At 40.5% G+C, this 144,179-nt stretch overlaps 4 protein-coding genes across 6 annotated transcripts; 2 read left to right on the top strand and 2 right to left on the bottom strand.

Moving 5' to 3' along the window:
* Window positions 1-13,639: 13,639 nt before the first annotated feature.
* GABPA (GA binding protein transcription factor subunit alpha) lies at window positions 13,640-38,465 on the bottom strand. Of its 2 annotated transcripts, none has more exons than XM_054193855.1 (10): window positions 38,311-38,465; window positions 34,433-34,533; window positions 32,594-32,738; window positions 31,622-31,706; window positions 26,386-26,631; window positions 24,033-24,227; window positions 23,168-23,224; window positions 21,985-22,125; window positions 20,434-20,626; window positions 13,640-16,611 (listed from the first exon to the last, which is right to left on the bottom strand). In XM_054193855.1, the coding sequence occupies exons 2-10, from the start codon at window positions 34,507-34,509 to the stop codon at window positions 16,383-16,385; spliced, it is 1,368 nt and encodes a 455-aa protein (XP_054049830.1). In that variant the 5' UTR covers window positions 34,510-34,533; window positions 38,311-38,465; the 3' UTR covers window positions 13,640-16,382. The 2 variants fall into 2 exon arrangements, with proteins under 2 accessions (XP_054049830.1, XP_054049840.1); XM_054193865.1 differs by lacking the exon at window positions 38,311-38,465 and adding an exon at window positions 37,714-38,088.
* A 131-nt stretch (window positions 38,466-38,596) lies between these two features.
* Window positions 38,597-42,990, top strand: ATP5PF (ATP synthase peripheral stalk subunit F6). Of its 2 annotated transcripts, none has more exons than XM_054193894.1 (4): window positions 38,597-38,701; window positions 39,198-39,386; window positions 40,573-40,697; window positions 42,859-42,990. In XM_054193894.1, the coding sequence occupies exons 2-4, from the start codon at window positions 39,217-39,219 to the stop codon at window positions 42,885-42,887; spliced, it is 324 nt and encodes a 107-aa protein (XP_054049869.1). In that variant the 5' UTR covers window positions 38,597-38,701; window positions 39,198-39,216; the 3' UTR covers window positions 42,888-42,990. The 2 variants fall into 2 exon arrangements, with proteins under 2 accessions (XP_054049869.1, XP_054049880.1); XM_054193905.1 differs by lacking the exon at window positions 38,597-38,701 and adding an exon at window positions 38,708-38,863.
* Window positions 42,991-43,271: 281 nt separating this feature from the next.
* JAM2 (junctional adhesion molecule 2) lies at window positions 43,272-80,980 on the bottom strand. The gene is made up of 10 exons (XM_054193879.1): window positions 80,697-80,980; window positions 56,843-56,908; window positions 53,365-53,478; window positions 51,990-52,142; window positions 50,468-50,673; window positions 48,932-49,034; window positions 47,076-47,183; window positions 46,247-46,262; window positions 45,302-45,335; window positions 43,272-44,150 (listed from the first exon to the last, which is right to left on the bottom strand). Exons 1-10 carry the CDS (start codon window positions 80,749-80,751, stop codon window positions 44,118-44,120), a joined length of 888 nt encoding a protein of 295 aa, XP_054049854.1. The 5' UTR covers window positions 80,752-80,980; the 3' UTR covers window positions 43,272-44,117.
* Window positions 80,981-89,241: 8,261 nt separating this feature from the next.
* MRPL39 (mitochondrial ribosomal protein L39) lies at window positions 89,242-99,058 on the top strand. The gene is made up of 10 exons (XM_054181523.1): window positions 89,242-89,357; window positions 89,852-90,058; window positions 90,407-90,546; window positions 91,018-91,117; window positions 91,732-91,799; window positions 93,187-93,299; window positions 95,883-95,948; window positions 97,160-97,313; window positions 97,855-97,902; window positions 98,922-99,058. Exons 1-10 carry the CDS (start codon window positions 89,306-89,308, stop codon window positions 99,006-99,008), a joined length of 1,035 nt encoding a protein of 344 aa, XP_054037498.1. The 5' UTR covers window positions 89,242-89,305; the 3' UTR covers window positions 99,009-99,058.
* Window positions 99,059-144,179: the final 45,121 nt, after the last annotated feature.

Below are 144,179 nucleotides of genomic sequence, written 5' to 3' on the forward strand. Positions count from 1 at the left end.
TCTTCTGGAAAAAAAATATTCTTCCAGGCAAGTGTAACATCGTGGGTGAAAGTGAACTTTCCTGAGCTGCACCGGAAAAGGAAGGCCCATGCCCGAGACCCTGCACCCCAGGACTTCCTTCTGTCTATGTTACCCACGTATTTTAAGTATATCCCAACCTGCTCAGGCATGGAGCAAACCTCCCCTGCATCCTGCCGGACTCTTGTCCCATGATCAGGTTTCCCATCTCTGGGACCACCTGCTCTTTCTGTTTAGACCAAATACACTTAGAAAATCCCAAAGAGAAGCCCAGCAGGCACCGCTTCTGGAAGGGGCAAAGCCGTGAGCAGCTGAGCAGCCGCAGCCCAGGTCCCACTGAACGGTGCTACTGCAAGGACCAAGATTTTCCTCTGCATTTTGCATCAGCAATGTCCTTGCCACCCTGGCTGCTGCAGGGTAGGTTGAGGGACAAAAGAGGTGGGCCCAAGATAGCTTCCCCTCTCCAGCAATGACTCACATAGGTGGGAGATGCCTTTTTCTCCATTGAGAAGTCTGGATGGAGGTTTTTCAGGCAAAATATTTCCATTTTTGTAAAACAAAAAAAAAAGTCTGGCCCACAGAGATGTCAGTGGGAAAGACAGACAAGCCCAAACCCATGTATTTTCTTCAGAGAATAAAATTTCTGTTAGCAAATACCTACATCTGACAGAGAGCTCCACCAGCATGGATGCTGACATGGAAAAGTTTCTTCTTTCCTTTTTTCGTCAAGTCCTCTTATCCTCTAACACAGAAAAATGGGATATAGGATGTCTCTTGCTCTCTAAAGGCCTGAATAAATGCAATCAGACAGATGTGTAATGAGCTTTGTTTAACAGACCCTTTTACACTTCAGATGTTTCCACAGACAAGCGTGCATGCATGTGGAATCCATCCGTTTCACAGCAAGCCCGTAATACCCACTTGAATTTAAACTACACACTTAAGAAAAAATTGCACTGTATCTTAATAACTGCAGGGGACTTTGGAGGTCACAAACACGGGGAGACAAGTGGATGCATTTGCATCAGGCGTGTAAGACCCTTTTGTACGGTCTAGCAGCACATGGCGGTCCTTGACCCGTCACAGTGCGACGTTGATTTTCCAATCTTGAGTGGGCCTTTTCTGACCAGCAATCAGCAATTGTAACAAACTGTATTGCAGTTTTATTAATCAGACACCCACTGGAGACTGCTGTTTTCACTAGCAACTCGCTAACAGCTTTGGCCAAATCCCACGCATAGTGCCACCAGGGGTTTAAACGATAATTCAAAGTTCAAGGCCAGGCTAATTTGTGCACTATCAGGGTCACCCGAGTAGCTGAGAAATTTCACATCAGAGAGAGGAAAAAAGAGAAAAGAAATAGCCAGCATAAGCCAAGTCATCTGTGAATTGCTTTGGTCGAGAGAGTCCTGATGGCATCTCTTTATTTACGAAGCCACTGACTTTCTTTCCTCGATGCTGGTAATGACAGCTAGATCCAAAAAAGCGCTCCTGACGTCTTCCATATGTCCACGTGCCTTCCGGCGTGACTGGGAGATACGTGTGAACAATTCCTTATGGCAGGACACAGCTTTCGCAGAGCTCCCAGTCACGAAAGCAGCCCAAGGGCATGACGTCGCCCAGATGCTGGGTCCCTCCTTGGGCTGAGGGTCACTTCAGCCGTTTGTCTCCACACTGGCTGAAAGCCCGCTCTGTTTGCAGCCTGCAGGAATGTTCCCCAGCCACAGGTTTCCAAGGCTGCTGCCTGAGAGCATGGCAGGGCTCTCTTATTTCAGTCACAAGACAGGCTTTTAGGAGTAATCTCTTTGGCAACCTGTATTTAGTCCTGCTTCAGCATGACTTACACAGTCTTTTCAGCATTATGCAGTCGATGTTCAACTAATCTTGGTTACGAACCTTTATAGCTAAACCATTTGTGTCTTTCTTTTCAATATTATAAACAAATTTCAAAGCAGGTATCGCAGCGTAAAAAGTATTATTACATGGACAGCTCGTGTGTGTAGGAGAGTATTTCATTATGCCTTTAGCTTCTTTATACTCTCCAGGCAAAAGATGAAGGGATCAGGCTACCCCAGTGTCCTTTAAGAGGTATCAGGAGCAAAGATTGTGCTGAGCAGCCCCTACTCAGGCATGGGGCAGCAGGATTGATAAAACAAAATATTTGGGTTTCCCTTTTCAGCACATGCAGGCGATGGCCTTGGAAGGCTCAGAAAGGCTTCGGGGTCTTGCTGACTTTCGTCCATGCATGAAACTTGTCAGAAATGATAGACTCGTAGGAAAACAGGATAACCTTGACTGGGTAGTGCCTCCTATTTCAGGGCTGAGTAGGGTAGTGATTTATACCTGCACATCCCCACATGCAGAAAGCTACCTGAACCCAAAAGGTATCACAAGGATGTGTTAGCTCCCTGTGACTATGTCGCCAGTGTTTCACACTACTTTGCTGCCGTGGTGGCTGTCTCTAGCCAGTCGGAGTTGAAGGGGCATAAGCTTCACCTTGACACCAGCAGCTCGAACCTACAGATGCTGAGAGAACTTGTCCGAGTATTAGCTTTTCCGCACCATGCTGCCTTCATGCATGGCCTCCATCTGTCGGTGTTGCTTGACGTTGGAGCCTGGAGCAGACTTGCTGACACCAGCCGAGCAGGAAGCAGCAGCGTAAGTAACCCACATGGTCATCTCTTTGGGTTTGTTGGCCTCGCGTGTCTCGAGAGAGAGGACTCTTGAAAATCCACGATGTGCTGTCTTGGAGTTCAGCGCGATTGCAGGCGCCGGTAGGAAGCCTCCAAAAATGAAAAATATCATAGTTTTAAGAAAACAGAAGACTAGTATGGTGGCTGAAGGAAGAGGGGGGGACCTTCTGTCTCCTTAAACCATAATGGTTACAAAATGTGAGACTCCTGTGTCTCTAAATTACTGTTTACCGAGGCACTTCAGTGAATCAATCTCTGCAAATAGCTATCCCATTTTAACTTCTCTCTAGGCATCCACTAACCCAGCCTCCTGTTCCGACTCTGAATGCAAGAAGTGCCTGCCACTGGCTACTGAATTATAGTCTCTGGCATCATCACAGTGACATTTCATAACAACAAAAATTAGCCTAGGTTTAAAATGGAAAAATAAAAAGAAAAAAAGAAGAAAACATCTGAGGGAAGAAAGGTGTTTCTTGCTTCCAATCGCTGTACACCCTCTACGACAACATGAGCAGAACTCGGTGCCAACACACCGAGATGAGCTGCCTACCACTTCTCAGGAAACTAGAGGGGAGAAGGATCCCCTCCAATTCTCTAGCAACATGGCTGTTATTGGAGCCCAAGTGTAATTTTAGCGGCTGCTGGCATTCGGGAGATGTGGGCAGTTGGATCTCCCACATGCTAATGGCACAGCACAGCGTTGGCTGATCCTTCATTTCTCTTTACAAATCACAGTTCCAGTAAACGGGTAAAGGAAAGCTTTAGGGATCAGGGCTAAGAGGTGAGTGTGCCTCACAGCGTCAGCCCTTGGGGCTGGTCCCAGGGACATTCCTGCCAGCGGTAAAACCGAGCTCAGCGGGGCCTGGCCCTTGTCACATGCAGGTATACGTTCCTATGCCCGGTGCAATCTTCTCTTCCTCAGCCTGTCTTGTATTGATTTTCCTTTCTCTGTAGTTTCTTCACCCCATTTTATCCTGCTTTCCTTTCTCCTTACATTAGGTGTAAGGAGAATCCTTCCCATAAAGGATGAAATTCTTTGGAAGAAAAAACTGATGCAATTGTCGCTTCCCTGGCCATAGCCATTGTTACCATCACCACCATGGCTTGCATTTCCAATGTATATGCAGCCATAATGCTAAGTTGTTGACTCAGGGTATGTGAGCATCTGGAAAGTGTGATAACTTTTCTGTCTCACTGGTTCTGCAACGAAAAACAAAACTCCACCTACAGTCAGTTTTGCAGGTCCAAATCTGAATGAACGTCCATGAAATTTTTCTTGTCACCTGGAATGTGTCCCCTCACAGGGACACATCATTAACAGGACCGCAGAACTGATCCAGCTGAAAAATAACCTTAACAAAACATACTGTAGGCGTTATTTTAAATAATTTATTTATTCTATGCAAATATTAGGTGTACATAATCATATATTATGTCATATATAATTGCTTTATATGTTTTCATATATTTAAATGTTATTTTTTACTGTATCTGCCCAAACATCAAAACTTGTCATTTTTAACCTGGATGAGTTTATTGCCGTGGCTTACCTTTCTGTGAAGCGCAGTGTTTTTGAGGAAATCCTATTTCACAAAGCCTCTGTTGCTAGTTCTGATGGGGCTCTGGTACCCCTTTCCAGCTGGGGCTCCAGGTCAGATCCTGTCGGCTCACGAGCGTGCAGCCCACAGGCTGTAGCCAGGACACATGGCTTATTTAACGCAGCACGCATAAAATCTAGGTGGTGGCAAAGACGGCCACCCAAACCATTACTCATGTGAACCAGTGCTCTCCTCCAGTATCCGGCTGGTCCGTGACCTAGTGATGGGGAGAAACAAGGCACCGGGGATGGTCCCCATGAAAGCTGGAGATGCCTGTGCTCCTGCTCCCCAGCTGCAGGAAGGCCGACTGCCGGCAGAAGAACAAGGCGGGGAGTCAGCAGTGGTTCCTCCTCAGCACCCACCCCCAAAAAAAAGGCTGCTGGGGGTTGAAGGGCTGCACCCCCTTCGCTCAGCGGGGGAGACGCAGCCAGCGGAGCTGCTGGCCGGCCAGGACAGGGCATCTCTTCTGCCGCGAGAGCTGCAGCCCCAGAGTAATCCCTCTGCTTCCCATTCCTCTGCGCTAAACCACCAAGTTGGGCGACAGCGTGACGGGAAATGATTTTTTTAATAAAAAAAGGCCCTGCTTCTTGAAGCCAGAGGTAACAGGATCATAAATCTTTAGAAACAGCTCATTAGGAAGCTGGAATTAAGCACAAGTGAGTAGGAATTTTAAAGATGACATTCTAATTTTTTAATTCAAATTATTGATACTGCAATCTTCTATTAATTTCCCTATAATTTGTATAGGCACTTAACAGAACATATACCCTCCATCCATCTTGTCAAGCACACACACACAGGATTTTACCAGCAGGAGCCTGAGAGAACAACCCAAGGTTAGCAGAGAGAAAGCTGGAGCAACACCCATTGTCACAGGGAGCTCGGAGTGCCTCCCCAGCGCATACATCACAGCAGAGTTTTGCGACACAGGAGGCACGCAGTCCCTATAGATTCACAGCTTCTTTTTTTTGCCTTTCTTTTTTTCTTCTTTCTCTGCATTACCTCAGTTGAAGTGCTTCGAGCACACCGCTGAAAATGTCAGAGAACAAATCAATATCACGGAGAGGAGCGTGGTGTTGATGCACCGCTGTATGACATGTGAAGAGAGGGCCAGCACTCCCGTCTGCAGCGGCTTTGCTGGTATGAATGCTACCGCCTGGCGACATTTTCCCCTCGGGAAGGGAGAAGTGTTGGGATTTTAATCTTACTCCAGCTAACCGTCCTCACTCTAATTCAGCTCAAAGCTCAGAAACCGTGACAAACCACCTCCAGGGTGGGCCCTAGCAGACAACCAGAGCGCTTGTTTAGAAAGGCTGGAAGTAATTTTCATATAGTTGGAAAAAGCCTGGGTTGAAAATAACTATTTTCAGCTGGTGCATTGCATCTGCTACCTGCTGCCCCACAGGACACGTCTCGCCTGCAGTGAGGAAGGCAAAAGCTCTCTGCCCACAGCTGCAGGAGGTGGGGAGGAGGAGGAGGAGGAGGGATGTGCATCCACCCAGGGAGGTGCGACCCAGCCAGGCAGCTTCAGAAAGGCTGAGGTGCAGCAGCAGCAAATGGGAAGCTCTCGTTTGGACTTTGTGACAAAACGCTGTGAAGCAGCATTAGAGAAAAGCTAATAAAAACAAGTGAGCGGTTCATTCTTTTCAACACCGTTGTGCCAAATGCACTGCAAATTCAGTCCAGGGGCCCCAAGAATGCTTTGTCACTGTGGTCCCCACCTCCTTGGCGCTTTGTAGGCACCCAGTTAAGCAATTAACCAATACAAATATCTTTCTTACAGGAAAAAAAAAAAAGAAAGAGGCTGTCTTCAACCGAGACCTTTGCCATGTGACATGGTCTTATTTTGGTAGCATAAGAGGGAATTCTGAAACAGTTATGGAAGATGAAGCTTTTTTCCCCCTTTTTTAACATACTGCTACTTGCCGTGACTTGGCAATCTTCTGTTATGTTATGCTCACCTCATATGCTAAGCTTAACCATTTTTAATTACTTCCTTGCTTTGGACTTTATGAATCTTTTTCACTTGCTTTCCAGGGTTTTTTTTTTTTAATGCTCCTTTGTGCATTTGCATGTTATCTTCTTAGATTTTTTTCTGGGCTTTGTTCCAATGTGTAATATGACCAAGACACACATAAAGCCTTGGAGCGTATTCATTGTTACCGCTTTTCTGGATTTAATTTTCCCCACGCCCTTGGCAGCATTATTTATGTGTTTCTTGGCTGGCACTCGCGTACTTGGGATAGGGATCTGGTGACTCTACTGAGAACTGGACAGCAAGAAACATCCCCAAAACCAAGCCACTGTTTTCTGGTCGCAATCACACACCACTCCTCCTATTTCTCGCAGGGAGGACATGGGCCACCAGGCTGGTGGGCGATGTCCCCCACCCAGCCCCACAGCTCTGGAGGCCAGGCTGAAGTGAAGACCTCTGCCATGGGGCAGTGCAAGCCAGGGGTGCAACGAGGGTAGAGCCCCGAGGGCCACAGGTGGCCGTGGCCAGTGGTCCCATCACCTTGGAAGTGCCCCACACCATTTCTGCTGGCCCAGCCGCAGCCGTTGAGCGACACTGTGGGGCTCAGCTGGCCGCTGGCACCCACACTGAGCCTTCGGCTCCGCCATATGTGATAACACATCTCCTTCCTAGGCCCCCAGGATGAGTGTCCTCTCCCTTCAGGAGCATCATTAGATTTTTTGTTAAGAGTGCTGCTTTTCTGTCTGGCGCGCTTCAATTCATTGTCAGAGTGACATCAGCTGGGAAAAGCTGGTACTGGAGCACAACTTCTTTTTAAAGAAGTTTCTTTCCAGCCAAAAGCAAGTTCCCCCCACGCTGCACGGAACACCTCAGTTCCTCTGAAATCTAAAAATCCCGGGCAAATTATAACTTTCCATAAACTGAAAGCCACCGATGACCTCCCTCTTCAAGACCGTTAGCCAGACTAATTATTCATTTTAACTGTAAATTCTTCATACATGAGATGAGCAAGCGAAAACTGGAGCAGGACAGTGCAGCCAGCCTTCCTGAAGGAGGGAGTTGAGCGCGGCAGGGTTTTCTCTTTCAGACACACAGGAATGAAGCTTCAGCATTAGCTCTCGCGGGGGCTGGAGGTGGCAATTACCATACCGAGAGGGGCTGGTTGCTTGATACAATTTTCTTTGGTCCTTCTGGCGATCGCAATTGTATTTTAATGTTGTATTAAAACTACAGGCTTCTCATTAAAGGGCAAGGCAGCTGCAACACAATACTAAGTGATTCAACATGCGCTTACAATAATTTCTTCTCCTGGCTGGCAACGCAGATTACTACACAAGAACATAATGTGTTTCATATGACCTGGGCATAAATCAGGACTATATTTCTTTCTGAAAGATATCAACAATTACTGCAAAGTACCTTGGACAATTTTGGCATACACAGATAAGCAGGAAATGTACCAAGAATTTTCTTTGGCAAGAAAGCACACGTACTTTATTTCTGAATGTGTGACAGGTGAGGCTGGAGAAATCCTTCTCGAAGAGGAATATAGTAGAGAAATCCTCGAAGACTCAGATCAGCATTGAAAAAAAGTTTCTTTTTCTTGGGACAGGGGACGAAGGTGTATGATTTTTTTTATTTTCAGCCAAAAATCTCCATAACTGAGCTTGTCTTCTGGGAAAAGAAGCTGTGTGAGCATGCACTTAGTACTCCGTAATCCCTGTGATGTTTGCTGCTCTCAAATCTATTATTGATTTGCTGAGCCACCACAACCTTGAGAGGAGGGCTTCTGATTAGCATTTTGTTTAGTCACTAAAGTTTTGTAGTTCCAGGAAGTGACAAGCATTTTCAGTGTCTAAGGCAGACCTTGCAAAGGGAAATTGCCCCTTTTTTCATATAGAAAAACTGATTGCCTGAAGGTCACAGGGGAAAAAAAAAAAAATCTTTTTTAGACACAAGCTAACCGAAGAGAGGATGGAAACAGCCCATGAAAATCACTCTGCACACTGCGTGTCTTTTGGGAGAAGGGAAAAAGCTGAATTTCCCAGGGGAACATCACTCCTGGACTGGTTTTGGCACCACTGCCCTTTGGTGAAAAGAGAGGTGCTGAGCTAACACACTCCCCGGGCCCACAATCAGGAAAAAGCAGTATTTTCACCTTTAGTTCTTCCATTTCATTGAAGAGTTTCCAAGGTGACATAAGGAAAGGGAAGGAGCAAAGCGCGTACCAGACTAAATAGCTCCAGTGATTCCCAGTTATTTATGAAAGTCAGACTGAGCTGGTATGTAGTTTGTGAGTTTCGCTGCAGCAAACAGCATCTGGCCAAACTTTAATTTTGCTGCTGGTTGAAAGAAAATTGTGATCAGTAGGTGAAGAAATGGAAAACTTCAAGGAACAGTGGAGAGCACTACAGCGCGCTTCTCTCTAGCAAGAGCTCCTCTACGATCACAAGGCCAAATACAGGTTAAAAAAATGAAACACAAGATTCCCTGGTATTTAGAGGCTTCGGGATCGAAGGCTTTAAGTGGGTAATTTAAAATGCTTCATTGAATAATGCTGTAACATAGCAGTCTGTTGGAAGCTGCTCCCCGGGATCACCGCTCACCGCACATGTCTGTGAGCTCATGCTGAAAATAATCCTTCACAGGATGCCCCGAGTTTAATCAGAGCAGGTTTTTCGAAAGCCTCCAGTGAAACCCAGTTAATGCAAGAAGAAATGTTTCTACGTGTACAGCGTTGCCAATGAAAGAGGAAAAACTGCCTTTATCTGTTTACTCTTCCTGGCCCAGAGGGGTAATCAATGCCGGTTGCTTCAGTCAGCAGCTAGCGAGGATATAATCAAGAAGAACTAACGTGAGACCATCTGGTTTAGTTACAGAGGCTCTCTGAGATACGGAGCCAACAGCAGCCGGTCCCTGGGCTGACAGCACGGGCTGCTCTCAGCCAGCACACAGCCGCACCAGCAGCTCTCCCTGCGTTTCCTCACAGCTCCTTAGGCTGAGTCAGGAATTTCTTTGCTGTCCCTGCATTTCTCCAGTGATGGCTCCCTTTCCCTCCCCTCTGGCTTACCCGCACCTTCAGTCAACACCAACGCTCTACCTGCATTTATATTCAGTCTATTAAACAACGCATCCAGCCTCACAGCTGATGCGTTCGAGCAGCTTTGCACCTCTAAAGAAGAGCTTTCTATTTCTTCCTTCAATTTGTTCTCTTCAGCCAAGTCTCTTAAAAAAAAAACCCAAATAAATAAAAGCACTCTTCCATAATAAGCTTTGTCTGCTGTGTGGTGAAGTCCGAAGGGCACAATGCCATCTGTCTGACCAAGCAAAGCCAGGGGAGCACCCCCCCGGGCAACCCACCCCTTGGGACACTCCCTCCCAATGTATTAATTTATTTATAAACTCACACAGCACTTTTCCGTCAGCACACGTTCAGTCCCTCAACACAAGTCAGTTTTACTTCAATCTCGTGCAAAGCCGCCCTGGTTACCCCGGCAGAGCATCCGGGCACAGGCCGGCTGTTCTCTTTGTCCCCGCTGGTCTGGTCTAGCTCATCTAGTCCGAGGAAAAACTCATCTCTGTTGCCACCTCTCCGGCTTTATGAGCTTTTTACAACTGTATTCAGAAATTAATTAATGTTGGTATTTTCAGTTTAGTGCCAGTTTAGCGGCATAAATCAGTTACTGGTATGGTACGGGGCTCTAGCTGGTTTCCACCTCTCCTCAAAGAACTATCCTCCTCTGACAAAATATTTCAGGAGCAACAATAAAACTAATGAAAAAACTGTTGAAACCTGTTTTCCAAAATAAAGTCCTTCCCATCCTGACACACGCACGCCCATGAATTGCGGCTCTCTTCTGTCTTTTCCTGCTTTTCCAGTTGAGCAAAATTCAGCAAATCCACAAAAGCATAGTATTGATTGCAAAAAGGCCAAATTATGCTTTATTTTCCTACCTGGGCACACCGATTTGAGCATGATCGCACCTACTCAGCTCTTCAGTTTCATGGAGGTTGCGAATGTTTATTGTTTGTAACCCCTTGGATGTAACTGGCTCATGGGTTGAAAAAGTGGTAGAGCAGGACAGGCAGACGCACCTCCCCTCCATAAAACCCCCTCTACACTAGAAATATTGCCCAGCTGATTTTTTTGTTTCCCTTCATTCTTACAGAGCTCACTTCAGGCCTGGTGAATTATTCCCGAGGACAAGCTCAAGCTCCTGTGACAGCTTCTAGTTCCTTGTCAGGTTTGGTTCAGGTCATTTTATTAATTTATGGTGGTTTGCCAAACCGCTTCCCCATCAGTTCCACCCTCCTCAGTTGCTTTTAGCTGACGGGAGTCAGGAGACACCCCAGTTACGCCGTGGGTCTCCCCCCCTCACCGACCGTCTCTGGCCTCCGTCCGCTGAGCTCAACGGGGGGAAATCAAATTCCTGAGGCAGGGATTGCGGATTCCCGCACGGGGCAGTTTCTGTGAAGCCCCACACGTCGGCGTGCCTCAGGAGGCAGGGAGCATGCTTCATTTGGGGAATAATGCTGCTTTATGTTGCTGGAATAAAACATTGCTTTCATGAAGGGAAAAAAATTAAATAAAATACTTTTTCTATTCTAATGCTGAAGTTTTAAGAACTGCACCCTCCAGGTGTCCTTCCCACTAGTTAATCTCATTAAATCTCGTCTCTTGCATTCACTTCCAGGCTCGTTTTTTCCACGCACGCTGTATGCAACTTTCACTCTCACAAGATTTTTTTAACACATACTGGTTTCCCATTGTCTTCTGCAGCTGAAGCTTTTTGCAAACCCAGTTCCTGTGAAGCAGTTCCTGCAGAGTCCTGGAAAATGAGAATATTGAAAAACCTAAGCTTACCGGGATGAAGGGGGAAACAGCTAACTAACATTTTTTCATCCCAAAATACATAAGTGGGAGGAATTTCAAAGAAACAACAAATCTTCTGATTTCTAAGAAATAACCTGTTTAGTGCCATCTGTGCTTCCTTCAAATTATAATTGATACATAGTATATTATATAACATACATAATTGATATAATTTGCTTTTTGTCTGCAGAGATGGTGGCATTCTGATAACGTAGCCCATGAAGGACTAGAAATATGGCTCTTAAGTGCTAATGTCTTACATTTATGTTACAAGGCAGGGTGCAAAGGTAAGGAAAAAGAAAAGTGTCTTAAGATGGCAGATCTATTGCAGACAGTGGTTTGCTGTTGGTTTTTTTTTTTTTTAATACTGAAGACTCTCAGGTCATTTAGATCATAAGTAGCAAATACCGGAAGCAATTCAATAGGCAAAATTAAACGTTTGCACAAGTCGCCACACGCTCGACAAAGCTGTGCTAAACTAAAAAAGCATTTTCCCTGCTGTTTCTGAACGACCATTTCAACTCTGGCAACCTGAAAGTTACTATAAAGAATAAACTGAAATTTTATTACTGTCATCGGCTGTCTAGCAGTTGGGGAACTAAACTGTTGGGCAGTTAAAAACTAATGCACCGTCGGTGGTTTCAGCTGTTTCTGGTAACGAGACAACTATTTACATGAGGATTCATCTGTTTCTGATACGGAGTTATCTCCTCCCTTAAACTGCCATTACTTTTATTAACTAACCGCATAAGTTGCTTACAACTATGATCAATAATTACTTACCTTTGGATTCTTTCTTTCCGATCACTGACAGTGTTGGTGACACCACCTACAAAAAGAGCCTACTTGGAACATTGTGTGTCACAAACCACAAACGCAACAACCGATTCCTGTTTTTCCGGGTAAATGAGAACTGTCTGATGGGTTACAGACGTATCATCCAATACCACTGCCGTTAGCACCATTTATCTCGGTTTCCAGAAGACCAGTTCCGTGACTAAAGAACAATTTTAATTAAAGGCACTCAATATTTTTTTCCTCCCTCCTCAGCATTTTTCTAACCTTAGTTTCAAATTATTAATGGCCGAGATGTCAATACTCTAAAATTACAAGACGATAAAATTTCAGTTTGGTGCCCAATGAGATGCTGTGGGCCCTGATCCTGAAATAAGAACACAAAACGTAATTGAGTCACAATACATCTAATATATGGAGTCCCACATTACAACACTCCAAACCAGTCAATCACTCCACTCCTTTGATTATTAAGTAACATTCTGTTTAGCATCATCCATATTAAGAATTACTTTTCCAAATGAAAATTGACACAGCATCAATCCAAATATATTGCAGAAGTCCTGATATAGCTATATTAAAATGACAGCCTATCAGAATATGTACAATCTTGGAAAACAAATCCCCCCAAGTCTAGTCGGTAAAAATATTCTCTGTAGACCTGTGTGAATCGATCTTATATTGCGCTCCTTTAAAAAAAAGAAAATAAAAATGTTTCCCATAAACCTATGTCTGTGGATCTTATATCATCCTTCTCTCACTCTGAGGCACCGGAGCCCCACGCCAGCTCATTTTGCTTAAGAGCGATAGTTGCAAGCTGTTAGTTTGTAATTCCCTACATTGTTCCAATGAAAATTTCAGTCTGAGAGAGGGAATCCCAAAAACGAACTCTCACTGGCATAAAGAGAGGACTTCCTATAAACAGAAATAAAAGGTCCTCAATTGATAAGATAATGAACACTTGTAACTGAACTTTAAAAGGAGGCCAATAAATTGCTGAAGTGTTGTAAAAAATTATTTTCAGTCCGTTACATGCTGTTGCTGCTGAGCTCAACATAAACATTTTGAAATCAAGTGATCTGGTAGGTTTAAAGATGACAAAATATTTCAGTCTTGAATTTGACAGTCCAGATGGAGGAGTTCAGAGGTATAATAAGAATACTTCTATTGAGACACGATTTAAAAAATAAGGTAATAACAGTATAACAAGAATTTTATCTTCTTTTTAGCAAAGACAGTACTAACAACTGAGTTAGCGGGCCACATGAAGGAAGCGGGCCTTTTTGCAAGAATGAAACAAAGTGCGAAGTTCATAGATCAACGTGAACCTTTCCAATTTAAACACGCCTAAAAGCATAAACCGAACTATTCTACAGGGCTCCATTTCATCCTACTGTGAAGTTTTCATCATTATTTTTATCAAAGCACCATTTTGAGACCTACAATTACGATGTTAAAAGAAAGCGGTTTCAGCAATGAAGGACACCGAGTTCCAGTTTAAAAGCAGAAACGCAGAGCCAAGTACTGACTCAAAGAAGATGCACCTTCAGAAAGTCAGTCTGCCTTCTTCCTCTAACGAGCTTGGGATCTTAAGGGTAATGAGGATAAAGTGCACGTAGCAATCTTTAAACTGGTTGCCCCTGAATGACATCACCAATGGCTTTCTGAAAAATTAAGTCAACAGGCATCAGCTGTATAACATTTTTATTTTACTATATTGACATTTTATGCACAAATATTTTATCAGAGTAAAAATAGAAAATAATTGTTTCATGTAAAATTACCAAAAAAATGCAAACCACAAAAGAAATACATAATTATTAGCAGAGTATAAGTGTCTTTATTTAAAGAGTAAAAAGTATGCAAAACCCCTTCCGTTTTACAAAAAATTGCGAATATTCTTTCTATGTTTTCCTTCTGGCAGCAACAGAACAACCTTTGACGATATATTCTACATCTTTTATGTTATTGAAGACATCAAGTTAGTCACAGATTTCTCCCTCCACTACAGAGAATGTGACAGTGATTTTATACTGTTTGAAAGAATCCTTCTTTACTCATTAGAAGGCAGCGGGAAAAGCAGATGATCCCACAAGAAAGAACCCAAAGGACTACCATACCTACTGAAAAGCTGCACAATAATAAGCAGATGTATTTACAAAGAAAGTGTGATATCGGAAGTTTCCCCTAGGGGGCTTACGTAACAAAAACATGGAAGGGGATGAAGTATTGCTATTACATTTCAACCTTGCTGTTCGTTTATCCTCCCACGGTCCAGTTTGACCTAGAAAGCTGGTATTTTAAGCTCCTCTTCTTTTTGTACTGTATTTTACCTACAAAGACCTCTCATGAACTCTGCTAAATATAACTAGTGACTTGTATTGGACTTGCGTTTAGTAATGGAGCGGCGGTATGTACATAGCTGCTGCCGCCCAACTGTCGGCTTCCTCGTATTCTTAGCAAGCAAACGCGCACCTATTCGCATACGTCACCCCAAACACTTGCCAACTGGTGGAATCGGACGACTGTAACAGTAATAAATGGATTGATGGTTGACCTCTTGTGACAGATGCATTTACACATCACTTTCAGGGCTTGAGATTTTATTTTTAAAAAAAATAAACCCAGCATGCTCAGCAGATGGAGTGCTTTAAGAGCTTGAGAGTGAAAACAGTATTAAGAGTTACTGAAAGAATCTGGCACAAAAAAAAAAAGAATAATAAAAATTGTCATCGTGGTGATGATGAAAAAAGTAGGCTATAACTAACTACATGCAAGGTTTCGAGTTAAGCAAAAGCTATCTGCAGATGAACCTATAAACAAAAAGCTTTGTCCTCAATGCATCTTTAAAATAAACGTGAGTTTTCTGTGTTCTTTGCCCTCTGCCTCCAAGTATGACCATTCCTTTTCAGATACGAGCAACAGTCCAGTGCTCTCCTTACTCAGCATAAACACATTTTACATTCAGAACCTCATGGTACAAGCACTTTTGATTTAAGGTTTAAGAACAGCTCAGTCCCTCACAGAATTTAAGGTTTTCCCTTACCCATTTGCATTTTAATTGTTCAGTATTACCAGAGGGGGTTTCTCTTACATAATGTTGGAAAATAATGCACGGTAACACGATATTTATACTGTTCAATAACATGTAGGGGCAAAGCCAAAACCACACCATTTTCAGCCATTAACAGAAAAAGTCTAATAGGCATCGGAACAGAAGCTCAAAAGTTGCAGCCTACTTTTTACTGCACGTGTAAGTTTGCATGAAGTACTCTCCATATCTTAGATTTCAGGACACATTCCATCTATTTCTATTCATCATTCAGACTTCAAATTGCACCCAGTTCTGGAGCACGCGTTTGGCTTATGAAGTTTCAAAAACATCACTTGAAGTTCAGCAAGAAATTAATTTTAAATAAAAAATACATCTTTGTATTTTAATATATGTCCAACTGTACAATAATTTGGAAATCAAACTTCAGTTCTCTGTAAAACTATTTTCAACTTGCATTTTGTTTCTAAAGAGGGACTACTGACTGTGATTAACTTAAGTCTTCAGTTCCTAAGGTTGACCACTGTGCAGGTAGAAGCACCTTGCAGAAGAGCATTAAAATCCCCCACCAAAACAAACTATTCTTTAGGCGACGGCTATTTTTTCCAAGTTTTCGAATCACCTGATGGGGGTGGTAGCGGAGGAAGAAGTTTATCTTCGTTTTTTGCTAAATGGCTAGCGTTAACAATGTCCTTCAAAACGGTTAAAGTACTTGCCCTCATATATGCTTATTACCTACACAGTACAATGAAATACTTATAATTGGCTTTTCACCTAAGCCAGATCTAAACCTGGATCTCCTTCTTCAGCACTGATCTTCCGTTCGGTCTAGTCTTAGTTTCCTTGGCTTATAAACACAGAAGCTATTTTAAGAACCTGATGCTTTGTAATGTTTAATGTGTCTTTTGACTCTGCTTGATTAAATGAGAATAATGAAAGCACATTTAACTTCGAAAGCATCAAATGCCATTTGGTAGTTCAGCAGAGAACAAAAGACTAGGAAGGACTGAGTTCAGACAACTGACCAGCCTGCTTGCTCTAGGTACTTCATTTTTGTTAAAAGCGCTGCAAAAATTAATTTTGTACAGCTGTGGACACAGAGCATTGACCAGTTCAACCTTTCTCACCAGTTTCAGATCACATACCATAGAGGCCCTGACTCAAAGTTGCAGAAGTTGTGGTGATCCCTTAACTTACACTGAAATATATGCTGTTAAAAGATCCAAGTTTACGCGAGTCCCAGTTCTTTGTAGAAAATCATGCACTATACTGTACTGTCAAGAAACAAAAGAAGTTTCCAATTCTGATAAAGGTAAGAGCAGCAACTGCTCTGGTTATAGAGGAAAGGCCTCAAGCTCCCACCGTCAGGTCCTAGTGCTTAATTATCTTTCTCTGTTTGCAGGGATGCTGTAGCTAGTGCCACCGCGGTAACTGGCTGTGCGATGCCATGGAGCTGCATCTTGGCTAGCTTCTTCTGCTCACATTCTGTGACCAACCGATTCAACTCTGCTGCACTGTATCCGATGAGAGTTTTCAAGTCGCAGACAAATTTGTACACAAACCTCTTGCCTTGCACCTTGCAGATCATGTCTCCATCATAGTAATACCTGTAAAAAGAAAAAAAAAAAGGGGGAAAAAAGTAAAACTTTCAGCATCAGTAACTTCCATACACATCAGTCATATACTTAAGGTCACTTAGAGGCTAAAATACAAATCTTTTCTCATCATGATTCTCATGTAATTTCATATACCAAGGGAAGAGGGTTGAAACTTGTCCCTGTACCTTGATACGTTAAGGAGAAACAAACCACATTAATCATTTTATAATCTGTAGGAAGCACCAGTTAAGAAATGAAGGTCTCTGAGCACTTTAAAAACAGCTGAGGGGTGGGTGTCGGTATATGTGTGGGTAAGCTTTATATAGTGCTTGGCCTTAAGAAAATGTTGTCTCCCCCCTTATTATTGTCTTTTGCTTTTTTTACTCTTGTCTCTCTTTTTCTGAGGAAAATATTCAGGTTGGAAACAGTTTGAATAAGCATTCTGGTTTCTATGATAGTAAAGCAGCCACTCTCTCCCTATTGTTTTCTAAGATGGAAGTAAAACTACAAAAGTATGGTTTTGTATTTTCTTTTTTTGTATAGGTCATATGTTGTCAAAACTACATCCTTTGCCTTTATTTACAGCTAGAAGTGACTTCTACAAACTATGAATACTTTTTACATTGTGTCACAGAAGAGTTATCAGACTGAGCAGAAATGCCTTAAAAGGTAACATAAAGTCTGTATGACCCACTGTACTCCAGAGACTCCAGAGATTATAAATCTTCAGGTAAGACCAATAGAGCTGAAGTTAGAATTTTAGTTTTGTTGCTGTTCTTGTCTCACTGCAGGCATTTAATAGTATGCATGTTACATTTCTCATTATGAAAACCAAAGTGGCTGGGACATAACTTGGACCTTAACAAGGTTAAGGTCCTTAACCTTGCTACCTTGGACCTTAACAAGGTTAAGGTCCTTAACCTTGCTACCTTGGACCTTAACGAGCTTCTGATAGATTTGAAAAAAAAAAAAACAAACCCAAAACACAAAAACCAAAACAAACAAAAAAAAACCCAAAAAACCAAACCCAAACCAAATAAAAAAAACCCCCACCAAACAAAACAAAACCACCAAAGAAATCCCAAAACACACCAACAAAAAAACCCCCAAACCACCCAAACCCCAAAAAACCCCCCCACAATTTAATTTCCTCAAAATCATTACCCAAATCAGCCCATCTCACAAAACAGCCCAGATTTCTTGACCATCTAAAGCTCAGTCCTCTGAGTGACACGCTTGTAAAGCAAAGATGATTCTTATTCACCAACAAAATGAAGTCAATTAAAAGACTAACTTTTGTCTTCTAGTTCTAATGGAAAACTGTACAGGAAATTATTTTTCTTCAAGTCTCACTTCCCCACTGGATAATTAAACAGATGTTGATTTTAAGAAAATTTGCCAAGGTGTGTGTAACAAAAAACGTTGCTCTTCCTTTTTTCCACCCTTCCCTAGTTTCTCTACAGCCTGTTTTTCCTACAGCTGGGCAGATCTAGCACATTTCCCAGTAATATCAACACCATTTTCTATATTAATCAATAATTAACACAGTAATTTCAGTACATTAGTAAACAAAACATATTACCATTTTTGTTTTAGTAAGACTTTAGCCTGACAACAGTGTGTATCATGGGAGTAGCAAGAGGCATTAAACATCCCTTTAGACATTCAAGTGTTAGAAAACATGTCAATATTGATGCAGCTGCCAAAATGGCAACATTGAGAAATGTGATTTCTGTAATTCTGCAACTAAAATATAAACGCAAAACTTCTCAAATAGTGATTTATGCTAATTACTGTGCAGACATCTGTTTAATATCCCAGTGATAAGAACATTATTCTGAAGTTCTTCAGCTGCCTTTGAGATCTTCTGCGGAGTTTGTTGACAAACCCCAAAAAACATTAGCACCATTTACATCATTTCTACATTCCAGAAAGTTTTCATATATACCTTCAGTGCACAAATGCATAGATTCACAAAAACAGGTAATTGCAACAATACAGGCTGGGGAGCAGCTCTACTAGAAAGGCCCTGCTGCTTTGGGCAGGAGGTTGGACCAGAGACCTCCTGAAGCCCTTCTCACCCAAGGGATTCTGTGATTCTATGAAAGAAGTAGCATTCTAATTTAATACATATAAATAATGCAAGAACAGCCACCCAAGACCAGAGTAAAGATCTATCTAGAGGAGGTTATAGACTCCAACAAACCAAAAGGGGATGCCTAAGGAAAAGCGGAGTAGAAAAGAGAAACAAAAGAAAAGGAAAAGAGAGCAAACATATAATGATGCTCTTCCTTGCTTTCTACAATCTGGGGCTCAGGAATGTCTAGAAGTTGCATCTTCCCATACTTAACATCCTTCAAAATATTTCTTTTTCATTAATTTTTACAATTTCCTCTCAAGCTCAGGAATGAATTCTGGCATCCACGATACTGTGCCTAAAGAAGTTAGGCACAAACTAAAACGAAAGGGCATAGTTAAGCTGAGTATCTGGTGCCTGCCAGTTTTTTCTGATGCCTCCTGTTCACGTAAATGACATACTGAGCAGTCGTTCTTTACTGACTCTGTGCCAGTCGTGGTCTTCTAGACTTCGCTCTCCCCCACTGGAAGTACTCATTCAGCATTACCAATATTGACATTATTTAAATTCTCTCTAAGAGACTAGAAAGCCACAATATGGTAACTTTACCATCATTTCTCATAGAGGTATTTTTAAATAAAAGTTGATTTTTTTTTTTAAACAATGCTGGAGGAGTTTACTTCCATTTAGAAAAATAGTGTAGCCAAAAGTGGAAATGCTGAAAAGTAAATCTTAGATCTCAGATTTCAACCATACACCACTTCACTAATAAACTTAAAACTGCTTAAATAATTCGCAAGATTAGGCAATAAATACCTTTTCTGAAAACTAATCAAGAGAAACAGATTTAATGGTATCAGAGTAAGAAATTAGAAGTTCAATCTTAATGATTTCAGAGAACATCAATGTGTCGTCAAATGATTCCAGAGGCCAAAATAATCAGGGATAAAAAGTAGTCTAAAGTTCAGCTACTAGTGTTTTCCCCCCTCCTCAAGCACATCACCTACAGTGATTCAATAATACAAGTCCCTTTTACCAATGTCAAGTACAAAATCATAATGGAATGAAGACAGCCTGAAACGCTTCCATTTCTTCAGATGATAGAAGTTCACTATGTTGGAACCACAACTGTTAAAACTTACCTACCGAATCCATTTTTCAATTTAACATCCCTACCATAAGAATAATGAAATGGATCCATGAATATCGGAACTTAGAAAAAGTTATGTTACATACAGAAAAAAATTGTTACATACAGAAAACTACTAATGATTACGTAGTTACAGGAAAGTATTGCTTTACACCATAACAAGAGCAAAAGGAACATGAACAAGTAAATGGTAAAATATAAAAATAAATCAATAATTCAGAATATTCATATCTTTCTCTATCTTTCACCAATAATCAATATTGTTTGGCACAATACTGAAAGCGTAAGTGCTACATCAAAAAGAAACTTATTTCCAATAGTGAGCTACCCAAATTAACTATCATGTCAGCATTCAAAAATCTTGAAAAAATAAAATGTATTTTCAAATGTTCAAGAAGTTATTGTACTAGCTTCTTTAAAAAAAAAAACAAAACAAAAAACCCACAAACCCAACAAATACCTTGCCCCTGAGCATAGTACAATCTGATGGGAAGGAGTAGCTTCAGAAAATTGCTTTATCCCTTTACTAAACAAGCCGCAAGTCCTGCATTAGCCAAGTGGAAGCAAATCACTTCATATCTGATCAGTTCCTGAAGCTTCTTACCTCAAAGCCCGACTAAGCTTCTCATAGTTCATTGTGGGTTTGTTTTTGCGCTGTCCCCATTTTTGCGCAACGAGTTCAGGTTGATTCAGTTTAAACTCTCCTTCATCACCAACCCAAGAAATACAGTCCCGAGCATCTTTGTCAGTGAGAAGTTCTAATAAAAACTGCCACAACTGGATCTGGCCATTGTTTCCTGTTGAAATAGGGATAACAAGATCCATTTTAATTAGTCCTTTTTATGTTCCACTCACAGCTAAGAATTTTCCACCAACGTATTAAAGTAGACCAACACAGAATATATGATGGAAGGAAAACCTGCACTTAATTTCTTCTAATTGTTCTGTTGTAAACATTTTCCTGTGAAGTCATTGGTATTAATCTATTAAAAAAAAAGAAACTGATGAATACAGTGAAAAAATGAATAGATAATCAAGACTTCTCATAAATCTGTCTCTATAACTTAAGAAAAAAAAAATTACACAACAGTAAACCTAGTCATTTAGACATATATCTATCCCTAAAATAGAACAGATTTAGCAAGAGCTGCTTATTCCTATTCAGGCACATACACCTATATAGATATATGCAATAAAAGTTGTTTTAAAAAGAAAATAGTTTAGTCTCAAATTTCCAACATTAATGTTAGAAATACAAAAACAGTGGGGTTTCAGCTTAAGTCAATATAACATCTTTCGTATCCAATCATTAAGACTTCTTTTTCTCCCAAACATCTGCAGTTAAATTTCTAAACTCACAATGAAATACAAATAGCAGACCTAATGTCTAAAGGGAAAAACACAGTGTATTCTCCACTGACATCAGCTGATAAAATCTTGGCCTAATAATCCTGAATGATATCATAATAGACTTTTATGGAGAGTTTAAAACAAAAATTCAAAGGAAAGGCGAGGAAAGGTTTTAACAGAAAAATTCACAACAGTGAAGAGAACCAAAGCAAAAATGACAGCAAGAAAAAATAAGATAAAGAAATTAAGATGAGTTATTAATAATCAAAAAGTATGTATGACTAACAGTAATTCCAAAAAATAAACTGCAGATTTAGTGTGTCATTTTCCAGAAGGTGCATTCATTTAACAAAACAGGAATCTGAAACTTGCTAAATTCTGAAGTCACTGAATTGTGTGGGGCAGTGGGGAAAAGCAGAGCAAGTAGCAGCTAAGCTAGCATTCTACGACATACAGTTTATTTTCTTCCCTTTCTGCAAATGGAAAGAATTTAAAAGCTTGAGTAAATGCTATGCAGTGGTTTGAGAGGACAGACTTAAGCAACAGGAAGAGAAACAATTTTATGCATCTCATTTACTGCAGGACTCAAAAGCTGTGGGACCACATTAACATAGTGCCTGCATGAGCTAACCAACCTGCCAGGTCTGCATGTGCCTGTGATATATTTTGTAGCTACGGTCCCCTTCATACCACGTGGACTTCTACAGACCTGACATCTAGAGTGATAAAGATATGCCATCCAAAACTGCAATTCAAATTAATGAGTGTTTACTGCATTTGCATTTAAAAATAATGGAGACGATACCTGTTCTATTCCCAGGGGAACTTCTATCTTCCCCAGAGATCCTCGGAGCTCTCTGTACTTTAGCTGCCTTTGCGCTGCTGTTTATTACTTTAATGGTGGTTGGGGTAGCAGGCTGTACAGATGCTGGAATAATCTGCACAGCTGTAAAGTAGAGAACATTGCAGAACATCAATTATAAATTGCTGGCACAGAAATAGGCATATATTATTTATTACCTGTATTATCATAACATCTAGGAGCTAGTTTTTCCTCTGCTAAAAAGACACACTATGTAAGTCACAATGCTAAGAATAATTTAAAGACTTTTTACTACTTACAGTGGAAATTGTGGTTTTAGACTTGTAGCAGAGATGCCACATTACAGATAAAGCATCAGCTTTAGTTTATTATCGTGTGTATGACATGTTTCCATAACAAAAAACCCTCTCGTGCCTTTGTTTTCACCTTTATGCTGTTCCCATATGATCTACCCTAATGCACTTTTCTCTATAATCACTGCACAACCCTTCATGCCTGTTATTCAAACAGCAATTAAATAATTTTCTATTGCAATGGTGTAAGAAGATCCAAACGCCCACTCTAGAGGCTTTAACTAGACACAAACCCAGGATATAATACATGGTCTATCTGTGTAACATGTAAGCTGCTTCCAAGTCTTCTGAAAATTGATTCATTTTAATAATTGATGACGCTGCTTCAGATGGAAGAATAAGTTTCAAATAACTGGAAAGTTACTTTAATGTATTTTTTCTAGTATCAGTTTCTAAACAAGTCCCCTCTTCAACACTCCCCACTCCCTTGCAACTTTTGGAAACGCTTTCTTTTGAAACGATAACATTTTAGTATATCCATTCATTAATGCAATATATAACCTAAAACACTAGAACAACTCAAGACCTTAAATATGTATCCTAGACAGCTTACTTCAAGAGAGTGAAAAACGTATCATCCGAAACGAAAAAGTTAGAAACTTTCATAGTTCTGGTCATACACCTTTCAGTAACAAAATACCAAGAAAACCAACGTTTTGTCTTGAAGTTTAAAATAGGCCCTCCTCCCCTCAGCAAGGAAAACTACTCTCTCGAGTGATTTTCTGATGTACTATTATAGCGCTGAACCAAAGTACAGTGCTGAACCTGCAAACAGTTAATTGTATGAATTAACTGCTGGCAGAAGTACTTACGCTGATCAATAGTAACAGTTGCTATTTCTCCAGAGTGTTCTTGGCTAGCCAACACATCTGCAAATTAGAAAAAAGAAATAGTAAGTTTTTATTTAACCCACAAATTTCAAGTCACCTGAAGATCAAAACCTTTCACATTTCAGAGAGGAAAAAAGTCAAAATTGGGTTTCAATTTGCAAGAGACATGCATAGCTCATCGTCTTATGAGTAGAGACATTTAACATCTGTGATTCAATTTTTAGAAATAAGGATGTACATCGTGAATTTCAAGGTATCTTATGCATTCTCCATCCCCTGAAACCTTTAGCTATATCATGTAAATGAATATGGAAATACTTTTTAGTCTGCCAAGTTACATCCAAGCACGGTAAATGTACATATAAATTATTGTATTATGCACATAATGCATCACTTACCAGTTATGTTGTGAACAATCTAAGGATTTTGTTGCCTATGCTTAATAATCTTCACTTCTATATGAGAGATGTACATTAAATAACTTACAATCAATATTTAATTATAAAACTGTCAAATTCAGGAGATGCACAAACTAAAAATCTTTATTAAAACAAAGGAGCAATCACCAGTCACTGCTTCCTCCCTGTTAGTTATGAAGTTTGATGAAAGACAGACAAACAGCGTTTAGTATGCAGACATGTTTCATAACAGCAGACATTCTCACTAATATCTCCTGTTATCTTGTATTGATGCCCTCGTTTTTACTGCCAATATTAAACAGAGGAAGAACAACTGCTCACGAGTTCATCTTTAAAGAAAGAAAGAAGGGGAAAAAAAAAAAAAAAAAAGAGAGAGAGAAGGGAGGAAGGGGAATAAGTTAAATTTGTTACAGAAAAGTCTCCCATACACTTTCGAAGAAGCTCCAAATGGCTCCAGAGGATTTCTCCCCGCGGGACGCGCTGGAAAAAGTCTTCTTGACTGAGGCTGCAGAGCTCCCGCCCAGGAATACCGAGCGCATTGAGGTCAATGTCAGTCATGCTGAACTCCTTCATCACCCACACCACCCAGTGAAGCACCTGGTCTGTCGACCACTGCACTGGGTCTGGGAAAAGAGAGACAAAAATGCAAATCACCTCATTACATACTGCAAGGTTCCTGCTCAATTATATAAAAACTTCCATAAATGTAAATACATAACATCCAGAAGCACAGTTACCATAAACAGCTATCAACAGCTGAGTGGATCAACTGGTGCTGTCTCCCCAAGTCAGCCAGACCATGAATATGTGGCTCAGCCCAACAAAGAGTATACAAACTAGACAATTAGCATTGTATTTCTAAATTACACCCAAACAGATGTCACCTTGACAAGTTTTTATTTTAAGAATTAAAGAAAGCAAAGTTTTCTAAGTCTACGAACATTATCTAGAAACCACAAATTCCATTTTGTTTAAAGGACAGTAACATTACACCATTTTTCACTGATGCTATCTAAAACCATGCAACGTAATCCTTTGGGAAAAGCCACACCAAAAGGCTTTAAGCGTTCAAAAATGTTATCGTCAGTGAATTTTCATCAAAAAGCTGGTAATTTGTTGATGAAGATACTAAACCACCATCTTTCTGGATGATGATTATTTACTGACTGGACTTGACTTTTAATAACAACATAACCCACCTTTTTAAAAGATTCAAGGAATAATTTAAGATAGCTTCACAGAACCAAGCCTCACGACCCTGAAGGAAACTAGCCTCTTTCCCTATTTTTTAAGATGTATATTTACAAACATTGGGAAAAGAAAGAAAAAAAAAATAAGGCTTTTTTTGGGTTTGGGGGATGACAAAAGAATCTTAAGAACATTCTTTATTCTCAGAAACTTCCAACTGTATCATAACATAGAACTTAGTGATGCCTTATTTCAGCCCAAGTCCCTGAAATGTCAACTCAAATAACATTTAAAATTTTCGTCTTTCTAGGAAGGCACTTCAGCATATTTTTCTCATGTCAAGAGACCACTATTGTTCTCAATACAGAGATCTCTGCCATAATCAACCTAATCAACCAGTATTATTTTCTTGGAAAATCTGCACTCCCATGACACAAGACATTAAACTTTGAAAGTCACGCTTGTAGGTTATAGGGTTTTCTTAAAGCAGCAACACTATTAAAGTTTATTAACAATACCATTCAATGTAACACAGTTTTAAGTAATTTTCTTCTTATATTAATGGGAGAGCATGCTGAAGAATATCAGTCTGCTCCTGATAACGCCTCACTTTTTTTTTTTTTTAAAAACGTTCTGCGTCAAATCCCTGATTATCAACCGACCTAGCACAACAAAGGCTATTTTGGAAATACTTGCCAGTGAGAGAAACAAAAAGGCATGAAAAAGCCACTGCTTTAGTGATCAAACATACGTTCAAAATATTGTCAAGCTACATGTCCTGCAAAGACCTGTGACTTCACTGGAATTCTTAAACACTTCCAAATATCCCACTCGCGAAATATATTCCAGTTTTGCAGGTCTGCTTAGATACAATAGCTTCAGGAGCTGAATATGCCTTGACAGTACATTTCTGCAAATCACAAGCAGCAACTCAGCTGGATAATCTCCTGAACATGATGTAGGTCTAAAACCCACAATTTCAGCTCAATCCTAAACAGGCATTCAGAGATGCTTTTTCTAAACTAACATTAAATTAGCAGCCTGCTAAGTAACATTAATTCAAAAGAGATGATGATCTACCAGAATAGTTATATTCAGTTTTGAATCATCTTTTTCCACTATGCTGAAGCCAAGTATGGCTTTCCATGCAAAATCTGATTTTACACCATGGTCAGCATCCCACAACCTATGAACAATTTGTTTCAGTCTCTTTAGAGGTAACCCCCACCAAGTTCTGAGTCTAGTTCAAATTCAGACACACATGAAAAAGAGCTTTATCACTAACACACATTTTTAAGGAAGGGACGAAGAATAAAGCTGCTTTCCAACAACTGCAATGACAAGAAGGTTCTGGTGCAAAAGCACTATTTTACTGAAACTATTATAAGCATTGATTCTATGTCTCTTTAGCCATCTCTTATGCAGAGGTATTTGCATTGTACTTACCCATGCCATAAGAAGCCTTCTCTGAGGTATCGGAGCACTTTAATTATATAACCAAAATTAATTATCATTTATGAAAAAAAGCCAACCCCCCAAACAAACAAAATAACTAGCCCCCACCCCACCACACAGAGAGTCATGTGTTATTACCATAGGGTATTCCAAGGCGCTCCTGCTCCTTTCGGTAGCCTTCCAACGCTGCAGCCCATCGTGTCACTTGTTCAGAAGTCTCATCTGAAATTGTTGTAATATGTTTTGTTCCATCCAAGGTTATCACTTGAGCTTCCTCAACAAGGTGAGCTTCAGCTTCTGCATGATGAGCATCTGGGTCAATCACTACCTCCACAGTCTCCACAGGCTTCACAATTTCAAGGATGTTTAACTTGGGCTCTATCCCTAGGTATAGAAAGAACAAACACAAAACAAAGATAGCAAAGCAAATATGACAAAAACATTATTTTAAAGCTTTCTGATTAATAGATGTTAGCATACTTGTGAAAGAAGCATGACACAAAAGCATCATCAAATTTCTGCAAGTGTTCTAAATTAGAATGACATATTCTGTTATACACTATACACTTTGGTAAGGTGAATACAAAGCTGTCCCTCTTTCCTTCCCCGGTGTTACAGCTTCCTGTTCTATTTAGATGATCCATTTCACATATCTTGAACAGAACGTTCAGCATGTGGGCATAAAGAACAAGTACTTTGGTCTGTAAGAAATATACTGAACCACAGGAGAAAAAGCAGAGCCCCAAAAAACCAAAACGAACACCCACCTCTTCCCCCCAACCAAAAGGCATTTCTCTCAGGCTTTACAGTATTTCTCTGCTATCTCTTGGGTCTACACACAAGAGTTAACATTTTCTTTCAGTGCCCTGCAAGAGGCAGTGTGTTCAACAGCAACTTCAAAGAAAACTAGAAAATTCTTCATGTTTCAAGCTTTATTAGCTGTTCATGTTTTGGTTTTACATCTGTCATTTAAGATACTAGACCATGGAGTTGGCACATATGTCTGTATCTATTCTGCAGCAATAAAGAATACATCCAGTAATGCTATTAATGCTTTGTATCATCACCTCTGTCATATTCTAAGAAGGTGTTTTCTCCAATTGCTGCCTCACCAAATTTCTGACAGTGTACAGAAGATTTTTCTTGTCATTATAATATGCTAAACAGAAAAAAAAAAAAAAAACTTTCCATTTTTGTGACATAATTTCCATTATAATAACATCTAACAACCACACTTCTTTAACAGATTTTCGTCAAACATATTTGGACATTAGAAAAATAATCTGTAAAAATCCATTTTAGCATGACTTGGAAAACCTTGACAAGAGTTAGGCAGTTGACAGTAGGATTCACAGAACATCACATGGCCAGAATAACTTCAACATCTTGTGCCATGAAGTATTACTTTGTGTGCCTCCCATCTAATCCATATTAAAACTCAATGTGAGATGGTAGGTTCTGTAGGTGATGGTCTTAAAAGCTAAAACCACAACCTATTCATAGTTTAGAAGGGAAAACAAATGGAGTATTTACCTGTAGTACAAGTAAGAACAAACCAAGTATTTTTCAGACAAGTATTCCTCTAAACTTTAAAAGTAATTCAGCTTGAGAAAAATATTAGAAAAGGAACACTACAAAGACCATGAGTACAACATGCAGCAGTATCAAATTAAGGAAGTGAAAACAGATGTAGATAATCAGAAAGTGGTTGATTACATGAAGCAGCAAACATGAAGAAAAACCAAAAAAAAACCTTACTTTGGAGAGTGTTTTAGTTACCTAGGCCATCTAAGATTAACATTCGCAGCACAGGCTTCCTTCAAAGTCAGATATAAACGGGTAAGGGAAAGCACCAAGAGTTAAGATTCTATTTTTGATCTTCAAAAAAGTAAAGAAAAAAGCTTCTAGAGAGGAACAGTTCACTATTGCTTAACAAAATAATTCTCTGCCTGTCAAATAACTACTTGTCAAAAGAACCGTGAATATACTGCTTTATCCATAATGCAAACATGGAGATCAAAGTGATGAATCTCTGTAGAAGAATTAGCTTGTAAGTAAAAATGTTGTGAAGTAACAGTCTGCCACCTAACCTACTGCAACGTTAGATCAACATTAATTCACTGGGTTTGCCTGCATTTCTTCTCACATCTCTCCCTTTACCTTTACTGCAGGAGAAAACAGGTGTCCACACAGCCCAGAAGTATAAACTCATACAAAAAGTACAAAAATTCAAGGAGAGCAGCTATCAGGACGTGTCCAGATGTTGCCAGTACAAGCCCCTTCACTGCTAATTGTCTGAATATACTACAGTTAAGACTGACCTGCCTGGGTTTTTTCCTTGAAATGTCTAGTATTGACCACAGCCAGAGACAGGACATTAGTCAAACTGCACCTTTAATCTAAATCAGTATGTTTCATTACACTTATGAATCACTCCTTTAAACACTAAAAATAGTAAAAGCCTAGTTACTGCAAAAAAACAGTTTAGAAACTACAGTCAAATGAGGAGTTACACACTTAAAATTGGACTCGTACTTCAGCTGCCTAAATCCAAAGAACCTTTTGTGCTTAACCACCACCTAGTCCCAAAATCTGTGTAAATATCTATAGTACAGCTACATACACATGCTCAGAAACGCTCAAAGCAGCTAGACACTAACCTCTTATATCAGTCAAGTGTTTAAAAAGTAGGTGGAACAGCATCTGTTTGGGAAAATGTTAATCTTGCAGGTGTGCTTTGGGTGTGCATAACAGCCAGAACCGAGCTCAACACAAACAGCAGCTACAGGCACTTTCACTCACAAACACAGCCTTGACTCGTTTAAGTTTGTGTATGTGGTACATGAATGATTTGAATGGCAGGTTATCTGGACTATCTGTTCGTATAGTTTGCAAATGAGAAACAGAAAGCAAAACTACATTGTCCACCTTCACAATACAGGTCTCTCTCCTCCTATCACTCAAACCAATGACTGTCAGAGATTGCTGCTCTCATTCTAGCCCTTTCAATCTCGTATCCGTCTCCCACAGTACATCTGAAAAAAGCATGGCAAGTACTTCCATTCAACCTTGCTTCTACTCTGGTGATTAAGGGAGTAGAAAAAGAAATAGAAGATTCCTTCGGGTGACAGACTGCCAGCCAGAACTTCCACCTCTGAAGTCTTCCCAAAAAAAGATTTCAACCTATGCCATACAACCAGCACTGGAATTTACAATCAGAAAAGTCTATATTCCCTCCACCCTACTCACTTCTTTTCTTAAGAAAAAAAAAAAAGGAAACAAGAAAAAAGGAAAAAAAAAAAGAAAACAACTAAAGGTAGGGTCACAATCAATTTTATCATATTATCATATGATAAGAAAAAAACCCCCACCTAGTAGCTTAAAAAAAAACCCACCAGCTTAAGGATGGCAAAATGTTAATCTAATATTATCTGTAGTCAGACAGGCAGGAGAAAGCCTTGATCAGATATAACTTGTGTCTGGATTAAAAAAAAAAAAAAACAAACCCAAAATATTTGCTATGGAGGTCTTCCAAATTAAAGCTTTTTTCAAATTCTTTGAAATACAATGCAATGCAGTTACTCGGATCTCCACAGACTTGGCAAGAGGCTTAGTTCAGAGCAGTACACAACAGGGCTGCACTCAAAATAGCCATTCTCACAATGGCAAGAAAACCATACACATCTCCATTCTTCAAACCAGGAGAAAGGAGTTAAAGGCAAGGTGGAGTGACAGAATGGTCTTTCTAGTAAAAAGAATAAATAGGACTGATATTTCATCTGCTGTAACTTATATTAAAATACCTTCGTATGAAACGTTATAAAAGAACTACAATGGACTATGTTTCAGCTGGTGTTTATTCCTTTGAATTTATAGATGGCTTATCAAAATTTGATAGAACATTAACTGACATAATACCTTGTCTCTTAAAAAATAAGAGTCTGAACCATCACAAGGATTAGCATCACTGATTACTGCTAGCTGAATTCTGTATGTTGTACAAGTTGGGGAAAAACAAAAATAAATAAACCAAGAATCTTTCAATACTTCATCCATAGAAGAAAAATAGGCAGATGGCATGAGAAGCTGTTTTTTCTCTCTGGCTTAAATGGTCACTGCAGTCAGAGTAACATGTCCATTTCCCTGTTAGCAATCTAAAGAGCTTCCTTTTATTATTTATATTCATGCTATTTGTTTTCTGATATTCTGTCCTGCTATACTTTACTTGCCTTCAGCAGACAGATTTCTTAAGAGTTGCTTAGGAGTGTCAAGTATCATGGCCTGAGAAGCAACACTGAGGATCGTTCCAAAGTTATATCAAAGTACTAAATACTCAGGCATACGTGAGAGAGAGAGAGCGCGCGCTCCTTTGTGCTATATGATCATACACCTCAGTTTTACATTAAAGAAAAAAAAAAAAACAAAACACAGGAAGAAAATGGAAGATAATAGTGAAGACATTTATCACCTGCATCCTTTTGAAACTGAAAGTCTGAGCACTGTATACTACAAGTTACCGGGCATGAATGAAGAGCAGTTATTCTAGTTCCCTGAACGAGATTTCTATTTTTAAAACCAGAAAGTTAGTTCAATCCCCATTACATACAGGGAACTGAGGATTCAACTTAGCAGTAGTCACCTGACGCTCAGCATTAAATGCAAATCAGCAGTCTTACCACTCAGTCATATGGAGGGGGCAGAAGAGAAGAACAGGACAAAAAGTAAAACAATAAAGCTACTAATTCCTGAGGATTCAACACAGGGAAATCCGGTCATACCTGATAACACAAATAAAAACTATACATCAACAAATCCCTACCCACCTGGTTAATGTTTCTTTGTCACAATGTTTTAGTACAAATTCTCATCCAAATAAAACAGACAATAGATAGTGATCCCAGCCTTTCATACCAATTTTCAGTTAGCTACATACAGCCTCACAATCTAATTGTTCATCAAGCACACAAGCTCACTTGCCTCACAAAGATGAAACTGTCACCTACCTGGACAAAAAAGAAAAAAAAAATAAAAAAATCTTTTGCCTGCCTAGATACTTGGCCTGGTATTACTCATCCTTAATGAGAGCCTCATACTGTAGTTGTTACTATTTGACACGGTTTTGTTTTGGTTGGGTTTTAGAAATTGATATGAAATTACTGTAAAAGCCATTTTTAATAGTTCAGTCCATGACATTTATTTTAATTACCACTACTACTTATAACCACAGTACACAATGAAAGAGACATTCTGAAGCTATGTGACCATTCAGTGATTTTCTCAATGTTACAGCTAGAAATCGTAGGGGATTGGGTTTGCTCACAAGCTCTCCTACAATATTAATTTGTCTGTGCTGCAGACAAACATAACCGCTTACCTTGCCTAGATATTACTTGCACACTGAGTTGCACTGTTCCATCTGTTTTTACTCCTTGATCAAAAAGGCTTCGATCTGGGTCCAGCTTGAAAAAAGAAATTTAAAAACAGGTATCACATTTTTATTAGACAGTATCACATTTACAAGAAACTCTTATTCTACTTTAAACTTCAGAAATACTCAGCATCTGCAGCAAGTTTTCTGAAGAAGCGTGCAAATATTTTCAGTACTATGTAGATACAGTACAAGACAGACAGAACTTCATCAGAATTTGGAACTTGCCACTCTGTCTGTTTAAGCTAATTTCACCCACAGGGACACTTTTTAACCTAAAGAAGCAATGCAATACCTGGAAGTACCTTCACTTTGTGAGAAGTATCTACAATTCCTTTTCTCAGTTTTTAACACATAGAAAAATCTTGTCTTTAAAGCAGTATTATCCTTGTTGTTTCTGGAAAAGCCACAGATGTTCAGTTATGACTGTAACTAAAACATCCAGCTAAACACTGTCTAACATGTGGCAATGCCTGTAGCAATAGTGTAGGGGGGTAACTTTCTTGAGTAATGTTTTGCTATCTATGCACCTGAATAGTGTAACAACCTTCTCGCTTTATTCAGATTCAAAACAAGATTAGACTCAGAAGTTCAGGCAGCAACAAATATTGTGGGCTGCACCTCAAGAGAAGAAAGTGTTGTCATTGCCCTCATTCTTCTTTCACTTGCAAGGTGGTATTTTTTTGCTTTCTTACCCCCACCCTTGGAACCCCAAAAGTGTTTTGATTCTATTCACACTGAATTAGTGCGTACATATTAAATGGTCTGATGATAATGAACCTGACAAAATATTAACTTCTTAATTACAATTAATATACCAAATGAAGCGTGAATTCCACAGACAATGGGAGAAAAGGACAAAGTATGTAAAATCGTTCTCCATTAAGAGGTTAAATCTGTCATAACATTTCAATTTACCTGGATATCTTGCAGGCATATTTCATGTGCATCCAAGGAACACTGCAGTCTGGGTTCCAGCAACTTCTTAAGATTTCCAATTGGTTCATTGATGTCAATAGCTTGACTCACAAATTCTGCGGTGGTGTAGGTTTGCTCAACGATGCTTAAATACCAAATGAATACAACAAATCATTACCTACATGTTAATACAGCAGGTATAGGAAAGCTTAAAAAAAAAAGTTAGTAGCAAGCTACATAGAAGGTAACACTGACTCTAAAATCTAAATACCATGCAGAAAAACTCAGCTTGAGTAGAGAGTGAATTTGGTCCCATTGATTCTACAGTTGTGTAACTCTCTTTTTACCCCGTCACAGTTAAAAAGCTAGGTTAAATATCAAGATTATTTTCAGATCACTGTTTTCAAGAGATTAAGTCATGATTAGTATGTTATGCATTATTAACTTGCATGTAAACTAATTCTATTTGCCTTGCCTAGACTGTATTTAAAAGATGAAAAGATATTTAGAAGATGTTTATATAGATATATGATGTATGTACATGTGTATGTATATATTTTTTTTTAGATATTTAAAAGGAAAAAAACAAACACAGAAACTTATCTTATCCCTTAGATAGGGAACAAAGAAGAAAAAAACATCAACTCTCACGTAGAGTAATTGGCCATGTCTTTTAACCAGTCAGCACAAGGATAAGCTTAATGCATACAAGAGATGACCAGAAGGAACTACAACAACAGGGATCCCCAAAGGAAACATTAGTCACATGTCACGGTTGCCCTGCACTACAGTGACAACAGTACTGGCGTATGCTTTCAAAAACATCAATGTTATGGGACTCTTATCTTAAAAATGACCTTAGACAGTTGATCTCTCTACATTTACACAGAAGGAAATCAGAAAGTATACAGACATAGTCAGTTTGTAAGCAGTGAAAATATACAAGGAGCTCAGAATAAGAAGAAACTAATAAGTAGTTCTGAATCAGTTTTCCAAAACAGGTTCTTAAAGAGCAGGTCACCTACCAGCCTCAGCTATTTCTGTCCAACACATTAACTGCCTCTCTGTACTTTCAAAAGCAGTTGTAAAAATTAGAAGGGAAGCATCATGAAGAAAAAAAACAGATTGAGGTAATTAAGTTAAATGATATCAGACTTTGGTATCTACTGTTTCAACGGCCCTAACAATATAGTCAATAGATACAGAACATCATTTCTGCTCTGTTAAAAACAACTGATCCTGTATAACAGCAAAGCAATGGACCGGAGAAACTGCAAGGTTCATCTCAATTACAGAAGGATACACTGAAGCCGAAAGGTCTGCAGCATGTACATGTAGGCATATTCCTACACACATCAAAATACGGAGAGAACTACTAAGAATGTAGCGAGAGATAAACAAAACGGCTTGGGATATAAGCAATTAAGACTGAAAAATATGATAGCACTATACTGGTTTCCTATAGTGGCTACACTTCCACTTCAAGAAAACCACCAATTAATTAGATACAAAGCAGAAAAACTGAAAAGAGCACAAGCAAAATAAAGAACTTTGTATCTGGTAAGAAAGTTGAAAAACTGTGGAAACAATCCACAGCAGCATTAAGGAGATCATACTGAGACAGTTACTTCTGCCAGTTCAAAGTTAGTTCTTTCATCTAGCTAGAAAACACTTGTACTCATTTCATAACCATGGCCATCTCTGAAGCATTACACAATCCACAATAATAAATCTGAATAACCAAACTTAATGCGTGCAGTCACAAATCTGAAACCAATTAAAGAAAATAAATAAATAAATTGCAGCCTAAGGACCCCAAAATGCAAAGACAGTACGTACCTTTCTTCAGTGCATTCCTGTTTCTCAGTCCCATCGATTTCTATTTCTATCAGCTCCTCTGCCTCTCTCTTAGTCATGGCTAAAATGTCTTAAGAACAGAGCTATAAACAGAAAATAATTTTTTTGTAAGTCACAGACAAACAAAACTAGATGATAGGTTGTGTCCTATCAAACATCTTTTAAACCAAACACCAGGATAGCTTTTTAAAGACAAAAATTCACCTAAAAAATAAAGCCAAAAGCTAATACAGTTTTCACAAAATAGATGACAATACCTGTTCCTCAAACAAATGCTCCAGGGGCAAATCCAGGACTATAACTAGACATTAGCACAAAGCCCAAAGATTGATTTTCTTGGAGGCATCCAAATTTACTGGATGTTTTTGTCATGGGCCAGCTACAGCTTTTAGTAGCTGGTTGCAAAAAACTTCTGAAAATTCTTTGAAAGTTATACGTATTTTGCCATCTAGATTCAGCTACATACTACCTTCCTAGCGAGGCTGAAAGATGCTGCTTATAAATTTCAGCAGTTTTTACATAAAATGCTGCAACAGAAAGCTAGACAGAAGATCCATGATTTCTCTACAGGTAAATAAACTCAACCATAAAGTATTTACTGACTGTGCCATCTTTCCACCCATCCCTCTCATGGGCAATCACATGATGACAGGTGCATAACAAACGCATCTTGCTAAGTCCCAAATTAATGCAGTATGTTAGCAATTAAAAGGAAAACTATTCTGTGACAATATTCTCATTGACGCTACAGATTTTCATGCCCTGTACGATACTGGAGTCTGTTGGAACATAAGGGGGAAAGAAACAATTACAGCATTTGGTCTGTAAAGACACAGATTGTATATTATTATCATGTTTCACTGGCCGTCCCATGCATCATAAGTATGAAATATATATGATAGAGAACTGAGCCAAATTATACAGCAACAGTTTACAATAAATAACACCACCAACTTATAGGAAAAGGAGTAAAAAGTAGGAGTACAGAGGAGAAAATCACATTAGAAAAAGCAAAACAAGCCGCTACTAAAATATCCACAACATAAGAGATTAGCAAGGTTTCTATCCTGGAATCACTCTTTCCCAGAACTAGTCTATCCCAGACCCAATCATTAGTAAGTGAATTTCTTAAAGACAAGTTAATGAGGGAACTTACTAAACTTTAGAACTTCTCAAAAGGAATAGTAACCAAGTTGTACAGTTTTTACAGAAAAGGTTAAAAGAATTAAAACAGCTCATCTTATTATACCCTTCAAAAACTATTACATAAAATTAGTTTTTAAGAAATCAAGTGCTGCATCTGATGTCAATCTGTAAGATCTAGCAGGGCCAGACAGGAAGTAAACAGAGCCTCGTCTGGTGCACCTCACCACTAGAAGCAAAACCAGAATCTGTTCTGCTCATAGATCCGGTTCTATGAAAATCCCCTAACTGCCAGGGTAGGGTCAGCCAAACTGGAGCAGTAGCGGCCACTGAACAGGGTCCTGGGAGTCCAATTTCCATATCACTTAATCTTGTACATCATCTTCACAATAAATGGGGACGAATGAAACACCACTTCTGAAGAATACAGACAAGCTTAATTAAGTATCTGAAAGAACTACACTGGCACGGTTACAGGTGATCTGGTTGACTGTTAAAAGATTTTTCAAAATTAAGGTTTGAGCAAAGTCCCTTACTGAAAAATCCCAAAGCAGCTAACCGGTACCATAAAAAAGGGGGAAATTATTTCCTGTATTAGCAATCAGATTTAAAATCCCAAAACAACAAGTTAACTTTTTTTTTTTGTGAGGGAGTTTACCAGCAAGGTCACAAAAGGGGTTAGGCTAGGATTTCTGTTCCTTGATGTATTTGTAAGTTATTTACTGAGAAAACTGTGCAGACCTTCTGAAAGAACTCACCATCTCAAATGATTTCTGGCAGAAAATATTCAATACTGGAAAATGCAAAGTGATGCACAATGAGTAAATATTATATCAGCATAGTAACCATATAGAATTATGTAAGATATTTTGAAGTCCCTATGGATTGGACTCCAAATTGGCAACTGGACAAGTAACTGTTAACTCACTTTTTAAAGATGGCTTCTGGTTGCACCTCACAGGCTCTACTACATTTATGATTACCAGGGGGAGGCAGGAGAGGGGAGCATAGGCAGCAGGTACGGAAAGAGGAAGAAAGATGGTTCCACTGAACGCAGATGCAAGCAAGGGAGATGATGGGTGGAAAGAGGAAGAATAACATTATGGAAACATGTGCAGTCATTAACAGTTCAGAGAAACATAATGGGGAAAATTATTTTGTCTTTCCCATGCTAAACAGAGAGACTCCTGATGAGTCTAAACGTGAAAATAAACATTTCACATTAAGAGAAATTTCTTGCTACAGAATGATGCAGAGATCAAAAGCGTACATAAGTTCATATGGGAGTAAGCTTCCTGAGCCTTCACTGAGGGCTACTGAGAAACAGGAGAACTCAAACAGCCTGGTCTGCTAGGAGGGTCAATGTGGTAGGAACACCACAGCAGCAGCATTTGTCTGGCGGAACACGTAAAACTGTGCTTGATTTGTGGAAGTTACAGCCTACTGATTTCTGTTTGTTTCTATTTTTCCTTCAACCTAAAAAGCCCTAAGACTCACCTGTTATCCAAGAAGGAATCTGACCATAATGCCTGACACAGACCTCCGCTAACCTAAGAGAAGGCACCTGTTAACAGAGCAACAGCCCAGTGCTACTCCCGTATCATCTACAGTTTGGCATTTGCAGTCGGGGGGAAACCCCACTGTTTTCTGTTAAGATCTATGTTTTCTCTTCCCTGGAACGCAAGGAATTAAGTAATAAGCCCATCACAATAGGGGCACAAATTCTACTAGTAGAATTTGTGTTTTTAATCCTGACAGGTAATTGTGAAGTGAGGGCAACCACCGGAAACCATATGCACTATCAACTGCTACTGAAGTCAAATCACTGGAGATATTTGTGCTCCTGAGAAGCTCTGGTGTTCATGCAGCATTTGGTAGCATCCATCCCTCTTAAGTGTTCAAATTGGTAAATACCAACACTAACTAGGTAACAAAGCAGACAACCCATCCTTTACCAAACAGCTTTTGCAAGTTACCAGCCAGTTGGGATTTAAGACAAAGACAGCAGACCCCTAAGCGGGGTGGAGTCATGCCAGATTTCAAGCGCTTTCCTTCCTTATCAATACTCAGGAGTTATAAAAATAAACCCGAACCGGGAGAAGCAGCTGTGCAGCACGTACCTGGCCGAACACCAGGAACCAAACTACGTAAGATGCCACATGCCCTCGTACGTCTTCATCCAAAAATGAGGTTTTTTTACGAGTGGAGCAGTAAGTTTTTATGCCCCGGGGAGGACTCGCGGACCTCGGTCCAGGCTGCCGGGCTCTCCCCAAGCCGTGACAGTGGGAGGACTTCGCCCTTGCCCCGCCGCCAGCCCCACCGCGCTCCCCGTGGGGCCCTTCCCCGCGCCCCGCCAGCTCCATTTCCCGCTCCCGGGACCCGAAGGTTCCGAGGCCGCTCGGGAGACGGGGCGGCCCAGCTCTTTCCTCCGGCCGCGGGGCCGCCGCCAGGGCCCTCCCGCCAACGGGCGAGCGGGCAGGAGGCGCAGCCAGACCGGTGGGCCGGCGGCGGCCGGGCGAGGCCGCTCCTCCCCGCAGGCCCCGGTTGTCTCCCCCGCCCGCTTCCCCCCCCCGCTATCCTCCTCCTTCTCCTCCTCCCCGCGGCGCCTCGTCGTTGTTTGAACCCGAAACGGAAATGAGACTCGCGGCGCCGGGGAGAAACGGAAACAAAACACGGGCCGCCAGGCCGCGCCGCGCCGCGCTCGCTCCCACACTCACCCGCCACCGCCGTCCGCCTGCCCCGAAGCGGAGCGGCCGCACAGATACGTCCCCGCCGGCCGCAACCCCCGCGCCCTCAGCGGGTCCCGGTGCCCGTCCAGGTCTCGGTCCCGCCGCCGCCGCCCTGAGGAGGCCGTCGCGCGCCGGGGATTGGGCAGCGCGGCCCAGCGCGGGCCCGGGCAGGGAGGGCGCGCCCAGACCGCCACCCCCCGCGCGGGGGCGGGAACTACAGCTCCCGGCGGCCACCGGGGCCCGGCGCTGCGGCGACACCGGGCGGTGCGGACGGGGCCGGGGGGGGGCGTGGGTTGAGGCGGTGGTTTCCCGGCGTGCACTGCGCGGGGAGGCGGGGCGCACCCGGGGCCGTGGCGGCGGCGGCGGTGACTCTCCCAAGGTGACTGGAGCTGGGCCTGGTGGCGGCTCTGTGACCGCCCGCCCGTCCTCCCGCAGCACCGGGGGGGGCAGCTCCTCCTCCGTCGATTTGTCCTTGGGGTACCCGGGCCCCGGGGCGAACGGCGCCGCCTTGCCCCGCCGCCTGCGGGAGGTGCCCGGGCGGGTGAGAGGGAGACGGGGACCGGGGGATGGGTGGGGGGAGCAGCGGGGTCGGAGGCCGGTGCTGCCGGCTTTGGCTGGGTTAAAACTGTCGCTTTTTCTTCAAACGAGTCAAAACTTGAAATTGTGAGTTGCTCTCGGCGGTGGTGGGACTGAACGGGAGGTGGCACCGCGTCTCCGGGGTTTCACCCCAAATGGCGTGTTGGTTTCACTGCTCTTCCTGGTCTAAAGCTCATTTCTGACCCAAATATTTTGCATCTTTATGCATTTACGTTGCAGAAAGAGCTACCTGATTCCGTATTTCTGTTTTGCCTTTTTTTTTTTTTTTTTATTATTAGGTAAAACACCAGTGCCATCATGATTCTGCATCAGATTCTGCGACTTTCTTCCATTTTTCGCTCTGCTGTTTCCGTTCACTTGCGCAGAAACATAGGGCTTTCTGCTATTGTCTTTAATAAGACGAAAGAGCTCGATCCCGTTCAGAAGCTCTTCGTGGACAAGATCAGAGAATACAACACAAAGAGCAAGTAAGTAAAGGAGGTTAACTTTGTAGGTTGGTCTCTAAATACTTCAGGTACGTATTCCTGCAACACTTACTGATAGTGTCACAAGTGAGAAGGCTTGTTCTTGCATACCTGGCAGGAAATGTCTATTTTTTCTCCTTCAAAAAATAAAAAAAGAAGTAAAGTTGATGTCATTCTTCTTGGGGAGTTAAGGCACTCATTTGAGTTTCTTTGCATACCAGGTGAACATACCAGTATGTTAATTTTTACACATCTATGTGCTCTGTAAAAAAAAAAAAAAAAAAAAAAGGGAAAAAAGCCCCTTTTTTTTAATCTGAGGAAAGTGGCTGTTCTTCAGTCTTGTTGCCAGAAGCTGAATGGAAACAATGGAACTGTGAGGCTGATTCCTTAAACATCTTAAGTTAATAAGGAGTTCATTCAAATGGAATCTTAGATTCTTGTAATATTTGAATGAACTGCTTAACAGGAAAACTAAAACTATAGTAATTCTGTGTCATTTATTCTTGTGAATTATTTCTGGGAAGAAAATAAGCTGCTCCTTAGTTCTACTGGAGGAAGATCTGTGTTTCCACACCTACAAACTAGCCTGTGTAGGATGGCAAATTTTTATTGGCTTTACCAATTGTAAGTGATATCTGTGTTGGTACAACTGAGCATTGGTAATCTGAAGAGTTACTATTTTAGTTATTTTATATTTGTATCCCAAGAAATCCCTGTCTGAATATATATGAACGCATGGTGCCCTGTCTTTTGTTTTTTTTCCTTATTTAGTATTTAAAGCACGTTCTCTGTGAGAACAGTTAAGCTTTACTAACCAAGATCACTATTTCAGAAATATCAGAGGTGCAAATCACAATTTTGTTAGGAAATCACATCCGGAACAAGTGAAACTAAGAGCCCTGAAATCCTGAATACTCAGTGTAGTTTTATGTCTCAAAAGGCTACCTCTGTAGCTTGGATTTTCATCACTGATAGTAGAAAGCTTGTACGTTACCTCGGGAACCTTGTTTACGTGTAAGGTAAGTAGGCCCTAAGGTGCGTCATATCTCGACTTTTGGAAATATTTTAAATGGTTTGCTTTAGCTGGTTGCCAAAAAGGCTTTTAATTCATAAATGGTCGTGAAAATGTATAACTTCCACATGAAATTTCGGAACTGAAGTATTAATCAGAACTTTTAATGTTTTTTAGGCAAGCTGGAGGGCCTGTTGATGCAGGCCCTGAATTTCAGAAAGACTTGAATGAATCCCTTGCTAGACTTCAACGGGCGTATGGTGAGGGAGATCTAACCAAGTTTCCAGAATTTAAATTTGAGGGTGAGTTAACAATCTTACTCAGTTTTTAATCGCAAGTAAGGACATTTCAGTGACTGTTTTTCTTAATTCCCATTTAGTTTTTATTTGGACCATTAATTTCACATAAGATGCCCCAGTGAATATCCTTACTTTCAGACAGTTCACATCTGATTCCATCTGACTCCTTTTCTTGATTATTTGCCTTTTCCTGTAGAGACGTGGACTTACTTAGACTGATGCTTAAGAAAACTTGCAGCCAGATTCAGCTATCTTAATTACCTTTCAGAGACCCTAAAGAAATAGCACAAATATAAAAGAAATAGCCCAGGGTTTATTGTTATATTTTTTCCTCATCCTCACAAAGAGGTGAGACAACTGTTTTTCAAAATGATAGTCTGCTATGTCACCCAAACTGTAATTTGTCAATTTTCTAAGCTCATCTGGAAAGTCCGTGATTTCAGAAAATGGACATAGTTTTGTTACTTAGGATTACTTCACGACTTATTAAACCTTTTTCTTCAGTTATTTGGATGTGACTTCAGTTTAACTGCTCTAAGTCTGTATTAACATGTTTTCATATTACCCAGATTGATTATCATAAGAAGAATGCTTGTGAGGAATGGTTTATGCAGAATTCAAAGAAACAGCACAGAGTCTTAGGACATAAAGGCAATTTAATTTTTTTATGGCTCATTTCTCTAGTTCTTTGTTTCTTTTGCTTCCTTATGGAAGTATAGCTCAAAGTCTTCATTGCTCACAAGCAGTTTTGGCTGAAGTCAGGTTTTGGAGGAGTAAGCTGCCTTTCCCATAAGTTGAGATGCAGCAATCTTTTGAAGGTGCCAGTGTATTTGGTTTACATGACAAGGTTTTGATAGTGGGGGGCTGAAGGGGTGGCCTCTATCAGGAGGGGCCAGGGAGCGTCCACACATTGGACAGAGCCAGTTCCATCTGGCTCCAAAATGGACACACTGCAGGACACAGCTGGTGGCGCCTCTGTGACAACATATTTTAAAAATGGTAAAACCACTGTCTATTCTCACCCCTCCTGTGGAGGGAGGGGAAGAGCAGGAGAGTGAGAGGCTTGGTGGGCATCTGGCAGCCAGCGAAGGTCAAGCCGCCATAGTCAGTGACTTGTAATTCCGATAAGACTGACTGGAAATTCTAATTTAGATTAGGAACACACCTAAAAATGTTTTGGGTTTTGGTGGTATTTCAGTTGGATTAAGGGAGAATTTGGTGTCAGATTGTTACTGGTGCAAATAAAACAGAGCATCTGTAAAGTAGGATCTATGGTATTTCTCCCCCCCGGCTCCAGTTCTAGGGATGCATTGTCTTTATATTCAGTTTTATTTCTATGTAATATTTGAAACAATACATATAAAAGCTTAGGATTTTTTTGGTAATGAAACAAAATCTGTGTGACTGTAAGAACAGAACATAGAGTGGGGAGACCATGTTTTTTTACCATTTTTGCCTATCCTTTATCTAATTTCAGCAAGTTTTAAAAACTAAATGCTAGGTGGGTCAAAACTTTATTTTTTTGTCTTAGTGAAGATTACTATAAGCTGAGCCTTATATCTCAGACTTTTTGTAGCAAGGAGAACAGGCAGTAGTAGCTCACCTGTCAAAAGCCATAATCCTTCTGAGTTTGTACCTTTGACATCAAGAACTCCTTCCTCAGTGTTTCTATGTGGAGAATATTCGACTGGTGTTGAAATTGTGCACTCCGTTCTGTTATTCAGCTATAACACACTTATCAAGAGCAAAGAGCTAGGTTACTTGCTCTCATACCAGAGGTATGTTGGAAATATTAGTATCGTGTTGTCCAGTAACATTCTGGTTGACTACTTCAGTTCTCTGCTGCCTTCCCTACCCCAGATGTTGTAAAAGCTGTTTTGGTAGAATGTTACTGAGGCGCATGTCTGTCTGAAACCTTACGTATAACTCTAAGGTGGAAAGGACCTGTCTCCAGCATAGTTTAGTCTTTAGTGCTGCCCACATCCAGTCCTACCCTGATACAAACACAGCAAGCAGTGGTATAGGCTGCAGGGTACAAGAGCTTGCTTTAGCTTGCAAACCTAATGTTTACTTTTCTTTGAATACCAGATGAATTGTGGTGTTTGAGGCTGGAACGAAAAGAGACTAATGTGACTTTTCTCTCTCTCTCCCCTTCCTCCTTTAGAGCCCAAGTTTGAGGAGACTCCGAAGTGATCTCTGCAGGTTGTACACCGAACAGCAGTGTACGTCAATGGAGTTGCAGAACATGGCACCAGTTGTAACTTAATAAAGACAGCGTTGCAGTTTGATTTCAAAAGCGTGAATAAGTTCTTAACTGTATGGTGAGCATAGTTAGCTGTGCTTGTCACCTGTTTAAGTGACTGAGGCATCTGAGTAGTGTTTCTTAATCTTAACTGCAAAACTGCCTTTGCCAAGCTACGTGTTAGTGTTGAGAAGTTATAATGCTGATAGCAATACACCAAGAAGGAACTACTTGTTTTTCTGAGTTTGGCACATCCAAAAAGCTTCTGCAGAAAAAACACAAAACATGATCCCTAAGTCTGTAGCAAAGCCCTAGGATAGTAATGGTCCCTGCACAGCTAAAAATATAGGCACAAATATACTAATTTTACACTGCATCAATGAACATGCAAGTGATGAACTGTTACTCTAATACAAGCAACTGATACCTGTTAATGAGGTAACAGTTGAATTTTAGTAACTGAACAATTGACACAAACACTTCAAGTTCTGAGGAACTATTTATTTGTGACACTTCAACATTTAGGGTCCAGATACTACAGCTTGAGTTGTACTGGCATGATTGTTCTTCAGAATGAAATTACACATGCAGTCTACAGAGAGAGAGATACTTCCTTGTGGAAAAGAAGCTGTAGGCATTTTATATTAGATAACAAAACACTGCTTGAGCCTCAATTACAGGAAGCTTTATTCTGTCAGGATAGTGAGTTTGAGTCTGCACGACTACTTACACACTTACAGATGGCTTTGGCAAATCTAATACAACGTCAAGGTACTAATAAGTCAGAATTGCAGGAGATTTTGAGCCCTTGACAGTGGTGGAGACATAAATAGTAGAAGTAGTGGTAGCAAGGTCATCTATTGAAGTAATTTGAATAGACTGTTCCAAGCTGTAAGAGTGAATCCGGTATTACTGCATGTATACATGAACAAAATGAGAAGTCTTCACAGAACCTGACTTGTACATTCAGTTTAGTTCTGTCTTTAAGTTAAGGGGTTTTTTGGGTTTTGTTTTTTTAAAAAGCAATCACAGACAGGGTGACTAGATCTAAACATTGGCAGTTTCTATTTTCAGCATGTAGTATGTGGAACCAATATTTACAGAGTAGAGGTCAAAAGATCCCTTTGATACTTTTGTATAACAAGTAGTCATTTGATGTCCCTCACAGAGGCTGAAATCTTCTAAATAACAAAGGACTTGGTATGCTTGAAATCCTAAATGAAGCAAACAAGGTTACATGAGTAATAGTTCAGAGATTTTAACCAGATAAAACTTTAGAGTACATTTCAAAAGAAACTAAGGCATCGAGATTGAAAAGAAGCCTCCCTGAAGTACTGCTAGTTATCCTTTACCCTTTTCTGGAAAGGGAAGTCTACAGAAAACACTGCTACACAGAATAGAAGTAATAACCTGTTAAAAATACAAGTATCAAACAGCTCTGCTGAGCATCTGATTCACAAGCGCATTAATATTGATAAACAGATACCACAGCTCTTCAAAGTTTGTTCCTTCCCAACTCGGAGCAGCCAGGTAGCTGGCCTCAGGCAGTTTCTTACATACATACTAGGGGAAGGAATAAGCTTATGCTTTTAGTGTGCTTTGTTTTGAATAAAGAAATGAGCTTTTAAGGCTACTAGTGTAGCCTTAAACTATAGAGAGTGAAACTAAGTTGCTCCTAGTTGAAACTTTAGCTGGAGCTCCATTCTTTTTACAGCACTCTGACAAGCTGGAGTAACCTACACGCAGCTACAGCCCTTGAGACCTCTCAATGAGGAAGGGCAGGGTGGGGGGGAAGTAGCAAGTTTAACTTCCATATTTAGTCCAGCCTTTTGACCCACATTAATCTTAGAGGAACTAAGGCCCAGACTTTCGCTGCTGCTTTGGATTGTCCAAGTTAGTTTCCTTGGTTAACCAACATGCACAAGCAAGGCGGAGTAAAAGACTTCACAAGTGAGAAATGGCAGTATTAAGTGGACAGTGTAGAGATGAGATTGCCAAGTAGTATAAGGGCGTTACCTTTTTAGCTTAGCTGACGGAGGGAAAGTAATGAAAAGGAGGAAGAAAAAGAATGAAAGAAGCTCACAGAACAGGGAGAGATGTAGGAAGAAGTAGGTAAAAGACAACCAGGTAAAAGTCTGCTTAGTGTGGTAAAGGAAAAGATGGCAAAGTATGGAGCAAGGTGCTGTAGCTGCATGGCACTTGAGACTAAGTAATAGGATGCTATAAATGCAAACAGAGATAAGGTACCTCCAGGTATTGGCGGCATATGAGGTTTGGGGGAGGGCAAGCAAAACCATCACAGAACTAAGGAATTTGGAAGACACATAGAACTTTTTAAACACACTACTGAATGCAAAATACTTGCCTTTTCACTCGTAGATTGATAGTTGGTCTTCTTTCTGTTAACAGGAAAAGAACATAGGTTAAATAGTGACTTTTCTGGTGCTAGTTTTAACCCTTCGAGGACCTTATTTATGAATGCATTTTTCCTGATTTCCAGCAATCCTTAGAGTTTTTCCCCCCTCTCTCAGAAAAAAATTATAATAACAAATCTGTTGAATGCTCTTAGACAGCTGTCGGTATCTCATCAACCACTGACAAATCACCTTCCCTAGCTTGTCTTTTCAATGCTTCCAATTATGCTTTTTGTCTAGTTTGTGGCTATGCTGTATAAACAACATAGTATTTTAAAGTAATATTTGTAGTTCTCTTTAGTACTTTTTTTTAACCTGCTATAACCTAGAAGTGCTAAAATAAACTTTCAAAAGCAAAACAAAAATATGAGGGCAGCCTCCAATGAAGCACACAATTTTAGTGGGACCACTAAAATAGCTTGAGGAATTCTGACTTTTAAAGAATAAAGAAATTTAAATGCATGAAGTAAATCCATATTAAAGGTGTAAACCAGACACCCTTATGAAGCCTCCACCTGTCAAATATTTCCTGAAATGATCTGCAGGCATGGATATGAGGACAGTTCAATTTGGTTCTGAGTATCTTTTGTCCAGTTTGAAGAGAAGACAAATGCATGCCTGTAGCTGAGTTAGGGATATAAACCATAACTATGTAAAAAGACACATCTCTGGACATTTATCACAGTAATAATCCTTAATTAATTTTCTCACCATCACACTGGTCCTAATAAGGGAACCAGCTGATGTGTAGGACCAGGTTTGTTTCAATGTTCAGAAAAGGCACTGTACAAGAATCATGTGAGAAAGGCCTTAAACAATCACCACAGTTACTAACTCATCAGAAATGTAAATGAAGTTTGCAGTGATTTGTGTGCTACTCGCATTAAGATACTTACTGGGAAGAACCTCCTTCTGAAAAAGAAAAAAAATAAGATTAAAAATTAGCACAAGAACAGTTTCCTTAGCTGATTTAAAGTTCTTTGAAATAGTTATTCGTAGCTTGTTCAGCTCTTCAGTTTCTAGAAGGAGTTTCTGAACCAAATGTCTCTTTTTGGCATAGTGAGTTTCAACAGAAAAAGATTAGGTTGCTTTCAAAGGTAAATGAACTTCCAAGTGAACATGAATTCTAACAGCAGCTCTGTTAGCCTTTTACTTTTAGGCAGCGGACCTTCTCAGACCCTGGCATTTGGCATCCCTTCTGCTGAACTCTACAGGCACTGATGTAAACGCTATGGAGAGGCTTGCTGGGTGTCGAGATTTTTTGCAGCAATCCTTACAAAGCAAGGTTTCTCCACGTGCATTTTCGCCACGACCCAGAAGAGGGAGCCAGTAATTTAGTTTCCCCTTCATCAGAACTCAGCCGCTCAGAATTTTTAGACTACAAGTGAACTTGAACAGCTTGTTTTTATGTTGCCTTTGCCATCCCTTCTCAAAACCAGAGCAGAGAGGCTCCAAGAACCAGGGTTTGGCTCGCTGCTTTCTCCAGATTGCTGTTTGGTAGCCTTATGCAACTGCGTGAACGTCTCCATGCCATTCATAAAGTATCTTTTGCAGTAGAAGTTGGCAGAATAAAAATGTCTGCACAATAAAGTTGCTGCTGTAATACTCTTTAGCCTTAGTACCACGGAGTTGGAGCCTTCATGAAACGGAGGACATGTTACAGTCAGCAGAAGTACAGATTGTTTCTTTTTTGACACAAGGAAGGACTGATTTTACTTTACTTACTTGTAAAGTAGCCCTTTTTTTGGGCATAAAATACTCCAAGGCCACACAATGCCATTACCAGAGCCACAAATACTACTGCAGCGATGATACCACTTACATTAAGGTCATCTGTAATTATAAAACGTAAGTCCAATGTTATAAGTTGTAAAAGTTTCCATAGGCTGGATTTTTTCCTCTAATTACTACAGGGACCTTTTGTATCTATAGGTGGTCTTTGGCCCAAGTTACGTAAGTTAATTAGTAACAAATAGATGTAGATAAGGAGTCCAAAAGCATTACTGTATCACAGCCACATTAACAGCAGTCCTTGGTACACTTCAACTGCTCAGTTTGGGTCAAAAGTAAGGAAAGAATAAGAGGGGTCAAGGGATACATATTCCTCATCATACTTATCCCAAATAAGTATTATTCGTGTCATATGTCTCTAAGGGAAAATATCTGGAAATCTTTAAAAGTCTTAAAACAAGTGTTTTCATACAGTTAGTTTGCCTAAAATAAACTAAAACAGCTGATGGCAATGTCAGGTCCCAGTCCTGAAGAACTCTTCAGGCAAGTTATTTAAAATTCAATGCTTTTTTTATTTTTAAACAGCAAGCCTTTTCAAATCCAACACAATAAAGATCAACAAATATTTTAGCCCAGATGTCTAAAGTTAAACTCTGCACTGTGCTACAGAAACATCTAGCCATTTTTATTTTGAAGGTGATGACCCATGCCCATTTCCTGATCTAACCATCAAGAGCCTCAGACAATCATCTATTTTAGGAAAAAACAATAACATCAACAAGCAGAAACATTTTCATAGGTTTTTGTTATATATCCAAATACTTAATTGGATCCTGACTTTAAGCATGCGTTAATATATGGTTGGGAATTTTATCCCCAAGCCTATCAATTTTTGTGCATTGGTTGATAGCAATTTAGGACTTTGGTGAGTATTTCCACAACAGAGGGATTCTGTCATGGTAGCTTGTGGGACTCTTGCCCATAATCAACCAGGTATGCATTAAAAGCCACGATCCACTGATTTTCAGCCAAGTTCTAAGAAAGCACCAGACAACTGCTTTATGGAATACTTGGACATGCACTTCTGTGCGGTATTGGTTAGGATCTTTCAGCAAATTTGTTTCTTTAGCATCTGCTTTCCTATCACAGCTGCAAGAGCTAGTTTTATATTCTGTAAAAGTATTCATGCATTTTGGGTTTTTATAGACTTTGCCCCTCCAGACTTTGCTAAATTCTTTATTAGCTAACCAATGTTACACTTCACCTATGCTATGCAAGTAGAAAACAAACAGGCAGCATGATTTTTTTTTTTTTTTAATTTTTTTTTTTTTTTTTTTTTTTTTAAGATACGCTGACTTCTTCAACGTTCCTCTGGCAGGTATAGATGAGCCACAGTTAAATTTCTGATCTGTTGCATTAAGATTTCACATGAATGAATCTCAAAAGGGAGACTTTTCATAAAGAAAATAACCCAGTGGACGGGCACATTATACTGTACAGCTTCCACAAAAGCATTCTGAAATATTAAGGATTTCATACGGATACTGCTGTTGTGTGAAGTTCAGTGTTTAGCAACCTAAAGGCTGGCTGCTACAATAATTTTAGGGTACTACACTAGCTGCTTTTCTGTGAAATGCAGTGAGACATGTTTGTGCTGTAAGAAAGGAATGCTTTAAGTAGCCACAGCAACCACATTTAAGGAACTATTATTATCATTATTCCTCCCCCAGAATGCTATAATCAAACAAAGAGATATAATTCAATCTGGTCTTAGCTTGTCAGTTGCATCAAGCAATAAAATCATTCCCATTGCAAGACTCTTTTCCACCCTTATTTGCTTTGACACATACCAACTTGCATTCGCTTCACTGAGCATTTCTGAGATAATCCGATCCCATTGGAGGCTTCACAGTAATACTCTCCAGTGTCATTCCTTGTAACTGTGTTAAATAGCTGTTAAGACAGAGTCCAAAACCATTATCAGAATGGAAAGAAATTCAGAATTGCCTGTGGGATAGAAATTTTGACATGTCAACAGGCTTTGGTTGGTTGTTTTTTTAACCAAAAAAAAAAAAAAAAACCAAACCTGAAAGAAAGTGAGAAATTGACCTCATAATTCAGCTCCCTAGTCACATCCCGTGGTCTTGAAATTCAGCTTCTGGTCTAAGAGGGTCTTTTAGATGGACATTTGAACTAGATGGTGTGTATCTACAAGGAGATTCTTTTTCAGTGGATCAGTACTTTCCAACAAAATACATTTTTTTAGGCATGCTCCAATTTCAGAATCCCTGATATCAGAACGTTTTGTTCATTTCACCAAAAAAATAAAAATAAAAATAAAAATTCATGTAGTAAAAAAAATATTTCCCAGGGAAAGTTTGTGGGCTTCCCCCTCCCATAAGAAATGGCGCTTTCTAATGCTAAAGTGCATTATTTATCAAATACTACTGCTGTAAAAATGAAAGTAAGGAAGCAAGAGATGGACAGAGACTGACGTCATGTCTGTTCCAGTGTTTCTCTGTATTTATTGTTATTTTTTTCACTATTAGGCCTGTTAACTTTTTTGCCTTTAATATATACCATACTTTAAGATTTTCAGAAGTGATTGCTAATTTTGAGTAGTCCACCTAATTTCCACGCCATGCTGAAAGATCCACAGCACCTCGGAATGCTTAGCCACATCTTCAGTTTCCAGGTTTGATCATGCACAAGAGCAGGGTGTCCCTAGAACAGCTCTTTACTTCTGAAAGACCTCAGCTGACAATGCACCATAAGTAGTACATATCATTTTTTTTTTTTAGAAGGATCAAGTAGGAACAAGTGATGGCCAGTTCTGAGGGATGTCCCCCCCCACACACACACACCACAAATAACTACAACAAAAAACACACTAAGGCTACTTACAGCCCCAGCTACTTCCCACTGACTTCACAAGTACTGGACTGGAACCTGTAAACGCCACTGGATTGTACAGATTCTGGACTACCCTTAGTGCTGCACTCCCACTGAAGTGCGCAGAAGTTGCTATTTCAGATTTTAAGGTGCTACCAAATATAACTCTGTTGACATACTGAGAGATCATTCTCACCTGGCACTGGTTTGTTAAATTACAAGGTGAAATTTGTCATTTCTATTCTAGATTCTGCTCATTTATCATTATTGCATCCTTGCAACTCACCCAATTTATCTGTATCATGCCTATGGCTTGTCATTGATCTGAGGCAGAAACCACCTTCTACATTTGTTATCACATATATCAGCATGACATTGATCTTCAACAAAGACCTTGTGCATTTTTGGATTAAGACCCCTGTGCATCATTGTACTAAACACTAAATTTTGTCTTCGTGATAGCTGGTTATGACAGAGTTGGTTATTACACTTACCAGAGTGCCAGACTTTTTATTCATGGTGTAAGTTATGTTTGCTGCTCTAGCACTGCCTGTTCCTGTCTTTTCCAGTAAGGGAACACCATTCTTGTACCACTGGTACTCAGAGGGAGGAGATCCCTCAGTCTCCTTACAGCTCAGTTCCACTACTGTTCCCGTCATTGCAGAGCTGGGTACCTCACATACCGGAGTTGTTGGAGCAACTGGAAAATGAAATTGCACTTGTTACACAGTCTTATCAGCATTGTCTACATGACAACAGTTGGACAGTCACTGGTGAGGAGGTGAGCACTTGTATACATGCTTAGAAACTACCATGTTAATGAAATGAGGTGCTGGAGAAGGGACTGAAGGCAGAGTCCTGCTACTGGACAGCACAGGAAAATTTGTGAGTTGCTAAAAGTGGAAGAAAGAGGCTTGTTCCACACCAGACTCCCCCCCAACATGCTGTGTCATCCTGTCTCCAATCTATACACCCTCATCCAACCCCAGAGAGATCTTTCCACCTCGTTTCTTGTATGGGGCTTCCTGCTCACAGGCAGAAGAGGGACAACTCACAGTATCTGTAGTCCAGCAATTCTCCCCTTCCCTGCCCCAGTATTTAAAAACAGATGCGAGGAAGAGGAAAAAGATCTTTTGTATTAAAAGAAATCAACTGGATTTGAAAAATGATTGTCAGAAAGAATAAGTGGGCTTACCACACTGTTGGAGCTAATCAGAAGTCCATGAATTTATCATCCTTTATGAAGAACATTGAGACTTCATTTATAATTTTAAAAGATCAATTATTTTTGTATGGAAACTACAAAAGCAAACATTTTCATTTCTCCCTATGTGGGGAAAAGAAGAAAACTACCAACTTCTACCACTCATCCCCTGGGAAAAATACCAGAAACAGTGTAAGAAGAATGTGCTCAGTATTCACTTTTCCCTCCTTTCCCCGACTGGGAAAGAAAATAAACAAAAAGCCACAAAGAACAACCACCTCCCCAAGCCAACAGCATCTCTCCTGTAAATAAAGCGCATGGATTGCTAACTCGCCGGCTGGCATTGCACAGGCATTGCAGCAGTTTCTCCTTCCAAAACCATGAGGAGACTGTAGCATATTGAAATCAACTGCTGCTTAGGAATATTTGATAAGTGTTGACAGATGCTGACTTTCCAGTGCCAAACTCCATGATCAGCTTATCCAGAATCTCAGCCACTGAATGACTTCAGTTTTAGTAGAAATGGACATTTCATGATCACATAAATCAGCATACTTACTAAGTTTGGAGAACTAAACCCCACATTTATATCAACAAACCCCTAGTTCCATTCCCTTCTAATGCAAGGGTGCATTTTACAAAGCTCTTTTGTCAAGTACGTTGTAGAACATGCATGTGCACATGTGTTTATAAACCCAGCCCAAAGAAGACCCAAAAACCCAGCAGCCACACATCACATGGATAACCCCACCTTCATCACCGCTTGCCATCATTCAATGTCTTTACAGAAGCCCAAGTAACAAAGTTTGTACCCAATACTGTGAGAGTAATAGTAGCCTCTCCCAGGCGTTGCCCCTCTTCACTCTTTGCACTGATTTCACAGCGGTATGTTGCAGAATCCTTTCTAGTCACATTCCTAATACGAATTCCTGTATTCAGCATCTCTGCTCGGCCTCGAAGATCACCTTTAAGTGAGAAATAACAGAGAGGTTTCTACTCTTTGCTTATAGCAAATGTCTGCGTCCCATTGGCTTTTTCTGCAGTCATGTACAATTTATGAACTATTGCTCATTTGTTCAGTGTTAGTTATCTATCACCAAGGAGCAATATGTAATTTCCCTCCCAAGACAGTAAGAACCTTCTACAACTTGTCCATTTAGTCCAAAAAACCCTCAGTTCAAAAAAACCTACATCTCTTACACATTTTGTAGTTGGAAGATGGAATGCTTTTTTTCTGAAGACATTTCAAGAAAACACGCATAGCAGTAGTCAGGTGACAAAAAAGACGTAGACTTCCACTAGAGGAATGGCAATTGCTAACTTAATTACCTTACAGAAAGAACTGTGAGAAAGACCACAGCAAAGTATTTGACATTTTAACTTGGAAGGAAAAACTTGATGGATTCAGTAAAGATATTGCCATCAGACTTCTTACAATTAGGGTTGGGGTTTTTTTTTTTTTTTTTTTTTTTTCATTCTCCAGCTTGTTAAATTAAACTTGAAGTTGAAGTTACATGCACACACAGAACCATAAGGTCCAGTGTTTCACTAAATTAAATATATGCAGAAAAAAAAACAAGACCAGCACATCTTGCAAGCTCTACAAACTAATGAAATCGCTGTGCTTCATTTTTACTTCTCAACCTTAATTTATTGTGTACAAGGTACCAGAGACCCATATTTTCTTCAACACATAAAGCTGAAGTAAGTCCTTTTCAGAAGATATAAACAGAAATTCCACTTCTGAAAAGAATACAAATAATTTAAAATATACAGCTGACTTTATATTTTATGTATATAAAGTTGCTGCATTATTCATATCCAAGCCTCCAGCCCTTCAGGAGGCTTCAGAAACCTTTTTATTGGATAGGAGTGCAGAGCTTGCAGTAGTTTTGGAGAGTTTACATCTGAATGTAATTTCATTTTTGAAAAATGTCAAGGAACGTGCAGTGACATTTTTCTTAGTCTTGTGTTTTATTATATTTAACTTCATTAAAAAGGTAACTAAACATTGATGATTTTATTAAGGAATGCTTTCCCCCGGGCAAGGATTCTTTCCTCAAACAGACAGCTGTTCAGCACGGAGAGTCAAGAGCATTTTTTTTCAGTTATTTTCACAAGGAAGTGTTGATATCTATGCTAGAGAATGACACGTTAAACCATTAGTATAAGTTTGTAGTACTCTACCTGTAAATTCACCATTGTAGTAGACAAACGAGACTTCTTGAGACTGTATTTTCTTCCATTCTATTCTTAAGCTCATCCCTTTTGAAAATTTGTGCTTACAACTAAGAATAGCCTCTAGAGGGGAAAAAAAAAAAAAAAACAACACGCAAAAGGGAAAATTAGAGACTTTAGCATTGTGTTTGGTACACATTCAGGCTACATTAAATTAATACTACCCCTTCAAAAGAACTTGAGCAGTCAACTTGAGCAGTCAGCGAGGGCCAGATGCCATCAGACCTTCTCCAGACTTACACAAACGCAACAAGAAAACAGAAACTAGTAATTTTCCCATAGTTCAGTGGCCTTTGGATCAAGTTTCAGATGTTGGGGACTAGATATTCCCATGTTGGATGGGCACAGATTCTGTATTACCACCCTCATTTTAGATTTAAATATTTTTGTCAGTGAGCGCATCACTATTAAAAAAGGCCTCTGACCCCATTAACAATATTTTGTGGATTACCATTCTGAATTCAGTATCAGTATTTTAGCTGTTCAAACGTATAACTTAATGCAGATGGAAAACATACCAGTAAGATGGTTAAATATTCTCTTGAGTAACTTATGTAAGCAGTTACAGTTTCACATTGATTATTGTAAGGGTATGTGGAGGGTGAGAGTCTGCTTCATTAAGGTTTCCCAATCAAAGACCTTTTCAATGCAAAAGTGGTATCAAGTAAAGGAGGCAGTAACAAACCAAAACACAGACACACAAACATGACAAACAGGGACTAACAAAGAAGATGACAAAACCCATCAGTCTCCAAACAAACTGGTGGGACTGTGGTGTGAGCAACTGGAGCGAGTGAACGTCTCTAATATGTAGCTTGCATCATAGTAATCGTGGTCTATGGTCAATCCTATAGTCACTATGGGGGAACTAAAGAGGGAGAGAAGACACGACAAACTGTATAGGTGAGTTATTGGGACAAACTGAGTGTTTCGGTAGTTCCATTCTCCATGCAACAGCATGCTGAAATATCTCTATACATTTTTTCCTAGTAAATAACTCTTAAGTCAAGGTATTAATAAGAATTGTTGGGAAACAACATTAGAAGAAAGAATACAACCACACATCTGACTACCTCTGAATCTATTAATAAAGTTAAGTTTAGTATCTCCCAGAAACTTCTGTAGGAGAAACAAACACAATATTGATCTTGCCACCTTTAGGCTGCTCATCTTCCAACGTAGGCCAGAGTATCAAAGATCAAAAGCCTTTATAGTTTTGGCAATGCCTGTCTAGCTTTCAGGAGACAAACATCCACTGCTCAATCGTACAGTCAATCTGCCTTAACCAGCACCCTTGTTCCCAGTCTCAGCAAACAAGGCTGAAGGGCAATTAAGAGCTACCGATACATCTACCCACTCACCCTTTAGAGTCTGATTTCCCAGGTCTGTTCTGTAGAAAAACAAAAAGCTTTCAAGGGGCCAGACTGGTAGCCTTGGTGATGTCTCACAGGGGAAAAAAATGTCCAGACTTGAAAGAAAAATTGAGGCAGGAGGGCATTCTTTGCCAGAAACATGTTACACACGCACTGGCCGCTTCGAAAAACATGCTGTGCACTCAGGAAGCCTGAGGTTCCTGACTTCAGGTTGAGTGGATGGGTGGAGGCTTCCTGAATCTTAAGATTTGCTAAAGTTTCCTTTCCATTTTGTTTTTGTATCCTTCTAACAAAGAAAAACCATCATTCAAGCTCAGCTTGCTTTTGCTACTGACCTTGTGACAGTTGGCTGATCTCATGAGCTGGTCTATATTAGCTGACACAGAGACAGCTCAGCTGAAGTGATCTCAGCTGAACAAGTCACCTCCATCTTGAACGCGCTGCCCCTTTCTTGCATGCTACCTTTTTTGTTTCAGAAAAGCTAGCATTGATGCCCTCCCACTAATCTTACTCTGAGGAAGAGAATGACATGGAAGAAAAGGAGTGCACCCAGAACAGAGACAACATAATAAAACTCTCCTTCATCATAGTTTCCCTCTCCTGCTTTTTCCCATACTAAGTCAGTGAAAAGTATTTTCCAGAACAGGTCTACTTGACTTGCATTAAGGTAGGCCCACAGCATGCTATGCATCAACAAAGGCTCTGCCAGGCCTGGAAGAGCCTTCCAGGATTTTGGAGCAGCCTGAACAATGTTTAATTTGTATTTACATCTGCTCTGGAGGCTATAATTTCATTATAGAATCATGGAATATCTCAAGTTGGAAGGGATCCATAAGGATGATCGAGTCCAACTCCCTGTTCCTCGTGGGACTACCTAAAACTAAAACATATGACTACCAGTGTTGTCCAGATACTCCTTGAATGCTGACAGGCTTGGTGCTGTGACCACTTCCCTGGGCAGCCCGTTCCAGCGACAGACCACCCTCCCATACAGTAGTAGGAGTATAAAAGAAAAATGCATTTCAGGTCAGTGGCATTCAGCTGAACAGCTAGGCCTACCAGCCCCTGCCATTCCCTTAGTGCTACTACACAAAAAAAACTCGGCATGGCATCTGAGCTACGTTGAGCTGATCTCACTCTATCATACAAATAACAAAAGAACAAAATGCAAGCCATATATCATATAAAGAGACAGAACCTTATCAAGCTTTAATATTACCTGAAGAGCTTCTCTGCCCCTGCCTGTCCAGAGCTCTAAATGTATTAAGGTTTTCTTCCCCCAAAGTGACAAAAATTCTTCACAGGAGCCCAAATGACAGCTTTAGAGACCTCTAAAACATTTTATTATTACCTCAAACAGATGAATAAAGCCTAAAGCTCAGCAAACAGTTCTTTCAATTCCCGCCTCTCTCCTTTCCAACCAAATGCAAAGAAAAAACAAACAAAAACCCACACATAAACCACAAAACTCACATACACACTACTAGGACCCCTTTATCATTTACCCAGCAAACATCAGGTTTTCCTCCCTGCCTCCTTAACTTCTCTAGGACATTATTAGAAGTCATTTGCCATTTTACATATGACATATACATATATAAATATCCACTATAGTTACTGACAATTAGAAGTAGCCACTCAGTTACAGTTACTGACAATTAGCTGACTTACAGTCGTTCTTTCTCTAGTCCCTCACTTTTCGGTCTTGTAAGACAAGTAATTTTCCTTTCTATCAGTTCCCATCATTGTGGGTGGAAGGAAACCAAGGCAAAAGTTACAGAGTGAGCTACCAGGACTATGACAAACAAGTCATAGAATCACAGAACAGGTGAGGTTGAAAAGGCCCTCTGGGGAGCATCTAGTCCAACCCAACATCAAGTAAGAGAACAAAATGAGGACAAGACCAAGATTACACAAAAAGTCAATTGAGATAGTAGGAGCAGGACCCCTCAGAAAAGAGGGATACAGTCTGAACAGCTGCACAGCTTCTGTATACGCAGTTTGCATGTATTGTGTATATATTAAAAATAATCACAGCAATACCCATACTGTACCCTTAAACTCCTCTGCTTTTACGTTTTTGTTATCCGTTTCAATGGAAATTCCAGACACTTTACGATCTGCAAGGGGAGAGAAAAAAAAGACAATTCAGCAATAAGCACTTGTAATTTCGTATGCGCTTCCGCATCTACAAGCAATATTTTCAAGGCCTCCTTACAGTGCACAGATCAGACACTGTCTACTAGAGAGAGCACAGGACTAAGAGCTAGATCAGGGCTGGCCATGTGGGTGGCCTTGAACAATTCCTCTTTTCTTCTCTGTGCCCTGGCACCTGTAAAAAAATAGTAATATTTCTCTTTTACAATAGCATGATAATATTTACATGTGAGAAGTTCTATATAAACAGTAGGCATTGTTTTATACTAGGGTAATGTCTCAGTCTGTTTCTAATTGAAGAGACTTGTATTAATCCATAAGTGTATTTTCCATTGTATTCCTACTACGAGGCAGGCACATTTACTGAAGAATACCATGTATAGCTTCTACAGGGTAAAACAACATGTGCAGTAATTGGCAGTTACCCTAAATTCTTGTTGAAATGAGACAGAAAACTGTAGTCAACATTTCTATAGTTTTATATCAAAGAGAGAAAAAAACCCCATACATTCTTGGATATCTCTTGTATTGGGAATACTGAAATTTCAGAAACAACAAATGAAATAACCACTAGCCCCCCACCCAGCTCCCTCCTCCCCTACTGCATGTCACTATACATTCTCTCTTAAGAGTAGAAAAGGACTCCACCATGTTCCCTCACGATTCAGAAGCATTCCTGCAAGGCCTACAAATCAGTCCCAGTTATTCTGATTACTCCACGGCAGGCTACAAATGTACCAAGTGCTTAAGATTGGCTAAATACAGTTCTTTACACAGGTTTATGTTAACTTTTTTTCTTCTTTCCAAAAACATCTAAAGTTCCCTTGTGTTTAGGACCAGTTTTGAAGACAGCATGGACACTCCTAATGCAGTCCGTTGTCTCCATCTGCATCAGCCAACTCAACAATTGCTACAGACAGTATGAATGAGAACGGAGCCCTTATCATCAATAACATCTGGAAACATAGCTTGTTTAAGAGAATAATGTTCTTTTGACTGATAGAAACTAGTCTTGCTTTACTCCTTTTAGTCTAACCTTGCTGTTTATCTCTCTCACACACACAGACCTCCTTTGTTCATCCCCAAGAATTAATGGGGGCTCTAATGGGGGAAGAGTCACACACAACCTAGCAGATGGATATCCAGTCTTGATCTGAAGACATGAACAGATCAAGAATCTTTTGCTTCTTATTGTTTTCTTTTGACAATCGTTACCTCTGTTGAAGCGTGTGCCTCATTTCTCACTTGAGTGAGTCCATTTGGGTTTTCAGCTATGGGTTCTCAACGTGGTTCTGGTGTGGGTAGGGTTAATTTTCATAAGGAGCTGGGACACAGCTGGATTGACTGACCCAAATAGGTATTTGTGGTACATTAATGGTGTTTCGTATATAATAGAATTGTGGGGGTTGGAAGGGAGTTTGGAGATCATCTAGTCCAACCCCCTGGGCCAAAGCAGGTTCACCTAGAGCAAGCTGGACAGAAATGCATCCAGGCAGGTTCTGAGTACCTCCAGAGAAGACAACTCCACAGCTCCTCTGGGCAGCTTGTTCCAGTGCTCTGTCACCCTCAAAGTAAAGTTTTTCCTCATGTTGAGATGGAATTTCCTGTGTTCCAGCTTGTGTCCATTGCCCCTTGTCCTGTCGACAGGCTCCACTGAGAAGAGCCTGACCCCATTCTCTTGACACCCATTCTTTAGATATTTAGAAGCATTGATAAGATTCCCTCAGTATTCCTCTATCAGTAATATTGTTGCTTTCCTCTTTCCTTTGCTGTTCTGTTAAACTGCCTTTATGTCAACTCACAAGTTTTGCCTTTTCCTTCTGATTCTACCTCCATTACGCTGTTGGTGGTGGGGAGTGAGTGAAAGACCGTATGGTTCTTTTTTGCCAGGTGGGGCTAAACCACAACAGTTCTCACTGCTCCGAGTTCGCACCTTCTTTGTATGAAGGTACGATCATAGAATGTGTTGGGTTGGAAGGGACCTTTAAAGGTCATCTAGTCCAACCCCCCTGCAATAAGCAGGGACATCTTCAACTAGATCAGGTTGCTCAGAGGCCCTGTCCAACCTGACCTTGAACGTTTCCAGGGATGGTGTATCTAGCATCTCTCTGGGCAACCTGTTCCAGTGTTTCACCATGCTCAATGTAAAAAATTTCTTCCTTATATCCAGACTAAGTCTTCCCTCTTTTCGTTTAAAGCCATTACCCCTTCTCCTATTGCAACAGGCCCCACTAAAAAAATTGTGCCTATCTTTCTTGTAGGCCCCCTTTAAGTACTGAAAGGCTGCAATAAGGTCCCTCCAGAGCCTTCTCTTCTCCAGGATGAACAAACCCAACTCTCTCAGCCTGTCTTCACAGGAGAGGTGTTCCATCCCTTTGATCATTTTTGTTGCCCTCCTCTGGACTCACTCGAACAGTTCCATGATTTTCCTGTGCCGAGGGCTCCAGAGCTGGACACAATACTCCAGGTGGAGTCTCATGAGAGCAGAGGGGCAGAATCACCTCCCTCGACCTGCTGGCCAGGCTTCTTTTGACGCAGCCCAGGATATGATTGGGTTTCTGGGCTGCAAGCGCACATTTACAGCTCATGTCCAGCTTTTCATCCAGCAGCTCCCTCCAAGTCCTTCTCAGCAGGCCTGGCCTCAATCCCTTTATCCCATAGCCTGTATTGATATCGGGGGTTGCCCCAATCCATGTGCAGGACCTTGCGCTTGGCCTTGTTGAACTTCATGAGGCTCACAGGGGCTCACCTCTCAAGCTTGTCCAGGTCCCTCTGGATGGCACTCCATCCCTCAGGCATGTCAACTGCACCACTCAGCTTGGTGTAGTCAGCAAACTTGCTGAGGGTGCACTCAATCCCTCTGTTTGTGTCACTGATGAAGGTATTAAACAGTACTGATCCCATACATCATCATGGTTTTCTTCTCAATTGAAGACCATTCTTTATCGTTCAAGTCTGGCACTACAGAGTGAATTCTCCACCCAAACTCTTCCTACAGCCCTTTCCTTCTGTAATTTTCTAAGGTTTTTTTTCAGCATCCTTTAAAAATACAGATTGTGGTTCTATCGGTATCTGTAAGCATTGCCTCTGAGTCATGAAGCAACAGTAAGAATAGGTAATTGAGTTCCCAGCACTGTAGCAAAAGTTCAGTTACTCTTTCACTGTATCCTATTGTGGTGGGTTGACCTTGGCCAGCTGCCAGATGCCCACCCAGCCACCCTCTCACTTCCCCTCCTCAACATGACAGGGGAGAAAATAAAGTTAAAAAGCTCGTGTGTCAAGAGAAAGACAGAGACTTCACTTGGCAAAGCTGTGCCCTGCGGGGGGTGGGTTAGAGCCAGCTGGAACCATCTGTGTCCAGCTTGGGGCAGCCCCGGCCGCTCACCACAGAGGCCGCCCAGCCTGGGCACCCCCGACAGCCCGGCCGGGGCACCCACATGCCATACTCCTGTATTGCTCTTCAAAGCTGCTCCTTTCTAGATCTCTCACCATCCCCTTCCAAATGTATGTCCAACATTTCTTATTTCTAAGAGAAACATATGTTCACATGTGCACATTACCAAAAGATCCAAGTTTGTGTGCAACTATCCTGTCCTTAATATGTTTTGATCTTACCATCATGTTTGCATTACCCCAAAATAGTTACAGCAGAAGTTTATAATATGAAAATAAATAAAAAGTGAAGACATCAATTCCAGCAATGCCATTTACGTACCCTTAAAGTACTGAAATAGCAAAAAATACTTGCATTACAAATAGCACTTGGAAATTTTTTCCACCCCATCAAGAAAGGAAACTTTCCTGTTGGACTTTAAAAAAAGAAATGAAAAACAAAAAATGACCCCCCCACACACCCCATTGAAACCAGAGGAGGGAACCACCTCTCCAGTGCCTCCCAAAATTACTGTTACTTCTGCATGTCTACATCAAGCCCATCTCCTCAGTTTTGTCTAAGCTTGGTCTAGAATAAAGCCTGAAGTCATTAAGTCATTTTCCTTTTAACCGATTAAGCCCTATTTAGATTTACAGAAAAAAAACTAGCTTTTGACTTTTACCCAAACCATGTTGTTTCTAGAGCAGTAACACCACCACTCCTTTTTATCCTATATGCCAATAGATGAGAAATCAGGTTTATCTATTGAAATAACATATTCCTTCATATGTTCATCATAGGGAGGAGCATTTTGTTCTGAGGCTCTGACAGCAGCTAACACTTAGGTAGGGACCATTTCTAGGGCTCCAATGTGTGGGCAGAGCCATTTATAAGTGACACACCAACCTTCTCTGTCTGGACACAAAGCAGCTCAAATACACGCAATTTACCACTGTATTACATTCACTGTTTCATAGACCTAGAAACTTCACTCCTCCTCTTTAATAGAGATGTCAGGTAGCCCACTGTCACAGTCTAAGTATCCATAAGCTAGAAGCTACAATAAGAAAACGTTATGACTTTTGGGGCAGGATCATGGTACTTCTCACTATGCAAGTCATCATGGAATTACTTTGCGTACTTTGTTTTGGGAGCTTACAATTGGACAAAGTCTCTATATTTCCTGTTGCATCAAGGGATTTATAGAATACATGAAGATCCAATTATGCAATGCAGTAAGTATAAGATACATCAGAAAAAATAAAGAACTTCAACATACACACAGCATTCCTCCTCACACACACAAACCACACATGTACATGCCCCTCTTCAAGAAGCATCAGAGTCCGAACAGTAGCTTAAGAGATAGCTGTTGTAGAGATAGCTGACCAAATTAAAACCATTACATATTCTGATCAAGCAGAAAGACAAGAGACCTCTTCAAAGCTAGAGCATCTCTTTCTTAAATTGTCTTTTTAGAAATGCCTCCAACAACTACTCAGAAACTTAGTTCTAAGCTTTGGATTTTAATTCATCATATAAAGATCAATAGTGAAAACATGACATATTACTGTACTAGTAAACTTTTTGTTCACCTTTTATACAGACTGAAAAAATAGCCCTGTTCTTTCGTGCCAATAAATCCATTTGTTTAGAAGTAAATCCCAAAAATACACACTTTCCATTTGATAACCACGCACACAGCTGTAAACTGAAACAACTAGCTGGAGGAATCATTAAGGAAAAGCATATTAGTCAAACCAAATCAAAGGAAACAGTGTGCCTGGAGGAAGTTACATGAGAACAGAATCAAAACAAAGTTATAAGTACAAGAGAAAAGGCAGTCTTGTGGTATTTTGCCAAGTTCTAAAGAGCAGGTGGTTTAGAGCAAAGCTTAACAAAGGATTTCAGAGGACACTGTAAGTTTAGGAAGTCTGATGTTCCAAGAATAAAGTGATAATGAAGACAGTTCTCCCACTGAACCTAAAAGAGAAGAGGAAACCAGACATCCGTTTGGTGTTAGCACCCTTCAGACACACAACCGCCCCAGGATAAACCATTGGTGATGTGCTTAGATGCTGATACAGACTTCTCAGCTATGTAACTACCTACCATGAGGTACTCAAGTGATACCCAGCGTTTAAACACTCATGTCTGTTTTGTCTCTCCTGTTGCCACATTTTTTTTCCTAAGAGAACTAGTCCACAGATTACATAGTCCATAAATGGGGAGGAGGGAGGAGAAGCTATCTAGCTATCTACCTTTGGAGAGATTTAGTTGTGCATAACCTTAAAAAAAAAAAAAGACTAAGTCCCATTCTTCTTAGTAGTCTAAGATGTGGCTACTACAACCGAAAGGCTACCAACCCTGCTCACAGTGGCATTGGCAGGCTTGACTATGTTAACTCTGACAGTTAACAGCCAGCAGCCAGGGCTCAGATCCACCACTCTTCCCAGCCATGTTGCTGTCAGCAGTCCGTGTTTAAGCAGCCTTCATCCTCCATCAGTTCTGCTTGGTGAATGCTAAATTCCAGCAAACATGCTGGAGAGAGATGGGGAGTATTCACAGCCTCTGCAGGAGTCTCCTGTGTTGGACTGAGTCCTTAAATGATCTCCAAAATTGGCAATTTAGGCACCAGAACATAGCTGGAAATAACTGGAGTAAACCCAGCTTCATTAAGTAAACATAACATAAACGTGGCATTAAGACTTCAAATTTTAGACAAGGGCTAGAAGAAATCATCCTGTATCATGGGCAAAAAAAAGGAAAAAGAAGCTCAACTTCAGACTTTCAGTTATCTTGAGTTACAAAATTTCTTGAATCTTAAAGATTAATAATAGAACAGGATTTACTTTGGGCAGAGTTTATCCGATTTACAAAAAAATCAACCCTGCATACCTTCAGCCAGAGAAAACAAATAAGGGAGTAGTCTGAAGGAGGGGTCTGCAGGGTGGGAATAATAAACCCATCTAAACCCAGATGGGGAGAGCAAATCTGTATTTTAATAGGCGTGGTGCGACTGCATAAAGGGTAGTAATCCAAGAGAGAAGGCGCATTTTCTGGCTGAACAGCTAAAGGGGTGTAAAACACAAAAGGAACTTAAAAGAGTTTCTCAGCCACCCCTCCACTTATATGGCAGCTGTCAGCAGCACTTCTGTCATGTTTTGGAAACTGCTGGATTTAAACACTCAAGCAAGTTTTGGTTGTTCAGACCCCAGAGATGCTGCAACTCTCTGAGACCTGGTGGTAACACATACAGCTCTTAAGAGTAGCTTAACACGCTGTGAAATACACAGCAAGGTTTCCAACACTTTTACTGGCTAATGAGGACCTAGACCTTGCAGATGTTCTTAATCAAGGAAGGAAACCTAGGGATCCTACACTATTTATACACGTGCTATCCCTACATCAGTGGAAAATGAGAAAAGTTTTTCTAGCAGCTTGAAGAAACTGCCTTTAACAAAGAAGTTAAGTTTTTAATCCTTACAACTATAAAGAAAACTGTTCCTTGATACGAGCAGATGCAGTGCTGGCTTCCTGGCACTACAAAGAAGCTGTTCTAGGGTATCTGTGCTGGTAGTGCTTCAGGCGTCAAGGAAAAAAAAATACGGCTAGTTATTTTAACTCCTTAGACAGTACTAGAAATGCAACGTCTTGGTCTTGACTCCTGGGAATGACAGAGATACAGCAGAAGAAGCAAGCTTTTAGATACTCAGAAGGTTCAAAGAATAGGAGGATGCAAGGAATAAAAGCTCACTGGCAGAGTTACACAGGTTAACTTCTATGTTATAGGCAGTGCCTTCTCCATAAAGAGATTTATTAATAACCTCATGAAAAGCCCTGTAATGAACTGCAGTTTACACGTACAGACACCTGCTAGCTTTCCCTCCCCTCTTTTTATACAAGCCTTCCCCTTTTATTCTTGGAGAAATGGACTAGGTTTTTAGAGCAAGGGAAGAGCTGGGGCAGTGGGAAGAAAACAGCTAAATCCAATATTTGGTTTGGCTTCTTTTTTGGAAGAGCAGCTATTACAAAATTAAAATTCCATCTCTACAGCTGAGTATCTGATACACACAAAATTGACCTTCCCCCCACGCCCGGTGAAACCAAAAAAATTTTCACCAAACCCAAAGGCATTTTTGCCCCTTCCAGCCCAGGCTCAGAGCCATGCACAATGGAGTAATCCTCCGCTCTGTTTGCTCTCCTGAGCAGAGCTATACTTTTGAAGCTAATAACAAGGCTAGCATCCAGATGGTAGGTCAATGAGATATCTAACACACACATATTAAGTGTCTTGCTGGGAAGTCAGCAGATACTTTTTTTCACCTTTTTTTATTAAAAGATCCCAAACTAAGAGCAGTTGTCAAGTTTAAAAAAAAAAAGAATTAAAAATAATCAAAATAATCTACAGATACTCAAGACAAAGCAGTCAAGTTTTAAGGTATCCCACCTGCAAGACCTCTATTGCAACAAAGCAAGGTGTCACCTACCTGAAGGTGTACTTCACGGTGGCTCCTCCAAACAGGAAAACTTGACAAGTAACAGGTTGTTTCAGGGAAAAAAAACCCACCAAAACACAAAACAAAACCAAAAAACAAACCACAACCCAAAAACTTAGGCTAAAGTGACAGCGTTTAAATGCCCAAGCTGATCATGTTCAAATAGTTTTTCTGAGATTTATTACGTATTACACATCCAGAGGCCTAGAGCCTAATGCAAAAATATGCTATTTTATTTAGATGTAGCATAAAAATAAAAACAATCCTTCACAGTCATCTGTTACAGAGAGTAGGTTTTAATCAGCTTCAGTAACTCTTCCTTCGTAATGGAAGTCACATGAGAAACAGAATGCAGAATTGCATTTTCATTCAGCCAGGAGTTATTTAAACAGGGGAAGAGAAACTTTGCCAGAAAGTGACTAAAAGCAGGATTTCTACCTGTTGGTATTGGATAATCTGAGGAGCTCTCAGTCTCACAGGGGAAAGAAGTTCTTGTGTTAAAGGCCTCAACTACAGAGCAGACTAGCAAAGAGGTTTTCATTTACAATGCCTACCTAAAAATGAGTTAATCCTCGGCTTTGGGTGTACTGTTTAGTGCAATCTGGAAGGCTAGCACACCAGCAGATGGTGCCTTTATTCTTAACTTTCAAATTAAGCAAAAAAAAAAACCAAACCTGAAAGTAACAGTAGTAAGAGACTGAAGTTGTCAGAGCCAATTATCTGAAGTTATCAGTAGTAGTCCTAAGAGTTTAAGACCATGGTAATGATTCATTTCAGAGCAGAGCCCCAAGGACAGTTGGCCCTGGAAACACAAAACTGGAAGCGCTTGTGGAGGAGAAAGTAGGGAATAAAAGTCAAGTAGCACGGGACAAGAAAGGAAGAGATTATTTAGGTCAGCCTTTCTGAAGAAACCGTGAACGCCAGAACTCAACAATTCCAGATAAACTGAGCAGCCTCCCAAGAGCTTTCAACAGTCCCAACGCTGAAAGATTACTGCATGAGATGGTGTGGGAAATTCTGGGAAAAGATAAATTTATAATTAATTTTTATGTAATTAATAATCAAAATGTGAAATGCAATTCCCTTCAAAGTTTTTTTTTTTCCCCCTCCTCTTTTTCTACTCACACAGAAGAAAGGAATGGTTTGAATTCACAGCTTGCAAAGGTTCAGTGTAGCATGGAGTTCATCCCAACAGAAAGACAATCCAGAAAGCATACACTATTAACCAAATAAATATTTATAGCTCGCGCTTTTATGAGACCCCAAACTCCGCTACTCCTCTTGTCTCCATGGCAATTCTGAGGGAGCTTCTGAAAACGGGGGATGGGGTTTTAAACTACTCAGGCTCACACAGAAAAGAAAAAAAAAAAAAAAAAAAGCCTATTTTCCAGCCCTCTCCCAGTCCTGCTCGACATTGGTTTCCACGGCAACTCAGCAGCGGCTCAAAGACAGCTTGTAAATGCAGCGCAAGCCTGGAGCTGCTTCAGCCGTTGCTCATTTTAAGATGCATCGGGATGCGGGCGGCTTGTGTCTGGTACCGTCGTGTGTTCAAAAGATTGCGCGGACGGGCCACGGGAGCAGCAGCCCCCGGCCGCTGCCGAGCCGCCCACCTCATACCACACGCTCCGGCAGCGCTCGGAAGAAACACATCTCTAGCGGCGCGACTAGGGGTAACGATTCAGCAAAAGGCAGGCCTGCGCAAACACCTAGAGGAACTGTCGCAGAATGGTTAAATTAAAACAAATGAGTAAGTTAAAGCAAAGCTAGGTACCCAGTGCAAACTAGCACGTTCCTCTGAAGTCAAGAGTACCCGCCTGATTTACATCAGCCGTAAAATCAGCCCTGAAACGCAAGAGAGTTGGGCAACTAGAAGAAACAAGCAACACCCCACTACCCGCCCCCCCCCTCAAAACCCACAAAACCACTCTGGCCCACAATTCGAGGTAAAGATCTCTGAAGTCTCCTACAACACTTAAGTGACTTTTGCTGGAATTGCCGAGCAATTGGAAAAGGATAAACACTTTCTAGAAGTCCGTCGTTTATATACCTACAAATACTTACGTACAAATACACATTACTTATCTAAAAAACCCTGAAAACAAATTTAGTTTACTTTCCAACTGTGCCAACCAGCATAAATTACAACTCCAGTAAACACCATATGAAACTGGAGTCCCTGCTCATTCAGAACCAGTGAAGTAATTCAGTCGCTCTCAATGTAGGATCATATTTCCAGATGCTACAATTTTAAATCGTTGTAAGTAAATACACTGTTATAATGAAGAAATGTCTCTTCCCATAGTTAGTCTTATTCATTTAAGCTGGAATCTAATTTCCTGTGCATCCTCAGTCCTTTCTTGAGTTTAGAGCAGTTTTTCCCCAGTAGGTCTTCTCAACCCCTTTGTGATTAATCTCAGCATTTCTACAAAGCTCTTTCACTGCAGAGGATGAGTACATATGAGTCTGTATTAAGTTCCGGCTTCTAAAGGTATAGGAACAGTTAACTAACCAGAATTGTGCACTGCAGACAGTAGCAGGTAGGATAGCTAATTTGACCAATTACACCCAAATGTCCCATTTTCAGCAAAATGTAATAATCAAAGCCAAGTCTGTGTTGTCACCTTATGTCCCCCACTGAAAGGGACGATACATCTGAAACACATTAATTTAAAAAGAAACCGTTCTCTCTGAAGCAAACATTGACCTAGAATATACCTCTATACTAACATGCAATGGATGTAAGAATAACTCTTTGTGGTGAGTTTTTAAAAAGGGCTTTACACGGGCTTTCTCCCATTCAATTTTTGCTGACTTTGGGACATACTCTGATGTCATTCTAGCTAGCATGTCCATAAAAAAAAAAAAGTCAGAGTCGTTCCAAAAACAGTAGGATGCTCTTTAAATACAAATACTCAGCAAGAGCATTGTGCAATGCTTTGTGAACTTGGGATTTCTGAGGAGATGTTTCCAATAACTGGGGGTGGGTGTGGTGTTTTCACTTGAACACATTTCACTCAAACCGTGATTTTTAAGACTGCATCTTATTAATGATAAACAGCACTGAACTTCACGTTTTAACTTTTTTTTCCTCCAGATGAGATTCTTTGCTAATATGAGCTGGGAACATGATGACCACTTCTCTGCTGGCCAAAAGGATTTGGTGAACCCTCCCTAATAATCCAAATGCAATTGCCAAATTAGCTCATCCCATTTTCATTCACACATGGTCTCTTACACTGCCAAGTCTGCTCAATTGTCTGTTCCTGCCAGAAGCAGCTAACAGTCAGGTTTGATGACTATTACTTTCAATCAACATCGTAGTTTACAGTACAAATGTATAACTTTAGCCTTAATTCTACAGGCCTTTAATAGATAATTTAGTTCTTCAATATCAAATTTTATAGAAGCACCTTCTGGCATATTTGAACAAGACTGAAGCCACTCCTTCAATTCAGTTACGGCTGATACATATCAAGAGGAGCTAGAACAAACAGAAGATGTTTTGCATGCTTAAAGGAGAAGGTTGATTAGAAGAAATCCTCCGGAAGGTAGAGCTAGGAACAATAGGTCACAGTATAATAGGTGCCAAGTTTTCCTTAAAGGGGATGAAGACGGTAAAAACAAAACCAAACCACTAGAGCCTTCATCACATTAAAAGCTACCCAAGCAAAACAACATATGGGTATTCAGATTAGAAAACATTAGAAGAACGACACTGGAAAGTTACACAGGAAACGGGTATAAACATAATAAAGTAACTCTGTGCTTTTTTTGTTTATTTTTAAATCAAGCAGAAATGTTAACTTGGTAATCACCACAGCTTTTCAACAGAAGAGATGTAGTAGAAGCCACATCCTCAAGAATATTTGGGTAAGGTTCGCTAATGAAGCACTCTGCTGCTTTGCGTCAGAAGAAGGGAAAGCTCAGTGTGTGACCTAACATTCACAATTCACTGGTTTGTTGCTTCACGTAATAGGATTTGATGATCTTGTTACTTAAACTAAGAAAGTACCAGCTGTTTCACTCACACAAAAATGAAACAAAAAAGATGTCAGCAATTCTGTAATGCTGTAAAACTACAACAGAAAAATAACCCAGGAGACAGAATGATTTGTATGGAAGACAAATAATCTTGTCAGAATTAACTAGTCAATCTAGTCACATTCAGAGACAGAAATAGTACCAGGAACGTGTAGACCTGGGAGTTTTTTTATATATATATTTTTTAAAGCAATTAGATTTTTTAAATTTTCTTTTTATTAGAATAAGCCATACCTGATTAAGGATTCAGCCCCTTGGGTCACTACCTCCTCAAATGCAATTTAATGCTTAAAAGTCTGGTGGTTAAAGTGGCTATATCTGTGATAGTCTACAGAGCACGTAAGATATTATATCACCAAAACACACATGCTACATTTCTAGAATACTACTTAGAGTCAATAGATTAACACAGTTCTTGAAACCATGACTCCCAGATAGGCATATATACTGTTTGAAACTACTGTTTTCCCACATGCTTTGCCTACTTCTGCCCATATTCCCTTTATAACCAACTACTCATGAGATACTGATGCTCTAGAAACTTGTGTCACGCTATTATTGCTTAAACTGAAGTTTCCTTTAGAAATAAGACTAAATAATACCACTTTAAAGGTCCTTGTGCTTCTTCAACTGAGGTCAATTAATTTCAGTTTAAGGATCCCTTTTTGAGAAAGATGACTGAAGAACAGGCCAAGGACTATACTGGCAAACAGCAGCATAAGCATTGTGATCACACGGAACCCAAACACAAAATGAGGTCTTCCGAGTTCAGCTCTAAATTCACAGAACAATATATTTTTGTAAGAGGAGGATCAGCGCACATTTATGTAGTTATTCCCACTGTTGTTGCAGGGCTGGGCCTCTTGCAGTGAGCCTGGATGGTACAGAGCTAGCATCAGCAGAGCTATGAGTGGTCAAGAAATCAAACAAGATGCCTTGTTGAATAATAGATTGCTACCAGTATTTCTCTTCTAAGAGGAACTCATCCCCAACTAAGTAAGAGTTCAACAATTCTGCTGAATGCACCTTTGTAAAATAAGCCCATAAGCTTTTATGATTTATGAGTGCCAGGTATTGTTTTAGGGCAGATAAGGAACAGGTTCCTTACAAGAAAAAATTAATTACTTTCACAGGAAAGAGTATCCACTTCAGAGTTTACAGATATGGAACTCTTCATAGCCAAGTCTACACATATCTTCTACTTAAACGGTTTTATTTCTTAACTAAACCACTTGCCTCATTTAGCCATAGGACTTTCCTTGGATACTATCTGTCCATCCAGCACGTTTCCCATCCCAAGACAGAGGCAGCTAAAAAACATGGACTGTCTACCCTTCAGTCACCACAACTGACAACCTAAAATAATCAGATTTCATACCACATTTTTACATATAAGATTTCAGCAGGGCTCCATAAAGTTATAATACTGTAGCATATAGGTACAGGATTGCAGCCTTAACAGCAACATGATGCAGTAGATGATTTTTCTAGTTCTCAGAGATTAGTCCCACCCCACAACTGAAGGTGTTTAAGTTACTAATATATCTATATTTGACATACTATTTTAAATAGTATGCCTGCAAACAGTGTTACTAGGACTCCAGTCAACTTTTTTATGTATATATTGGACACACAAGCTACACTGTTAGTTCTATTGATATTCTCTCTAGCTATGATTTGTCCCTCTCTTTCTCTTTGTATTCATGCAATGTGTGCTAATTCAGCTTCAGAAGAAGGGCAAATTCCTCCTTACCCCCTTCCAATATTTCGTTAACTGCTTGTAACATCTAATTTCTGCTGGAATCCATAGGTACAGCATCACTTCATTAACAAACAGCAACTCTGTTCCTTGCCCATCATGTCCTACCTCCAAGCTGCTCTTTTGCTTTGGGGGTGGGGGGAGTATGCACTGTTGTATACAATCCACCGTTAAAGATGCCATAAAAGACAAGCTCAACTTTGCCCCCTCCCCCCAAAAAAAATTAGTTGAAGTTAAATCCAGTTGTGTTCAGAGTTTATCAAATGCTAGGCGGATCCTAAATACTGACTTATTCCCAGCTTTCTAAAGTGAAGTGTTAAACAACCTTTTGGGTTTAGTAGATTTTGTTATATATATATTCTATTCTTTTAGGTCTTATTATTTTACTAGAAGGCAAAGTATCTGCCTCAAAGGTTTATGAGTTTTTTACTTGTTGGACTGAAGACAGGCTTAAAAAGGTAAGAAAAAAAAAACCCTTCTGTGCAGTTTTGGTGTTCTGAAGAAAAATATTCTGCACCTGAAAGTCTGTACATATAAGAACCAGCCACCCCTCTCCTCCTTCTCTGTTTACATAGCTTTCAAAAGCTTTGAATAAACTTTAAATAAGTTTAAATGCTTATAAAGAGACATCGCTCCATTCTTCTCTCACAAAAATCAGTGCATTCTCCCAACAGCTATTTATGTTAGAAAGCCACTGCACTCTTTGGCAACTGGGCAAAACCTTTGTAGCACTGCTTCCCCTCCCCTCTCCCCCCTAAAAAAAGGGGGGCTAAGAATTTGAACACAGCTGGAAAGCGAACAGCAACTGTGTGTGGATTGTTACAGTCTTGAGGACTCAGCCAGAGATTCAACTAGAACATGAATAAAATAAGTAACAGAGTATGCAGTGACAGGGGAAAAGTAGAGCTGAAAACAAATTTTTTAGTTAGTCTCTCTACATATGGCGCTGATTCCCTGTTGTTAAACAGCTTCCCCAGATGACTTTCATCCACTAGAACATTATTTATTGAAAGGTTCCAAGGACGAGTGCTATAAGTACATTAACTTCTGGAAGTACCCCGAGCCATCATTTCAACAACACTTACGCTGAACACGTACTAAGAAAAGAATCACATTTACTTCTTACGACTTTACGATATTCCAGAAGACTTCCGTATCACTTGATTCAAATAGCACTAGTTGACATCCAGGACGTAGGTCTTATTTAGAAAAGGAAAAAAATAAAAATAAAGCAATTGATTTTCAAACTGAATTATGTAAAGGCCTCTTAGACTGTATGGCAAGTAGCAAACCCATACACTAATGCAGTCCAAAGGGTCGCTTCTTGATGTCTAAGCATACTTCCACTATGGATGCATTTGCTTACTTCTCTTCCCCTCCTCTCCCAGGCATCAAGTTTGATGTTACCAGTCAATTTGGAGTGTCCGAATTTGTTTTACTAGTCACTCCAATACTACAATACCATCATTTAAAAAAAAAAAAAAAGTCTTCTGAGCCTTTACTAGCACCTGGCTGTCCCAACCCTCCCTCTTTTACATTTTCAGGTGCTGTATTGTTCTATTGCAATATAGAAATATTGATTTTCCTTTGAGGAGCCTCTCAAATGATCATGACATTCTTGTGTCTCAGTGAATCACATTACACCAGGGAGGACCATTATGTTGGTGAACAGAAGGCAACGGCAGCATTCATTGCAAGATACAAAGAATACTGAAATACTGAGTAAAACCAAAAACATTTACCTTTCAAATAAAAATATTTACTGACATTTAAATGGAAAGCTACTAAGTCTTTTCAGAGGATAAAGACCTTTTCTGCACAAACTCTTCCAACATATAAGCATTGTTAGTGATCTTTTAATTGGATTTTATATGGTCATTAAAGGAGAATGAAAGGGGAAAAAAAAAAAGAAAGAAGAGACACACACACTGGGGGGATGGACAGACACAAAAAAACCCCCCACACACCAAAAAACCAACAACACAACAAAAGAACTCAACCCATCAACATTTATCACATATTTTTGTTTCTGAACAGTGCTAAGCAGGTACCAGTGATGTCTTCCTAGGATATTCTACTACTTCGGTTTTAGAGATAATCCTCCTCTATTTAATTATTCCTACAGTTAAGAGTTGCAAACATCTGAAACAAGCTGGAGTTGTTTATGTGCAGTATAAGTTGCTGATTAGTTATAATCTTCTACATCTCAAGCAACGGGATGTATGCATTTGTACGTTAGAAGTTACTAAAACTTATATCCTTTTCCAAATCTTGACATAGAACATCTCAATTGGCAGGACATCACGTTAAAATTTAATTCAGCAGCAGCATTTAAAGAGTCTTCAGTCACGTCACATTTATTACAGAAAGCATATATTTCTGTTTAGAAATAACTTGCTCAACTTAAGAGTTAACTTAATTCATGCAAACACCTTTCATACAGCATGGGTCAGCTAAGTGCTTTATTCTCATCAGGGCCTGACTTTTCTTCAGTCTACATTTTAAAAAAAGCAAGCTCAACACCAGTCAACCAGACCCGGTAAAGCTCCGTAGCATGAAAAAGGGGGGCTCATAACACCCCAGCCAACGCCACTGAGCAATGCCTCAAGCCAGAGCTGTAGGGGCTCCCAGCCAGCAGCGCTCCACGGGTCTTGGCACACCAAAGCCCACGCTCCCATCCCCAGCCACTGTGCCCTCTCAGATTTTTCTGTATTTACACAGGGAAGCGGCCTCCCCAAACACAGAAGTACAGCCCTTTGTTATTAACTACAGCTTGCTTTATTCCCAGTCTCAAAGTGCTCACTGCCACCAGTTTGAATGGTGTAAAAGCTGCACCAAAGCCCTGACACACTCCCACAAATCCCAGTCAACCTGGCACTACGGTACAGAAAACAAGAGCCACAAACAACAAACCAGGAATTTAAGACAAAATTTCTCACCTTTGTGGTTGACTAGGGGTAGAAAAATCAATTTAGGTGTCCCAACAGTCAAAGGGCAAAGAACCAATATTTACTTTTTAAGACCATTTTATAGAAACGAGAAGGGTACTAGAGCACAAAAGCTAAGTATAATATGCACCTAAACACACTTATGCATTCTACAGATATAATTCCAGATAATGTGTTTTTACTCATTTTTGCCAGTACAGTTGCTAGAAGGCTTCAGTTATGAACCAGGGCCTCCCAGAGATAAGTACTGTCTGTACATTCAAGAGCTAAACTGCTGTCTCAACTCACATAATACGTATTCAAACTCCGGTTTTCTGCATATCGTTTCCTCATATGTTTACAAGTATGCCAAGCACAAGCACCTCTCCAACTCTAAACCAGCTCTAGCCAACATACACAACGTCATGACTTAGCACACCACTCCCAAGAGCATCTCCCAATTTATTTCTGCAGGCTGATACACAATACATAATCATTTTGGCTTCTTTATTATGTTAATTTGAGGAAAAGTCACTCAAAAATGCATGTTCCATCATTACCTCCAAGAACTGTGCTAGCAGTTTGTGATCAGCAAATATAGCCCCTATTACTAATATTATCTGGTACCAAAACAACCCTATAATACATCGCTTTCCGCGATAATACATCTTGTTTCCCTTGGTGTCTGACCCAGTAGTTTGGATAGGCTTGAGAGCATTTTCAACCCTTAAGAAGTTAATCCAAACAAAGGCTCTGTAAATATATCTATTGAAACTTCATACCTGTAGGGTCTGTTCTTTGCAGCTCAAGTCTGACCATTTCTTACTTTTTCAAACAGCCAGGATCAAACTGTAGCTGTTTCAATGCAAGTTTGACCTTCTCATCTCCTATGGAAAACTGCTAAGTTTTGAACTTGTAAAAAGCAAGCATTCGAAAAGGCTTATTACCAGATTTTCCCATCATGTTTTCCCCTGTAAATAACCTTTGAGAGAAATTGGGTACCTGCTTTAATTCCTATTAACCAGGAGGGGTTGCAGACTTACTAGTGGTCCAACAACTACTGCTGTTGTATTACTTGCTGCTGTTCAGAAATGGCTGCTTTCCCCTTCTTCCTTTTCCAAGAGCTCCTTCACCTCCCAGCGTGTGTTAGAAACTGACAAGTGAACAGGACCAGATGTTCAGCTGCCAAGTTCACCTTCTGCCTGGCTTAAGAAGTTTTATATAATAAGCATTCAAGTGCTCAATGATATACTGTGAGCACAGAGGTGACAGAACTCATTGGAGACCTCCAGAAAAAGAGTGGCTTTGGAAATACAGGTGAGCATAAACACTGGCAACCCTCCAAATGCTCCTCTGGCCTCACTTGCTGTCTCATTCTTTGAAATACATATTCATTTCCCAAAAAAACCCCACCGTATTTAGATGAAGGAAACAAATCATTTGTCTTGATTACAAGACACCATAATATTTTCTTTAAGCTTCCTGTGGTGGAATTACAGCACAATCACGTACAACATTTTGAGAAAGATGTGACAGGCTTTTCTGCAGAAGTGTTTCGTTAAAACTGAGAGTTCCTTGAAAAGTACCTGGGATGGGAAAAGACACAGCAGAAAGTAACAAAGCCAGCTTTACAAAGTCGGGGGGGAGGAAGGTGACCTAAACAAAATAGAATTAATGACTGGTAAATGAATTGCCTTTCAGCTTCCACATAACGTGTCCCTCAGTTTCCATTAAAATGCTTACCCCATGGTAAATTAGCCACTAAACTAGAAAGTAAGAACTTGTAAACCATCTATTTTCCCACATCTATGCAATAGTGCAACAAAGTTATTATGCTGGAGAAAAAACCCCAACCAACCAAGGAAAACCAGCAATAAGATAGTTCATTGGGTACATCCACAGGGACACTATTTTAAGCAATTTTTTTTTTTTTTTTAATATTGTTGTATAACTTCAAGGGAACCCTAATTTAGCCATTCCATATGGCCCTGGCAAATAGTCTGCAATGACAAGTACAAATGTCTACCTTGTGCTTCAATTGTTTTGATATACAGGACATTTATATTGCAATGCAGCCATTTCTGGCTGTGTGAACTTTTCTTAGTAATCTTCCTTTACGTAAGCATTTACTCTGGAGTCACCTCTAGCACTGCTAAGAGAAAATACGACACTAAGACTTTCTTCGAGAACAGTATTCCTAAAAGGGATCGCCAGCTGCTGGGAACCAGCGATGAACAGACTGTCTTCAGAAGTGCTCCAACAGGAAGATGACATTTTGAGTGTTGATGGAATCTAAGTAGATCATGCCATATGTAAACTTTAAAATCCCAGTTTCAGAACTAAAATACTAGTTGTTCCTGCCCCTCCAAAAGCACTGACAAGTGAAGTCAAAGGTGAAGTCAAAGTTCAGCTACTTGCGAGTTCTTGCCTAGTCATCTGTGATGCCATCAGCCAGTTTCTGCAGCAGAACCTGGCAGCTGCTGTGTTACTGCCAAAACAGCCTGCAGTAGGAAAAATAGGTATAATACAGGAAACAATTGCAAAAATATCTTTGTGTTAATTCAGTTAAATAGCCAATGAGAAGACCTCATCCTGGCTCAATTAGATCTGCTAATCACAGAGGTAGTTTTAACTCTCATTATTGCTGCCAGATGCCCTATAGTATTCACAATTACCAGCAATGCATGTCCTATGACACAAACAAAGAATTGTTGCAACATTAAAGCTGAGAAAACAGGACCTCAGAGGCCAAATGACAGCAAAAGCAAGTCTTCCACTTGCATACATCCACCTTAAACAGAAGAAAACAAGAGGTATTGTGACTGTCTTGATGTCAGATTTCCAGGTATGTTTCCTGTCTCCTGTATGCAGTGAGGGAAGACAGTGACCCTCATTTTTTTTTTCTTTTGCATATCCAGTAGCAGCCTGCAGGTCCAGTAACCTGAACTAAGGATACTGCAGGGCCAGCCAGGGACCAGCCCTCTCTGCCTCCTCTCTGACAGGGAGAGAAAGGAGAGAGGCAAAGCCCTTATCACAAAATAGCCTTGCTTCTGGGTGAGTCCTCAGATGAAGATTCCTTTCTAAGCAGCGTGCCTAGGTTTAAGGCAAAGAGCGTGACTTGATCAAATGCAGCAAAGGCCATGATTTCTGAGAGACATACCAATAACTCACACACAAAACTTCTTCTGAGCTTTAACCAAGACAGTGAAATTGAGACCCCACCTGGAGTACTGCACCCAGCTCTGGAGCCCTCAGCACAGGAAAGACATGGACCTGTTGGAGCAGGTCCAGAGGGCAACGACAAAAATGATCACAGCGATGGAACACCTCTCCTATGAAGACAGATTGCAAGAGTTGGGGTTGTTCATCCTGGAGAAGAGGAGGCTCTGGGGAGACCTTATCCTGGGCTGCATTAAAAGAAGTGTGGCCAGCAGGACAAGGAAGGTGATTCTCCCCCTCTATTCTGCTCTTGTAAGACCCCACCTGGAGTACTGCATCCAGTTCTGGGGCCCCCAACATAAGAAGGACATGGACCTGTTGGTTTGGGTCCAGAGGGGAGCAACAAAAATGATCAGAGGGTTGGAGCACCTCTCCTGTGAGGAAAAACTGGGAGATTTGGGGTTACTCAGTCTGGAAAATAGAAGGCTTGTAGGCCCCTGTTAAGTATTGAAAGGCTGCAACAAGAAAGATGGGGACAAACTTTTTAGCAGGACAAGGGGTTATAGCTCTAAACTAAAAGAGGGAAGATTTAGGCTAGATATAAGGAAGAAATTTTTTACATCAAGCATGGTGAAACACTGTAACAGGTTGCCCAGAGAGATGCTAGATGCACCATCCCTGGAAACATTCAAGGTCAGGTTGGAAGAAGCTCTGAGCAACCTGATCTAGTTGAAGATGTCCATGCTCATTGCAGGGGGGTGGGACTAGATGACCTTTAAAGGTCCCTACCAACCCAAACTATTCTATGATTCTATAAGCTAGAGAGGAGCACATCTCCCTTTTAAAGACAGGGATGTCTTCCAACCAAGTTCTCAATTTTTATCCATTTCAGAAGCATTCTAGTATCTCGTGCAGTGTCACCACAGTCATAAACAAAAAAGTTAGGCTGAACATTATTAAAAAACATTGCTTTTCTGTAGTTAATTATCATTTGTTTCTTTATATTTAAGAAGTTTACCATTATCTCACAGCCTATATTATGTTGTCTAACAGTCTGTGCAGGTTTGTAGACCACTAGCAGTCCACAGCAAGGAAACACTGCTTCTCAACTAAAACAGCAATAGATCTTCTTTGATGTCTCTTCCCCGCACTCCCTCTCCAAAAAATAGGTAGTCTGGTTTATAGTATTCTGTTGTAAAGATATTACTAGAGAAGTATGCAGTCTTACAAATTTAAGAAGTCCCATCTCACTTGAATATGGAATCACATTTAGAAACCAGAGTAAGTCCCTACCAAGTTAACCCAGCAAACAGAGAGGGTTCAACAGAAGAATCAACAGGTTGACAATATTCTCAATGTTGAATACATCACATATAATCAGGAAAGCATCATTTAAAGACTGTCAATTCCTACAGCCAATGTAGTTATGCTTTATGGTTTCTTGTCAGGGGGCAAGCCATAAAAGGCTTTTTTGGCCTTGAACCTCTGTATCTGGCTGAAAGATTCCTGAATACTAAGGAGGTGTTTGTTTTAAAGCCAAAACCAAACAAAACCCCACATACTCACCTTACTTATTGCTCAAACTACCCCTGTGAGCTCCGTCAAATGTTTATGTAAGACTACTATTTATTGCCCCTGCATTGTCCTCATGCAGACACATTGTACTGGATTTGCCCCCAGCATCACCAGCTTCAGTTTAATTTCTACTGCACACTAATGCAAGAAAAAAAGTCACACCTAGAAGTTTCACAAAAAGTCCAGTTCATCAGTACGTACTATCTCCTCCAGAGTAGCCATGATGATTAATAACAACCATTTTCGTACATTTTCTGACTGTCGTGCCAGCAGGGCTCATAAGTCTTGCTCTGTGGCACCTTTTAAAACTTTCCAGATAACATCAATTTCAGGAGATCATGCTGACAGAGAATGTGATTGAAGATCTCCAAGTCCCTTACTTTCCTCTAAATTGAAGATGAAAAGAGAGGCTTTAACTCAGAGAAACTACCGTTCCTGTGGGTCATTTGTATTTCCTAGTAAGTTCTCACTGAAAAGCAATCCAAACCTCATCTACCTCACCACTGTTATGCTAACATCCGTTCACCAACAGCTCTTAACTTCTGCAGCTAAACTACCAAGCAAGTTCTCTAGACCTACTCCACAATATAACGTTTGCGCGCTTCAGGTATCAACCACTACTTTCTTGTCCTCATTGCTTTCAGCCCATTCCCCGCTATCTCCATGGCACACTAGGCCCCAGTCCTACGTAAGAGACCACTCAGCCCATACGTCATCTGACTTGGGCGCCAGTATTCCTCAGTCTCATTGTTCATGTGAACATATTCCAGCCACAGGAGCAGCAGCAGACTCCCGATTGCCTGGATTTCTGCCTGGATTTCCTCTGGCTCACACAAACAATCAGCATTTGCACACCCACCTACAGGCGCTTTCTTCATGCCACGACTTCTTATCAGCACCTTGCTGGTAAACTTTCTCCCCACCTGGTGTTTCTTGGTAATTGGGACAGGAAGAGGAAAAAAAAAATGCAAGTCTGACAACAATGCAGGCACCAGACTTTGATCTGGCTGTACTGCTTGCAAACCAGCCTCTATCATTTCCTCACTGGTCAGAGCCAGCGTTGCTGGCAGACACAACTAACCAGAAAGCTGAGCAGCCTCAAAACACTGAAACCTGTCACCAAAAAAACCATAGCAGCCTCATCTGCTCAGATATACCCATGCAATTAACAACAATTGAAGAAAAAAAAAATCAAAGAAATAATTTTTATCATTATTTACTATATGGAAAAGAAAGTCTGTGCTAGCTGCCCGACTAACAGCCCAACATTTCCATAAGGTCTTGTAAAAGCAAAGAGAGGGGAAAAGGAAAACCACCACCAAACCAAAGACCTAACAGCCACACATCACTTCAAGTCTCTCCTTGACGGGACTCATCCCTCCTCTGCAAAAAAGGAGTTTCCACAAAGACAAGATTCTGTTAGGTGAGAAGGAATGAAAGGTAAACTACAAAACAGCCAGCACCAGCACTGTGGATGTCCCCCATCCACAATGGACTAAGAACCCATTCCAGGCTGATCTCAGGCTGTTGCTCCATTGCAAGACTAATGCTACATAATTCTTTTCAAAACACTATTTCCATGTACAGCCTCCTTCCCTAGAATACCAGCAAGACACAAGAAGCATACAACAGGAGCACAGTAAGATGTGATCTGAAAGTGACAGCCTTATCACACGACTGGCACTGTTAGCACTGTATATTAATTCACTGCTTCTTCACAGGTATGTGGCCCACGATCTGTTTTTTTTTTTTTTTTTTTTCTTATTTGCAGGTACTTTCTGGGTGCAGCAGCTTTTGCCAACTTATTTTAATATTGCCCTCGCTTTTGTTTTTAAGGAGTTAGACAATAGGACTATACAAATACTGGAAACATAAGCCTGTTCTGGAGCTGCAGCATCCAGTGCTGACAACAGAAAACACACTCCTGTCACTTGCTGCTTCATCCCGTAAAGGCTATCAGAAAAAGCAGAGTACGCAGCCCGCATCCTAAAGTTCGCATCACTGCGGAGAGCCGCCGCCTTGCGCTGAAACAGGCCCGGCTGAAACAGGTCACATCTGTGTGACACCACCAGACACATGGAAACGATCAGGGCGCAGCGCTGCCCCGGCCCCGCCGCGGGACGCCGCTGCTTTTCTTGCCTTCTTGGCGAGGCGACTTGGCTCCAGGGGCGAGGGAGGGGGCAGGCCGTCCCCCCGCCGCTCCCCTCCCCTCGCCCCGGAGCTGCCCGCCGGCTCCCCGGGACCCCGGGCAGCGCCGCCGCGGGGGCAGGCGCGGCTCTCGGCGGCCGGGCGCCCCGGGGCCGAGACTTTCCCCCTTCCGCGCACAATCACACTTCGGGGGGACGGTCCCCCCCGCGACCGGGGCGTTGCCGGAGGGAGCGGTACCCCCCACACCGGCGATGGGACGCGGGCACTTACAGCTCAGGACCCCCAAGTAACCGAGGAGCAGCAGGCGGAGGCTGCGGCTCGCCATCTTCCCGGCGACGGCCGCTCCCCACCGGCGGCAGCGGCTAATAAGCGGCCGTGCGACGCCGGCGGCGGGGCGTGGGGCGCGGCCGGAGCGGGGGGCGGCCCGGCACGGCCTCGCCTCGGCCCGGAGGAACCGGGGGGGTGGCGCCGGGGCTGCCCGGGGAGCGGCCACCGAGCAGGTGCGGCGGCCGGGACGCAGCCCGCTGGGCTCGGGCTCTGCCTCCGCCCCGGAGGAACCCCCCCTCTGCCACCGCTGCCCCAAAACTTTTAACGTGTCGGAGGAGGCTCCTCCCCGCCCCGCACCGGCTGCGGGGGAGCCGCGGCAGCTCCGCGCCAGCTCCGGGCGCATCGCCCTTCACCGCCTCCTCTTCCTCCTTCTTCCTCCTCCTCCTCCTCCTCCTGGCCATGGGGTCAGCGCGGAGCCCCCGCGCATCCCGGGGCCGTCCTGTGCTGCATTCAGCAGCTCTTCCCTCCGAATTACTTGTATTTGTAAATCGCGAGGTCTTCGTAAGCTCAAGGACATTTGTTGCAACAGAATAAACTTTTCGTTACGAAGAGCTTAAACCTCTCAGAGAAGCCCGTAGTCCCTGTTGTGGTACGTTTCCCGAAACCAAAGCCAGACGGTGGGTGGAAGTAGGAATTTACAGGGTGAAATCACGGAACAAACCCGTGGATGTGGCGGGCGCGAAGGGAGCGGGGTGAGGATGGGGCGGGCGCTGCCGGGGGCCGCAGCGGCTCCTTGTGCCGGAGAAAACCCCACCGACCGCGGGGCACCTCCGTTATCCAGCAGATGATGGATGCTACACGGCGACCTTCCAAGCCTTTTCCCTTTTTTATTAATAGTTTATACCGGTCCAGGAGATTCTTGATTAAATATACAGGAGGTGTAATGGCCCTTTAAATTTATGAATCGAGGAAAATTACTCATTGTGACAGTTAATAGTGCATCTGAGTAGTTCCTAATGACATCTTAAAAATATATTGCCACTGATGTAATGCGGTTCTATAGCAAGAAAAGTATCATAAGCATTTATTTGATAATCAGAACAGTAATGTTGGCTACATTTTGTTAGACTGTAGCAAAATGAGGAAAGATTATTTATAAATAAAATCTCTAGCAGCTATTTTAATGGAGACCGAAGAAGTAGGATGCCATCAACAAAATCTTCTCGGCTTATTTTTCACATGCAAAAATGTATTTAGAATACAAGTAATATTTCTGCAAAAAATGTGCACATATATATATATGACCAGTATATATTACTGGTACAATGGTGACACACATTTAATAAAATCAAAACTATTCCACAGACAATAGAAAAGTGCTTTATTTTGTGTGGCCCAACACATCATAACTTTAAGCATATACAAACTTTCATTGATTACAGTACTGTTTAAAGCCACACAGTGATTGAAACACATTGTTGATATAAAATTTAAATATCTGGGAGGGGCCTGGTGGAAAAGGTATAGAGGTGGGGAATGTTAAGAAATGGCAGTATGGAATTAAATTAAGGGATAACTTATAGGATGGCTACTAAAGTTGATGTAATGACAATGAATCGATGCAGGGAATGAAGAGATGAATCGTGAGGAGAAGGTATCCCATTAGGCGATGGGATGAAGCTAGACTAGTACAGCAGCCTTTCCACCACAGTAAGCGTTCAGTTCTAATTGCCCAAATACTTTGACTCACACATGGGGTTTAATTTGGATTCATTAAGATGACTCTTATACCACTGTAAATCCACTTAAATGCATAGGGTTTATATAAGCATGAGGTGAAATTCCTTTTTTTACACTGTTCACTCTTTTGTTTCTGTTACAAGTGAAGCAAAGACCCAGTGCACAGGGTTGTCTCCCCAGGCTGTTTCTGACTTTTTCTAGTACGGTTTCACAGTACTTTCGCAGTTTCTTTACATTCCTCTCTCTTATTTCAGCAACAACTAGATCACGGTTTCTCTGCTCATTTTTTACAACTGCAGGAAACACCCGTAACTAAATGAGAGTATTCTGAAAGTGTTTACAGAGTTATTGGAAAACTGGTTGTAATGCATATAGTTCATTTAATGTATATACTTTCTCTGTATGTACTTTGATGAACAATGGTATTCTTAAAATACTGTAAGTACTTTGTTAGAAGAGTACAAGACTGCTACACATATTTTTAAACTCTTAAGTTAAATGCAGTAAAAATATTTTCATTAAACAGCAGAGAGAGCCCAACATGGGATTAGCAGTTATTCTTGGAGAGTTTTCCAGAGAGACTCCTTTTTAGAATAATAAAAATAGCCTATAATTAATGTCTGCATACAGAGTGCCAGTCAAGAATAGCTATCTTGTTTTGTAACAACTATTCTAGTCAAGTTCTTTGTGTAGAAAACCCTCTAAGAATTGTGTGGAAGTGCAACACGATTTCAAGACTTGGACGCTTCTTAAGGATCTCAGTAATTCATAAACCAAAAGATTACCCTAATTTCATTAGATGATATTTTAGATAAATCTACATTCTAACAGTGTAATGGAATTCATTCTTCTCTTAATTAAACTTTTATTAAGACATTCCAGATAGATAAGAGAGGAAGATGATTATGATTCCTCTTCTCAAAAACATGCACAGGACAGGCGGAAAAGTAATGCGCTACAAGAAGAGAACTGTCTGCTTAATTAATACTTAGAAGTGTAAGATATTAATTCCCAAGTAATCACCCATCTGTCATGGCTTACACATACCAAACTAGAAGACAGTCATGGGAGAACTAATGAATGTTCATCCTTGCACCTCCGTTAAAAAAAAACGTTAATTAAAGGCAATGCTTCCCTAATATATCCCATTCAGGCATAAGCCTGATATATCTCAAGTTTACTTGTTGAATTTAAGTAGATCGACTAGTGTAACCCTAGTTTCACGTAAGCAAGTGCATATTTTTTATTGCGTTGATGAGCAGGTAGTATGGATCTGGGATGATTTGTGGGTAGCTCATCTCTTTTGGCTGAGTGAAAGCATCGAAGATTACAGGTCTGCATCACTTTCCCCCTTTCTTCCTGGGCTTTCCTAAGTTCAGTGTTCTTTAAACTTTTTAGTGTCTCTTAGCTGATCTATAATAGCAGGTAGCCCAGGAAGGCTGCTGATAACCCTGCCTGGTTATGATGAGAGGAGCTGGGGGGAAGTTGTAGGAACTGGAGCCACTGAGGGAGAAAGTAAAAGACACAGGAAAAAACCACTCCTGTGCATAAGTACACCTATATCTTTATTTATATGGAGAGTTGGAGGGCTAATTGTTATTGTTTAGGTTTTGATCAAGAAGACATGATTGAATATTTTTCCATATTTAAAGAAGAAACAGATTTTTTCATATTTCTAAAAGAGGAATGTTGCGTTTGAGGTGGTGAGAGATGTCATTTGAGACTTGTGGCCACAGCCTGTGAGTTAAATCTCTGTACACATCTTTTTTCCAAGCACACCAAATTGCTGTCACGTATGTTTGTTCTAGTAAGTGCTGAAGACAGGAGCACATAGCTGTAGAGCGACTGTTCTAGAGTGACGGGACACTCTCTGGCAATGGGACAAGTTGATGGAAACCTATTTTGTAAAACTGCTAAAACAGATTCCATTTAATTAACTAGCTTGATCACCAAAATACGTATTTCATGCTCCATGTCACAAATGTTGTTTCTGAAACTTATTGATCAATGTGCTATGTATTTTTTGTTGTGCCTGATACTATCAGCCTGCAGTACATTGAATCTATCGGCTTGAAAGCCTTACTCTTTAGTCTGAAGAATTATCAGCAGCTGTGTGTAAGCACATGGAGAGGTTGATATCTACAATTTAAGGGATATTTTTTAACTTTTGCAATTTTAACTTCCACCACACCTAGCTTTTTATAATGTTCTGGGGTATTGCTTTAACCGCTATCGACTCTTTAGTCCTTTCTACTTCTTTGCCTTGTCTCCTTTCTATTTCTGTGGCATCTTGTTATTTTGTTTCACTGTTTCATGTTAATTACTTTAACTGCTGTCTGGAAAAAAATCTGATTTAGCTAGCAGATTATCTGCTTGTTCTGTACTTCAAAACTGAAAACTGTGAGCAGCATAGTTTTGAGAAAAGAAGCAAAAAAATATTCAGATATTCTTTTTTTCCATGAAGCTGTTGTTGATGGCTGTTTAGAGAGTATACCATAGATTAGTTGCCTTGCTATAATGAAAAGGATTAGAGCGCTGTGAGTGATAGAACACTGTATGTCTATTAGACTGTTAAAATATTTCCTATCTAATGTGCCAGCCAAAGTTGAAGCAAGAAAGCCAGAAAACGTGAGGGTAGAACAAGATAACAGTAATACAAATTACTTGTTCTCAGCAGCTTTTTTCTGTGGATACCTCCCCCTCCCTCCATTTTCTGGAATGTCTTGTATAATTTTATCTTTGACTTGCAAAGTACAGTATTAATGCCATGTTTTTCAACTGAATTTGCAAGATTACTCCCACTGAGCAGACAGCTCAGTAGCAATCAAAGGTACATTTCTAAAAAAGATCCACTGAATTGGATGGCACTGGATATTTCCTGATTCAACCGAGGTGACCGTGGACAATGCGTGAGCCACAATGCTGATGGTGGTAGATTCAGAATTATGTCACTACAGTGTGCACAGTGTGCACAGGAATGTGTATATGAAGCTGCACTTTAAGCCAAGTCACTGAAATAATGTGAATAAAACATAATCTTTCAGCAATAGCGATCCTATAATTTGTACCACTTTATAATTTGTACCACTTCAGTGATCTCGTGTTCAGTGCTGCCACGGTTGTCTACCTAGAGGGTAAGCAGTGAGAAACAGATAAGAATGGCAAAGGGAGGGGCAGGAGTTTTTAAGCCAGTTCTGCTTTTGACCTTATCTTGCTTCTCAGCACAAGAAGGAGTGGATTCAGAGGAGGCCGCGAAGATGACCAGAGGGCTAGAGCACCTCTCCTCTGAAGACAGGCTGAGAGAGTTGGGGCTGTTCAGCCTGGAGAACAGAAGGCTCCGGGGAGACCTTATAGCGGCATTCCAGTATCTAAAGGGGCCTACAGGAAAGATGGGGAGGGACTCTTTATCAGGGAGTGTAGCGATAGGACAAGCGGTAACGGTTCTAAACTGAAAGAGGGGAGATTTACATTAGATATTAGGAAGAAATTTTTTCCTGTGAGGGTGGTGAGGCACTAGAACAGTTTGCCCAGAGAAGTTGTGGATGCCCCATCCCTGGAGGTGTTCAAGGCCAGGCTGGATGGGGCTTTGAGCAGCCTGGTCTAGTGGGAGGTGTCCCTGCCCATGGCAGGGGGGTTGGAACAAGATGATTTTTAAGGTCCCTTCCAACCCAAACCATTCTATGATTCTATGAGAGCCATGCACGGTCATGGTTTGTCACTTACCCATTACGGTTGGGTCACATACTACAGCATAAGAGCACTTAACAGGGTTACTGTTGCCTTGTAGGGCAACCTCCCATTTTCTTCTGCACATTACAAAATAACATCCCTAGTTTTCCTGAAAGTCACAGGGCGTTGTGAAGTCTGATACCTTATAATTATTCTTGGACATTTTTTCACTTTTGTTACCTGTCTCTTCTCGGTACCACAAACATGGTCCATGTTGTGACACACTAAAAGCTGCTGGCCTTCAGCCAAGCTCTTCCCAGAGTACTTCTCAGTTGGAAGGCCTTTGTCTTTTGGCATTGAGGGATCAATAGCTTGGGGGAGACTGCACGAAGCCTTTTCATTTACTGCCACGTTTGGCAGCTGAGAGTAACCCCCAGCTGGCCCTTGTCTCAGTCCACGGGGTTTGTGTGGACCCAGGGATTTTTACCATTCCACAGAAGCTTTAAGTAAATATATTGTAGTAAACAGAGAAATGATATTACAATTGTGAGCCAGCTATGTCAGCATGAATCAAAAATAAACTTGGACACTGAACTTTTCAATTAACCCCAAATCTATGCTATTGTTGTTCCTCTTTTCTGCTTTTGTCCAGGGGCTATAGAGATGCCAGCTGAACCCTGGGTGAAATTTCCAGCGGCTTTGGATGTCTTTTCATTTCCACTGAGGTGTAAAGCTTTGCACTGTCACTGCATTGGACAGGGATTACCAAAAGGCAGAAGGCTACAACCACGCTCCTCCTGTGGTCTTCAGTGTGTTACAAGTCCCTGATGGTTTTTATCTGCATTGAGCTTCCAGAGCAACATCAAACAAGTGGAAGGAAGGACCAGATATTCTACCACCATTTTTCTGAAGATTTAGCTGATTAAAAAGTTGCAAATACTTGTACAAAAGAAGATTTAGAGATTAGAAGGTCGCAATTTAAAACAGAGAGAGAGAAAGACATATAATAAAGTGTGCAGTATCAAATAGGATTTTACTCCTATTGTTCAAGACTTCCTCAGAGTGACAGAATGGGGTTTGTTTCTGTCATTCCCTGAACATTTTGAATTTATCTCCTCATAGAGTAATAATGTTCTTTTTATACCCTAAATTATGAACTTTGTTTTGGTTGTGTTTTTTCTTTCTTTTTTTTTTTATTATTATTTAAGTCAAAACAATTACGTGATGTGATCATTGACCGCATATGATTCCTCAAGTCAAAGAATAAAAAGTTAATAGAAGAAATGGCGTAGTTGAGCTATAATGGCATAAATAATAATAGCATCTTTGTGTTTTCTTGGGACCTTTCACCTCAAGGCTATAAACTGTTTTACATACGCAAGTATGTAGCCTACAATAAGACTGGTGCACCAAAAAATAATTTGTATTTAACTCGTTTGAAAAAATGAGGAAGCAGGATAATTGACTTGCTGAAATTCTTAATCTATCAAATAATGTAACAAAGGGCACCAACAGCTACCGTACTTGCACACCTGGTTTTCTGGATGAGAGCTTGGGTGAGCAGGGAAGCCAGTGCCAGGTATGGAACCAGGAGGGGCCAGCTGTCCTGTTGCTCTGCAGAAGGGTTTCCACAGTGGAAAATGCTCTGTCTGTTGCCGGCCCTTGCCAGTAGTAACACATTTATTTTTTTGGTGCTGAGTTTAATTACAACCTTTAGCTCTTAATGACACTAATTCAGTATAACTGTTTGCAGTTGTCATTCCTGATGGCTGTTGTTGTATCTTTGCCAACTGAGGATTGAGCTGAAGACCTCCATCAGCTAAACTGAAACAAATTCTAAGTTATTGCATAAATTTTAACATATTTTAATGCAAGCCATGATTTTCCTACCTGTGCAGTAGCTAGTATGTGCTTGGCTTCAATCTTTTGGGGAGGAAGGACAGTAGGGATGTCAGCGATGGCGAAGGGGAGCTGGCGGTGAGGAGCTGCAGTTACACATGCCTGCTGGTTGCCTAGGCACAGCAGGGAGCTGGGCACCAAGGACCCTTTCCACCAGCCACCAGGCTGTTAACATTAATGCTGTAACCCCAGTACTACATATCTGCAATCCCTACTACGAGAAGGCTGAATCATAGAATCATAGAATACCAGGTTGGGAAGGGACACCAAAGATCATCTGGTCCAACCTTTCCTGGCAAAAGCATGGTCTAGACAAGATGGCCCAGCCCCCTGTCCAGCTGAACGTTAAAAGTGTCCATCATTGAGGGGAATTCACCGCTTCCCTGGGGAGACTGTTCCAATGGCTGATTGTTCTTTTTGTGAAAAATTTTCCTCTTGTGTTCAATTGGAGCGTCCCCTGGATTAACTTGTACCCATTACCCCTCGTCTTTTCCATGTGACTTCTGGTAAAACGTGAGTCTCCTTCTTCTTTGTAGCCACACTTTAAATACTGGAATATGGTGGTAAGGTCTCTCCTACACCTTCTTTTCTCAAGGCAGAATAAACCCAATTCTCTCAGCCTTTCCTTGTATAGCAGGCTTCCCAGTCCTTAGATCAACTTGGTGGCCGTCCTCTGGACCCTCTCCAGCCTGCCCACATCTTTTCTGTGTAGCGGAGACCAAAACTGAACATGGTATTCCAGATGTGGCCTGACAAGCGCTGAGTAGAGTGGGATAACGACTTCTTTATCTCTGCCGGTGATGCCCTCATTGATGCAACTCGGCGTCCTGTTGGCTTGCTGAGCTGCAGAGCACACTGTTCACTCATATCGAATTTGTGGTCCACCAGGACCCCTTACACCTTCAGGCCGTCCAAAAGCTGCTGGTTTTGGGGATGACAGTACTGCCTGGCGAAATGGGGCCAGCTGAGGCAAAGGGAGGGCAGAGGGGACACGGGTGGCACCCACAGCGTGGCGGAACGAATACGTACAGAGCAGGGCCTCTGCAGAGAGAGCCAAAAGCCAAGGGCTAGTAAAGCCGATCCCCGCTGCGCTGCGGGCAGCCGCCGCCCGCTCCTCCAGCACCGTCCAACCGCCATCGCGCTGCAGGAACCAAGGGGGCCCCCGTCCCGCTCCCGGCCCCGGTTCTCCACGGCGCCGCCTGGCGACCGCTGGCGGAGCGCCGGGCGGAACAGCGCTGCCGCCGTCGCTGTTTCCCCCGGAACCCGGGGGAGGAGGCACCGGGGCGGTGGGACTGGGCCGGAACATGGCGGCGCGCTGGGCAGCCCGCTGCCTGCGGGGCGGGCTTCGGGGACGCCGTGAGTGGCGGCGGCGGGCCGGGCGCGGACGCAGGCGCAGCGGGGTGCCGGGTGTGCGCGGGGCCGGGCGGACTTCGGCGTCGTCCCTCTCCTGTGCTTTGAGGGGCCGGGTCTGGGGCGGCCGGGCCTGGCCTGGCCTGGCCGTGCGGGGCGGCGCGGGGCCCCGGCCCGCCGGGCTGAGGAGACCGCAGTGGGTTGCGGGCCGCGGGGAGGCGGCGGCCGCGATCCGCAGGGGCCTGTCTGAGGGAAGGGGCCTTTGCAGGCAGAGAACGCCATACAGAGCTCCCGTTGCCTCAGTGTTCTGTGTTGTGGCTTCATGCAGGGACGGAGAATGGGGCGGTCACCGATGTGGTCGCCTCACGCATATTGAGACAGACACAGGGATTGGCGGCGCAGGGGCTTGCCTTCCTGTCTGTAGAAAGAAGCCCCTTCCTGTCTTTAAGGAGCTTTAAAAACTCCTTATTGCTTATTTTTTGGTCATTCCATTTTACCAGGGTTCATCTCCACACCAGCTGTTTCTCGACTGACATCAGAGGAAGTGATTCGGATGCGTAACGATCTCTTTACCAAGGAGAAAGAGAGGCAGTTATCTCAGTATCCACGAATTGAGAAAATCGAAGTAAAATACACTGGGAAGTCTCACCCCGGCACTGTGTTTGTGATGAACAAAGCTTTGTCAACTCCCTACAATTGTGCCATGCGTAAGTGAATGGGCTTTTAAACTGACTTTGTGCCACTGGTGATGAAAATTGCACTGCCGGTTGAAGTACTTATCATCCAAATTTGAAATATTAATATTATTGACATTTTAATGACCAAGGTAACAGACATGCATTCAGAATATTTGGAGTTGGTATGTTTAAAATAAGTTTGTACTAAAATACATCAGCAGAAACTGAGTTAAGTTTTGGAGACTATCAACAGCTCATCTTTCCAAGTAATTTACAAAAATGAAACTTGCAGTTTGTTGTTGAAAATGCAGGGATCTAAACTGCTGACTCTGAGGAGTATGGTTAATACCTGTGTAATACTTTTCAAATTTTCTTTAGACTTAAGTGAATGGCATTGCAAGAAGTCTGTTCTAGCTCTTGTGGATGGTGAAGTCTGGGATATGTATAGACCCTTGACCAAATCATGTGAAATTCAGTTCCTTACTTTCAAAGATGAAGATCCAGAGGAGGTGAACAAGGTAAGTTTGTATCTTATCCTATTGTAGGTGACCCTGATTATGACCACTTGATTCTGTATGCCCCTTTCAGTTCTGTGTCTGTCTGGTTTCTTGAACTTTGTTGTCGTGAAAGTTCAGATGTTTTTAATAGTTGGTTGGCACACACGGTTATCATTAGTTGGCCCAGGGTGTGGGCTAGGTGATGTGCGGGCATCCCTTTCAACCTATATTGTTGTTGTATTCTATGATTTCAGATTTAAATATCCCCAGGGAAACATCTGGCTTGCATTTTAAGTGCAGTTTTGATTTTTTTGACATGGAGAATCATCTTCAAATAGAAGTTTTAAATACTAAAGAAAGTAATGCTTCAGTTGACAGATAGGTTATTTAATTCAGTTAAATGTTGGTGTTCTTTTGGAATAAATAGCTGATATTCATCTGATATGGCTTGTTAGCCTCTAGGTGATCTGTGATTTGAAATTCTCTTTATAGGCCTATTGGCGTTCCTGTGCCATGATCATGGCATGTGTGTTAAAGCGGGCGTTCAAAGATGAGTACTCAGTGAATCTGATTAAAGCCCCAGAAGTGCCAGGTGATATAAGCATTTTATACTGATTGTCTTGTCTTTTGCTGCTTCTTAAGGGACTGTTTAATAATGTTACTGAAAAAATCAGAGGCTCCTTTTCCAATGATTGAAGGTACTTAGCATTGATCTGTGTATTACATGCTATTGTAGGCTGTAATTTATAGCAATCGCACTGAAAACAATTTTGTTATCTAAGTGCAGAAAATTGGTCTGTGCAACTAGGTTTCAGACCAATTCAGATTTCGTAGGTTAAGTTAGTAACTTGAGGATATAACCTTTTTATTATGAAGTAACATATTTAGAAGATGTGATGTGTTTCTGTGATATTTACCCTAATAACTACATAACGTTGTGAGCCCATGTGTACATCGAGTTGGAAGATTATTGAAATTCAAACAGGGTTAATAACAACTTTTGCTCATCTGTAACCTGATACAGATTTAATCTTCCACTTGACTCTATAATTACATGTGAGAATTTATATTTTGTGGTGGATTTGTTGGGATCATTTTGTTTTTCTTCTCATTCATTTTGATGTATTTATAAGTATGTATTATGGCAATGACATATGTACTTTGTTACAAGCATGAATATTTTTCTTTTTGGAATGTGAATTGCAGTGATCTCTGGAGCTTTCTGTTATGATGTAATTTTGGACAATAGACTGAATGACTGGAAACCAACAAACGTAAGCATAATAACTTCTTCCTCAAAAAGTTATAAAGCTTGCATCCTTGTCCAGTGTTCTTTTCTAATGGAGGAGAGGGGGCAGTGAGGTTTTTTTCTTTTCATAGGGTATACATACACTAGTATTTTATCTTAGTAGCATTTTAGGAGTACTTGTTGGCAACTAATCTCTGCATTTGCCATATACTGGCTTTCATGGCAGGGTGGTCTCAGAGCACACAAACTGGGTTCTTTTCAGATGAAATTAAACCTATAGCAATCCTGCAGATACTTACAGGTTTTAAGTGTATGGGGCTAGAGTAGCTCCAGTCTGAAAAACAATTCCCAAAATAGTTGGCATGGCTGTTGGAAACTCAGTGCCATCTTTGTTGCTATACAGATCTGCTCCTACTCAACCATTCTTGCCTAGTAATATAGGTGCAACCATAGCCCTATAGCCTTTGTGTTAATAGAGCCCTCTGTAAATAAAAATGTGTGTAATATGCGTATTTTCACGTAGGGTTTACAGCATAATCAGTTTATTGTTGTAAAAGAACCGTGAGCACATTCAGCTGAAGCTTTCCTTAATAGCTTGCTTACATTTCATGCTCTTCAGTAAATCTAATAATCTAAAACCTTGTTTGGTAACTGTGGTGTGTATGTGTATATATATGTGTATATATATGTGTGTGTGTGTATATATATATATATATATGTAACTGTTTGGTAGCTGGTATGATCAGGAGTGTTTTACTCATCTGGTGCCTGTTCTTGCGCCCAAATATTAGCAGAGGTTTGTATGGCTAACAAAGCAACGTTGGTACAGTGCAGAATTTTTCTTCACGATGATATTATAGTTCAAGTAACTTAGTTTGAAGTGTTTTCTAAGAGACATTATAAATGTAATTTCTCCTAATAAAAGTGTCTTATTTATTGACAAATCTGAGTATGCAAAGCTTTGAATTCTGGACCAAGGTGAGCAATGTCTACTTATTAATTATTCAGTATTTTTTTCTTTTGATTCCATCAGAGTAGAGGTCATTTACAAATGGAGTCACAACTCTGGGAAACACAGATGAATATTTAACAGTAGCAAGACTGTATGTGTATATATCACGTTGTGAAAACATGAGAAGTTTAACTCCAATTATTATGTATAGTTTCTGATGGAAAAACGCCTATTGATTTCACTGGGCATTGAATCAGTCCATTCAAACAGTGATGATCTGTAGCAATCTGCTGCAGATAAGGAGTAAGAGTTATAATCCTACCACAATATTCTTATATTTAGGGTTTATTGTAGATGGTCCTTGTTGTTTTGACTAATATTTAGTATTTACTATTCTTTGTCCATTCAGTACTGCTGTGAAATAGTGGTGACAATTTTTTGTGTACCAACTGTTTTTCAGGACAACTTCCGTTCTCTTACAAGGGATGCTGGAAAGCTAATTCATAAAGACCTGCCATTTGAAACACTACATGCTGAAGCAAAAGTAGCACGTGAAATGTTTCAACACAACAGGTAAGTGTCTGAATTTGCCTTTCTTTTAGAAAGGCAATTAGAAATTAATTTAAATCTCTGCTTGCTTTTGTAAATCTAAAGTAAGACATGACAGGTGAAGTAAGAAGGTACTTCTCCCACTACTCTGAATGAACATACTTCTGTTCTCTTTGTCACACTACCTTACTTAATTTTTAATGTTGTCTCCAGAGGTCAACACCAGGCACGTTTGCTGGATGTAGTTTTGTGACAAATGGGAAGACTGTAGAATTCTTAGTTTAATAGTGAGCTTCAAGATTTCACTACTTATAAATTGAAACTCTGGTGGTTAGACTTGGCGTGCTAGTTACTTTCAGCCTTTGCTGAAAGACTTTCATATTCAAAGAAACGTACATTTTTCGTATCTTGGTATCTTCAAATGAAGTTTTGATGAAATGCAGTTTTTGACCTCTGCAGGGGGAAAATGGGTAAAATACTCTGGCCTGTGCTATAAAAGAAGGCTTGTTCAAAACATTCCATTCGTCTTCACTGAAAAAACACTTAAGCAATGTTTTGGGAAAAAAATTCTCCGGTCCATAGCTTTTTGTCAGTTGAAGAGAGGTGGGGGGGAAATGATAAATAATTCATAATTCTGTGAACAAAAATAAATTTATGCTAAAGCTAAAGTTGCCAAACGAACTAGTTTTTTAGCTTAATAGTGAAGATGATATTAATGTGACATATGGACTGGCATCTCTTCGCTGCGTTGGCTGGCAAGTATTGACAGCAGCTGGGAGCTGACTTTTGACAGTAGCTTTTGACATTGTATGTGTATTTGTGTGTGTGTGTATGTAGAAAGAGCAGAGAACACTTTACTGTCTTGCAGATGACCAGCTGTTGAGGACTGCATGTTGCATAAAATCAGTTTAGGTGATCTGATAGTGTCTTCTATTCTTACATGCGACTTGAATATACTACTTAAAATAAAAAGAAAAGTTTTTCATTTGATCTTTCTGAATAAAACTCTGCTAGGAGAGCATGGCCCTCCTATTACATACTCCTGTGTATAGAATAGAGTAGAATAGTCATGAATGGAATAGTCATTTCAGTTGGAAGGGACCTACAGCAATTATCTAGTCCAGCTGCCTGATGAATCAAGCTGACTAAAAGTTAAAGTGTGTTGTTAAGGGCATTGTCCAAATGCCTCTTAAACACTGACAGGCTTGGGGCATTGACCACCTCTCTGGGAAGCCTGTTCCAGTGTCTGACCAGCCTTTTGGTAAAGAAGTGCTTCTTAATGTCCAGTCTAAACCACCCCAGGCGCAGCTTTGGACCATTCCCAAGTGTCCTGTTACTGGATCCCTGGGAGAAGAGCTCCGCACCTCCCTGTCCACTTCCCTTCTTCAGGAAACTGCAGAGAGCAATGAGGTGGCCCCTCAGCCTTCTGTTTTCTAAACTAGACAAGCCCAAAGTCCTTAGCTGCTCCTCATGGAACATTACTTCCAGACCTTTCACCAGCTTTGTTGGCCTTCTCTGGACGCTTTCAAGGACTTTAACATCTTTCGTAAATTATGGGGCCCAGAACTGCGCACGGTACTCAAGGTGATGCTGCTCCAACACTAAAACACAGCAGGCTAATCAATTTTTGACTGGCTGGTTATGCTGTGTTTGATGCACCTCAGGATGTGGTTTGCACTCTTGGCTGCCAGGGCACACTGCTGACTCCTGTTGAGCCTGCTGTCAACCAGCAACCCCAGATCCCTTTCTGCAGGGCTGCTCTCCAGCCACTCCTCTCCCAATTTATACTTGCGCTTCGTGTTACTCCCTCCCAGGTGCAGGATCCGGCATTTCAACTTGTTAATTTCATTCCGTTAATCATAGCCCAATGCTCGAATCTATCTAGTTACCTTCTGCAAGGCCTCTTGTCCCTCAAAAGAGTCAACAGCACCTCCCAGTTTGGTATCAGCAGGAAACTTGCAAATGGTGCATTCAACTCCTTCATCCAGATCATTGATCTGAACAGAACTGGCCCTAGCACTGAACCCTGAGGAACACCGCTAGTGACCGGTCAACAGCCAGATGTAGCCCCATTCACTACAACCCTTTGAGCTCTGCCCTTCAGCCAGTTCTTCATCCAGCACACTGTGAGCCCTCTCGTCCCACAGTTGGACAACTTGTTCAGAAGGGCGCTGTGAGGGACAATATCAAAAGCCTTACTAAAATCCAGAAAAATACATCCACTGCCTTCTGTTCATCTACTATGTGGGTGACCTTATCACAGAAGGATATCAAATCAGTTAAACAGGACTTTCCCTTTGTGAACCCATGATGACTGTGCCTGATGATTGCATTATTCTTTAAATGCCTTTCAATAGTACTCAGAATAATTTTCTCTGTAATTTTTCCAGGAACTGAGGTTAGACTAACAGCTCTGTATGACATGCTTTATGAGACGTTCCAATATGTGTTGTCATATAAAATTAAGAGTTTAAACCTGTTTTAAAGCTCACATAAATATAAGCATGTTTTTTACGAATGCTCCTTAAATCGATCTCTTTAGTATTCTTATAAAAACTAGGTGTTCAAGGTAAGGATTTTTTTTAACTTTTTTTTTGTCTTGTTCAGATACAAAATGGAGATGATAGAACGAAAAGCTTCCCAGAATATGGAAGGAATTGTAACATTACATAGGTGAGCAAAACTGAACTCGTTCTGTAATGATTCGCTGAAAGATTTGATCATATCGCAAGTACTCTCTGCCAGTGAGAAGAGTAAGTTATTTGTGATAGTTTTCAATTTAGAAATTACTTATATTCATTGCTGTCTGTCTTAAATTGTTGTTTGGCTGGTTTTTTTTAATGCAACCATTGTTTTGGTGATACTTAACACTTGGTGGATCTCACTACCTTTCTGTTTCTTGTTATGTTAAAGGGCAGTGCCAGAAAAGCCTTACTGCTTTAAATGTTTTTACATAAAATCTAAATAAATGTCTAGACCTTTACAGGTTAAATAAAATACAAACCAAATACTTGTTCGAAAACAGGAGTTGGCGTTGTATAGTGTATTTTTCTTCCAAAATTGTGAATATCTTCCTAACTGCAAGTTATTGCCTTGTCGTGGTGGAAATGAGAATGGAGCTGGCTCCTGGGATACAGTGTAAGATGTAAAGTTCTTAGGCTGGAGGCAGGAGGCTTGTATTTTATTTCAGGCATATAGAAGAATTTGTGACTAGTTTAGGCTAGCGTAAGGTATTCAGTTTTCTAGATGTCTAAATTGTTCTGCATTTGATTTTGGAGTCCACGTCTCTCTAAAGGAACAGATGTCTTTGCAGTGATGGTTCTTGAAATTTTAGAATGATGTTACGTCTGTTGTTCCTCCTTCCTCCCACCCTAGTTCTCTCAATAAGAGGGAAAATGAGCTTACCTATTGTTTTCTGGGAGAGGTTTGTTCTGAATGTTTTTTTGCTGTACATCTTTTTATCTCTTGCATTTCTTAATTGATTTGCAGTTTTCCAAGACCTGAAAGGGAAATACCTGTGCAGGTTGTAAACACTGTACTGTGGAAAATGTGTCATCTTGGAGACAAATCTTTTCTTGGTTAATGACAGATTTATCCCACTTTTAAAGCCAACATGGCTTCAAAGATTTGTTAAACCTAGGATCTTCATTCTAGACTTGACGTTTAGATTTCATAATTCATTTTAGGAAATTGCGTGACCTTTACTTTTGCTTCAGGTAACCTAGAAATGCTGAACTGGGGATTTATTTAGATTTGGTTTGGGATTTGTGTGGATTTTCTTTCATCTGTTCTGTAGACAGGAATTTGCTAATCAAAAATAAAAGCAAATAGGTTTGTACTTCTCTCCGAATATATTTGTCATATTTTTTTTTTTCTCCCATCAGGTTTGGTGACTTTGTAGATATTAGTGAAGGCCCTCATATTGCAAGGACAAGTTTCTGTTTCCAGTATGAGATAACAGCAGCCCATAACCTTCAGACTAAACAATCTGAATTGATAAGGAGGTTCCAGGGTGTGTCCCTGCCAGTCCATTTGAAGGTAACTATATACTCATGATAAAAAATAGCATTTCAAAGTCTTTCATGACACCAAAGGAAAACTTAACAACAATAACAAAAAAAAAGTCCTAGCACTAATAAGCCTTAAACAAAGATTTTGTAGAACTATAGGTGGAGGCAGCAGTTTTTCTTCCCATTTCTGTTGACTTATGCGATTTTGACCTGTGCTCTAGCAGATCTGCTATTGTATCAGTGGGAATGTTTAAGGGACAAGAGGGCACTGGGTTCCTCACCTCATCTCTGTGTACACCCTTCCTTGTCATAAGATTTAATTGCCGTTTTTGCCCATTACCCCCTCAGTGATTCCACACAATTAATGGATATGATCAGCAGACATTTATTCAAGTCCCCCAAAGGAATATGGGCAAATTAGACCCTGAAATCATAAGTCGTAATGCCTGAATTGGGGATTGTTGTGGTTTTGTGCTGTCATTTCTATATACTTGTCAGAATCTATTCTATGAGAAGATATTTTTTTTTTTTTGGCCTCCAGTAACTTTATGTAATGAAATTTAATACAGGCTCACCACACCGTGTGGCATAAACTACTGGCAAGATCGAAGAGGCTGGTAAGTCTCATCAGCGGTGAAGTACAGCTTACCAAATATAAAGATATGCTGTGATAGAGTAGACCTTGAATGATTAGAGGTGGGCAATATCTTCCAGAACCTTCAAGAAATGTTCACAGGTGAAGAAAAATCAGATGCACAGGAGGAGATCTCTAAGCTGTTGTTAATTAGGACTTTCAACTATATTAGTATTTTTCAAATTAATTTGTAGAATTGATGTTGGTGTCACGTGTGTGTAAAATTTAAAATTGTTTTTTCCTGTTTTGATCATGAACATGAAATAAGAAAACTAAAAATTGGAATACTGTATTTACGCTTACCTAGATTTTATGTAGTAACAAGTTTTCTGCCACAGATTTGAGAGAACACATACAAACATGTTTCTTACAAGTAAATTCAGGGATAAAATCTAGTACCACTGGGTGAGCCTCGGTGGAAGTTTCTGGAGCTAAAAGGGAATGCTATTTCAGGGAGCTGCATAAATGCACTAGTTTGAAGTTTAAAACCTACATGGAAAATAAGAGTTTCTTGCAAATATTATTCTGCTAAACAGCCAGTATTTCAAAGTTGAAATGTACTTTACCAACAGAAGCTTTGCAATGACTGACTGAATGGAAAAGGCGAGTTTTTAAGATAAATGGAACTATAAAATATCATAAGCCACATATAACCAGAAACTCACTATCGAGGCGTGCTTGAACTTAGAAAATCTTCGTAAGAATTAAACAGTGGATGTTTCAGATCAAATATTTCACTTGTTTGTGTGGCAAGAAAGATAAAAAAAAAATACTGTATGTCCACTGAAACTTGTTAGCCAAGGATGTATTCAGATCCTAACCCATGATATTTTTCTAAGAAATTAATTTGAAGATGCTTGTGATTCAGGTTGTTTAATTTTGGAGACAATAATTGTCTTTGTAGGCTGTCCTTTCTTGTTACAGTGACAGTATGCAGGGAGGATTTCCAGGATCAAGGAGAATAAAATAATTTTTAAAAATACAACAAAATTGTTTCTGCAGGTCACTGAAGAAGAGTATTTGAAAGCAGCAGCAGAACATCATGAGGCAAAAGGTGTAACTGAAGATGGAAAAACTGTATCCATTTAAATTAACTTTAAGCTCTAAATGTACATAATAAAATGTGTATTTTTACATGACTTGTTTGTGCTGCATATAAAAATGACTTGGGTAATTAATTTGAATTCTGCTGACTTCTCTGCCTACTGCAAATGAAATTCCACTGAGTTGTTCGCCTACTGCAATAGAAAGTTGAGACAAATAGTATCTTAAAAAAAAAGAAAAAGAAAAGGAAAAAAAGCCCTTTCAGAAGTCCATAAAGAGTTACAAAAGACTATTATTTTACTCATTTTGATATCCTGTCAGAATTGAAATTGGATACTCCATTGTGTTTCTAGTTCAAAAGACTCCATTCAGTAGACAACTGTGTAATTGCCATTGCTTTACTAATACAAAAAATAGAATGTTAAAGCTGAAAAGTTCTTTGAGTGTAATATTTGCTGCTGTACCACTGCAGTCAAACATCATTTTCCAGAATAGTACCAGGAATGTGGTCTATTACTTGCATCCCCAGTGTAGTAAGATTTATTATGCATTTTCATTCTTTGATATTTAAATATAGTGACTTCAATTAAATTTTGCAAGGGGTTTTTGTTAGATGATGTTTTCTGACATTTTGTATTTCATCCCTAGCTCATTAGAGCTGTTCTCGTTATACTAGAAGAGATTTCTATTACTTCTTGAAGTGCAAATATTTTCTCTGAATTTTATCCCAATTACTATTTTTACCATAACTGCATCACTTGCTTTCTAATCAATTGACAGTATAGTTTTGTAAGAGCAGGGTAGCAGTTTGGTAAAATACGTTTAGGTAAGGAAATCTTACCTAGCTTAATCAAACTAAATAATGTGTAAGTGAATGCTGAATGTGTCAGAGCACAGAAGAAGAATTGCAAGTGGTAAAAGTAGCTTTTGGGGAAATTGCAGAAATCTGCTTCAGGTACGTGTTAAAATATGTTTGCTCCTATTTGTGTTTCTTTTAAACCTAACCTTCTGGAGTATGCTTTGGCTTTGGACCTCTTGCTCTGGTGCTACAGAAGAAGCAGGCATTGGTTCCTGTCCTGAGGGACACAAAATTTGCTGGTGATGTGTGTGTGTGTGTGTGTGTGTTTGTTTGTTTGTTTTTTGGGGGGAGATTGGTGGGTTTTTTTGAGATACCCTAGACCATAGTGAAATTTTGCCAGTAGGATCTGATCTAAGCGGTCAGTTTCGAATCTTAAGCCCATTATATCACCAGCTCACACAAGTCTGAAGTTTGCTCTGTCGCTTGGGAATCCAGTTCAGAATTCCTCCTGGATTCCACCACCTGCAGAGGAAGGTGAGAATGCTGCTTCCCGCTGGGAAATTTTTTAACCTTAGCATGGAATTTCACGTTTCAGAGTTTTCTGGGCTTTTTTTGGAAGGGGAGGGAACCCGGCTTTTATAGTGTGCGGTGTAAAAAACGGCTTGCAAGGCATAGAGCTGGGCTGAGAAGTCTGGAGAGGGAATTTCCCTTTTCCTGACCTTTACTGGGTGCGAGGCGAGTGGGTGCGGGACTGGCAAGGGGAATTTGCAGCAGAGCCTGGGCCACCTGCAGAGCCGCGCCGCTAGGTGGGAGCCGTGGCTTGGGGAGGAGCGGTGCCGCCTCGCCGGCGGGAGAGGAGCAGGAGAGTTCCCCTACGGGGACATGGGTGAATGCCCACGGCATTCTGCAAGTGCAGAACTACCGCCAATGCTGTTGAGGGCTGCCAGCTGAAGTTTACACGAGATTAGTCTTCCCCCCCCCCACCACCACCCCCCGCCTTCCCCAGAGGTCTATGTGTAAAAAGGTGGAAGCTCAAACTTCTGCAGAACTCGGTACTAGCTCACGTTTTGGCTTAGATGGGCTCCAGGAGGCAGGTCTTCCTTTGGGAGAGGTGGAGCTGGTGGGCGTTTTTGAAAAGCACCAGATTCTCGCAGAAGACAATAGCAGTTCAAAGAGAATCAGGCTGTAGAAGGCAGCAGCCACTTCTTTCTTACCCATCAGTACGGTGGTGACAGCACTTTCCAAAGAAGTAGGAGACGTAGATTCAGTTTCCTGTTCTGCCACAGAGGGATTCAGAGCCACACTTGCAGGGCGAAACACCTTCGGGGGATGGATCATAACGTACTCTGAGTGCTCCCTACCCAAGCGGTATGAAATGATGCCACTACTAGAAAAAAAATCCCTGAACATTTTTTGGACAAGCATGAGAACAAATGGGAACAGTGCTCAGTGCTGGTGGCAGCCACAGAGCAGCAGGGAGGTCTGGTCCCTGAGCTCAGGGCCATTTCTGTATTTTATCTCCAATGGGAGTAGCCAAGAGAGACCACTGCAGGTCCGTTCAAAAAGAGACAGGAAAGTACATACTGTTATTTCTCTGTACTGAATGCTATAGATCACAGAGATTACAGGGATTAGGGGAGGGCAGATAGACAAAAGAGACTACAAGATTAAGCAAAGTCACTTCCTTGGCTATTTGTCCTTTTTATTAAACTGCTTTTCAGGTTTCAAGAGGCAGTTTTTACTGCACTCGTCCAGTAAAAGAAATGCAGAGCTAGCTAAAGGTAAAGAAGAATCTAGGAAGACGCCATACTGTGAAGCACAGATGACAGAGAAAGGGGAGGGTGGGGTGATTTAGGCCAACATACATGAGCAGAAGATGACACTGGCCAGTTTCTGATAAGGAATAAATCAGGAAGAATTTTTTTTTTTTTTTTTTGCGTTGAAGGTGGTGAGACACTGGAACAGGTTGCCTGGAGAAGTTGTGGATGCCCCAACCCTGGAAGTGTTCAAGGGCGGGTTGGATGGGGCTTTGAGCAACCTGACCTACTGAAAGATGTCTCTGCCCAAGGCATGGGGCGTGGAGTAGGTGATTTTTAAAGGTCCCTTCCAACCCAAACCATTCTATGATGCTATGATTACAGGGGAAAAGGCAGGAACTGAAGCCACCTTCCTTGTTGCATGTCAGTAGTAGCTTCATGACTTCTCACATTCAAGTTGTTCCTCTTTCTATCTCTTGTTTGAAAGAGAGTTGACACTTTTCTAAATGGCAGAAGTTTTGCTCGGACCTTGAGCCTTCCCTTTTATTTATTGTTTTTAACCAAAAAGGAAACTCCGTACCAAGGTTAAAGCTGCATGGTGCCTTGATCCTAAGAGGTAGCAGTAGGAAGGCTTAAATGAGCCAGTTCCAGCTTTGTAATACACATTATGTAACCAAGTGAGATATTTTTTCCAAAGAAATATTCTGTAATCTGTGCTATTATGGATTTTGGAGACAGAAAAGGCAATTATGATGTAGTCTGACTTCCTTCATAACAGAAGGAATTAAATGTCAGGAGAGAGCTATTTTTTTTCTTACCAAGGAAGTGAAACTCTTCCCTGGGGAATGGAACACATGCAAGTGATGAAAACGCTCAGTCATCAGTAGACGTCGATTCCTTTTATGACAGCAGCCAGAATGAGCTTCCCTTTCTATTTTAACCTCTGGCAAGAAGTAATCTCGTCTTGCTGTTTGGTAACTTATCTAATGCTATACCAATCAGCTTATTGCAATACTTTTCATTTTTGAAGCCAGTGAACTTGCTAGTGCAGCTACATTTATTTTATTAGGTTTTTTTAAGGAATCCAGACACAGGAACTCAATATCATAGAGGCGTTCAATGGGAAGAGTTGGCAGTGGATATTTCTTGAAGAACACCAACCATCTGAAAATGGTAATGCTATCATGCTGTGGTCTTTTACAAGATTTAACCCCAGTCATGGACAGCATTAACATTTTTTCAGAGTAAAAAGAAAACCTATTTTTTTTTAATATCTGCTGTTATAACATCTACAACTTAATATGCCTACTTTCCTGGGGAATCAGCTAGGCAGAAAAAATACATATAAATGGTCTAATGACCGTCTTTATATCTGCTGCTTATTTCTTAAGTTTGCAGGTCACTCAACTTACATTTTAAAGACAGAAGATGCAAGGGAACATATAGTTGATTTTTATAGCATGACTATGAATCAGAATGATGAGTGGCAACGCACGTTTTCTTCCTTAATATAGCTTCTATTGGCATATGTCTATACAGGATAGAAATGGGAAGTCCAATCTGGGGAGTGTGAAGGTGGGGTGAAGTGAGGAAGTCATTGGTCATTGGTTCAGTACTGTGTCATTCACAAGCACTGGGGACACTACTGTACTCCGGGTATACTGCTCTGATGTTAATTTAAGCTTTTGAAGAAGAGAAAAAGAATCTCTGGTTGGTTGCAGGCTCGGGGTGCTGCGCAGTAAATGAGACCTCTTTGAATGCAATGAGGAACCAAGGGAAATATCAAGTAACATCTTCCTTTTGCGAGCAGAATTGACGTAACAAATGTAATCACTTAATTAATACTTCACTTTAACCTGTACATCCCATGGGGGAATTTAAGTTGAGGAGACAAGCTCAACAGCATCTCCAGATTTCTGCGTTTCACAGAAATCTCATCTTTAACATTGTCTGTCTGTGCCAGTTGTGCGGCTGGGTGCGCCCTAAGTCCCGCAACCGCGCCAGGGCAGCGCTGGGCTGGATCTCTGCTAACTGCACCACAGAGAAGACAAGGAGCAGCAACCTGCGAGAGCGGGACTCCCCTGCTCCCTGGGGCTCGGGAACCACCTTGGCTTCAGTAAGAGAAGCGATACTGCCAAATCTTGCATCAAACGGAGAGGGAAATCAAACCGCGCTTCACTGTTTCACCCTAGTCCCAAGAAATGAGAATTTCTATTGACTCTCCTCCACCCTTTCGCCACAGTTTCCTCCCCGCTTTCAAAGCTGTTTTTCCTGCAAAACAAATAGGAATACGCTTTTCTTCAGCAGAGTGTGCTTCGCCACATTGAGAATCCCCTCTCAGAGCTACGGCTCTGACTTTGGAAGGGTTGAAGCTGGCTTTTGCTTTTGGGTGGTCGTTGTCCCTGGCTGTTTGTGTTCCTTGGGGGAGCCACTGAACTTACAGCCTGATTCGGAAAATGTTTACACCCTGCAGCAGTTCTGTCTGAGTGGAAAAAATTGCATTCAGTGAGACTGCTCACATGTGAGACTGTTTTATGTGTGAGACCATTGATTTGTAAGCGTCTGTGGTCTTGAGGTGCTCTGTAACCGTACCTCCTACCGAGTGTTCACAGCCAAAACACTGCAAACAGGAAAGGGTATACATACTGATACAGCACAAACATTAACCTTATTTCTTAATTAATGGTGAGTACTTTGAGTTTCTTTGTTTCCCCTTCTGCTCCCCCATCAAATCAATGTTTCACAACTAAACTATTAATTAAGCAGGTTTAATTACCGCATAAGATAGAGAATTTTAAAGACTGGCTCTGGCACTCAGTTTTTGTGACTGTGAGTATTGAGTATCTATTTTGATCTTCCACAAAATAAATATAAGAATACTTCCCTATGTCTGTAATTTTCTGAGACGTCTTCTAAAGGTTTGCAATGCGCTGGTAATCCTAAAGTAAAATAAATATATTTCTCTTTTATCCTAATGACCCGTTGACCCATTTCTCCTAATGAACTGACAATAAAATCTGAGAGAAACGTTTTCTGTCAGTTTTTCTCTTACATATAATAAAATTCTACAGAAATGAATAGAATGCACAGTTATATATGCCAAAAGTTTAATTTATCATTTTTGTTTCCTAAATAAAATGAAGAAATGAAATGCTTGTCTGGGAAGTAAAGCCAGAAGAGCTGAAAAGCAATAGAACAAAATAAAAAACAGGTTGTTGCACTCAAAATGGTACACGGTCTACATCCTAGTAAGGACTTATTGATACACAAAGCTGCTTTTTCCCCCCTGTTTTTTCCCAGTGACTCTAAACCTAGCAAACATTCTAGCAAGCACGTCTGTATGCAGAACAACTCGTCTGTTTCACACGTAGAACGGAGGTTTTCCCAGCATAGCACTGACTGATTCACGATTTCTGTTCTCCTCCCACAGCAGCAGTTTGTTCCATGTGAATTCAGGTAAAAGGCGTGATACAGTGATAATGCTAATATGTAGGAGTCAGTCAGAGGTAAAAACCCCTATCACGATTAGCATTAACAACATACAGCCTTCAGAAGAACTCCAGAGACCGGAGTATGAGACATAAAGAACTGAAACCACTGTTTTTTCCCCTTGATATACCTAAAAAAAAAAAAAGAAGAAAAGACAAAAAAGGAGACAGAAGTGCTTATAAAAAAATTATGTCAGAGACAGAAAAAGGACAGACGTCGGAGGAAAAAGGATTGTAGTTAGTTAAATGCATAGGAACCATCTGCTGCACATTTAAAACCAGTCAAACCTGCAATTGTTTTAGTTACTTTTATAAGAGAGTACATTCACTGTTCTTCCCCTCCGAAGGACTTCCATCATTCTGCTTATTGCATTTTTTGTGCTGCTTTAGTTGCACTGAGCAGAAGGAATACAGACTGGAGCAAGGTCTTGCCTAATTTTGTATCCTTTTAGATATCAGTTAATGAAGATTTCTAGTATCAGGCGAGTTCCTCAAACTGTTAAGAACCCAAGATAAAAAAAGCAAAAAAAGACTTGGGTTTACTTTCACTTAAATAAGACAAAATGCCTATCAATCAGGAGAGCTGACTGTTTAACAGGATGTAAAAAACAGAGCTAAGAAATAATCATAGTTTCATCAGTATATGGTGTTTGTGATTAAACAACAAATATTGCTTCGGATTCTGGTATAAATGAGTGCTGAGCAGAGACAAAACCTGTTGGACAGATTTAGTTGCTGGTTTAGGATCCATATACGGGGTTCCTATACCCTTGTTCCAGTAGGCTAGAATCACATTAATGATTGTTATTGTCTGTGTCGAACAGTACATTGTTTTCTAATCGCTTCTTAATATTAAGCAGTCACTGATGCTTTGACCATAAAATTAGTAAGCAAGTGCTGAATTTTTTTTAACCAAAGTTGAACATTTTTTTTTTTACTTCTTTAAGCCTATTGCGAGCTCTCTCCTGAAAACTAACAAGGAAAACATAGTTCTAGAAATCAGTAATTCTATAAAATATTTCAAAAAATCTGCAAAGAAATGGCATAATGAAGTAGAAATGCACTCTATAGAAGAAAGGTTAGAGAATCCTCATTATATATCCAATTATCTGAAATTTTTTTACAATTTTCAGTTACTTACATCGTTAATAAGGATGGAATAGTTGAGACAGTCATTCCAAGCAGGATTAAAAAGGCCTAAGTAACGCCCAGTTAGTTCTCTGCTAAGTGTGTCTTGATTGAAATGTATTTTCCTTTCTCCATCCTTCTAAAGTAAAGTATGGGCTCCTGGGCAGAGTTCAGAAATGGCTGAATCTTGTTTGCTTTCTGTTTGGTCTCCCAGTAACCACTTTCAAAAAACCCCATTTACTGTTGTTTAAGAAAAAAGTAGCAAGAAAAACAGTCGGAGAAACAAGACATTATATATAAGATGCAATTTTGGCCATCTTTTTTGTATGTAAATTTAAAGAAACTTATGTACATTTATAACTTCCCTACTCTTACTAACACATGTTGTAAGAGGAAGTTAAAATGTCATAGTAAGACTGTGATCTAATTTAGAGATTTTAGGGAAATTACCTTTCACTCTGTGCCACTCTAAATGAAACCAGCCAAGTACGTGGTTGTGATATGTAAGTAGCAAACAAAAATTCCAAGATGAATATAAAATTTTGGTAGGCAGAAAAAAATGTTTTAGAAATTTCCAAACCTCAAATTTAAAATGATGATTCAGAGCTCTGTTGAGTGTTCAGGCTAAACTCCTACTGAAGTCAGACACCGAGACCTGTGGTGTAACATTTGCGTTCGTGGGCCGTGAAATGAACGGTTTCTAAAACTATACATCAGTACTCCGAAATGTTGTGTGTGCATATGTGGTATGTGTGTGGAGGGCAAGGGGTGCAGGTCAGGGGATGAGGATGAGAGATGCGAGTTAAGGTATTTCTTTTCTTTTTTTTTTTTTGAGGAAGAAAGCAAACAAATTAATTCTGACAATAAAAGGCTATTATCTTTTCTGAATTTATTATGGTTTGAACCTGCTTTGAGCAGGGATTTGGATTTGATGAGGTTCAGAGATCCCTTCCAACCTGAACTCTTCTCTGATTCAATTATTGTGCTTTTAAAGTCTCTAAGTCCCTGACTCCTTATTCACTTGCTGTCACCCAGTGGGCATACATCTTTATGAAATGCTTGATGCAAAATGTCTGTTCCTCTTGTGGGAACGCTAGATTTGGCTTCATTAAGCTTTGGATAAGGATCACACTATGCAGTAGGACAAGAGCTTTGCTACAAGAAGCTTCTGTCACCTCCGAGTCTGTTGCCCCAAGAATATTTGTAGAACATGTTTGTAAATTTGCACTCTATTAAATGTATTCCAGGTTGTTCTTCTTTACATCGTGCTTCCCAAACCCTAATTCTTTCATAACTTTTTAGGCTTTGCCAGGGATTTGCTAAAAAAGAGAGCAATTTTATCTGTGGTTTGCAGCAGCCGTTTGTAGTTGACGGCACTTTCCTCTTCAGTCCGCCTTCTCCTGCATTCAGTCTTGGAGAAGGGATGTTTTTGAAACCGATGACTTGAATAGATCTAATAATTGTTTCTCTAAAGAAGCTCAACGAGTGCCATACTTGCACGTGCCTGCTTCCACCGTCACTGTTGAGCAGTGAGGGAAGGGAGAGACTCCAGGCAGCCTTTGCTCTCTCAGCTTTCCTCCAGAGCCAGCCCTTCTAGGCAAAAGTGGGTAAGTGGGTACCCATAACCCCAGACAAGCCTTTGCCGTTGGTGCTTTTTCTATTCCCATGATCTTGGATTTATGTAATGGAAGGGTTTTGCCTAGGCTGGCAACCTAGCATTTTAATTTTGGGTTTAAAAGCCGTAGAGCATCTCCAATGCTGCGAACTGTTGTGCTTCTGTGTGCTAAAGGCAAAAAAAAAGAATCATGCTTTATCAGGAAGTGGTGAGAAATGACATGTGTTTCCTCTTGCTGAACCTTTGTAACAGCCTTTTCTACAGCTGTCAGATTTCCATTACATGAACGAATACACATATTGCTGCCTGTTTTCTCACAGAGCTCTAAAAATGTGGCCTTGCCTTCAATGGAAATGATGACCAGCTACTCATGCTTAAATATAATAAAATAAAATCCCCTATTATTTCCCTTGCAACATTAAAAAAGGTAAAGCTCATACGACCTGGTGTGATTTCCCTTTTCCTCTTTTCAGCGCTCTCTTCCTTCAGTCACTATCATCAGAACAACGCATTTATTCCTCCTGTCTCATTTGCTGATCTCTGGTCATCAGGTCCCATCCACTCATCCGCTTTTCTGTTCCCTCATCCGTGGTAGTGACCTCAGATAGGTGTGTGTTTTAATTTCATTTTCAAACTTCATATCGGCTTTCATTGCTATTGCCTCCACAGAAGCTGTCCATATTAGAATTGATCTCTCAAGATAGATGCTCTTTGATTATTTTGTCCCTGTTTGACAGTCAGACGTACATGACGTACATGCTATACAATTAGAAAAAGCACCAAAGGCAAAGGCTTGTCTGGGGTTATGGGTACCCACTTACCCACTTTTGCCTAGAAGGGCTGGCTCTGGAGGAAAGCTGCAGAGAGCAAAGGCTGCCTGGAGTCTCTCCCTTCCCTCACTGCTCAACAGTGACGGTGGAAGCAGGCACGTGCAAGTACGGCACTCGTTGAGCTTCTTTAGAGAAACAATTATTAGATCTATTCGAGTCATCGATCTCAAAAACATCCTTTCATACATACAATGTTTTCTTCACGGTTCCTTTCTCCTATTTCAAATACCTCCTAAAGGTCAACTTCTGCTATGACAGCTTCAGGAAACCTGCTAGTGCTTTCGGAAGAGCCTGTGAGGCAGTTGGGATAAACTGAGAGGCTGGATGACCTAGTTTGAACTATAAGCAATAAAAACAAACGTAAAATTAGTAAACATTGACAAGATTTTCTCTGCGCTTGTAAACACATATGCACATATATTTAATTTCTTCTATTTGTAATTTCCGCAGTATGTGGAAATGTTTACCTTCATTTCTGCTGCAATATTAATGCAACTGATTGAGACCTTACTGAGACCTATGGCATTACTGAAAAATAAATGTGGACTAGTAAATTTACAGACTACAGTAATTTTACTTTGCAATCTGTCTTCCAAAATGTGTGAAAATAGACATTGTATTCATAGCTATTTTTGTATTTCATATATTTAAAAAAAAATCTATGAGTTATTGAGGCACTTAAAAAGCCTGCTCAAGTGTAAGTAGCTCATTGTTCGCTAACCTAGGATTTTCTTCAGTCAGTGAAATATAACCAGTTCATCCATATCACAGTCTATATTCAGATTCCCTTCAGAAGGAGTACTACAAATGCAGTTCCAACTACTTAGTTTAAGTGTGACAAGTACTCATTTCCCCGCCTGTACATTTATACATCATTTTACAGTACCTCAGGGGTCTGAGTGGACTTATACTGGTCCACTGATGGACTAGAAGCATCCAGCTTATTCATCTAGTTATGTGATTATTATCCAGTTTTGCACCTCCAGTACAAATGACCAAATTCTTATTTATCTATTGGTCAACTAGAGGGGATCCTTTGTCATGAATCTGGAGTAAACCTCAAGCTTTTGTGTTTGGATTGGTAGCAAGAGGACATGCCAACTTTGATAGTACTTCCCAATATAAATTTTTTTATAAAAACCACATGCAGGTTAGGAAAGCGATACCAATTCTGCAAAATTTGGTAGCCAATTTAGAAAAGATAAAAGGTGTATTCTCCAAACAGCGCAAAAAACCCCAAAATTAGAAGTTTGCCTTTTGGGGAGCCTCATCTGAAGGTGCTTAGGGTTGTGCAACCACCTCTGTTACAAAGCCCCTTTTCAGTGGGAGGGTGAGAGGAAGAAAAGGCAATTCACCAAGGCCAGAAATCTGCAGTGCTCGTGCACGTGAGTATGTTCACTCATAATCACGTTGGAGGAGTCAGACTGTGATAGACCCCAAGACCGATACTTTGAAGTTAAGGAATAGGGACCCACACTGACCGCAAAAGGCTTTGAAACAGACCTAGTGAGCTCCAGTCTTTTATTCCCATTTACCTGCACATAAATGAGATACAGCTCTCAAGCACAATGTCAGATTACCTGTTAAAAATAAACTAAAGGCCTGATTCTGGGAGAAAAAACTTGAAGGAGTCTTGAAAGAGATATGCCAGCAAGCAGGCTATGTGAACAACTTTGTAGGGGACATGAGGTGGGACTCACACCACTCAGCTGCAGCTGTAGAAAAATTAGGTCTTCAGTCTATGCTGTCTATCCGCGTATCCTCCCTTAATGCTCACCAGAGAGAGAAAAGTGGGTACTGGCCAAAGGGTAACATTTCACCTATTTTATAACTTTCTTAGAATGTTGCAAGTTGCCTTATGGACATGCCTATTTCCTTTTATTTGTCAAAACTAAAATTTGGTATTGTATGCGAGAGTGGCTTTTGAGTATGCCTTCCTCTGCAGTCATGAAAAACTCCTTTTTGTAAAAAAATAAGTACCAATATGAAATGTACCAGTTTCAGAGAAGTTTTTACCCTTGAATGGCAGAAATCTAATTTTGACTGAAAGAGAATTAGGGTTAATATAATTAGCACATTCTATAATACTTTTAATCACCTACAAAAGGATGTTGTACAAAAATGGGACACCAGACATCCATTTTCAGGTACCCTATTTACAATTTCATGAGGATTTTAAGTCCTCTATTCTCCTCTAATTTCACAGAAAGTAAAGCTATTCTTTTTGAAACACATAGAAAAATATAGAATTCAAGTCTTTTACTTAAGATACTGCAAGAGCTACAAAGATGTGTATGAGGATAGAAGAAGCTTTTCTCTAAAATAAAATGTACCTCTATTTCACTTTGTGGATCAAGTAGCTATATTGGTTTTTTTTTTATACTGTATTTCAGCTATGTTGCTTGTTCTTCTGTAAATTAAAAATCACCATATTAAAAAGCTAATAAAACAAATGATTAATCTTAGATATTGGCTGCCAAATTTAAGTTCAGAGCAAATTTTTATGACCAAATTAAACTTTAGAGTTTTCACCAGAGAGGTATTAATGCTGAGCATGGAGCTCCTGTTTTGTAAGTATGGATACGCATTTCAAGAAAGTTATATAACGGTCTTACGTGGACATTTTAAACATCTTCATTTTAAAAAGAATTAAAACAAATCATAGCTAAGTGATGCAGGTCTAATGGGTATACTTTTAAGAAGGCATTTCTCCGTTGCTTATTTATGAAATGAGGACCAGAACTTGTCCCATGTCCAAAACTACTTGTATGGCCAAAATTAAATAAGTCAAACCAATCCCCGCCTCAACATGCCTCTGGCAAGCTGTAGCCAAGAGTCATAAACCTCTTCCAAATAGATAACCGAAACACTGTAGAAGTTATATTCCATATTGCACGGTCCTCTAAACTATCCGTCTCAAAACAAAAGAAGGAGGGATGCAGGAGCTAAAAAGCAGCATGCATCCCCCAGGTCCTCTTAGTTGTCTGCAGACACCTTTCTCCTGCGTGCTGTCCCATCAGTTACGTGAGGTATAGCCACCTAAAAAAGCAAATGCAAAGACAGCAAGGGGACGTATTCACTCGAGGCTGGTTGTCTGTGTGCGATTCTGGGTGGCTGAAGGCACATATCCGTCAGGATGTTTCTGCGTGCGTGCAAATATTTGAAGTTTAGCCTCTCTGACTCTCGAGGCTTCTAAACCCTGCCCGAGGGCCCCTTCCCTTGGTCTGCTCCCCTCTCTGGTAACATACGAGCTTCTCATTTAAAAAAAAAGAGCACATGCAAGAATAAACAAAAAAACCAAAGAACCAAACTGAAAAACCTACCTGCTACGAGGCAGTTTCTTTACACAGAGATGCAAGCAAAACCAATGCAGCAAGAAGGCCACAGGCTTCCTTTGTTCCATCTCACAGGTTAACCATGATCACTGAGCTTGGGCTGTGTTTTTTTTTTTTCTTCTAAAGAGAGAGAGGGAGAGTGAGCGAGAGAGAGGGAGAGGGCGAGAGAGAGAGAGAAATAAGGCAAATGAAAAATGAAAAAAAGCAACCGAGGCAAGAGCAGTTGCCACAGAGGTCTGTTGGTCTGGCTGGTCGCCCGATATCCCTGCAGCACAAGTTAGGTGAAGAAAGCCCGCTCCAAACAACTTGAGACCCTTTATAAGTCATGAAGGTGACTCATAACTAACCGACTTGCCTTGCCTTTAGTAAATCCCCTGCTTTCCTTTTCTTAGAACAGAGCTTCAAAAAAAAAAAAAAAAAAAAAAGAAAAGAAAAAAAGAAAAGAGAAAACCCAAGGAAAACAGAAAACTCCAATCAAACTGAGGATTTTTTAAAAATACACCATGTACTTTCCTTCCCTCAGACAGCTTGGCATCAGCCTTTGAATTGAGTAATAACAATAAATGCAAATGATTGTTTAGTAGTGATGGTACTCTTAAACAAGTTAGGGGTATGTCGTGCGAGAGAGAGTTCATGCCAGTATCTTCAGAGATCTAACTGGAGAGGGAGTTCACTGTGGTGAGCTGTTTCTTACTTTTCTCTGTATTATTTTTTCATCCAGAGCTGTCCTGCACAGACTTTTCGTATCACAGTTAACCCTTGCAGAGCCAGGCAGAAAAAAATAAAGGAGTCAGAGATGGATAAAATTCTCCCTGTCTTCAAGAAATATGCAGACACCTGACAGCTGTAGCTGGAACAGTTGCAAACCTCTAAAACCAGGGACAAGTTCTAGCCAAAGTAGGGTATACATGGAAGACTGTGAAACAGGGGATTGTGGAAGCCTGTTGTTAAAATTATATGGCATTTTTAACATTCTTGAAAGACCACTGCGGATGAATGGAAAGACAAGTTGGTCTAAATGTAGAAGACATAAATTTATACAGTTCTTAAATTCTGAACATATTCCCAGAAAAATCCAGTTTATATGAATTTCCAGCAAGGAAAGGTGTGGCTGCTACATCCTGATTTTCGTCAGACACTGAGGGTTGTACACTCTCAAAATGCTGTATTTTCTTTATGAATAACATAATTTCTTTTGACTTGTGCTTTGGAAGTTCAGTGACATTTTAAGAAAATATTTTCATTTCAGAACTCCTTAAGATGGCTGAAAAACAATAGTTCTGTGTGCCAACCATGGAAATATAAGGAAATAAAAAAAATTCTGTCAAATTCCACCTTACACACACTGTTCTTCTCTTTCTTTTAGGTGTGTAATTAGAAACGTCTCCATTTTCCCTGTTGAGCCCATATAAGTTTTGGATGCTTCTCCGCAGATCTGCACTTACACGATTACATCAGACCCTCACGCCCCATTAACAATATGACGGATTTTGGCTCCCAACGTAGTAGAGAAAAGTTTGAAGCTATGGATGGAGCGGTGATGTTTCTCTGACACACCCCAGGTGAAGCAGCTCTGAGAAACACAAACAATTACTTCTATCTCCAAGGTCCTCCGCTCTGGGGACGTGGCCGCCACCCACGCTGCTGGAGGAGAAGAGGGCAGTAAGCCCGGCTGTGCTCTAATGCTCATGCGTCTGGGTGGGTGGGGAGGTTATGGCAGGCACCTTTCTGTTTTCCTCCTATGCCTCTGGGCTGCAAGGAGACTGGATTTCTCTTGGACCCTTACCCAGGAAAAAGCGCCAAGCTACTTGGTCCTCTTCCCCAAATGTCTTCTTTTACTTGATGTAGGGCCACAACTTGGGGCAACTTTTATGGGGAAGAAGAGGGACATTCCTTTTCAGTGAGTTTAGACTCTGGGATTGTCTCCAGCCTGATAATACTGCAACAAAAAAGTGTTAATTCTTATCTAAATTCTTTTCTTAACTTGCATTTTTACTTGATTTCAGTGTACATTGGAAACCTATATTCCCAAGGAGATAAGACTTACAGAATCAGACTTGGCATGTGTATGTCTGTGTGCATATCTGTTGGTCTCTCTAATGACTTGAAATCATGGGTTAATTTGAACCCACAATGATGGAAGGATATCTCGAGGATGTGAAGCTCCTATGATTTTTGTGAAAAGAAGCGAGCAGATTAGGAAAGACCTGATTAAAATTCCCACTTGTGGAAAGGACAGTAATTGGAGTTCAACTCTTAGTAAATATTCCAGAGTCCACATAGGAGCTCAATTACAAATCCATAGGCAACCAGATTTTATTCATTTTACCATTCACAAAATGACCTGGTTGGGAAGGGATTACGTTAAATGCATGAAAACACCAGTTAATACATCGATCAATAGACCATTTTGGGTTAAAGAGCAAATAAAATCCTGATGTTGCTAACAATATACATGGGTAATTTAGCAGGAAAGCTGTCAATTAGGCATTGATGCCTAATTAGGGGTCGCCTGATTAGGGTCATGTGTGAGCATTTGTGTTTGAAGACAGGCTGGCAATCAGCTTCAAATGCCCAGACCGACGGTGCCGTGAGGTGGGCTGGTGGCATTGCTGTGGTCCAGGGTGCTGCTGAGGCTCTCCCATGCTCTCTTTCTGCTCCTCTGAGTTTCACCCCCTAAACTCTTTTTTTGCACCTTACAGCAATTATCACTGTGTTTCTGCACTCGAGTATGGTGCATAAATGTCTTTTATATTTTCAAGTGTGCGAATATGATTTCAGTGGCTACACCGAGAGATGTAAAGCAATAACGCCTTGCAAGAATGTCAAAAAGGACCTTTAGGGTCATTTAAAAAAAGTAATCAGTCTCTAAAAGTATGCCATGCATTTTTAAATTCCCGCAGTCTTTCTAGTTGTCCAGAATACATAGAAACATAAACTTCCTAACTGACATGGTAAAGACGGTTAGGTTTCCTGTCTTCTGGGATGCTCTATGAGATACGCCTGACCAACAGAGGGCAATACATTCATACAAGCAATAGGCTCCGGTCCAGAACTTATGGAATTCAAGGAGAATTTAGGCTTAGTATGACACTGGTCAGACCCATAATATTCAATACTAATTTCACTTGAGATAGTGGTTAAGACTCCTAATGACATCTATCAGAGAGAGAAGCCGATTGCAATTGGAGCTCTATTAGAAAATAAACAATGAAAAAGGTGGAAATGCCAGATTTAATTAAAAGTGTTTAATGACAGAAGTACCATCTTCAAACAGATTTTGTTCATGAGTAACCACAGGGGTTTAAAATATGGGTCACTGGAAAAGCTAATAACAATCTAGAGGCAGCAAACTTCTCTTTTAATTAACGGCAATTTTCTTCAGACTTTCCAGACTCATCTTCTTCTCCTTTTTGAAATAAATTGTTTTATTCTTCTGATGAGTTTATTGAGCTGAAAATTCCAAAATTGCTAAAATTAGGCTTTGCAATAATAGCCGACTGCAAATTTTTATTTTGAGTAAACTAATACTGTTATGGAAATTGTGACATTGATTAGACAAGATATTTTTGAACAAAAGTTCTTTAAAAGGTAACATTTCCATTAGCCAAAAATTATTCTATACGGTTTATCGTTTCTTGTCACATTGCCTAGTGAAGTGTCTAAAACATAATTTGAGATGGATGTTTGAAGCTTTTTCAGACCATCTCTCCCTGTTCTCCTCTATCCCTTTGCAACAGCCTCTGGCACTGCAACTTGTGCAGTCCTGGGTCTTAATGACGACTGAGTTGCTTTTACAGGAAACCAGTTTTTCTTGTGGGCACCAAAATTCTGCACAAGTTACTCTTTAAGCGCCCAAAACTTCATCTGTGATACTGAAATCCTACTGGCAAGCCACAGAGGAGCCAGAATGTGATTGCTCAGATCTATCTTCCTTTTCTGATTCAAAGGTCATGAGTCTTAGATGCAGCTTTAAACACTGATGAAGAGTGCCTTCCCTTTCTTTAGAGTCTCTCTTGCCCATGCAATGGAGATGCTGCTTTCTAAAGCTGCTGTGCTAGCAAGATGTTTTGGGGGACCCACTTTCCAGTGGAACTCCCGGCCTTATCTGAGGAACTAGGGCTAGAGCCAGTACCCCAAGAGGTGGGGAGGCTCAGGAAAAGCAGATGAGCTGCTTCTGGTCCTCCTCTACTCGTGTCAAAACTGACAGTGAGAAATCCAGGAGTACCTGCCAGAGCATTAGGCTGCACAGATGCTCGAGCGTAGCTTGGAGGCTGTTCCAGTGAAAAAGCTGGAGATCAGGCTTTGAACGTGAACTCCAGAGCCCCCATGCTTAAGGCCATGGAAGGAGGCAACAGCGATGGAGAAAGCTGCTTTAAAAGCTACATCCTGGGGAAAACAGGTTCCTTCTACTTCTTTAAGGAAAGGAAAAGACTTGGTCCTGGAATGCAGTGAAAACTGGGACTAGTAAGGAGGACTCTAATAGGAAAAGGGAATGGATGTTATTGTGAACTGCCTTTGAGATTATCTTTACATGGCAGAATGGGCTAAGCTCATAAAATACATGTTTTATTGCATCCTGGATAAGTCCAGGTGTGACTCTATAGAACTCAGGTATAATTAAAAGTATGTTTAATAATGCCAGATTACTGTGTGCAATTTCTAAGTGTTTTGAGTTCTATCCAGACATCAAAGAATAATGTTCAGATTTGTATCCTAATGGCATTTCTTCTAACAGCGTTGTCAGGTCACGGTTTCAGCTCTCATAGTTTCTGGATATTTTCTTTATTATAGCCTTTTATTCTTGGAGGAGAACTGACATATTTCATTCCCAGATTTTCAGTAATTTTAATTTCTAGCAGTCTGTGAGATAGTCTTTTATTTTTTATTATCTTTAGCATCCATGCTTTGTCCACTTTGATTCTTTCTAGAATTGCCTTTCTAGGAAGGCAATAAAGCATGAACTGAAAATAATTTTGACATACTAAAAGTCCTTTCCCATTACTTTCTTGTGGCAAAAACGGCTGTCACCCTTTCAAAAACAGAATATTTACTATGAATATTACTATACTACTACAGAATATTACTACGAGCCATAGGGCCAGAGGACAAGCGAGTCTGGTGTCCACACTCTGCTATCCAGCGTGCTTTTGTAATTCTCAAATCTTGCTAATATTGTGGGGGAACTCATTTTTTGCCAAAAAAGTTTATATGCGATTTCTGTGTCTGAACATCAGCTGGATGGATTTCTGCTAACTTTTTGCTCTGACGGGTTCTGTCCACTCTTCTGGTTTGTGGAAATCTCCTGCGGGAATCTTCTGTGTCTTCAGGCAGACGAGTTCCTCACACCACCGGTGGTGCCAGGCAGCACAGCTGGTACTCAGAGCCACTACTTGATGGAGAACAGCCCTGGACATGGCACAGGAGCTTTATAGTGTGGCCCCCGTGGTCCCCTCAGGGCCTTGCCAGGGGCAGGGTCCACGGACAGCCCCAGGATCTCTGCCCTGGGTGGGAGCTGGTGAGGAACACGGGAGCGTGGCCGGCCACTGGCAATGCTCCCTGCCAGCATGGCACCCATAAACCTCTGCAGCCTCTCTTTCTCAGGAGGTACCAGTTAAGGAACAATATACGACAGGTAGAAGAGAAATATCTGCTGGGTTTGGCAGAGGGAAGAGGGAGTGTGGGGAGGGGAGCATTCACTAAATAATAAAATGATAAAAGATGCTTTTGTAGCAGGGTTCAGAAAAATTGAATTTGCACGTATCTCCTCGTGCCTTCTTAAGAACTTATTGGAGCTTTCTGCTTCAGCTATGTAATATAGACCGTAATTACATTAGCAAAGGGTAGCCACTGAAAATATGACTGAGGAAGTTAATCACCACAGAAGTGTGTTTAGTCTATATTTAAGCCGGGACTACAGAAAGACGTATGTTAACCTTATGCAGGAAATTTTTATGTTTCTACTTTTTTCCCCCCTCAGTCTTGGTAGGCACGGGCTGAAGGGACTCACATGATTCCTGCTTGGAGAAATGATCTACACAAATCTCTTAGGTCCCTCAGTATGCTAAAACATCCTGTAGATGTTTTAGTTCAGAGCCAGAGATAAGCCTAGACTTAAAACTAAAAGGGAAATTTTTCTCCCATCCTAACGCAACTGTTGCAGTTGCGCTTTCACAGCGAAAAGGAAAAAAATCAGAGCCTTGCAGAAAACTCTGACTGCCTCCAGTATTGTGGAACACCCTTCTACCTGCAGGTTATATGCTATACATTTGCAGACGTAGCAAGTCAAGCCTTGCCTACATGGCATTTGAGAACTACTGTGTTCCTTGTTATAAGTACCCTGAATAGTCAGGGCAGTACTTGTCTGATTTTTATATAAGCTACACAGGAAGATGTGTAGATCACACACACATAAGTGCCCCCAAGCACAGACCAGATATCAAACCTTTCAGTTATTTTCCCCTGAAAAATCAGAATTACGGCTTTGGGAATCAGAAGAATGTTTGTATATATTATCGATCTATAGGCTGAGGAAAACTGCCGCTCTGTGGAATTTATTTCAGAAGCTTTATTGTATTTCTGAGGGAGGTAAACATTTTTTTTTGGCATAAACCAGGTTGGTGCTGTGCAAAAAATTGTGTATTCTCTTATTCCTACCTCTCCCAGCATAAATTGTTTTAGATGTGAAATTGGACTAAGAGACAGGGAATTTCAACATTAACCATTAACTGTTTGAACCTAGTGAAAAATTACAATGATGTACCAAAGAGCATAGGGGCATATCCTCAGAAAGAAAGTGGGAAGTAGAACAGTGAGAAGTTGCAGTTCAGAATTTATGAGGATATAAGATTGAATAAAAAGCAAAAGAAAGGTTAGGTGAGCCCGATGTTTCCTCACAATAGAAGAGCTGGCAATATTTTATCTGAATTAGGGGCTATTTGCAGCTATTTGTGAATGCTACTTGAAGGTCAAAAATCCTTTCCCAGGAATATGACCTATTTTGCTTTTGAAGATGGTTCTCATGCTGTTCCTTTCTGAGCTGCATCTGTGTACCTGTTCAATGGTTTTTCTTTGTCACTTTGCAGTAGAGTCAGATGCAGTGAGATAAGGTGGTCTTGTAGCACGAAATTCCTTCCAACCTGATGTTATTCTGTGGTCCTGACAGCAGAATTCAGCTCACTGTAGATTACAGCACAGAGGAAGGATTTCTTGGAGAAGAATGCAAAATTCATAGGTAGTAGACAAAAAATTCTGATAGATGGAGTTAATGGTATACATTTTGGGTTTTGAATCTTGAATTTAAGATCTGTGCTCACCTCTTATTATGGTTTAAGATGAGGGCCTCTGTGCTGTCTTCTCCAGTTGGGACTGCAAAGTAAATTTTATTCATGTAAAATATTAGGATATGTTTAAGCGAGTGTGTGTTTTGATAAACCATCATCTGCAGAACATTAAGCATTATTAAGAATTCCACAGTGCAAGATATCCTTATTGCAGTTCCAGACTTCCTTTTTGTCTGGACGCCTAGGGAAATTTAGATAAGGATTATGAATTTGTATAGCCTTATTCAAAGCTCCTAATCTCTTGCAGTCTGCACATCTCTAACAATCCACCAAGAGGTTTCAGCAAGAACTAAATCAGAAATGTCTACCACATGTTGAAAATTTAGAGCTGGATCTGAGCTCATGGCACAGCTCTGTTTCAGCAACGTACTGGGCTGTCAAATCAAGAAGAAAAGCAGATGTTTATTTTCTAGGCTGAGAGAGTATGCTAATGTTTAGGATGAAAAAATATTTTGCAGCTGTTAGAAACAGCTGCAGTTGTAAAGAAGGGCCACTCATGAAAATACCCACAAATATCTTTTGTGGATAAATAAAAAAAATACCCAACGAGTAGAAAAAAGGTTCTTAAAGAGAAAAGCCTTGCTGGTAACCACTGCTGTTTCCCATTGAGACTGTTTTTCTTTGTTCTACGTAAGTCCTGCAATGTTGCAAGTGTGTAAATATATCAGGTATTGAAAGGGTTAATGGATTTTATCTGCTGCTTTTATACTCACAGGAAAACTACTTAGGTCGATTTCCTGTAACATAGAGAGCTGTATCACAACACGAAACACTCAGCTGACAGTTTTATGGCAAGAAATGGAAGGAGCAGCTCTGTGAGAGTGTGCTTCAAAGAGAATAATGTGGGTGGGGAATTTTTACAAGCTACACACAAGTTCAGAAACTTCTGAAGAAGTCAGTCTTCAATCAATGATCTTTCTTTCTGTAAAGTACATGGGATTTTGTGCTTTTTTCAGTGGTGAATATTTCCTTCCCAGAATCCCCTTAATGACAACACTAGTTGTTACTACGGAGACATGGGATTAAATATAGAAAAAATATTGCCTGGTAAGATAGTAATAAGTATCTTTATGTCACAGAGAAAGAAATGTTGAATGAAAAATTACATGTTTGGATGTCTTCTGTGCTCTTGTGTGTTCCTAGGAAAACGGATTAACTTTGTAAATATAAATCTGCTAAACGTAATATAAGCACAGCTACACAATTGCATTTTTATCTTTAAATGTCGGTAAGGTTTATTAATAATAGCAGCAGCAGTAACAATAGAAAGAACAAATAATAATTTAATGCATGTCATTTACTGAATAACAGTAATTAAAAATTCTCATTACTTGTAAACACTCTCCATTCAAGAAATATATGAATAGGTAAGTAAAACAAAAGCAACATAAATAAAACAAGTGGAGAGGCTGGTTTCAGTGAGGTAACACAACAGTGGGACAGGGCTTAAGGACTTAAGGTGGGACGAGTGTCACACTCAAAACTAAGTTTATCTGGGAGCAGAAACTCATTGGGTAGGGAAGATCTCACTATAACCAATGCCACTGAAACTATACTCCTATTTAGCTTTTTAGAAAAAAGAAAAATGGAGTCTACCGCTTTCCAGGTTGACACCCTGAAAGCTGGTGGCTGGAGGGGAGGCTGTTTATGAGGGTGTTTCAGTGCCACGAGGAGCCCTAGGGCTCCTACTCACAACTTTCTGTAAGTGGCACCAAGAGAATTAGGATAAGCAAGCCTCAAGGGTCTGATGGCATGTGTTACCAGCATCAGGTTGTCTTGAGAAACCAACTAGTAATTATGCACCTAAACCCCATGATTTTAAGTCACATCTAACACAGCTTTCAAAGGAGAGGCTGCGGTCTTCAATGGGGCCAACAGTTTTACTTTGACTCACACCCTCAACTGATTTCTTCTCCTTTACAGGGAGGAAAAAAGGAATATATCTGTCTTGTTCGAAAGAGAGCAACACAATCCCGCACTGAAAAAAAGTTACAGCTGCATTTCTAACAGCGTCCTCTGTTTTTAAAGAAGTTCATGGTAGCACTGAGGACTGGACACCCTGTGGTTTTGCTCAGGTGAGGAGCACTTCCTCACATGGCCAGTCCTGGTGTTTGATTAAATAAGATTACACTGGTGTCTGTTAACTGTAGGATCTGGACTGTCTCTTCCTCCTACATTTCAGGGACTGGAGAGAAACAAAGAAAAATACCCCAGACCAGAGCCTGACTCAACAGTGAACACATGAACGGGGAAGTAGCATTAGACCCAATAAACTGGCTAACAGTGTGACAATGCAGCAGGGTATATCTGTATCCACATAGGTCTTGGTTCTGTGAATGATCCATTATCCTTTCAAGCTAACTCATCAGCCCGAGCGTGGCAAACATGGGTACACAGGATTATCCTCCTGCAAAGTGAAGCTGGAGGTGAGATTCGGCAAGTGCGATGCAGTTGGAGGTCTGGGCTAATCGGGAGCTGCCCTACCTGGATAGGTATTTGGACTGCCAGGGAATCTCTGGCACACAGGGTTGGTTGGAATACCCCACAGGGCACATCCCTGCTACGAAGTGCAAAACTCAGGAGCCAGAGAAAGAGCATCTTCAGCAAAAACTCCATACATATCTACATAGAGGGGAATGTGAAACCCCTCTGCGACCAAGGTTCTCCTGCCCTCCAGAGCTGCTGGAGTTTTTGCTAAGGCATCCTAAAAGTCCTACTTTAATTTGGGCAGTTTGGTCCTGAGACAGTCCTAATGGGAGGGAAGTGGTACTCTGGGGCCACAAGCCTCAGTGATCCGAGCTCACAGCGGAGGGGTGAGCTGGCAGGAAACCAGAGGGAATGCTGCTCGCTGGTTAGTGAAAGTCTTTTGAAACAGACACGTTGCCACGAGCCTTATGGTCATCATAAAATTGCACTATGTTGCAGGATTCTTTACCAACTCTGTGTGGTGTCTCCAAGTGCAAAGACCCAAAGTCAGAAGCAAAATACCAGCGCATTGATTTAGAAGTGGTAAAACAGGTTTTCCCGTTCCTTCATGTGTTCTGCATTTTAGGATCATGTTTTCAGTGTGTTTGTGTGCGATTGTGAGGGTTTGCAAGCTTCCCCTGAGTGAAAACTGGAAGTATGACGTTACTGCAGAATTCTGAGTCTGAGTTTGCTCTGCCTAGCAAAACGTAGCCACTGCACAACTTCATTCTTTCAGCTTGTCCTCCCTTTCCCTGCATTCTCCTGTCCTGCAGGAAGAACAGGTGGCAGGGTACAGCAAGGAAGATTCAATATCAGTCAAAGCATTTCCCTCTGTCACTTTAGCTCCATGTAGTAGCAGACAACCGAGCACAAAGTGAAACTTAGGAGGGAAATATTCTCTCCTAATCATTTAAAACATCAAAGAACTATGTTGCTTTGTATTTGATGCTCACAAAGAGATAAATTGCTATGAATAATGCCATGTTTCCAATGTTTCAAAACTGAAAAAAAATTAAAAAAAATGTTTCTCAATGAAAGAAACTGCTTTGGAATGAAACTTTCATGTCTTAGGGGATCTCAAAGCTGCAAATTAACACGAGAGCTTGAACGACCAGTTCATATTTTTCCAGTTCTTTTCATTGTGCCCAACAGCACCCATCTGGCTGGAAGTTTTGCTGCCAAAACAGTGCTGATGAGATGAAAAGGGATCACAGAATCATAGAATGTGTTGGATTGGAAAGGACCTTTAAAGATCATCTAGTCCAACCCCCCTGCAGTAAGCAGGGACATCTTCAACTAGATCAGGTTGCTCAGAGCCCCATCCAGCCTGGCCTTGAATGTCTCCAGGGATGGGGCCTCTGCCACCTCTCTGGGCAACCTGTTCCAGTGTCTCACCACCCTCATTGTAAAGAACTTCATCCTAATGCCTAATCTAAGCCTCCCCTGCTCTAGTTTAAAACCACTGCCCCTCGTCCTATCGCTACATGCCCTTGCAAACAGCCCCTCCCCAGCTTTCTTGTAGGATGATGTGGTTCGAAGAGATGAGACAGACCAGCACCTATAAAACCCCTCAAGCTGAGGGAAGTTAGTTTGAGGTGAGGAAGCCGGTTGCAAATAACAGTCCACTTCTTCTAGGACTTTCACTATAAAGACATAGCACAGTCTGCCATTGGAGGTTTGTATGAGATCGTTGTAAGTGTGTACATGCATACGGATATATTCCTCCCCTCTCCGCCCCAGCCCATGGCAGTGTTTGCAGTAGGCCACCAGATGACTGCATGCCATATGGGCACTTCCCAGAATACTAAATGTATCTATGAGCGATTTGCAGGAAAGATAAGACAACATCAGCTGGAGGATCAGTAGATTTGTAAATTAATTTATGATCCAAGAAGACATACATATTTACACCACGCATGCACACTCTTATTTCCCGAGTCCCTAAAACTCCAATGACAACTTCTTTTCTATACGATGTATCTACACTCGAGCATAAAATGAAGACCTTCAGGTATCAAATATTACCTGTTCCTCTGAAATCTCATCCTTTGAATGATAAGCATTTATAAAGCATAGCCTACAACTAACAACAAGAAATGTATCTAGTATTTTCATGCCCACCACATAAATATCATATCCTCTTTTCCAAGTGACACAGCTTCATACCCAAAAACTGTTAATTTACGAAGTGACTCATGAAATGCATGCAGTCTCTGTTTATGCTTTCTTTACCTTCTTACCAAAGAATGCCAAACCACTGAACGTTAGGAAGCATTCCTACTTCATTTCTTAGAAGTTTTTGCTGTTCCCCTTTCTAATGAAGGCTGCCGTTATAGTCGTATGTCAAGAATGATTCATATAACACAAGATAAGTTTACATATGCCTTACTTTGTGTACTTTCACTTATTCATAAACTTACACACTCATTCTAATTTTAGATTTTATTTAATTCCTGTATAAGGATGTGTGTTCATTTACTTACAGAAACACCATTTATCATATTGCACAGGATTTTGTGCATAACGTGTGTTGCCTGTGCACTTGGATGTTTTACCTTAGAAAAAAACAGACATTCAAAAAAGAATTCTGAAAACAAGCTTGTCAAGGTACATGTGTTTTTCTCTCCTGTATGTCATACTGCAGGGGGATGAATTTGTTTAATGCGTACTGCTGAACTAGTTTTAATGATTTAGGTGTTTGATAGTAATTTTTATAGTAATTTATTTGCCCCGCTGCTGCAGGTAGTGATCTACCAGATTTCTAGATGTTTGCCAGCAAAGGCTACTGGATATTTGAAAATCCCAATAAGAGACGCCAGGTATAGGGCAAGGTATAACTATTTCATATGAAAACTAGAACTGAAGAGGTTTCGGTGCATGGGAAAGGTCAGTCCTTGCTTGAGACTTGCTGCATGCGCAGGTGAACAAGTCTATTAGTGGAACCCTTTGTTGCCAGGGTCATTCTAGGGACAATCATTTTAATGGACTTGGGTCTTTCTACAGGAGGACAGTTTGTCCCTTTGGGCTTGAATGCAAGTGGGTTTAGACCTTTGACAGGAGATTCATCTCAGGTAAGGTGGACTTTCATGGCATTGATATCTGTGTCTGTGTTAGTTACCCTGGATTCTCTATAAGGTCTGTAAGTGGGAAGAAATAGACTTTTTTGGACACAGTTCATCTGACCTGTTTTAGATTTCTACTTTAGATGGAGATGATTTATACCCTAAAAGACCCATTTATCTCCATGACCGTACAGAAAACCTACACTTTTATCTCAGATGCTGAGGTCTACTTATGCTAGACGCTACATTTTTTTCAGGTGAATCCTATTCACAGAGCCCAGGCCAAGTCAAAGGTTAACCAGAAAAGCACAATGAAGTGCACCAACCTCAGCATCCTCCTCAAGCAGGGGGTTATATAGCTATAGTAATTGAGATCCAGTACTGGTCACCAACATTAGTAACATAAACACAAAGTTTTTGTGGAGTTATTCTACAAGATTTAGGGTGCATATTTACTTTACAAAATTGCTGTTTCAATTTTTATTTGGCTTTATTTTTAACATACGATGTTGCAGACAAATACTTGAATTTACTGTGACATGATCTGAATATGGCTATAAGATTCCATGATTGAAAAATAAAAATCTCGGGATAAAATGTCTGAAATCCATTCATCAAAGCTACTAAATGGATTTTATCAATTTGCAGTTTTATTTACAATTGGTTTGAATACACCATCTGACTAAATGTACTTGCAATGATCTCTATATGCCAAAGACTGTAAATAAGGAGAGAGGCTGGACACCTTCCGTCACTATGAGAGCATTCTTGACAGCCAGAGATTATAGCTTACTGGTAAGTTTCTTCTTTATGGAGTGCAATGTATGAAAATTTATCTTGACCTAAACACCAAAGCTTTCTGTGGATATTTATATGCAGAAGTCCAAATTTTGGTAACCATATCCGAGTTCTTAAAAGCTTGCCATATTCACATGATCAGTTCTGTTTAAAGTTGGTAGGCTGGATTTACTGCCTACTTGTCCGTTCCCCTCATCTGGTAAAGCCACAGAGTAGAAAGGGCTGATAGGGAAGGAATCTAGTCACAGCTTTGCAGCAGCACAGTCTATACCTCTATTTAGATGTGAATCTAAGGACCTGCTCTAACGTTGCATTCCTACCTCCTGATAAACAGGTAAGGCAAAAGTTTTTGATTTAGGATTCAGCCAAAGGAGGGTATCACCTGAACAGTGGTCTAGAGATGTCAGCTTCAGCAACACTGCAAGTTGCTTGACCACACAAGATTTTGGCTGCCTGCTTGTTTCTGTTATGGCAGCAAATGAAGTTCTTGAGGGAGAAGTAACCCGGTAATATTTGATTTGAATGTCTGCATGAACACATTTGCATTATTTTGAGCGCAGGGAATACTTTTTCTTGCATTCTGAACTGTAGACTAGAGTCACCCTGTATGCTAGGCTCTGAGTGCCGTGCCATGAAAGCAGTTGCCTCACTTGAATGTCACCAGCATTGCACGCTCCTGAAAAATTCTGTTGCTCCCCTCTTTCAAACAGGAAATGCCACTTAATTTGTCAGATTTTTCAAATCAGGACTGTGTTTTAACCACAACATTTGCAAAGTGAAACAAATTACTATATTCTGACTGACTTCTAAGACATGCACAGGGTAAAAAAGAGTAATTATTAAAAAAAATTCCTTGGATTTCAGCAAAACTTGGGGAGTGGGGTGACCTGTAAGGGCTTGGTGCAATGATAGGATTTTTGTCTTTGCACTCAACGAAAATGAAAGATATCTCACTCCAGTCAACTACATCGTGGCTTTACTGGAAATTTGGGATGCTCAGTTCCTCCTGGGGGGTAGGGTACTAGGTGAGTTAATTTGTCAATTAAATAACAAACACAAGTGTAATAGTTAATTTAAAAACACAACAATAAAACTTTACGGATGGTGGGCATGCTCCCACTGATTTTTTAAAAGCAGTATGAGTGTTCCAGAGTTTTCAGTTGGAGCAGATTTGCTTAGAAAATATATAAAATAAAGTTAAATAGAAGCAGATTCTATAATATCATCTGAATATATAAATATATGGAATACTGATCGAGTAGGAAGACACTTTTCTTGCAGGATATAATGTAGTATTAGCAACAAATAATTGTTACCTCATTAGCTGAATGGATTCTTAAATGTAATTGGTTATTCAAACACATATTAACTAATGTCTTGTGTTCTTAATACTGAAGCCTATAGGGTATGTACCATAGAAATAGTAATTATTATTATTTTTTTTAATATTATGTAAAATTAATCCAGATTCACTGGAGACAATTAATGAATTTATTCATGCTGGTCCCAGATATATATATCTCCTAATGTTGTACCTGTGGAACACTCCCACTTGCTTCAGTGGGCATTTACTTCAGTGAAACCTGGATCCAATATATGAAGACAGAAAATACAAACTTTCTAAGAATAAAGAAATATATATCATATATATCATATACATACCTTTGCAAGATACATGCAGTTATTCAGTGATATTGTGAAAAAAACCTGTTAAATTCAATAGAAAGTCTTGTGTAACCTTATTTTTTCTTGCACGAAACTATTACTTATTTTCAATTAGTCAATGACTCAGCAGTTAGATAAATGATTTGGAAACAGATTTCTCTATTTGAAGTAGAAAACCTCATCTCTTGGGTTTTTTTGATTTGGTGGTTGGTTTCTTTTTTCTTTTTTTTTTTTTTTTTTAATTAAATTTGACACTCGGGTAATATCTTTTATTCAAAATTGAAAATCAGGTCCAGAATGACGAACTATTTTGAGTCACAAGGATATAGAGCCTTACACTGATGTCCCTTCTCCATACATCTGTTCAAGAAATGAAACTGATTTTTGCAGTGACCTGCAGTTATTTTAAGCTGAAAACCTCATTAAACAAATCGGTGAGGGGTTTGTTTGATATATCTCTTGGGAACGTTACAAGGAAAATCTAAAACTTCTCTCACTTTTACACCTTTCATCCTGAAACTTCATGTACTCACATGAAATTACTCAGGGTTCTTACCAGACGCAGGGGAGAGGTGGGTTCCCAATTTGTCTTCTGCTCTCACACAGGACAAAGTGATGCCTTCCCTTCATTTTTGCTGGGGCTATTGGCCCATGATATTTCATTGTGTTGACTTAGGGCCTTCAAAACAATACTGATGTAAATGCATACTGTGTTGTTGTGGGATGAGCAATGTGTAATTTAAGAAATTGTCTTTTGGATAATGTAATGGTTATAGTCATATTTTACTTAAAGCAGACTTTATGTTTCTACTGCAATGCCCCAGCTGCCCCCGCTGGGCTCCCATGAGTGTTCACAGTGGTTTAACCAAAGCAGTTTTTAAAGCATATCTCTTACTACTCACTGGGCAGTTTTGTACGCAGGCAAAGCGTAAGGCATGCCCAGAGACCTAAACCTTCAGTATTTCCTGGCAGAACAGAAACGTGAATAGTTGTGCACACAGAAGTGGGAACCGAACTGTTTAATGTCAGCGGAGAGTACATCTATTCTCTTTTTGTGAAGCAGTGAGCGTAGTGAAAGTAATGATACTTGCTTGTCTGTGTTCTTTTTTTTAAATTTTATTTCTTATTAGTTCATTTTTAATTCCTCAAATAGTCTTCAAATTCTTTTATTGCAGAAGCATGTCAGGATAAAATATGAGGTATTTCAGCAACATTCACTGTTTGTGGAGTCTCCTCAATATGACATTAAGTAGTTTGTAGCCTACATCTCACTTCAATTCCTAGTGCCCTGGCAGAATCCTACTCAGTGACCTGCTTCTTTGACAAGTACTTTAATGAGTTTTGAAAACTGTTTTCTCTAATCATAAAAATGTCGGTAACAGTGCTTGACTTCATGTGAAGGAGTAAATCCAGGAAAGCTAACAGGACTACTCAAAAGTTTAAACTGGAGTATACTTGTTTGCAGGATCAGAGCCTGAATTTCTGCAGGATTATCACTGTGGTGCACAGGAGAAGACAATGAAATAATTTTTTAGATCCCTTATAACATACACTTGAGAAATGCCATTGCCTAAAGAACATCTGCATTGAATTTTTGGCTTGGTAATCTGTTTCCTTTCTGGGACCTACACTCGTAATGAGTTGTTTTTTTGTATTTTAAGGCCACTAAATCACAGGCAGAGAGAGAGGGTGGTGGCCGTAAGAGAACCATTATTTTCCCTGGATACTTACATGCCATTAAGTTTCCCAATAATTCCAGCTGTTTCTTGTATCCCAGAGTGGAGGTGTTTTACTGTTTGATACACGTGAATACAGTTCAGTGGTCATTCTGATTCATTGTACTTTTTCGCTCTTTCATCTCCTGACATTTGCTTACGTTAATTTTTATGAACCTTTGTGCTTTTCACAGAAAGAGAAAAAAAAATCATAATCAAGTTTGCTACCAGACTACAGGCAACAATTAAAAAAATTAATAATTTGGTATAAATTTTTAAATAAATGTATCCCTTTGCTTTTACTGCAATCTTAGAGTTATGATGAAGCAACATGGCTTACATAGAGGGGACTTTTTAATTAAAACACATACAGAAATAACTGCAAATGAGGGCTGTGACTTAAAGAGCAACATATTTTTTAGTGATCTTACACCCAAGGTGTCTGGAACCTAACATCTTTGGTATTGTCTAGGGCAGGCTGGACCACTTCTGTGATTCATCCTGGCAATTCTCAGTTGATTTTGTACATTGAATGGGGATTCCCACTGAACAAGGGTAATTCTAAAAGAGCACTTGTAAGCGAATTTCTGCATCTCAGCATATTTCTGGTCTCAGGTTTGTGAAGATCAGGACTTTATCATCCTAAATGCGCATCTGCTGGTGTGTTCACTCTGCTCTTCATTCATGTTCCCTTTGCCCAAATCTGTGGGGGTACTGCATTGCTCAATGTGTGGGAATGATGTCTTCATACTAGTGCAGCAGAAAAGCAAAGACTGCACTACAAGCAATTCTCTCTTACTTCCCTTCTCATTACAGTAACCTGTGCTGATTTTCCAGCTTCCTCTTCTAACATAATTTTTTTCTTCTAAGCTTCCTTCTTTCCCTTACTTTTCTCTGATTCTTTCATATTATGTTCACTGTCACTTTTACTTCTATCTCCTGGATTGGATTGTATCACTCTCAGCTCATACTGCCTTTTCGTTATCTCCATTATCACCATTCGCTTTCCTGGTCATTCATCCATCTCCACAGGTTCTACATATTGCTCCAACCTTTGCTGTAACCATTGCTTTACCTCTGTCCATAACTTGTTTCCTTCTCTTTCTTGAGTGACAGTACTCATCTTCTGTGGCATTCATCTCTCAACTGTTACACACAGGAAAAGGAAAAAGTTTACCCTTCAACTGTTATTTCTGCAGTTCTCTTAATATGGACTCTTATTTCACAGACTGTGCCTTATTTTTGGTTATAGGGGGAGTCCATCTTGCTTTGTCACTAAGAAAGACACTTGTTTCAAATTATATAGGTTTTACTTAATGGTGAGAAACATTTTGAAAACTTTCACCTCTTCTCCACTTTTATTCTGGATAATCCCAATGGCTGCATATCTGTCCAAAAGCCAAAGCTGCATATTTGTTCATCTTATATGATATTTATTTTTCTCTCAGTTTTTCCAAAATCTCCAATAAGGAATGTGGAAGACTTTTCTGTCATCCTTAGTGTCTCCATTCTAGTTCTTAGGTCCTGTCGGTAGAAAGAATGTTCATTCCTTTCACCTTTTCCTTTTCCCTTTCTCTCTTATTTCCATGCCTTCCTCTCAGTATAAGATACTACCTTATTAATCCTGAGCATTGACTCAGTCCTTGGTGCTCAGTTCCTCCATCCTTTTTCTTTTGCTGCTGAGCAATTTTGAAGGAAATCCAGCACTTTGTTCAGTACAGCCTGTTGCCTCCTCCATCAGCTTTTTCATCTTCTAGGACAAAGAATAATAGTCCTCTACTGGATTTCATGGCCAGAGATACCACTTACATGTAATCTTACTTTAATACTGCTTTAATTCTGCTTCCCCTGATCTCCTTCTATGACAAGGTGGATGAAGGAAAGGCTGTGGATGTTGTTTACCTGGACCTTAGTAGAGCCTTTGACACGGTTTCCCACAACAGTCTCCTACAGAAACTGGCTGCTCATGGCTTGGACTGGTGTATCTTTGCTGAGTAAAAAATTGTTTAATATCTTTATCAACGATCTGGATGAGGGGATGTAGTGCACCATCATTAAGTTTAGAGATGACACCAAGTTAGGCGAAAGCATCAATCTGCTTGGGGGTAGGAAGGCTCTACAGAGGGATCTGGACAGGCCAACGGGCCAAGGCCACTTGTATGAGGCTCAACAAGGCCAAGTGTTGGGTCCTGCCCTTAGGTCACAACAACCCCATGTAATGCTACAGGCTTGGGGAAAAGTGGCTGGAAAGATGCCCAGTGGAAAAGGACCTGGGGGTGTTGGTCAACAGCCGTCTGAATATGAGCCGTCAGTGGGCCTAGGTGGCCAAGAAGGCCAATAGCATCCTGGCCTGTATCAGAAATAGTGTGGCCAGCAGGACTGGGGAAGCAATTGTCCCCCTGTACTTGGCACTGGTGAGGCCCCACCTCGAATACTCTGTTCAGCTTTGGGCCCCTCATTACAAGAAAGAAACTGAGGTGCTGGAGTGTGTCCAGAAAAGGGCAACAAAGCTGGTGAGAGATCTAGAGCACAAGTCTTACAAGGAGAGGCTGAGGGAGCTAGTGGTGTTTATCCTGGAGAAAAGGAGGCTGAGGAGAGACCTTATTGCTCTCTACAACTCCTTGAAAGGACGTTGTAGTGAGGTGGGGGTTGGTCACTTTTCCCAAGTAACAAGTGACAGGACAAGAGGAAACATCCTCAGGTTGTACTGGGGAGGTTTAGATTGGATATTAGGAAAAATTTCTTCACAGAAAGGATTATCAAGCACTGGAACAGGCTGCCCAGGGAAGTCGTTGAGTCACCATTCCTGGGGGTATTTAAAAGATGCGTAGATGTGGCAGAGGGACATTGCTTAGTGGTCTGTTCTCTGTGTTCTTGATAGACAGGACAAGATACGATAGACTCTGAAGTAAAAAAGATTGAGGTGAACTGTTAGAATTAAAAAAGACCACACAACTCCCCAAATATTTTCCAGCTGGGCATGTATCTTATATAAAGTCACTACTGGAGATTTTTAAGAGCAGCTGTTAGGAATGATATAGCTGCAATTCTACAGACTATGGGGCAGGTGAATGGACTAGATGGTGTCTTTAAGTCCATTCCTCTCCTGGTTTCCATGGTTCCAGGATACAGCTTTTGATAGAGAAATCAGAAGTTGCTGCCTATAGAAGTATTAGTCTTGAATTCAATAAGTGTCTTTTGTGCTTCCTGTGAATGCCTCTTCAGTTAGGAATTACTGTGTTTCTGTCTTGCTCTAGTTAGGGACAGTCACGTCAATATTTAGTTTGTACGTATGTACCTGTAAAACCAAGAACCCATAGTCTGGCGCAGCCGTATTCATTCTGACTCACCATTCCCATTATCAGGGCCCTGAGTGCACTAGTAAGCCATAAAGACCCTGACCAGCCTCACGTGGGACCTCCACCCACACCTGTGCATCCAGGAACTCTATATAAGCTCAGCCCCAGGTCTTCACTCTGTGTTTGAGCCATGATGGAGGAGTGTTGATCCCCAGGTCAGCCACAGCCTTGCCCCTGCCTCTCTACAGAGCCTTTTGGGCCAGGCTACAACCTGTGGGTTGGCTCCCTGACCCAGCTCAGGCTTGTCCAACAATCACAGGACCTGATCTTGGCCATGACCTGTGGGTTGACCTGTGTCATCACCACAATGTTGCCCTGTAGTCTGACTTCTTGGTTGGACCTCGTCACCACCTCTGGCTCTGTCCTGCTTGGGTGCTGCCAGGTTGGCCCTTGGCTGAACCCAGAGCACTGCAAGGTGTGAGGGCAGACCTTGCTGGGAGGGAAGACCTCTGTCTGGGCCCCAAGGGTGATCATAAGCCTGACTGTCCCTGCTCAGGGATTCCCCACCCTGCCCAGGACCCTACCTCAGCACCCTGGTGCCGTCAGCCCCTGCCCCAGCAATGCTGCAGCAGGGCTGGTCTCCAGCTCCCCCCCTGCCCTGCCCCGCCACGGGTCCCACTGAGCCGGGTCTGCCTGTGGGTTCCTGTCCTATCCCCAGGCAAGTGCCTGATGGCTGGGGCTGCCCCAGTGCCCTCCGGTTGCCCTGCTCCTGGCTGCGATGGTGAGACAGGCCATGCCTGCCCCTGGGGAGACCCTGACCCAGGCTGAGCATCCCTATGCCTGCTCCCTGGCACCCATCCAGAAACTTGAAGGATGAAGAAGAGGCCCACCACATGTTGTGAAAGGTGATTTTTTCATAGCGCAGATAAGTATTACGGATGACTGTCAGGACAGAAATAATGGCTGTTTAGATAGGCAATACATATGCATAATTTTGATTTATCTCTTCTAAGTATGAACCTCTTAAGTGCTATTTTTATCGGTCTCATTTTGATAATACAATTTTGACCTTTCATTTATGCCATGCCTTCATCAGGGTCCTGAAGTATTTCACAGAATGAAGGGGGCAAAAAGGGGCAGATAGAACAATCTGCATAAAAAACATTAACAGGGAGGATGTATTTTAGATTATAAATTTCCCAATCTTGTCAGGCATTTAAAAAATGCTTTTTTTCTACAAATGACATCAGCTTGGAAATAACCTACAACTTCTCTGGATAGAAGAGATTAGCACACACTCCTGATAGTAGTATTAATCAGACTTTTCACTTCTGTTATGCATACCCTTGGTAGTACAGACAAAGCGAAAAACTTTGAACTACAAGATGAAATAACAGGTTACATATATAAGGTAGAGACTTAAATTCTAATTTAAAATCATATGCATAAATTCCTGAGGGAAAACAGAAAAACTGCAGATCACAAGTTCAGCAATGTAGTTGTATTTTGAATTGTCGTGTAGTCATTTCCAAGGTCCTTCTTTAACTTGGAAGTATATGTTTAGTATTTTTTACTCTTAAAATCTTGTTTGTGCTGAAAGTAAAATAATGAACACTGACATCTAGTAACCATGTAATGTTTACACAGTATTCATTTTTTAAAAAAGGCTTGTAGAAAGTGAGAACAGAAATTCTAAAAAACCCCCTATCTATACCCAAATGTTCCCTTCCTCCTTCAGTCTTGGAAAATATTACTCGAGTTGTTGTCCTCCTCTTTATAATTTTTTTTTTTTGCACTTTCAACCTCCTGACTGGAAAAGAAACTGAATACTCACATGAACTGAAGAAGAAAAAGTGGAGCTTTACTAGTTCAGGTTCAAAGAATGAGGAAACAATAAAGATGCTTGGGAAAAAATATGTCTTTAAGGGATTTCCAAACAAAGCTATATCAGCCTTTACCAAGAAAGAAACTGGGAATATTGGGATTTTTAGGTACATTTTAGCGCCAAACTACTTATTAGCGTTTATTGAGTTTTTGATTATCCCGGAATAACTAAAAGCATAGAATTAAAAAGCATCTGGCACTTGCCAGAGGCCTGCCTCCAGAGAAATCTGGCATCTGGTATCAAACCATTCATTTACAGTCCATTTAGAGTGATAGGTTGCAGATATTTTTTTTTTTATATTGCAAAAAGAATAAAACTATACAGTACCCTATAACAATGCAATACAGCAGTAGAAGTGATGTTCAAGGAGACCACACTGATCACTGAGGAACAGCAACAGACAAATGGAAAAGTTCTGGTCAGTGGGGAAATATGTTGGATTTTACCAAATGTGGCTGCCTAACAGAGATAGCTGGTTGCTTTGAGAAAGCTTATTTTACCTAATTTGTTAATGTGGAGTTTTTCTATAAATAGTAGAGAAAGATAGGTCCCATCAGTTGTCGATTCAACCTTACTTTCTTACTAACCTATTTTGAGGTGGAATTAATTACTCTGTGGGTGTGACTGTCTCCATTAGCTGTAGAGGTCTAGATGATTGGTTTAGTCTAGGAATATAGGCTGTCTTGGCTGTAGCCTTTCTTGATAGGGCTAATGGATAGACGTGTTCTGAATTCCCTTCTGCAGGAGACAAATTTAGGTTTCTGGTCTGAATTGTTCTGCAACTATTGCAGATTTTCTGTCTACAAATGCTCAGTGGGGTTTTGGACAGCTGTCATTGAATTATTTTTCATTTAATTTCTTTCCTCCTTTTTAAAGGGAATAAAAGAAACTTGGTTTTACTGGTGATTTCCACTTGGCAGCTTGAATAACACGGCAGGCCATGCTGAGTACCCGGTCTTGTAACAGTGGACAGCAGTATCACACAAATAGTAACCATGCTTCCTCTATAACAGTTTGCTGAAGGAGGTACTGTAAGGTCTCTTTCATTTGCAAAATGAACTCGCAAAGCTTCCACTGGGGATTTCCAAGTACCTTGCATCTCATATGACATGGTGTCAGCAGCAGCATCCAGATCTAGTAGGCACGCATTCATCTAGTTGGTAGCTTTGGGCTAAAGTAGAAGGTTGTCACTAATGGATGCTGTTGTGATATTGGTGAAGCAGGCAGCTGAGAGCAGTCTCCTTTCCACACTTCTTGGATGTTAGAAAAGTTCATATTTGACAGTGAAAGATTCGAGCTTCTCCAACCCTTTTTACGCTTATCTCACTGAGTTAATAGCTCTTCTAGCAATCTCTGCAAAGTTTATAATAAGTAATTTCCCTTTCATTCAGTATAGTCCATCTTCAATGTCTTCCTTCCTTTGGTTGTCTGCAAAGCTCAGCAGCCTTCGCTGTACCTGCACCCCAGCTACACAGCTTTCCAAATATTTCCTCCCTCTTTCCTTGGTATTCTACAAATTACAAGTAGCTGCTCCATTTGTCCCCAGACATTGCCAGGTAAATCTATCTCCTGCCCAGGTAACTCTGTAATTCTATGAATTCTGTGGCCTGCATCCCGAATATTCAGTATTCCCATATTCTCTAAACCCCAAGGATTTATTTTTCTTCCTGTCCTAAAAGCATCAGTGCTTTTCACCTACACATATATAACTGACAATTGTACAAATGCAATTAGCTAAATTGATTTAAAAACTGTTTGACCATAAAAGTCCCTTGCAGACCTGCACATCTGTTCACAGCTCTGCTCCATACACTACAGCAGACTAATTTTGGGTGGGCTTTGATTAAAGTTTTTGGAAAATAAGGAACTCCTGTACCAAAGTATCATAACACAGGTTGGCAAGAGGATTGCCCATAGAACATAACTTTTCAAAAAACAGAAGCTCCTTCTTCTTGCCTGTGAAGGATTACTTTCCTATCCCTCTTGGGATGCTCCTTCCATCATACTGTGATTTATCTTCCGCCTCCCTTTTGAGACTTCAACAGTACCTCTTCTTTCCAAAAGGCCAAAAAAGCCTTACGATTTTCATCATAAAACCTTCATTCATTTTCTTTTAATTTTGACAGTCTGCTATGAGTAGTCCGCGTCAGCCATCTTCCATTCAGAAGTTTTGTTTTAATTATTTTTGGTAATAAGCGCCCATGAAGATGAATCAGTTTTACTCAAACACAAGATTTAGCAGCTTAACCTTGTGATAGCTAGGTCTGAAAGTTTACATTTGGATTATAGGACTAGATTAACTTTGGAGTGAGATGAATATTTCTGGTTAGTCTTCAACTGTTCTCTTTAACGTTCAGTTATCAGTGTAGGAAGGATTTCCCCTATAGTAATTAGTAATTTGAAAAAAAGAAAAAGGTGTCTGAACCACAGAAGCAGCCTTTTTAATAAAATTTCATTTTAAATGTTAAACAGTCTGTACAGCAAGTGAGTAAAGGCTTAATCATAAGTGAAGTATCACTGAAAGGCAGCTTGGTGAGCTGGATTGAAGCCAATCTGCCATAGACGACTCCACCACAAATAGTTCTGATATATGAAAGACTATTTTTGAACTTGACAGTCTTTTGCCTTTTTCATAAGCTGATGGAAATTCAGTCTCTAAAAAAATCAACTTCTAATGTTATTAATGCATAAAAGTTCCCTTTACCATAAAGCTACAGGCTTTCTTGTTATTCGACATAGGCACAGACATGTAAATACAAATTTGTACTTCTGGTTATCTCGTACAATTATCTTTGGATCTCATAGTGATTATTTTTTTCTGTTAAGTACACATTAACAACAGTTAAGTCTTCTATATAAATAAAACCATACACTTTGTTTATTGGCTGATGTATGTAGTCTAACCTAGTGATAAGAGCTTTGAAAAGTAACGGTCTTGTCAGACACAAAATACTAAAACAAATGAAGTGATTTATTTGGAACTGTTATGGTTCCCGGGTGTTACTCGTAGGCTGCAATTGTGAGTTTGTCCCATTCTCGAGCTGAAATTAAAAAAAACAGATTTGAATTTGATGGAAATACAACAGTATAACTAAGTTGATTATTGCAAAGCTGTAGAAATTATTCTGTATTTGTGATTCACTCAGTGACTAGATTGAATGGGATCACCTGAAATTTAAATACTGAAAATTTAATGTCATGTCTAAAAAGGAACATCCCTGCTGCAAGAACAAGTACCTCAAGCTTAAAAAATGCCACAATTAAGGTTCTCCGTGAATGTGTAACTTTTATGCATACATTCTTTGAGGTATACTGTTTATTTGTTATTGTTCCAAATTTATGCTTACTCAATGAGAAGGTATTTGATATATTTTATTAATATCATGGTATGATTCAATACAATATTTACTCTGATTGGCCTTCCTTGAAGACAGAATACTAACTTACAGGATCTTGATTATTGAACAACAATAAATTTATTTACTTAATACTGCAACTCTAGACATGTAAGAAATATTAACTTGTTTTTACAGAGGGGAAACTAAGGCACAGAATGATTTTAGATGTAAAATATCTATCAGTCTTGGATGCCTACTTCAAGATGTCTGGAGCTTGATTTTTATCAGAACACTTACTATTAGCAATTTTCAAGTTTTTGCTGACTTCAGTTTCCTTTGTGAGTGATCAGCTTTGACCTCAGAGCAGAGCCTCAAGTTGAGCATTTAATGAGAAACTCATAATGAGTAGACACCTGAGAAAATAATTTAAAAGCTTTTCTGCTTAGCTGATGAGAGTCTCTGTGGCAGAGGCAGGGATAAAATGTAGTTCAACAGGACAGATTTCACCTGTCTTACTCAGAAGACTGTCTTGTTTCCTATTTCAGTTTACGCCTCCAAGTGTCAGTGACAAATGAAACCAAGGTGTGATGGACAACTGCTTCTTTTGGTGCAAATCAATGACTTATTCCCAGAGACAATTCATACTGTATACTGGAGAGGTAGAAATCTGTATAGCATGTGGTGTTATAATTAAGACTATTACAATGCATTCAAGCAGGCGTGTGAAATTAAGGTGACAGATACCACTTTAATCCTCACATTTCTTAATTTTAGCATGATTAATTTTACAGCAGCCACTTTAAAAATATCCCATTATGCATAATTTTCAAGGTCTTAAAACACAAAACAAGGAGCTAGGAAAAGGAAATGAAGCCCTATAGCAACACATAGCTATCAGCAAGGTTGCTATTCTTAAATCAGTAACTAATAGTTCTGGCATTTAAGTTAAAAGGAAATGGTAAAACTGACAGTCATTCCCTGTGTGGACTGGCACTAAAGTGGTATTAAAACTTTTATTTGGCCAGTGGGTTTCACACGTATTCTCTAACATCAGAGAAACTCGACCTTGGAAATTTGATTCTCTGATAGGGAACCTAGTCTGTTTTAATATATGTTATTCACTTTAGTTCTTTACAGCTTATCAGACTTATAAATTGTTTAATATTTCTCTCCATTTTCTTTTGTCTTGCTCCTAGGTGCTTGCTGTTTAAGGCAGAGACGGTCTTTGTCTTGTGTATATGGTACTTAGCACAATGGGATTCTGGTGATGGCGCATCCTGGTGCATGACTGCAATTCTGGTACGTGCCATTGCAATACAAATAAACACATAGATCCATCCTTCACTCTGAAAATTAGACCTGGTCATCTACCAATGAAGTGTGTTGGAGCCTGAGATCTAGCCCTGTGTAATGTATTATACGTTCAGTTTTCAATGATCATGGTTCATCCAATTCCAGCTCACCCACAGATTGTATGTACTCATGGTTTAACCCATTTTCTCCAGCATATCTGATTCAAATAAGGGCATAAGGTAACTATTTTCTTATAACTGAAGAAGCTGATTTATTTTTACCAGCCTCTCACTTGAAATTGTTCAGATTTTCTGCAATAATTTATGAACAGGCCAAGAAGAGACAGAAGATTTCAGTCAGAAAAAAACTCTTCAGAAAAATAAGAGTGACTGGAAACATACTCTGTAGTGGGAAAATCATTACCAGTCTGTTTCTCAGAGCACCTGAAAACTCTCACCCTCAGTTGACCTTGTTATTACATATCAAATATTTTAGGTGGGTTATTCTTTAGATACCCGAAGATATCTGTTATTAACCATCTGAATATTTTTGAACAATGACTAACTTTAAAATTCCACCCTTCTGAAAATCATCAGTTATTTTTTCTTCAGCACATGCAAAGAATACTTTATAGCATGAATATTAAGTTTCAAGATATACTTTCTATCTGAACTAATATTCCAGAGACAGAAAGGCTGCACAAAAATTGCATACACTCTGATTCCCCAACTTCAGGATCATTAGATACCAAACAGCTTCTGCTATATACCCGTGGTATCCCTGTAGCCAAACTGGTGAAGTATGGATCGGATAGATAGACAATAGGGTAGATGGATGCACAGAGGTCCTTGTCAGGCTGGGAAATGGACTGACAGGGGACTCGTGAACTTCAACAAAGGCAAATAAAGAGACCTGGGCCAGAGACTGGGTCCTGACTGGTAAGAAAGGAGTCTGGGTGAACACAAGTTGAACGTGAGTGAGCAGTGTGCACCTGCAGGAAAACGGCCAACCATATCCCAGGCTGTATCACCAAAAAGTGTAGTCATCAGGTTGAGGAAAGCGACTATGATGACACCCCTCTGTTCAGCATTTGCACGGGACTACTGTGTCTAGTTTGGGACTTCCCCAGTACAAGACACCAACATGCTGGAGAAAGCTCACTGGAGGGCAATTGAAATGTTGAGTGGGCTGGAGCACACGGTGTACGAGCTGAGGCTGAGAGAGCTGGGTTTGTTCCGTGCTGAGATGAGAAGGCTGGGGAGATGGGGGGGATTTTTATGGCTGCCTTCAGCTTCTTAATGAGCAAGTATAAGGAGGGTGGAGCCAAACTCTTCTTACAGTTGAACAATGAAGAGATGAGATAAAGGGCACAAACAGCAATACAGGAAATTCCAATTAGATATTAGGATTTTTTTTTCTGCAATAAGGGTATTCAAATACTGGAGCAGGTGGCCTAAAGAGGTTGTGAAATCTTCCTCCTTCGAGGTGTTCGTAATTCAGCTAAGCAACCTGCGCTGAGTTCACCCTGCTTTGAGCAGGGTGTGGGACCAGATGACCTCCAGACGTCTTTTATAAACTATATAAATCTGTAATTCTGAAAGAATCTCTTTTCCTGGAAAAGACAAACTTTTAAATTAAGACTCACTGATATTTTTTTACTTACATGCAGCGATGACCACCCATGGGTAGTGAACACGTTTGTCTATCCATTATAAAGCTTTCAGTGGTCAAAGTGAGGAGCATTCTCACATTGAACGCTTCCCAGTGCAAAGCAGTCTATTGATACCATGTATTACAGTCACTTTTGTTTTGGGATAGCACACCTTCGAGTCACAGTTACAGTGCTCTTTAAAAAGTGTGTAAAGTCTTGCAGTCCCAGGCAGCTGCGTTGTGACGCTGATGGTGAAATGGGATTCTTTGGTCTGTGTTTTCCAGTCATGTAAGTCAGTAAAGTCCCTTTGACTGATGGTAAAGCGCTCCTGTGCAGAGTCAAGGAGTTAAATCAGTTATTCAATTTCCATCTTAACCATTCATCCCAGCCGTGTATGAGAAAACACCACAACTGCTAACTATTTGTACCAGCTGGCACCCAACAATTTTCAGAGAACCAGCAGCAGTGGTTCTGGTTCACCAGCACTGGTTCACCAGTGAACAGCTGAAATAATTTCTTTACCATGGTAAAAATTCTTGATTGGTAGCAATAGTAGTAATGGTAGTAATAGAGGCCGATTCAATCTTTTCTCTACAAATAGAGTTTGCAACACCTAGTCTTCCTCATGCATCAGAAAGAGAGAGGGCTACAGATGAGTAGTGTTGAAAGTGCTCTAATGTGTTAGTCCCTCCACAGAAAAATTAAGCATATTTAATATATTGTTATAGCACATGGCCAGGATGGAATGATGAACACTTTACTCCTCCTCTGCAGTAGGAATTGCATGTGCTTTCTTTGCAGAGTACAATCTGTTAAAATCCCATGTCATAGCCTCTTTCAAGAAGTCATCTTGGCGCCCGAAGAACCTGACCAACCATTGTGCTTTCTCTAATTTCTTTCTGTTTTGGGGAGGGGGTGTTAGCACTATGGAAGTGGTGGCAGATGAGCTCTGTAAGCCTCAAACTTAAGTGGTCAGACTTGAGTTTCTCTGGACAGAGAAACATTGCCAGTTTCTGTGGTTGGGCTCCAAAGGTGAAATGAAGAAAGCCAGCAGTTTCTGTTCATACTGCTAGTTCACGCTACTGTTCATAGTACGTAGGCTTGTGGCTTTTGATTAGATCTGATTAAGGCTTTGTAATGCAAACCATAGTTGGCTACAATAAGCATAACAAAACAGAGCCGACAAAATTGAAATTTTCATTGCTTAAGTTTCAATTCTGCTGCAATGTTTTGCTTTCCAATTGGGAAAACAAGCTCAATATTTCATTTCAGACTGAGTCTATCTGAATGGAAACCTGATGGTTTTTTGAATTGAGCTGAATGGTTTAAATTCAGGTCAGAATGTCTGAGTTGATGCAGTAGCTTCTGGAAGCTGAAGTTGTGGGGGAAGTAATCATATGTTTTAGGAAGAAGTAAGGCTGATCATGTATGTACCTTATCTACTGATGTCTTTAGGTCCGATTTAGAATCACAGAGATTTAAATGCATACATTTTGAATGATGTGTGTGTTTGCCTGCATGTACATATATGCATAAATGTATGCATTTCCAGGAGAAAAAATACATTGAATATACTTTTCTATATTGATACGTGCATATATTTATTATACTTCTAGTTATATATATATATATATAAAAAATAAAATGTATTTTTCTTTCCTCTGAGAAAGCATGACTGGAGCCCAGAGGAGAATAAAAGATGTCTACAAATGAAAAATACCTTTCTCTTTCCAGATATTTTTTCCTGTTACATCGTGTTTTTATTTCAACACATGATTAGGCCTTGTCTGAACAGTTCATTTGTATATGACTGTTATTGGCAGATCTGTGCCACTGGCAAGCACTAGGAGAATTAATACTGAAACTTAGTTTAAGTATATAAATTAATGGGTTGCCATTCATGTGACTTTGTGCAGAAAAGCCACAAGATGGCAGGAGCACCACATGCCAGTTTCTTTTCACTGCATTTGCATTCTATTTTTCCTACTCTTCTTGCATTGCATTGCAATTTACATAGTTTTGATGGTTTTAAAAGCCAATTCAGTTCAACAGCAAGTCACTTTAAAGGTTTTAGGTCTCTTATTATGTATGCCAGAATCCAGAGAAAATGAAATAACAACATTAAAAGCTAGAGTGTTGTACTAGTGGAAGAATGCACTGCTTTTATCAACCCATTATGTAACAATTTCCTTATTTAGAAAATAAATTGTATCTCCATCATATTTTCAACTGTTTAAGAAATTATTTTTTTCTTCCTTGATCAAGTTCATGATGTTAAAAAGTACTAATGGGCTGGCAGAACTCTCCAAATCTATTCCTCACATTCTGAATTCTGAAAAAAAAACTTAAAATGCAAACAGCTCCTTAACCAAGTTAATGGGAGAGTCCTATAATTTTTATGCTACAGAAGGAATGTACACCATGTGCAGTGCTATCAGGGTCTCACCTAGAGGTAGTGCAGATACAGAATGTTGCCTGCAACTTTACACATGTAAACAGTTTTGGAATGTTTCAGCAATGCAAAATGAGTTAAAAACCCCTCACACTCTTAAAAATATGAAACAGCTATTTATGAAGCACCTCTAGCACATCTGTGCTTTGAAGAAGGGTTGAAACTTGGAAGAGGATCTCTAGGGATCAATGATTTTTACCATCAGTAGGAAATGGGCTCAAATTTGAGCATATGATCAGCCTAGAGGATTATCAATTTACAAACACTTAGCAGAATTCTGTTAAGAGTTTGGCAGTTTAATTATTTGGTGAGTCTCCTTCCTAAGCCCGCTCTAACTGCTTCACAGATTTTTCCTATTTATGTGGCTACGTACAACGTCCCACAGAGTAATTTGTGCACAAGCCCTCCCGGGCTCCGTGGACTGAGCAGACCTTTCCCTGCAGTTTTGTTCCCTCCCTGTCTTTCTGCTCTGTTCACTGCGTGAGACCGAGGTCCCATGGGAGGGACAGCATGTGTCCAGTATGTCACCAGAGACTGCAAGAAAAGATTACTTAGGTGGCAAAAAGAACAATGAAAACTGAAGTGGTGGGAAATCACGTTCAGATGAAAGAGAAGGGAATATGACAGGGGTTTTTCTGTATAAGGATTAGCAAGAAGACAAATTTTAGAGGGGGATGCAGAAAAGAATGTGATACACTGCTTAATAAAGCAGAGGAAAAAATGCACAAGAGACATTTGCAAGGGTGGACCGATAGAGCCAAGGCAGTAAGTGTCATTGCAAGTAGCATCCCAAAGTCTGCGGGGCCTCACTGCTTATGCCTGACCGAGCCCATCTGCCTTGGATGCTAAGGATACCAGCCTCAATTGCAGTTTTCAGGACAGATTTTTTAGGAGGTTTTTCTTCTCAGTGAGTGAAAGTAATTTTATATGCACAAATATGGTACGTTACTGCAGATCATGAATGCGAGAAGCACATTGGCAGCATAAGCCCAGCAGTCACTACTGAAGCCAATGGGCTGAAAGAAATATCCTTGCCCTCTCCTTCCCCCTCAGTGCCCACACGAGGCAGTAGGACCCCAGGAGACATGGGCCGTGGGAGCCTGGCGTATCTCCTGTGCAGTGCTGTGCTGTGCAGCACATTGGAGACACCAGTGTTCGTTATGTAGCTCCTACTCATTACTCTCTGGAGCAAAACCTTTGCTCAGGCATTGAGCAGCAAGATAAAGCCAGGGTGATTCCCCCTCCATGGCATGTGTGGGCAGGGTCTGCATCTGAGGCCTGTCCCTTTTCAGTTTAA

The sequence above is a fragment of the Rissa tridactyla genome, chromosome 1 (genome assembly GCF_028500815.1).
Source record: "Rissa tridactyla isolate bRisTri1 chromosome 1, bRisTri1.patW.cur.20221130, whole genome shotgun sequence".
NCBI lineage: Eukaryota > Metazoa > Chordata > Aves > Charadriiformes > Laridae > Rissa > Rissa tridactyla.

Excerpts from the sequence above, each read along its gene's own strand:
- GABPA (XM_054193855.1), bottom strand. The coding sequence starts at position 34,509 with ATGACTAAGAGAGAGGCAGAGGAGCTGATAGAAATAGAAATCGATGGG. Across the intron at positions 23,225-24,032 it reads TTTGGAGCTTCTTCGAAAGT|ATGTGTTGGCTAGCCAAGAA; the intron begins GTATGGGAGACT and ends TCTAATTTGCAG. Across the intron at positions 20,627-21,984 it reads TTCCCCTGGGAATAGAACAG|GAAACAATGGCCAGATCCAG; the intron begins GTATCGTCTCCA and ends CTATTTCAACAG.
- MRPL39 (XM_054181523.1), top strand. The coding sequence starts at position 89,306 with ATGGCGGCGCGCTGGGCAGCCCGCTGCCTGCGGGGCGGGCTTCGGGGA. Across the intron at positions 90,547-91,017 it reads ATCCAGAGGAGGTGAACAAG|GCCTATTGGCGTTCCTGTGC; the intron begins GTAAGTTTGTAT and ends TTCTCTTTATAG. Across the intron at positions 97,314-97,854 it reads CCCTGCCAGTCCATTTGAAG|GCTCACCACACCGTGTGGCA; the intron begins GTAACTATATAC and ends AATTTAATACAG.
- JAM2 (XM_054193879.1), bottom strand. The coding sequence starts at position 80,751 with ATGGCGAGCCGCAGCCTCCGCCTGCTGCTCCTCGGTTACTTGGGGGTC. Across the intron at positions 52,143-53,364 it reads CTACAATGGTGAATTTACAG|GTGATCTTCGAGGCCGAGCA; the intron begins GTAGAGTACTAC and ends TCTCACTTAAAG. Across the intron at positions 44,151-45,301 it reads ATCAATCTACGAGTGAAAAG|GATTTCAAGCATACCAAGTC; the intron begins GCAAGTATTTTG and ends TGCTTCATTTAG.
- ATP5PF (XM_054193894.1), top strand. The coding sequence starts at position 39,217 with ATGATTCTGCATCAGATTCTGCGACTTTCTTCCATTTTTCGCTCTGCT. Across the intron at positions 39,387-40,572 it reads GAATACAACACAAAGAGCAA|GCAAGCTGGAGGGCCTGTTG; the intron begins GTAAGTAAAGGA and ends AATGTTTTTTAG. Across the intron at positions 40,698-42,858 it reads TCCAGAATTTAAATTTGAGG|AGCCCAAGTTTGAGGAGACT; the intron begins GTGAGTTAACAA and ends TTCCTCCTTTAG.